Source organism: Acipenser ruthenus, chromosome 1 (assembly GCF_902713425.1).
Source record: "Acipenser ruthenus chromosome 1, fAciRut3.2 maternal haplotype, whole genome shotgun sequence".
In the NCBI taxonomy this organism is placed as follows: Eukaryota; Metazoa; Chordata; class Actinopteri; order Acipenseriformes; family Acipenseridae; genus Acipenser; species Acipenser ruthenus.
This window is the reverse complement of record NC_081189.1, coordinates 102,611,901-102,756,079: the sequence shown is the minus strand read 5'-3', so window position 1 is coordinate 102,756,079 and position 144,179 is coordinate 102,611,901. Positions and strand designations below refer to the sequence as shown.

Genomic DNA, 144,179 nt, shown 5'->3' with positions numbered 1-144,179 from the left:
TATTCAAATGTAGAGCAGGATGTAACCAATCCATTTTCAATAATAAAGTTAAAATACATATATACAATGCAACTTTGCCAACATATACCATAAGAATGCCTCAACACACAGAAGTCTATTTTTATTTATATCAAATGAATAAGTATAGGAGGATGCAATTTGTACATTGTTTAGACACCTTTTTACAGTAAAATATTTCCTGGATTTTAATCAAGGTAAAATCTTTTCAATAAATAATAATAAAATGTTTTTTACAAAATATGTGCCAGGAGTGAATTAATCAGTCTTGACAGTGTGTATTTCTATAAGAGTGTCTAACCCATATGCATAAAGTATATCGCTTTATAATTAAAGCTATTTTCAGCAGGAGTCAGACTGCTAGGAAACACATTAAGGAAATTAAGGAGGAAGGTGACTCATGCTGTTTTATTATCACTGGATGACTTTTTCTCCCTGCTTTAAGCCTCCAGCTCAGTTGTTCCGATGATCAAACAGACCACAGGGTCACAGCAAATAAATTAATGTCAGCAGTTCACTGTAGGAAATATAATTATCCCCCTCTGTGTCAAGTAGAATTACAGCTGTAAGCTTGCTGAAAGACAAAAAGTTACTCATACTTTCAAAATTGTTTTGCAACCTAAAATTGGTTCATATTGAGGTGAATTAGCTTTTATAAATTATTTACAGCTGAAGTCTTTTTTTTTAAAGATGGTTTTGTATAAAGCTGTCAATTGGAAGAAAACACATTTACCCTAGTGTTTTGCACCAATTTTACATTTCCACTGGTCCCCTACATGATACTCATTACTCAATATGAATTCAATAAAACTAACAGATAGTCAAACAAATAAATCAATTTATAAATGAAGTCCCTATATTGAAGCCAGGACAAAAAAATAATTTTCAGGCAGTAATAAATGTTAAAGGTATCATAAAGCTAGCAAGAAACGACTCAATAGTTGAATTGCTGCTTTGTGCACCTCTGTTGTAATTGTTATCTTTTCGTTGATTTTTGTTGTTACGGAATGTCATGTGATGTGGTGATCCTTTAACTTTATTTACTCTCAGTGGTTCTTACTACAGCTGCTGCAAAATTCAATGTTTAACCTTAGTTTGAGAGCACGTCTTTGTTCCAAATAAGCCTTTACTTGAACTTAAACATTAGTGTATCTACTGTAGGCTGCACCCAAAAAAAATGTATTTTATCCAGAAAAACCCTACAGCAAGTTTTCTTTCGCATTTCCCCAATTTGCTGATGACCAACCATAGCTGGATCATTTAAACTTGTTTTCATTTCCCGAAATAATGTTTCCCATTTTCTAGGTAACCTGCACTTTTCATTTACCAATGTAACCTTTCACAATACCTGGTAAGCTGCACCCTTGCTTTTGTATTGACAGCTCGGTAATAAAAGAATAAGATAGTACTAAGTCATTGAAGACATTGAAAACATTTTATGTCTAAACGTTTGTCATTGAGGTTTCTGTTAGTATTTCTAAATGCAGCATTATTGAGTGTTTAAGAGGCATGGATGATAAAATGCCAAACGACAATCCACAACTGCCTTAGTCTGTCAATTCTACTTTCTTTTGTAAGTAATCATCTGGCTGCTTCATCTATTAGAATAGTCAAACTGTCAAATGTAATACCCCCTGTTTTTGACATCCTCATGGAAATTGCCTTGACTTCCTGGAAGCTCTAGTAACCAAAGTTAATGGGAAAAAAACACTGAGCATGATTAAACTAAACTCATGTGGGATTTGCAGATTACTCGACAAATGAGAAATGTAAATTATTAATGCATACCCATCCTTTTTTATCAACTTGTTAATATCCCTGACATAAATAACTAAAAGCTCATTTACAAAAATGGATGTAGCGTGTGTACAAATAACATTGAAAGAACATTAGACACTAAATGAATAACAATCAGCTGTGCTCATTTCCATGAATAACACATTGTGGGAAGGTACATAGGACAAATAAATAATGATGTTCAGTTATAATTCAAATCAAATAATAAAAAATCAGAGCACAGCACACAATCTGCTTAGACTCTTCACAATTATGAATCCTTGGCTTGTTTTGAAACTTCATGTATCCATCTTTTTTATAATGTATTGATTTTTTTTTTTTTTTTTTTTTAAAACTGATCTTAGACATGTAGCAGATATTACTCCATACATGCTGTATTTCAGACTTTAAATTATTGGAATAATAATTGCATTTAACACAATATATAAGCTCTCTGAAAACGACTCCAGATGTACAAATTATAGTACATTCTTTTAGCTACTTGGTTTAAAGTTCACAGATTGTGTTTGTCACTCAGAGCGAATTATTTACTAGGAATCTATTCAAAACAATGTAATTTCTGGCTTACCTATACCAGCTCTCACACTTCCTTTGAAGGTATTTTGTAGTAGATTCTTTGTGCTGCCCTTACGTTAAATATTGGTATGTCAGCAAACTGGACTTGATACAGCACTCACTGTGGATTTGTGATTGTGTGTGTGTCTTGTGTGTGTTTAATACTGTGTTTATTATTTCAGGACTGTAACCCATGTTTTACAGTACAATACACATTGCTGTGTATTGCCTGGGATTATCATTTGCGGTCATAACAACCTGAATTATAAACGGTATCAAACATTGCTTGGCAGCATAGGCGCGGGGTGATATGGGCCTGTGGCAGAGTGCCCCGCCCCTGTGCATATTTTGTTTTTTGCGTTTTATGTTGTCTGTTATATGTATGTATGTATTGGTGCACGGAGTGTGGGTTATCACGAGTGATTTAAAATATATAGTTGTATTTAGGCACAGGGATTGTACAATCACTCCACGTGCAGATTAAAGTCGGTATTAGTATGGAAGCATGGGAAACACAATTAGTTCACGTGTAGATGTACCAAGACTGCAATTGAATGATTGATTAGCAATCGAGTCTTGGGTTGGGTGTTCGGTGAGTGGAGAACAGGAGAGAGGAGAGAAATCATACAAAATATAATGCTAACAGCGTGTGTATCTTCCTGGTCTGTGACGTCATCCACCAGCCATCCAACTCACAGGGCCCATGGAGCTAAGGAAAGTGGGCCCAGCCTAACTGGGGGCTTCACCCCGCCCAGACCTCTAAGTGTAGAGGTATCTGCCCCCTGGCCCCTGGGCACCACCAAAAATTTTACACCCAGCACCTCCTAAATGGGGAAAAAATGTAACACAGGAATGTCATTTCAATATTGTGTTTTTAGCAAAATACATTTATTTTAGATGGATTTTTAAATTTTAAATGAAAATAATGATTTATTAAATCACTTATGTTAGAAATGTTATGATATTCTATGACAGCTAATGTGAGTTTAATTTGTGAGTTTACAATTACTACAGTAATAGTAGTGGTGACACAGCAGGCCCTGTCAAAACGTGTACAGAATGGTGTGTGGTGATAGTCCTCTATAGTTACAATCATAGCTAGTCAGTCTAATGAGGTCCAGGGACATTGTTTTAAATAGAGGGAAAGGTTTAGGCTCAATTATACAAACCTTCAAAAAGCAGTAGTTGACACTAAATCAAACTACACTAAAGTATAAAGGCAGTAAAGCAGCACATTCATTTCACATGCCAAAGCCCTTCTGGTCAGCATTTAAGATTTCTATAATATTATTAGATATTGCTTAAACTAAAGCTAAAGTGTCAAATTAAAAAAATAGGGGTGTGTTAAGAAGTGGTTGGAAGTTTAAAATTAGATTTTTGATACTAAAAGGTGATCAGGCAGTGCTCTAAAATTAACCTCAATTGGCTAAGATCAGAAGTGCCCTATAAAACAAGTATGAGAGATAAACTTTGTACTTTGGACTTGTCGTACTTGTTACAGATGCTTGTTTATACTTGTTACTCAGCACACATTCTTCCTGACACATAAATAGGGTTGTTTCCTTATTTTCTGAAACCAACACACAGGAGGAAAAGTAAATGGCTAGACAAGAGGAATCCAAGTCTTTTGGCAACTTTTGTAACTGGTACCCCAGTTTCATTTAACCTTTTGAGCTTCCATTGCTACAGCTGTTGGTACAGAAGCAAAAGTAGCATGGGTTACATTTCTCTCTGCCCTGCATTTCTTCATACATTTCTTTTTTTTTTACTGTAAAATCAATGCATTCTGGAACTTGTAGTCCTGCATCTCAAAAAAAATACAAAACAAAACTGAACTGAACTGTTCCAAACGGGATCAATATAGCATGGGCGAAAATGAAGAGCTCCTTCATTAAAAATGTCAAAATATTGTTTACTTTAACATAAGAACATAAGAAAGTTTACAAACGAGAGGAGGCCATTCGGCCCATCTTGCTCGTTTGGTTGTTAGTAGCTTATTGATCCCAGAATCTCATCAAGCAGCTTCTTGAAGGATCCCAGGGTGTCAGCTTCAACAACATTACTGGGGAGTTGGTTCCAGACCCTCACAATTCTCTGTGTAAAAAAATGCCTCCTATTTTCTGTTCTGAATGCCCCTTTATCTAATCTCCATTTGTGACCCCTGGTCCTTGCTTCTTTTTTCAGGTCGAAAAAGTCCCCTGGGTCGACATTGTCAATAACTTTTAGAATTTTGAATGCTCGAATCAGATCACTGCGTAGTCTTCTTTGTTCAAGACTGAATAGATTAAATTATTTTAGCCTGTCTGGATACGACATACTTTTTAAACCCGGGATAATTCTGGTTGCTCTTCTTTGCACTCTTTCTAGAGCAGCAATATCCTTTTTGTAACGAGGTGACCAGACCTGAACAACATATTCTAGATGAGGTCTTAGTAATGCATTATAAAGTTTTAACATTACTTCCCTTGTTCTAAATTCAACACTTTTCACAATATATCCGAACATCTTGTTGGCCTTTTTTTATAGCTTCCCCACATTGTCTAGATGAAGACATTTCTGAGTCAACATAAACTCTTAGGTCTTTTTCATAGATTCCTTCTTCAATTTCAGTATCTTTGCGTGCAGTACCTTACACTTTTCTCTATTAAATGTCATTTGCCATGTGTCTGCCCAGTACGGTATATTTCGTATCAGATATCTCCCCATCATGACAGTCTTGACCGCCCCCCACCCCCCACCTTCATGAAAGTCTGGATCTGCTCCTGTATTGTTACCCTAATTTGGCAAAGACAACCATGCTTTTCATTAGCTGTATAGAAGATCTGGAATTGATATTCCTCTGCTGCCACACAGGAGAAAAGTAAACATTAAACAATAATACAAATATGCATTTATATTTTAAAATAAGAAATATATGAAGTAGTAGTCTTACTGTTTTATAATGCACATTATTGAGGACAACCCTTCATAACCATGGTTTTTATATTTGAATTTGAAACTTTCTTTTAATGTAAATGTTTAGACTGTTCTGCTAACTGTATAAACTATTCTCTTACATAATTCATTATTTTCAAAATTGTATTCCACTTTTGATATTTGACTTCATTTGATTCTCTGTGTGCAAATCTGCTGTGAATCTAAGGGTTAGCTTTCATTGAAAATATATGCAAGAAAGCCTATAGATGCTCAACAGACTTGAATGCAAATCAAGCCTCTGTGTAAAAAAGTTTTTTTTTTAGCTGTATAAATAAAAATAATAATGCTGCTAAGATTCTTATCTACATCTCTTGGTCCTGGTTGTATTAAAATCTAGATTGTTCATTTTGCATATCAATGTTTCCATGAATAATGTTCACTGAAGCTTGCAAATGGTTGTGGTCATTTCTGGCGGGAAAGGTTATATAATGAGGCTTGGGGCGCTTGTCTTTTACATTGTGCATTCTAAAATTGTATAATGATTGAGGTGCATATTTTATTTTCCTTATTTACTGATAAGCTTCATTCATGTGGAATAAAGCACAGTATACAGTTACTAATCTTATTGTTTCTGGAGACTTTGGAAAAGACTATTTTGTTGCTTATTTTATTGTTTCTTATTATTTGACCTGTAAAAAAAAAAAAAATCTACTCACAACTAAATTCAACTTCTTCCTATTGTATCTTTGCTGTTTCTTTCTAGCTTAGATCTTTCAGTTCTTTGACTGAAAGATATGTGATAACAAGGCTTAAATTACCAAAGGTGTTGGTGAGAAAATCTATCTTGATTTGTTACTTTTTTCTCAATATTGTGTTAATCTTCATGGAAGTATCTATACATTAGAGGTGGTAGATAGAGCCGCTAGTGTATCTGTATTTGTGCCCATGCTATTAGTATTCATATTTGTATTTGTTTATTTATTCGGGTATATATTAGTCAAACCGGATGTGGGTGGAGGCAAACCACAATGGAAGTTGTTTAAACTCTTTTTTTTACACTTATTTACACTGTAAAAATGTCCTGAATGACAAAACAATGCAACAATGTGCAATTTTCAATGAAACACACATGCAAACTTCACTTCTACTGTGTATAATATATACTGTGCAGTCCAGTCCTGTGCTGTATTTTGTTACAAAGCTCTACTATAAGTAGGGCTTTTGTCTTTGTTTTTTGTTGTTGATGACGTAAAGTCCCTTTAAGTTTGTTTTGAGCCAAGATAATTTCTAAATTAAACTCTTGTTTTACAATCAACACTTCTACCAGAATTTAATTAAGAAATTAGGTCGGCTCAAAACAAACTTAAAGGGACATTATGTCATCAAAAATAAAAACTGAAAACAAAGAGCCCTAACTATAAGCAATGGAGCCACAATAACCACTAACAGCAGAGTGTAATGCGAGAAAGATAATGCAGAAAGGTGATTTTTTTTATCTTCTGTGCTATTTTAAATTGAATAATGAAATTAGATACACAATATATGGGTTTTTTAAGGCTTGTGTCTTGACAGCGGTTGTCTTTATGTGCAATCATTTCTACAAATGTATTGCTCCCTCGTGCAAACCTATATCCCTGCATGTGTAGCAGGATTTATTTAGCGTTGTGTATTTTGTTTCGGAATGAATCAGTCCTAGACCAGAATTGCCTTCCAATAATTATTTATTGTCTCTATCAGATAAAAAGGCATGGAAGAAATAACCAATCTCCCCTCATAATACAGCCACCTAAATACACTGAGGAGGAAATCAATTAATTTTCCATATAAAAATATAAAAAATATATATGTATTTATATCCATATAATAGAACTGTTGTGTGCAGGTATTACATCTCCATTACGCAGCACACACACACACACACCTCCTCCCAGCATAACCCACATTCAGCTGTAGACTGCACGCGCACATGTGCTCAGGCCCAACTGAAAAATATAATATTCATACGTCGGTTTTTATAGTGATTCATTCCCAAATATAACTTGATATATTTACTATTAACAAACATTAGTATTTTCAATTGGCTTTTACATCCATCACGTTTCTTTTAGTTAAATATATTCGGTTACAATAATAATAAAAAAATAAAAATAAACATTTGCCACTAAATATCACAATATACAAACATATCAATAACGATATTTAGATTACTTAACCCAATTAATATAATAGAACATTAATGTTTCAGTGAAATAACGGCACAGTGGAAAGACAACCTACCTCCATCACGCATATCACAGACTGGACTGGCATGTACGGTGCTTTCATGCATACGGACTAATCCAAGTTTCTAATATAGAAGCAGTTCCCTGTGGCCCTGAGAAAGAAATACAATAATTCTTGGTTGTAAATCTCCTTCCCAACCTGTGAGGGCGCTAAGCAGCGAGAACAGAGTTCCCTGGACGGGCTGGGCTGATAGTTCCTTCCCAGGGTTCAAGGGAAGTCGGCCAACTAGGAAGGGGGCGAGACTCCGTTGCAATAACGCATTGACCCGGAAGGGAAACGACGTGGCAGCCGCAGATTGGAGAGGCGGTTGCAGTCATTTACCAAGGGGTCATGTGTGACAGCATAAAAGGGGACGGAGAATCGCAATTTGTTCCTTCGCATTGTTTTGTTTTGGATAGAACCGAGAAGGACTGTGATAGCGTAAAAAGAAACTGTATCATGAGTGTTGTGTTTTGTTTGTTTGTAAATGTCTCGTTTTGTCTTGTACGTTACTAGACAGCTAACACAGTTCCGGAGCTGTCGCCAAGGGCCAGCACTGAGCCGGAACAGTACTTCACCATTGTCACAAATATAAACTTGTATCACCCACCACGAGCACTACTGCACACACCCAGGACTGGTGACCGTGTCTGTATTATTGTGGGGCGGATATTGTTTATTATTTGGGACTGCAATTCCCCTGTTATTTACTGTTTGGTCGCCAGACCTGGAATAAAATAATAAAAACCTTTCCAAACAGGATTATAAATATCTTTGTCTATTTCATTACCACACTGCATCACCCCTGCACCTGCATCCACTTAGCCACTTTGCCACAGGACCCCATTGTACTGATGGCCACAGTATATATAAAATAGAGGTTTATAACCCTCAATCTCCACAGTATTTTTAATTAAGAAACCCATGTCTTTGGATATCTTTCACTTTTTTTTTACTCTACGTTCCCCTATGACTACTATAATGGATCAGCCCATCTATACGCCCATCAGCGCTTGTAATTCTACAGGCTGAACACAAGAGTCCACTCTAATATACACAATTTAACATGATATTTCAATGGATAGGCTGGTGAAACTATAACCCTGCTACACATGCTTGCAAGCAAAATTCACAAAATTCACAGCACCAATATCAAACAAAAGATGCAATCAAGACTATTTATTATACCCCACTAAAAGAACTAAAGTAAGTTTAACTTATTATTTACAAGTTTTCTCACAAATAGACAGCTAGTGAAACGTAGCAATCAAAACGTAGCGATCAAGGGCTCCCGAGTGACGTATCCAGTAATGGCGCTCCGCATGGAGTGCAGGATGCACCCTATAGCCTGGAGATCGCAGGTTTGAAAACATGTCATTGCCAACTGCTTCCTGAGTCACTAGGGGGTTGCAGCGGTGAACCGGGATAAAAATAATAATTGGGCTTTCCAAATTGGGGAGAAGAAAAAAAAAAACGTAGCGATCAAAACAATTTAATTAAAAAAAAACTGCAATGAATTTACTGAGGCAAGCATAGACAAAGCACAGAAACGCTGCCTTTTTTAATGAATATAAATAATTGTGATTTGGGGGTGTAAAAAAAACAGTACTGCGAGCTATACTATGCTAAAGAAATACCACATGGAGTGACTGCAAGCTCTAAACACAGGCAGTCACGGACCCACCATGACTGTATTAAAACACAGCCTTTTTCCTCTTTCACACAGCCTGCAGTGCAGCTCCTAACTGGAGCCTAGTGCTGCAACTGTGCACGATACATGGAAACAATGGCGTCTTGCTAAGCTGTTTACAAAAGTAATAAATTATATTTTCACAACTTTTCAAATAAACGTCAAAATTCCTACCCCTTCCAAAAAAAATATTGTTAAAAACACAAACCCTTTTTCTTGACACAGTGAAACAAACTTGTACAAATCAACTTTACTTTTCCCTATATAGTCCTCTCGAATTGAATGAACTGAAGCACTGACTCTGTAGTGACACAGACCAACTCTCCACCCTTCTTCCTCACACCGATTGACTGCCAGTGTCACAGACTGCAAATTGATTTCATTATTTTGATGCCGGTACTGGGTACCAAGACTTATTTAATCTGCTTTTCATCCAAAGTGGATACATTCCATCCACTCACACAGTCCACCAGCACAACGTTTCTCAAATGGGCTTTCATTCAGCACAGTTCATGCTGCTTGCATTCTGTTTCCTCATACTGCATCTCTTTCTGTTAGCTGCTATTGGCCACCATAATGTCAGTATAATCACTGCATGTTGATTGGCCAAGCTTTCATTATGATTAGATTTCATTTTGGCATGAGTCACAAATCTCCACCCATTTCGCTTTATGTCAGTGCTCATACGTTGTTCAATGAGAAAAGACTTTAGCAGTGCAATGTGAAAACAGTGGTATGAAGTAATTGTCATTATTATAAAGTAATAATTATTTTCTTTAGTGTGGCAGAGAAACTATCTGAAATATTCTAAACAGACATTGCTTCACATGAATTTGAAGGCAAAAATCCACATCAGTGTTCGCCATAAATTACATAGTTGATAAATATTAGAAATAATTATCATAACATGTTTTGCGTTGCACTGATTTACCACATTGGTGGGACATTAGGGATTAACAATAACATAAAAAACAGGATCAAAGTGCAGCTTCAGATGTGTTAAGCGAGTCAACAGAATCAGGATACAGATGGAGGTGTGCTTCACGCTTTTCAAACACTTGCAAGGTACATGTTAAGCATAGTGATCAACGTTTTGTTTTGTTGTAATCCTAGTATTTTCTGTTGTGAGGACTGTAATAAACGAAAAAAACAAACTGATTAGGTGTTTTTTTCTTTGTACATTGCTAAAACATTTTGAAGAGTTTAAGTTAAATGTGAGTTTTCACATGCGTGTACATCTAAAAAAAAAAAAAAAAAAGTAAAAAGGCAGAAGTAAACCACAATAATGATGTTACTTTATGAAAATGTGTATTTTGTCACTTTGTTTTTTGTGCAGAAACCACAATACCAGGGATAAAATAAAATAAAAAGTCTACTTTTATACTGTTTCTGCCTGAAAAATCTTTTTCTGGAATAGATCATGGTAATTAATCTACACAGAAAAACAACAGAGAAGCACACAGAACATATTATTGTAAGATACAAAATAAAGTACAAAATACATAAAAGAAACAAGGATATACACTACCGGTCAAAAGTTTTAGAACACCCCCATTTTTCCAGTTTTTATTGAAATTTAAGCAGTTCAAGTCCAGTGAATAACCTGAAATGGTACAAAGGTAAGCGGTAAACTGCCAGAGGTTAAAAAAAAAAAGTTTAGGTTACCAAAAACTGAAAAATAATGTACATTTCAGAGTTATACAAAAAGGCCTTTTTCAGGGAACAAGTAATGGGTTAACAACTTACAGCTGTTCTGCAGCAATGGAAGTAAATTAAGCCTTGAAAGTTGATGCTAACAATTCCTACAGGTGTCCCAACTTTTGTTGATTACTTACAAACCCTCTGTCTGTATAAAAGCAGTGTTGGAACAGACTGTGTTACTACACCCTCTTAAGCATTATTTGGACAGTATTGTACTGCAGGAAGTAGTATATTGCTCTCATAATGGCGAGAAAAAGGCAATTAACAAAGGAAGACAGACAGACCATTATAACCCTTAAAAGTGTAGGTCTTTCCTTTAGAGAAATTGCAAAGAAAGCCAAGGTGTCAGTGAGTACAGTTTCCTACACCATCAAAAGGCACTTGGAAACTGGAGGAAACTCTGACAGGAAGAGGCCTGGCAGACTGAAAGCCACAACAGAATCAGAAGACAAGTTTCTGAGAGTCAACAGCTTGCGTGATAGGCGGCTCACAGGACAACAGCTTCAAGCACAGCTTAACACTGGTCGAAGTAAGCAAGTCTCAGTTTCAACTGTGAAGAGAAGACTTCGAGCTGCAGGTTTGACAGGTCGAGTGGCAGTAAGAAAGCCATTGCTAAGATGGCAAAATAAAAAAAAGAGGCTTGGCTGGGCCATGAAGCACTGCCAGTGGACTACTGAAGACTGGAAGAAGGTCTTATGGACCGATGAATCAAAATTTGAAATCTTCGGTTCATCACGCAGGGTTTTTGTACGCCGTCGAATAAGCGAAAGGATGGTTCCTCGGTGTGTGACACCAACTGTCAAACATGGAGGAGGAAGCGTGATGGTCTGGGGCTCTTTTGCTGAATCCAGAGTCGGCGACTTGCACAGAGTGAGTGGCACCCTGAACCAAAACTGCTACCACAGCATTTTGCAGCGCCATGCAATACCCTCTGGTATACGCCTAGTTGGTCAGGGGTTCATCCTACAGCAAGATAATGACCCAAAACATACCTCCAGGCTATGTCAGAACTACCTTAGAAGAAAAGAACAAGACGGTAGGCTTCAAATCATGGAATGGCCAGCACAGTCTCCAGACTTAAACCCCATCGAGCTGGTTTGGGATGAACTGGACAGCAGGGTAAAAGCAAAGCAACCTACAAGTGCAACATATTTGTGGGAACTTCTGCAACAGTGTTGGGAAGAACTTTCCGAACAATATTTGATTTCCATTGTAGAAAGAATGCCACGAGTGTGTTCGGCTGTTATATCTGCAAAAGGTGGCTACTTTGATGAGTCAAAAATTTAGATTAAATTTTGTTAAACAAAACGATTCCATGATTTCTTTTTTATCTCCAATTGTTTTTTTGTTCTATGCTTTAATTTCAGAGTACATTGAGACATTAAACTGCGTAAATTTCAATAAAAACTGGAAAAATGGAGGTGTTCTAAAACTTTTGACCGGTAGTGTATGTTCTAATCCAATGCTATTATTGTAACATGGCCAGGTCCTGTTGTAGGTGAGTACCCAGGGTCTGGAAAGTATGGGGATGACTTCAGGGAATACTATGGAGATTAAAATGGCCAAGTACGTCATTAGTCGTAGTAGTGCCTGTTACATAAATTTGAGGGATATTTTAGTCTCTATTGTGCATTGTTTGACGTAGACCTTTTTGTATTATTTTTTCATAGCACAGGTTGTTTTTTTATGCCATTTTTTATATAACACTCAAATTGTCTCAAGAGGTGAAATTCTTTATGGAGAATATTCACCATACACAATGACGCTGAAAATATTGGATACACACACACACACACACACACACACACACACACACACACACTTTCTCCTTCCACAACTAATTACTTTAACAGATTGGAAATGGGATTTAAATGGGATTGTCTTGGGCGTTTGGGGTAACAGATTGCTTTTAAAGCAGATATTTGCTGTTTTGTCAAGGACCAGCCTCTGACAATCATCAAACTTGCCTTTACTGGCTGAGCATACTGTTTCCCTGAAAGGAATAATGAAAAACATAAAAACATGTTCATTGTTTTACAACACAACATAAACCCACCATTTACAAAACATTTATATTCTTTGGAGGCAATAAATATAAAACAAATCCAATGAACATGAAAAGCAGGCTGGTGTTTGTGTAATTGGTGTGAAATAAAAATGTGTAAAAAAAAAAACCCTTGCAACAGCTTTTGTATCTATGAGTTAAGTGAGCAATCCCCTTTACCTCTTTTCATAGATTTTGAAAACATGAGTTAGAGACAGATAGATTAATTGTGAATACCTGACTGCCAGTATGGAACCATTGGTTCCAAAAACCTATAATTCTCATATACAGTGCACTGTTTAAATAATGTTTAACATTATAATTACATTTTCATGAATCTGTTCTATACAGTTTTGGGGTTATAAAAGGATATACATGGTAAATGCATTAAAAACATATCTAAACTAATCTGAATAGACTTCACGAAACCTTTTTAATATACAACATTAATTAAGGCTTTGTGAATTGGGCTCTATAAGGCACAGTGAGTAGCTGGAAGATGTAAAGTATTAAAATGCATTGGCTAGATTTAAATTATTTTATGAGACAGCTTCACTTTAATTTACATAAAGCTTTTTCTACCTGATTGTTTTTCAGCAATTTCACTTTAACTCAAGTTAAAAGAATGAAAGGCAAAATTACTTTTGAAATCATAGCAGATTACTACAAGTTTGAGTACCCTCGTCACCTACTTTAATGACATGAAAAGCACACTAAAAGGGCTTCTGAGAGTCCATTTCTAAACTACCACAGGATGTGGATTACTGTATCCGATTCTTCGGGTAACCTTTTTTGTCTTCTTTAAATAGCACATCAGCTTCAATGCCCAGCAGACTGTGCTTACATTAATATTCATCCATTGTCTGTCACAGACACCTTACTGTACATCTGTTATGGAAATGTATGCTAATTTCTGCCCACAGGCAGCTGCCTTGACTCCTTCCCCTAAACCGATCGAGTTTGCAATCTGTTACCAAAAATATTTGCAAAGCAACTAGAAAGATCTGCTTCCAGGTTAGACTAATTTTCATAGGAACATATACACACAGATAGAGGTATTGTGTGTTAGTTTTCAGGCGCTGCCTAAACATCACCTGTATGCAAATTTGAACTCTAGTATGATATGAATATATGTAAAACTTATTGATTTTTTATTCATATTTTGCCCCAGATACAGTGTGGTGCATATATCTTCCAAAGTTGATATGCCTCCCAGTATATTGACCTTGTATATTCACTTATTGATCTTAAGCACAGCATGAAAGACCCCATAATAAATTATATGTGACTTTATGTTTTAAGGAGTACCTATTTGAAATTTCTTCCAGTATTATGGGATTTATTGACTCTTACTTCCTGTGTGTTTATTTATTCTGTTAGTGTGATATATATAAACAACAACCTAACCTGTATATGGTTTGTTTTTCTTTAAAATAAGGTGCTCTATATTTCTTACTGAACATATTGTAAAACTCATATTTGACTTTTCCATTATACAACAAATTAGCTAAGATCCTATTAAGGTAAGGTAAACCCACTTCATGTCACGTACCTCAAATTGTGCAATATATATATATATATATATATATATATATATAGTACACCCTCACTATAACTACCGTTTTGGGTTCCAAGCCTTTTGTTTGTTCGTTTTAACAAGGGGTTTGTTATAGCGAAAGGACAATCAAAATGAACGATAAACTGTTGGAGTAAAGTTAATGAGAGGATAGTGTGAATAAAAGTAGAATTACATGTACCTGTTCGTCTCATGTAAAAAACAACAAAACAAAAAAAAACTGGACGATCTGATGAACTTTTGTTCAAAATCAATCTGACATGAATTGTTTCAACATGCACCATTATTTCCATTACATGAGAGTATGTGTTAAAACTTCATGCTGATATTGGACTCAGCTCTCGTCAAGATAAGCACCAGCTAAGACATAGCTTCTTTTACTGTAAACTAATGTGATCTATTTGCGCTTCCTTCCATCTGATAATATAGATACCCTTCTGCCTGGTGTTGATGGCTGAAGTGTAATGCTGGCTCCAGGTATCAGCCTATTTTGCCTCCCTGGCGCATCAGCACACACAGCGACTGCAATGCTGGATCTTTTTTTTGGGGGGGGGGGGGGGGGGCAGGGACCAGGGACCAGGGACCAGGGACCAGGGACCAGGTTCGTTATAGCTGAAAGTTAGTTGTAATGAAGGGCATAATAGCGAGGGTGTACTGTATATATATTGATGCACAAAAGAAACTCAGTACTCAGGTCTAATGAATTTAATCAAATATTTTAAAGATAGATATCAAACAAAATCACAGAAAATGTAAACACAAATACAGATCAAAGAATCATGAGAAGTTTTCAATATGAAACCTGACACCCTGTCAAAATGAAAACATTACAAAGTCAGTATCGCGTATGACCTCCCTGAGTATTAACACTGGAACTACTGGAGCTGTGTTTTTGGCGCATCACAGTTTTTAAATGCATTTTTCTACATTGATTTGGCAGCTAGGCACCTGTGCTTTTTTTACTTTATCTATCTATCTATATATATATATATATATATATATATATATATATATATATATATATATATATATATATATATATATATATTAAACATCTCAAACCATGATTTCCATTACACGAGAGTAGATGTTAAAACTTCATGCTGATTTGAACTCAGCTCTCGCCAAGATAAGCACCAACTAAGACATAGCTTTACAGTAAACTAATGTGATCCATCTGTGTCTCCATCCATTGCCTTTCCTTCCATATGATGAAGTAGATTTCCTTCTGCGTGGTGTTGATGGCTGAAGTGTAATGCTGGCTCCAGGGATCAGCTTATTTTGCCTCCCTAGCGCATCAGCACACACAACGGCTGCGATGCTAGCTCCGGGGATCAACCACAGTGCGGTCTCCCCAGCATGACAACCATCTGGATTGAGCTAAGTAGGGTACATCTCTAGGGTCTTCATGTGGGCACCTTCTATCCTCGGTGTTTTGTCGACTAGCTCTACTAGCTCACGACACCTCAAGAGGGCTCGACGGTGGCATCCCAGCATCACCCCCTCTGTCCCCCACTCAACACAGCCCAGCTTACTTACCCGTACATCATCGTTTCTTTCTTTCTATTGTGCTTGAGATCCCCAACCATCAGTAGACCCAGGGTTGCAGAAATTTATGGAGCTATAATATGTTATACCTAGAACTACCGAAGCTGTCATTTTGACTGTCATAGTAAAAACCGTGGGTTTGGCTTAGTGCACACGTGAGAGCGATCACATGATCAAGCTGCTGAATATTAGAGCTTTGGGCTTGTTTTGAATAGCTACAGGAGACATTTTCCACAACCACAGTGGGGCCTCCCTAGCACATCAGTATGACAACCGTCTGGACTGAGCTGAGTAGGGTACTTCTCTGGGGTCTTCAAGAGAGCACCTCCTATCCTTGGTGTTTCATCAACTAGCCCACGAAACCTTAAGAGGGTTCGACAGTGCTTGGGCTTGAGCTACTGTGCTTGAGGTCCCCAACCAGAATCTGTCGTCTCAACCACAGCCAGTTGCTGCTCTTCTCTGCTGCTTCAGATAAGGTCTTCACTATGCGTCGCAACTCTTGACCCCTGAATCCGATATCTCTGAGAAACCGGGTTGTGGAGTATACCACAAATCTTCGACAACACACCTCAACTTGGTAAACCTGGACTCTCCATCCTCACTGTTCCGCTTCAACAGCTAGTTGAGCGTATCGCACTTTTAGCTCTACCAGGTGAACAAGGCGTGCTGATCCAGACCACAAGACAGTATCAGGTCAAAGGGTAGTGGTGGCAATCTCAGGTGGGAAAATAAGGCCAATAATGTACATGAGTAGAGCACCGCCTGAAGCAATTAAGTTCGCCTCAACGCTCTTTGACGCTAGCATGCCTTCCTCTACCGCTCCGAGCGGCTCTGATGCATGTTGGTTTCATAAGGAGCTCCAGCGGCAAACTGAACTAAGCTGCACTTAATGCTAATGTACACAAATGATATACAAATGATATGCTAAAGAGTATCGTGTATCCCACAATGCTAATCAATCATGGCAGAGCCCACGGAGGAGCAGCGAGCCAGGGGCTGTATTCGTGAAAGTCTTCTTAAGACAAAACTTAAGAACGTTCGTAAGAAAATTGTAAAGATTTTCCTAAGATTGTTCTTCAGTTCAATTCTTCAATTTTTCTTACGATCGTCCTAAATTTCTTCTTAAGAACATCTTAAATATTGTCTTAAAAAAAAATCTTGAGTAATATAGGCCTAAGGCAAACTGAATTTAAAATACATGTATTGTGATTTAGCTAAACATGCGTTACATTTTAATTAATGTATTTATTTATTATACCCATATATGTATAACAGCATATTACTAAAATAAATAAATAAACTACACAAATCAATCCTTGTTTGCATAAATATTCTAAACAGAAATATAACAACAATACAATGACTATTTCAATAATTGTCAGTGACAGGCTTTTTAACTGCATGGGGATGCTGTGATTCGTGTTCTTATAACTTGACAATAGAAATGCAGCTGTAAAAAAATGTATTGTAGCCCAACTCCCAGCAGCAGCACAGAGCTCTATTTTTGAACTGACCGAAAATCGTGCTTCTACTTGGGGAATTTGCTTGCTGATCTGTCCTTAGCATTGCGGTTTCCAGAAACGGAGATAGCTCCAGTGACTAGATTGTAGTGCGGTGGATAGATCATAGTCTTCTTTAGGGTAAAAACGGTCCCTAAAGACTGAAAACCTTTTAAATTCAGATGTATTATTATTATTATTATTATTATTATTATTATTATTATTATTATTATTATTATTATTATTATTTACAATAAAGAAGACATTAATGATGGTTAAATGTCATTCAAGCTTGTTTAGCTGTATTTGTTTGACACGAGTGAACTGCGCTATGTAGGCCTACTGTTCTCAAATAACAGAGTTTTTCTTTATAATAACCATATGTCATCATTTGTCTTCGATGCGATTTTATTTAAGACACCTTTGGAATAAGTGCAACATGCTTTCGGTTCACAGTTGGAGATTTACAGAACTTAGTTGCATCTACAATTAGACGCCATCTCCATGCCAATAGGCTATTTGGAAGGGTTGCCAGAAAAACAGCCTTTTATTGAGAGCAACCAACAAACGGAAGTGCCTGGAGTTTGCTAAACGGCACTGGCACTTTGATTGGAACCCGGTGCTGTGGTCAGATGAGACGAAAATAGAGCTCTTTGGCCACGCACACCAGCGGTGGGTTTGGCGTCGAAAGAAGGATGCGTGTGCAGAAAAGAACCTCATACCTACTGTAAAATATGCTGGTGGATCTTTGATGTTATGGGGCTGTTTTGCTTCCACTGGTCCAGGGCCCTTGTTAAGGTCAACGGCATCATGAACTCTACCCAGTACCAGGACGTTTTAGCCAAAAACCTGGTTGCCTCTGCCAGGAGGCTGAAACTTGGCCGCAAATGGATCTTCCAGCAAAACAATGACCCCAAGCACACATCAAAATCCACAAAGAAATGGTTAATTGACCACAAAATCAACATTTTGCAATGGCCATCTCAGTCTCTGGACTTGAACCCCATTGAAAACCTGTGGTTTCAATTGAAGAGGGCAGTCCATAAGCGCAGACCGAAGGATATCAAGGATCTGGAAAGATTCTGTATGGAGGAATGGTCTAAGATCCCTCCCAATGTGTTCTCCAATCTCATTAAACATTATAGAAAAAGACTCCGTGCTGTTATCCTTGCAAGGGGAGGGTGCACAAAGTACCGAAAACAAGGGTGCCAATAATTGTGACACTTCATTTTTTGGAGAAATAAATTTATAATTTGAGAAATGTGTAATTTTGGTTGATTCCATTGAATCATTAATAAAGTCAAATATATTCCACATGTTGGAAAATTACAATATAGCTCAGTACTGGTATCATTTATTTTATACAGACTTTTTTGCTCATCTTTATCAAGGGTGCCATTAATTTTGAAGGTGATATATATATAATCATTTCTAAAGTTCCATGTGGTGTGATTAATCAGTTGAGAATAAATGGTTCCTTCTAATGTACACTGGCAAAGCTTTGGTTGTCATAGATAACCTATTGCGTCTGTGTTTACAATGATATTAGCTTTCTATCTTTCTCTAAACTTTTGGCCAACATCCTTCACGAGCATCTGATGACCTTGTCAGCCTTTGACAGTCCTGTTTAAGAAGATAAATCACAAGATCAGAAAATGGTTTTCACCTTGGTTGCTTTGCATTGTAAGCAGGCAAATGATGGACCCTGTGCTTGAATTTAAATGTGGGTTATTTTAAAGACACAGCCACCAGTCCCATCACAAATTATGCAAATACAATGATGACTTAAGTACTAAAACACTATGTACATTTCATTAATTTAGGACATACCAAACATTTTCTTCAAGCTCTAAAGTGTATTTTAATGCTTTATATTTCTTTGTATATTTTTTCAGAATCATTTACCTAATTTAGAAATAAACATTGTTATTTAAATTTATCATGTAAAATGTATGTTTTGGGAGATCAGATACAAGATGTTTTTACTGCTGTAATATGTTTTACTAAAAATTTAAATGGGCTCATGCATTTACCTTGCTGTTAACGATTTGGAAAACTGTGTAACTAGAATCTATAAGATACTGTTACTAACCATCAGCTCCTTTGTATTATTTGGTTAGCCTGTTAGAGTTCACATGAGGTGGTATACAGGTTAAGTGACAAAGAAATAAAGGTTGGTTACTTCTAATGTTTCCAGCAAAGAACCTGCATAATGGTAACTAATATATAACAAGGTTCAATATGGTGTTTATATGCCTCAGAACTTTCATACACCGTTAATGAAATAGAACATTTTAGCAGCTGTGTGAAAGTAGTCATCTTGCATAGTCACATGATAAACAAGTCTACTTTTTAGTACTTCTGTATTACAGTTATAGATGATTTGCCCATGTTATTATGGCCCAAATTGCACATAAACACAAAAATGTATTGCAACTGTACAACAAACACAGTAATCTTTTAATTTTAACATTACAATGCACTGCTGAACCCATTTATTTCCATCAGCACTTAGATGAACAGCTCCTCTGTCCTAATTGATTCCTTTAGATACACGGTCACCCCTTTCAAACTTGGAGCATAAATACATCATTTTTATGGATTGCAGCCAATAAATTGCAAAGCAGAGTTACTCGTCTTTGACTTTACAATTAACTTCAAAGTTTTCTATACTTTTTGTTAACAGTTTACTGTAGCTATTTCTTTTTTAAAGAATGAAACATTGACGTTTCCAAGTATAATACTGTATATTCAGCAAAGTTTCCCAATCTGTTGTACAAGTCGCTTTGGATAAAGGCGTCTGCTAAATAAACAAATAATAATAATAACAAAACTAAATGATCCAAGCCACTCCAAACCACTACACTGCTTCACAACACACAACACAGACCAACAAATACACTATTTTTTGCCTCATAACAAAATCCTGTAAACAATTGTGAGAAGATACTCGTGACAGAGACAATGGAGTTGGAGTTGAAACGCCGCTCAGGCATGCAGGGTTTATTAACACACACAAAACACAACGTAAAGGGTTTATTAACACACACAAAACAGAACCTAAAGGGTTTATTAACACACACAAAACAGAACGTAAAGGGTTTATTAACACACACAAAACAGAACCTAAAGGGTTTATTAACACACACAAAACAGAACGTAAAGAGTTTATTAACACACACAAAACAGAACCTAAAGGGTTTATTAACACACACAAAACAGAACGTAAAGGGTTTATTAACACACACAAAACAGAACGTAAAGAGTTTATTAACACACACAAAACAGAACGTAAAGAGTTTATTAACACACACAAAACAGAATGTAAAGAGTTTATTAACACACACAAAACAGAACGTAAAGAGTTTATTAACACACACAAAACAGAACGTAATGGGTTTATTAACACACACAAAACAGAACATAAAGAGTTTATTAACACACACAAAACAGAATGTAAAGAGTTTATTAACACACACAAAACAGAACGTAAAGAGTTTATTAACACACACAAAACAGAACCTAAAGGCTTTATTAACACACACAAAACAGAACGTAAAGAGTTTATTAACACATACAAAACAGAACCTAAAGGGTTTATTAACACACACAAAACAGAACATAAACAAAAGGGTCATGTGACGCTACCAGCGATGGTAACGCACAGAGGACACATACAGTAGACTGTACAAATGGCAAAATAAAACACAGTACAAAAACTACAAATAAAAGGTGCCACACAGGGCGAGCGCTAGCCTTACTAAACGAGGTGTCCCGCTTCAGGAACCTGCTACACTACATAACCTTCGCTATACATTAATTGGGATCAATATCCCCTAAACTAACCTACTTAGGAGCCGGTATTTTTACAACAACTCCTGCTTCTTCAATTGCCTTCACAAGTACCGTGTTGCAGTTTCAGGGTTGCGTAGCTGTAATTCCTGCAAAGCGGACACTCTCCTCCTGAATGTACGCAGTGCCCCTCTGTGTAGCATGGCGTTGCAGCCGCCCAGAACGATCCCCACCGGATGTTTTTATGCTGACAGACACTCAGTCAAGACCCGCCCACCTGCTGATTGAGGACCGGCACAGCCAATCACTCGCTGCCCTTCCTCTCAACCAAACCTAGCAGGCAGCAAGTCTCAATCAAGCGCCCATCTGTAAACAATAATTTAATCAAACATAACAACTCCAAAAAGCACACAAAACAAACCAGTTTCCACATATAAATTACGCAAACACTAATTTCCCCATGTGCATGTGCAATCGCCCTGCTACAACAATGTTATGCATGTTTCAAAGATTGGGAAATATTCCACATACATGCATGACTCAATATGCTTACTGCTTAAAATACCTGTATAGTGTGTAGGATAAGTAAGTATGCTTTTATTGGATCCACTAGAGAGATGCACAGGGTGACAGAGGAGTTGCAGTTGAAACGCTGTTGAAATATAAATATTAATATTACAAAATTCTTCAATTGCAATTACAAGATACCAGCAATGGTAATGCCAAACACGCTGCATCTTCACACAAGTTATACAAAACCATACAAACAAAAGCACTCACAAAACAAAGCTGTGCCGTACAAGGGCTATGTGCACTATACTAGCGAGGAGTCCCATATCTGGAACTCTTCTAAAACTGTACTGGGCTTGACAACCCTGTAAAATCTGTCTATCTTTACCTATACAATACAGAACAAAATTCAATTCTGCTCGGCTCCTACCATCCTACTGAACCTGGCATTGAATCATTTCACTTCGCCACAAGTTTCTCTTTCTTCACAAATAATGATTCGATTTTAACATTCAATCAAGCCTACCTGCCGGGACGTGTCTACAAGCTATGTGAGAATTCAAGAATCTGTGTTCCCTGTATTGTTTTATCTTGATCTGAGGGTCAACTGTGGTTCCTCCCCTGCCACATCCATTTTACCAAAAAACTTAAATTCTTTCTGTAAAGCCACGGTCATGCCAATGAGTGAGGACATTAGCCTTCATACTGAATACATATATCAATTAGGAAGTTATTAAGACTAGTGTCAATCCTTGAAAAACATACTGTACTTGCATATTTTTTTTTCCCTAAATGTGTAAACGAGCAATCACTAATATCTGCCATTACATTGAAAGGAACCAAGGTTGAAGTCCATTATCTCGTATGAATAACCTAGAGGGCAGATACCTGGATTGGTAACAATTCTACTAACAACAATACAAAGGTACATGATAGCATGCTGAAGCGGCAAAGGAAAGGGCTTTTTCGAGCATGTGAAAATTTGTTACTGATTGAAGAAGATTTGAAAAATGAACATAAACTATATGGTCCAAAACCCATGTCTGTGTGATGGGCATGTGTGCAATTCTGTGGTTATTTTTATGAGTTTAATAAAGGAAAAACAATTCTAGCCTTGGGGCTTAACGACACATGTCAGTTGTCCCTTATGAATAGCAATGGTCATTAAATAAGCAGCAATGGTCGTAATCCGATCATGTACTGTTTTCCCCTTTACAACAGCTGTTAACCCTTTATGAATAGACCCCTAAAGCCTTAATTTATTTCCTTTTGCATAGGTGGTGAAAAAGTCCTCAAGAGTATCAAAACCAAGGAGAAACACAAATCTCAAAGCATAGCTGAATTTGAAACCTCCTAGGGGGATATATAAAAAGACACAAGTGCACAAGAACACTGGTTGACATTGAAAGGAGTACACTAATGGGCTGTGTGGAAATAGGTAAAGTCAGTTGCTATCACAGTATGTGAAACAGTGTGCGAATTGATACTGTAATAAACAGCCCAAAGTCCATGAACACAGTATATATTGTATTATTGGGTTTTAAACTCTCTTTTTGATACCCAAATCCACCATAAATATATATATATATATATATATATACAGTGCCTTGCGAAAGTATTCGGCCCCCTTGAACTTTGCGACCTTTTGCCACATTTCAGGCTTCAAACATAAAGATATGAAACTGTAATTTTTTGTGAAGAATCAACAACAAGTGGGACACAATCATGAAGTGGAACGAAATTTATTGGATATTTCAAACTTTTTTAACAAATAAAAAACTGAAAAATTGGGCGTGCAAAATTATTCAGCCCCCTTAAGTTAATACTTTGTAGCGCCACCTTTTGCTGCGATTACAGCTGTAAGTCGCTTGGGGTATGTCTCTATCAGTTTTGCACATTGAGAGACTGAAATTTTTGCCCATTCCTCCTTGCAAAACAGCTCGAGCTCAGTGAGGTTGGATGGAGAGCATTTGTGAACAGCAGTTTTCAGTTCTTTCCACAGATTCTCGATTGGATTCAGGTCTGGACTTTGACTTGGCCATTCTAACACCTGGATATGTTTATTTGTGAACCATTCCATTGTAGATTTTGCTTTATGTTTTGGATCATTGTCTTGTTGGAAGACAAATCTCCGTCCCAGTCTCAGGTCTTTTGCAGACTCCATCAGGTTTTCTTCCAGAATGGTCCTGTATTTGGCTCCATCCATCTTCCCATCAATTTTAACCATCTTCCCTGTCCCTGCTGAAGAAAAGCAGGCCCAAACCATGATGCTGCCACCACCATGTTTGACAGTGGGGATGGTGTGTTCAGGGTGATGAGCTGTGTTGCTTTTACGCCAAACATAACGTTTTGCATTGTTGCCAAAAAGTTTGATTTTGGTTTCATCTGACCAGAGCACCTTCTTCCACATGTTTGGTGTGTCTCCCAGGTGGCTTGTGGCAAACTGTAAACGACACTTTTTATGGATATCTTTAAGAAATGGCTTTCTTCTTGCCACTCTTCCATAAAGGCCAGATTTGTGCAGTATACGACTGATTGTTGTCCTATGGACAGAGTCTCCCACCTCAGCTGTAGATCTCTGCAGTTCATCCAGAGTGATCATGGGCCTCTTGGCTGCATCTCTGATCAGTCTTCTCCTTGTATGAGCTGAAAGTTTAGAGGGACGGACAGGTCTTGGTAGATTTGCAGTGGTCTGATACTCCTTCCATTTCAATATTATCGCTTGCACAGTGCTCCTTGGGATGTTTAAAGCTTGGGAAATCTTTTTGTATCCAAATCCGGCTTTAAACTTCTCCACAACAGTATCTCGGACCTGCCTGGTGTGTTCCTTGTTCTTCATGATGCTCTCTGCGCTTTAAACGGACCTCTGAGACTATCACAGTGCAGGTGCATTTATACGGAGACTTGATTACACACAGGTGGATTCTATTTATCATCATTAGTCATTTAGGTCAACATTGGATCATTCAGAGATCCTCACTGAACTTCTGGAGAGAGTTTGCTGCACTGAAAGTAAAGGGGCTGAATAATTTTGCACGCCCAATTTTTCAGTTTTTTATTTGTTAAAAAAGTTTGAAATATCCAATAAATTTCGTTCCACTTCATGATTGTGTCCCACTTGTTGTTGGTTCTTCACAAAAAATTACAGTTTCATATCTTTATGTTTGAAGCCTGAAATGTGGCAAAAGGTCGCAAAGTTCAAGGGGGCCGAATACTTTCGCAAGGCACTGTATATATATATATATATATATATATATATATATATATATATATATATATATTCAGTTTTATAGTGTGGAAGTTCAAGCATATAATAAAATATATTTGTAAAGAGAAAAGTGAAATCACAAATAGAAAAAAAAAGAATATTCATCTTAAGAAACCTGTCATGCAAAAGTAGCAACCTTGTTTATGATATATTTTGCCAAAAATAAACAAAATAAAATATGTAAGAGAGACAGGTACAGCATTATATTAAATAATACTGAATCACATATCAAACATAAGAAACACTTAGAATTACTGTTTGTTTTATTTCGTACTGCACATCACAAACAAAAATATACAAAACAATTAAAAACAAAGCATTAATATCGTACTATTATCATATACACACGTATTGCACAATAACACAAAGCAAATTAAATATCGACTTGCTGAAGCGTTTTTTTTTTATTTTAGCCAATGAGGTGTTCACGTGTGGCAGCATTGCATATGCAAAAGTCACAAGGCAGTGACACCAGCTCCCTAGCAACAAGCCTCCTATGTTTGTAATGGGATTCTTTCAATGCAACGGGTTTGTGCATTTGAGAAAGGAGAGGACGACTCATGAAATTAATTGGAAACTGAAGTTGATGAGAAGCAATTACCCTGTGCTGTACGAACCAAAACAGTCTGCTGCTTTTTATATGAAAAATTAGAAAAAGCAGTTTGCGTAGAGGATTTATACTGGACCCTGATGCCCATGATAAAACGAGGGAGTGGTTGTACAGTATTTGTTAGCCTGTTTGTTTTTCTGTGGTCTCTTGCGGCCATCGCTATATAGCGGATTTATATTGGACCTTGACACCTGCGATATATCGAGTGCATGGTGTAGTTAAAGACTTTTTTAGTCTTTTTTAAGTCTTTCTTTACTCAAGCACTGCTAACCATTTTGCCTTTCAAAACCAGATTTTCGGTTCACATGAGGTAATTACCACCTAGATGAAAGGCTCTGGTCTTGACTAGGGACATGTCACTTGAGCGCACACGTAGTATAGCAACCAGTGGAACTCTGCAGTGGTGACATCTGCTTTGCTGTCTGTTGAGGGATCAAGGCCCTGCCACTCACAGAGCTGATCTGAATTACAAGGCAACTGGACATAATGTTTAAATCTGTACAACAACTGCCCCCTGTTTAACCATGATTCCATGTCCAACAGTTAACATTCACCACTTTCTATAGACAACATGTGGCCTAGAGTTGGGTCAGATTTAATGAGTAGATTTTGAGTAAATTGACTTGGTTGTTCATTCAGTTAGTTTCTTAATTTTTTTTTTTCCAGACTTGTCAAGGACTAATGACATAATAAAGATACCATCAAGCTTTGAGCTTTCAGCTAGATCATTACATGTTGTGCAGGTTTCATTTCAAACCTTAATAAATATTTTTTTTTGTATGTTAAAGTATGTTAATTGTCTGGACAGTTTAGTAGTTCTGTAAAAACAATAACATTAAGATAAGCATGCAGTTTCTTTATGTATGTATTATTTTTATGACAGGTCTGCTTGTTTTGAACATACTGGGCTCCATTCACAAACTATTATCATATTCATGAAACTGAACTTGACCATTGTTAAATAAATGGACAATATGCTTTGTGAATAGGCCTCAATGTTTTCAACCTGCAGTTTCAGAAGCTGGTATACTCAATAAGGGAAGCTGAACGTATTTGTCTCATGCCTTCTGATAGCTGTGTAACATGCAATGACCCAGATGCCTAAAGAAACAAATAATGTATTTGTTTTGCCTACAATATTAAGCATTTAATAAAGGCAAAGCAAACAGGTTTTTAGTTGGTTTTGGTTTTTCCTAAATTCAGCCAGTCAGCAATTCCTGAGATAATTACCACGCTAATATTTCTGACAAATGTTTTATAGGTAATATGCATTGTTTTTTAGCATAAACATGAAAAATGCATTGCAATGACTAGATGTGAAAAACAGCAAAATGGCAAAAAAAAAGCATATGGCTTCTAAATGGGTGCTTCCATTTTATGAAGTTCTTAAACAACCTTAATGAAAAGCTGGACTGAGGAGGTGAAACTGAAACCGTCTCTTTTGCCGAAGAGGGGTTATATATTCTGTAATTATACCAACCTGACTGCAGCATAGAGTGTAAATTGAGGTACTATAGTGTATCTACCTTTCCAGAAGGTTCAATTATGCTCCATGTTCTCGTGAGATCATTTCTGGCTATAATATAAATAATGTATTTTATTTAAATAATAATAATGTTATTTTTCTATTTCTGAACAACCTCCACCACAAGCTTTTCAATGGTCTTCTTAGACCACGCCTGCTCTTCAGAAGCAGCCTTTGTCAGAACGCACCTAACAGCAGTTTACTTTTGTATGTAGTCATATTTATAGTAGAATATTGCAGTAAATTAGTAACTGTACAAAATACTGTCCAAAACTATAACAACCTTGCAGTACTTTATGGCACAGTTCATTTTTAAAAGGTTATTTGACTAATTTGCATACCTAATTTGCATAAACAACAGCACATTATTTCACAATTTAAGTGTTTCAAATGATAGCCGAAAATGTTAAGTATTACAGCAGACGCTATTTCACAATAATGTCTGAGCAGACAATAACACAACCCACAAAACATCTTACCGCATTTTTAAAAAGTGGTGATTAAAGCAAATGAATGTTTATGAAGTGAAAAAGATACCAGAGCCTAAACGGCAAGGAACAGAGATTATATAAGCAGCATGTTAAAGCTATATTCCTACATAAAAAAAGATTCAAATACAAGATCTCATAGGACAGGTTTCAGATTTGTGTAGGACATCCTGTAGGTAATTTGTAAATACTGTAGCGTGTCCTATATACTACATTCAATTTGCAGAACTATTTGCTTAAGGGTAAACACGAACAGTGTCATGTAGCCTTAATAAAAAATAAAGTGTTACCATTATTTTTTTTTAACAAAGATAAATTGGACAAAAAAATGGAAACACCTGGGTAAATGAGGGACACAAAGTATATTGAAAGCAAGGGCTTCCACACAGGTGTGGCTCATGCGTTAATTAAGTAAATAACATCCCAGCATGCTTAGGGTCATGTATAAAAATGCTGGACAGGCCTGGTTGCCTATAATTATGACTAGCACGGCTGCAAGAGGAGACCTCAGTGACTTTGAAAGAGGAGTGATTGTTGAGGCGCGTTTGGCAGGAGCTTCAGTGACCAAGACAGCTCAACTTGCTGATGTTTCACGAGCAACGGTGTCTAAGGTGATGTCGGCATGGAACTCCGTGGGAAAGACATCATCAGCAAACTCCACAGAACGGGATACCATAGTGGCCCAATGCCCTATTAAGTGACTTTACATTGGTGTTTCCATTTTTTTGTCCACTACCTGTACATATGTGTTTGCTCCCATGCTGGTATTTCTAAACTCAAAGATGGTCTTATTTTGAAAAAGTTGGCAAACACTTTTGTAGACAGGTGGCTGTCAGCGTTGTTATAATATACTTCCATTTTTGGGCATACATGATGCTCTATAAAATGCCTAATTAAATAATATTTATAGTTACTTAATTCAGTCAATTTACGGGATCAATTTAACGCAAGTATTAGGAATTGTCTGTGTCTAACACAGTACACAGACTGGTCCTTTCTGGACAGTAGCATTAGAAATGACTGGTTGTGTTTTGCTTTAAAATGGGTTATTTTTAATGCTAAGTAACTGAAAAAGGAGGTATATGCAGAGAAAGGCTTTAGCCTCATGTGGCCATAAGAAGGCCATTACAGAGGAGAGAAAACACAATAAAAAGAGTGATATAAGGACATCAACTGCATTTAGATTATTGTAGATTGAGGAAAGCTGCCTTTCACTCAGGAATAGGAAGCCCAGCTGTGTGGAACAAATAAGCACAGCAGACAATAACCAAGAGGGAAAAACCTTAATAATTGTGACTGTATTGAAACATACCCGAGCAGTGTCCCCAGTGGTCTGTGGAGGTTGAATGCATCTGATGCTAGGATTAAATAGAAATGGAATAGAGATAGGAAAGTAGATATCCAAACTGTGAATGGGAATTAGGAGTTCATGTCCACAGAAGTTATCTTCTTAAAGCAGCAGTACTGGTATAGCTTGAATATTAAATTCTTGCAGAGACAGTTTGGTCTGCACAGCATGTTGAGCAGCTACAGTATATCATATACGAAGTATATTACCGTTTCTTTCTAACCCAATAGAGTAGGCAAACAGTCTACAGTATGTTGTCTTAACATGTTACAGAGGAGAGACATATTCTGTCTGTAGCATTTCAACATTTCCAGCCATCTGTCATTTTTTAAATGTGTTTGCTTTTGTCTGAACCATTTTCCTTGAGAGACACAATGTATATGATATATGCTTAAAAGCATATTACTTTCTGAATTGTGCTGTATTGCTTAGCAGATGCAAAGCATACGCTAAGGATTGTAATTCTCAGATTTTAGCTGTTTAATTCAGGTGTCTTTTCATTGTGCTTGTTATATAAGCCCTTATCCTGAATATTAAGGCCACCATCTGCAGTCACAAATGTATCAAACCACTGTTACTTAAAATACCTCTGATAAGACCAACAAGCTGAAAACTAATTTGTATATTTGATATAGATTAAAGAACACACTATTCAAAACTAAAGCAGGAAATCAAAACAGTTTACATAGAAAAAATGAAATAAACACCATGTTAATAAAATAATTTGACATACAGTGTGTTTCGTTTATGTCCCTCCAGTAGTAAGGCCACCCCCTTATTAAGGTCTGAATAGTGAGGCTTCACTGTACTTAAGTATAAATAGAATGTGCAAGGCTTCCAAAGGTATGATTGGGTTAGTTTGCTGAGCCTAATTATAGGAGCTGTGTGGAGGTGATCTCCCTCAGAGATGGGAGGGACGTGGCCTCCTGGAGGAGAGACACATCTGGAAGTTGTGATCTCCCCCGCTGTTGACGTATGTTATTAATTCAGGAGCAGGCTGTTGTACGTGTCCTGTAGCAGTTGCAACCCTGCGGCTCCCAGCAGATGTCTCTGTTAGGCAGGACTGCTTCAGGGAGTAAAATAAAAGACCAAGGAAATAAATGGACATATTTTGAATAAATAAATACATCACCTTATTTTACTAAATCTCAATGATTTTGTTTTAACTAAAATTTAATCACAATAGAATATATACAAATTGAAATACCCAATTGGAATGTTGCCACTAAACCCAGTCTGGGTGGTCACTGTCTGGCACAGCTGACCAGGAGGGGTCACAAGGTAGAGATTTCAATAGGTGAGCTTCTGGAACCCCTGCTACTCCCCAAAACCTGTGTCATAACAATGGATAATAATAATTATTATAATATATATAATAATTATTATTATATATTTGCTCAGCTCATGATGTCAGATGACACATGCCCTTCAAATTCTCAATGTGCAGAAGTGCATGCTATATTTTCTAATTGACTGCATATTTAAAATACGTTTAGCAAAATGGCAACTGAAAATCAGTATCGAGAAATAAGACCTGAGATATGTGTTGTAACTATTTTCAAGCAACACACTCATTTTTTAATTGTAATATGCCCCAAAAACATTGTTTTTTTGTCTCTCATACAGCTGCAGGGGAGGAGTCATATACCAATGTACATGTTACAGTAAAATAAAATAGAAAAATGAATGATGCGTGAAGACAACATTTCCCAATGTAGGGTTTAATAATACATGTGTTTATGAAATTTAATTGCTAACAGAAAAACAGAAAAAGTGCTTTCAAAGCATTCTCTCTCTTTCACAGCCATTTCTTTTTATTTGGGGCAATTCAAGGGACAGCAAAGACAATAAAACGAAGCCCATGCTGACCAGAACAATACTCAGAGCCTGCAGACATATGTAGCCACAGAAGGTTGAACAGACCACCAAAGCTTCAAGGGTGTTTGAAATAAAAGTGGCACGTGTCATTGTGTGCCCAGTGGGAGAAGGGACACACAGCAAGAAGACAAAACCCATATAGACTTCATCTGATCAGAGGCTTCATTCAGATTAATTTAGCTAGGCAGCAATTTGCTTCTATAGAAAAGTCTATCTTCTAAATATAAAATGTTTTCTGTACTGCAGACTTAAAATATTACTCTGTTTAGAGTGTGTGCTTTATTATAGTGATGCATAATAAAGTCATGCATGCACAAGTAATGTGCTGAATTGTTTTGTGGGTGTTTTTGTTTTGCATGCAGGAATATATTACACATACAGTACTAGTATGTCTCTTGTTGATGTTTATTTGATAGAAAACAGCAAGCTATATTTTCTACTTTGTAACCAATGGTAACATGCTATCACAGACATGATATATCATCATGGGGTTCATCATATAAAATGCGTCACCATATATGTTATATTAATAATGGTTATTATATGCTAAGATTGACATTATAACAGGAACAGCTGGGGTATCCATTGTGTTGATGGAGCAGCACCAGCACACAACCACTATTTAAGAAACAGAAAAGGTCAAGTGAACCTTTGACTAACTAGAAATAAAACATACTGTGTTTTATGATGTCTTACTAGTGTCTACTTACTATGGTGTCTACTGATTTGTGAAGTTGCATTTGTACACTGTAGTGGGCCTTATACACAAATATTAAGACATTCATGAAACTGTTCTGAACTGCTGCTGGATTATTTGACAGATAGGTACACCTGTGTACACACTCGCATCTCACATGTATTGAGATGGATGGCAAATTAAGCACTGCTTCCTACAATGGCTTAACAGCTGGCTGATCCAGCTTTTCTCCCAGACGGCTGCTTCTCTCTATATACATTTACTTTAGATTATTACAGATTGATTTTGAAACATCATCTAAAATCCACTTTCCAAAAAAACAAAAAACAAACAAACAAAAAAAAAAAGCAACACCAGTGGCAGCAGCATCTTGTTTCTGAAACTGCAGGAGGACGGGATATATTCTACATTATAAAACTTTCAAATGACGTATGCAGCACCTGAAATGGTTTTCTATTCAATAGGAATTGTTTGTTCCTATGTGTATGTAGTGTTGTAGATATATTTGATGCTGATGTAAAAACTGGACTGACTGCCTTGGAGGCGCTTATATTCTAGTTATCCACAGAACAGGTAAAGCTAGGACCACTCTTCTGGTGCAAGCTTCATTGTACAATAATAAGTACTATAGGCTGGAACTAAGTAGCCACAGTAACATTACACAGATGTTGTCATTGGTGATTTTAATATTTTAAATCATGTAGTGGGGAAGAAAATGTCAATAATTCAGATACTTTTCAGGTGATTTTAATAATTGCATTTTGGGGGTGCTCAACATTACTGGATAAGCTTGGAACCTGGTTATGGAGAAATGACACTCTGCTGTCAATGCATGCTCTAGCTTCTTAAAGCAGCTTCTTAAATCGTGACCCTTACACCTTTATTAATGAGGTTTTGGATATTGCCCATAACAACATGGAACAATCTCAAACTGTCCACAATTGAGTCTTATTCTGAATGATGTATCTAAAAAGCAACCCACTTCTGACATCTTGAACAAACACAACAGCTGCTCTGTCCAGGGGGAGCCTCCTTTTCATGTTGCTGCAGGGTGAAAGGGTTAAGTTTGTTATATGCAACTCTGTACAGCTTTGTCCTGATGGTTTCAACTTCTGCCAGTTTACAGTTCAACACATTAATAAATAAGTGCATTTTGAACCTCTTACGCCCTCTAGTCCCGCGGGCGGAACACGGAACTGCACGTCAATATTATATTTCATAATTCATTTTTAATATTATTACAAAAGCAAAAGAGAAAAAAAGCTGACTCGATATCAAAATCGTTGTTTTCCTACCGTCAAACAGCGAAGGAATTTTTCGAATCCATCATTTCACCGCTGAGATATCCCATTCGCAATGTGTCTAGTACCCCCATGCATTCAAAACAAAAGCAATCGACTAGCTTGCGTTTTGCTGCTCTGGTCTTACAACCTTGATGACTTTTACTTTGTTTGTAGCCCAATCCATCACAGAGTAATCGATGTGCAAACAAACACGCCCACCTCTTGAATGAGATAAGGGAAAAAAAGAAAAAAAAATCCTTTCAAAGGCAAATGCATGTGGCAATGGATAGCATGTGAGGTGCCAGAAGATAACATCCCTTTTAGAACTTAGTGTATCAATTGACATAAAGATTTACACAATGTTTATTTTTGGAGAGGTATGGGGACCCTTGGGCTTAGCTTTGTAAAAACTCCTGTAGAATTTGATCCCTTTGTTAAAACAGTTACAAATTTTTACCCAGTATAGTAGACATGTTGGTGAAGCACTGGCCCTGATCCATGCCTGTGCTGTCTATACTTTGGAAGATATTGTGATTTATTTAAGGGCACAGCCCCCCAGGCGGAAATTGTCTGTGAGGGGCTGGGGTTTTGACAGGTTAATACCTGCTGATAAAATACTTCTTCAAAGCAATTACTCAGAAAATACAGTCAGAAAATATATGTCAGCACACCCCTATTTATGATTATAAACGAGTAATACTAATGAGCATTCAGAGTAAAAAAAAAACATATTCCTAATTCTGCACTTCCAATTTTAGCCCTGCCACTTCTGTTTTTAGAATACACATTAGCATTTATCATTAAAACAATTAATAGCATTACAACACCGGCTATGTTTCCATTAAGATATCGAAGCGAATAACGTCTTATGCGCATTTGAAATTCGGCAAAAGTAATGCGCTTAATCAACCTAAAATTGGGTTTCCATTCAAATCAATTTCTAGCAGACAAACTGGCTGACGTGATTGTTGTGGGCGGAGCTAAAATTATTCGCATCGAAAACTGAAATACGCTAGAAAAATAGTGCGACAGACCGTTTCCATTCTTTTCCCTGATTTTCCTTTACAAATGTATGCGATTTTACTTATACGATGACGTATCACATCTAGCGAATAACCCCAGTTTACTAAACAGCAGTCTACTGTCCATCACTTCCCACCAGTTTATTATTCCCAAAAAAATAATTATTCTGAAAGTCTGACCTGTGTACTTGAATACTATACTTTTTGTATTATAAAATTCAGTACATTAGGCTACCTACAGCTTGATTTGTTTTACCCCATAAGAATCTTAATTAACTGATATTTTGGTTATAGCCTACTATAAGTGTAGCCTACTATTTTCTCATAAATTACAGGAGCATTTTCACCTTAACATTATTAACAAGAGAACTAGTAATGGGTCCTCTGCACACCCGCAGTTGAATTAAATGTAAACAACATTATATATGAGTGGCCTACGTGAATTATGTTATTCTGTTGTGTACCTGGCACAGTGGGCCATTACATGAAAGTGGTACTTCTGTTACATACATAAGTCATCATTATATAACTACTGGTAGAATATAACATTCGTTAGAGTAACTAATCACAAGGTAGAAACTATGCATGCGCTTTATTCTGAAAACTATTAGAATGGTAAATATTTGTGATCTCGCTGCTATACCAAGTTCATCACAATTTGATGAGCTGTTCTCAAGATACAGCTAAAAATGATATCCAGACAGTACATTCATCAGGGCACACAGGCATGCCATGGCCATATACTCACAGTATTTTGACCTTGTAATCAATGTACATGTCATCTTGATTTAGATTAATGTTCACATGTGACATATTTCATGAGTGTCTCCACTATGCACTCCCACAGTGGATGAAAACAGATTTGACAAAAAGCACAAATCCACTACACTTTGCTAAGCTTTGACCACATTTTACTGCAGTAAACATGTACAAGGGTACTTTGCACATTTTGTTTCTAAGCCGACAGTGGCATGGCATACATAATAAGTCTTTCCAGTGATCCCTCTCATTTGTTGTTGGACAAGGGTCAGTGTGTATACATCAATAAAGAGAAAGCCAAAGTCATGACTCATAATATCATATGATACACACCACCTTCGTACTCCCTGAGGCCTTACCAATCAGATGAAGCCAATCTCTAAGAGGTAGACTGTGGAAAAGTGGTTTGCTGTGCGCAGGTGTAGTGGTGATGCAGTGCTCAAGAGAATGACAACAACAATTTTACTGGTGAAATTATGGTTTATTTTGTAATCCAAAGTAACTTGACAACAGTAAATAATAAAGTTAACTGGCAATACACAACGATGCGTATTGCTCAGTGAAACCACAGGATTCAGTCCTGAAATAATCAATGTACATGTCATCTTGATTTAGATTAATGTTCACATGTGACATATTTCACATATGCATGAGTGTCTCCACTATGCACTCCCACAGTGGATGAAAACAGACTTAACAAAAAGCACAAATCCAATATTTGGCCACCAGTATGTGCTGAGTGCCAAGTAATAAATCCATTAAATACAATGGCTCCAAAAAATACTAAAGGAGAACTATTTTTAAGCACTATATGTTACTTGAAATTCCGAACCGATATCTTAAATTCTAGCTGCTTATGAGTGTGTGTCCCTATGAATGTGGCGCTGCACATTCTGTAATTAGCAGATGCGAATAATAAAATGTGACCAGGGATCACCAGCCTGAGAAGAAGGTCTCAGGGTACTTGTGCATTTTCTCATATTCTGATTTTAAAAACGCAAACATTGTAACAAGCCAAATGCTCTTGTTTGTTTGTTTGTTTGTTTGTTTTAGTTTTTCATAACAATACAGTATTTTTTCCAAATTAAAACAAAAGGAAACTTGATTTTGAAATACAGCATAAGATGTACCATGACAGGCACATGTACTGTTACTCAGTGTTATATTGGTTTTATAAACAAACAGTTTCATGCAAATGGAAGACTATTTTATCTTTACGGCGATTTATAGGGTTTGATAATAAATGTGTTTATAAAACTTAATTGCAAACAGAGGCACACAGAAAGTGCTTTCAAAGCATTCTCTCCACAGCCAATTCTTTTTTATTTTGAGCGAGTCAAGGACCAGCAAATACAATAAACCAAACCCATTATTCATTCATAGACATCAGAAATGAAGACAACTTTTAAACATGAATACAGAAAGAAAACTGGAAACAACTTGAAGAAGATGCTGTTTTTATATGTTTGTATACATTATTATGTATTACAGCGGGACGTTTCTTTTAGTGAGTCTAGCGCTCGCCATTTGTGTGGCAATCTTTTATTTTTAGCTTTGTTTTGTTTTCTTTATTAAATGTAACACTATGGCTACCACTGCTGGTACCCTAGTGTCAGCACTTGTGTTTATTAAATCTGCGCGTCTGTGTGGCGTGTCAACACCCAATGCTCTGGTGTCTGCCTCAGTATTGTTCCATGTTAATTATATCTCTAATTTTGGATTACTGCCATGTTGAGGGATGAATGTCACTGACATGCTTGTAATGAGCTAGAGCCATATTTTACTTTTACTCGTTGTTTTCAATCAAGAATTGATGAAGACCCCTTTTTTTAGCAACCTTGCATTAAACAGATAATACATTTTTTCAGTATCTTCCAACTTGCTGTTTTTCTTTATGACATCACATCTGCAAAGGAAGAGACTGCAATCTATCTCCATGACAACAGTACCAGGGCAGCTGTTGCCGAGCCGGAGCTGAGCAGAAAGTAGGGTTATAATGCTTTGATTAAACTCATCACTGTCATTAATGCTGTTTTGTTTTGAGCTCACAGAAAAAGTTCAGCAAGCGCATCTGTCTAGCTATTTAAAACCAACAACCTGCAAGGCAGCTTAATGAATGCTGAAATGCTGAAATAGGTGTTGCTCATGGCTTGTATCAACTTAAAACAGAGTATAATTAAAAACAGAGATTTACTGTGTTAGGCTACTGGTTATTGATTGTAACTTGATTATCAATATATATTTGTATATTATTTGATTGTTTTTTGGTATTATTCCCCACTTGTTTACATTAACCATTATTTTCTTCATAGTACGCTTGTCTGTATTTTACAATGCTTTCTTTAGTTATATAACTACTGGTAGAATATAGCATTCGTTAGAGTAACTAATCACAAGGTAGAAACTATGCATGCGCTTCATTCTGAAAACTATTAGAATGGTAAATATTTGTGATCTCACTGCTATACCAAGTTCATCACAATTTGATGAGCTGTTCTCAAGATACAGCTAAAAATGATATCCAGACAGTACATTCATCAGGGCACACAGGCATGCCATGGCCATATACTCACAGTATTTTGACCTTGTAATCAATGTACATGTCATCTTGATTTAGATTAATGTTCACATGTGACATATTTCATGAGTGTCTCCACTATGCACTCCCACAGTGGATGAGAACAAAATTGACAAAAAGCACAAATCCACTACACTTTGCTAAGCTTTGACCACATTTTACTGCAGTAAACATGTACAAGGGTACTTTGCACATTTTGTTTCTAAGCCGACAGTGGCATGGCATACATAATAAGTCTTTCCAGTGATCCCTCTCATTTGTTGTTGGACAAGGGTCAGTGTGTATACATCAATAAAGAGAAAGCCAAAGTCATGACTCATAATATCATATGATACACACCACCTTCGTACTCCCTGAGGCCTTACCAATCAGATGAAGCCAATCTCTAAGAGGTAGACTGTGGAAAAGTGGTTTGCTGTGCGCAGGTGTAGTGGTGATGCAGTGCTCAAGAGAATGACAACAACATTTTTACTGGTGAAATTATGGTTTATTTTGTAATCCAAAGTAACTTGACAACAGTAAATAATAAAGTTAACTGGCAATACACAACGATGCGTATTGCTCAGTGAAACCACAGGATTCAGTCCTGAAATAATAAACACAGTCCTTAATACACACACAATATACAAACACGGTCACAAGTCTAAAGTGAGTGCTGTGGTGCTCGTGGTGCAAATACAATTAATCATGAAACAAGTGCAGTGTTGTCTGGGTTTGTGCTGGCCTGTAGCGACAGCTCCGGATCGTGTTAGCCGTCTTAAAAAACACTCATGATATATAACACGGTTCTCCTCCCGGTTCAGCGTTAACCATAACAAAGGAACAGATCACCTCGCTACGTCCCCTTATATACCGTCAATCACGCCATCTTGGTTAACGATTGCAACCGCTCCTCCAATCCACGGCTGCCACATCGTTTCCCTTCTGGTTCGATGATTTAGTGTACTGTAGCTCCGTCCCCTTTATAGATGGACGACTTCCACCTAACCCTGGGAATTAATTGTCTGGCCATCCAGTCCATGACCCTCTGTTCCCTTTACACAGTGCCTTCACAGGTCGGGAGGGAGATTTATCACCAAGAATCATTCTGTCTCTGTCACATAGACTCATTGCAACAATGTAACAGGCAGATAGTGCTTTCCAGGCAAGTGCCTCTACCACTGTACAAAAAGATCATCCCTATGATCTAGGTTTTTTTCCAAGCTGAAATCTAATACATTGTATCACCCTCAAGGATCAGCAGTGCATCACATGATATAACATTGCATGTCATATAAATTACTCTGTAGGTTAAAAGTTGTTATTTTAGCCTGGTTAGTAGGGCACTACATGATCACAAGGAAGTAGTGGTGCAACACCAATGCATCAACACCATTTTTTATTTCAAAATCAAGAACACACATTTAAAAACTGTAAATGCTGTAAGTGCATAACCTTTAAACGGCGAGGCACCACTTCCATTCAAATGATAACACTTTTGATTAAAAAAAAAGAATCCTAATCTGAAGGATTTGAGTTCAATTAACAACTGAAAAAAATGCATGCGTCCGCACCATATGTCCCTTTAAAACTTTAATAATAATAATTAAAAAATCAATACTTTTTACAGAGTCATTTCAATCTGAAATATACTTAATTAACATTACTGTTAACAGGGCAGCAGTGTGGAGTAGTGGTTAGGGCTCTGGACTCTTGACCGGAGGGTCGTGGGTTCAATTCCAAGTGGGGGACGCTGCTGTTGTACCCTTGAGCAAGGTACTTTACCTAGATTGCTCCAGTAAAAACCTAACTGTATAAATGGGTAATTGTATGTAAAAATAATATGATATCTTGTAACAATTGTAAGTCGCCCTGGATAAGGGTGTCGGCTAAGAAATAAATAATAATGTCAAAAGCAGTTACTGTCTACACGAAAACCAATAAATTGTCAAAGATAGCTTTTCCATCCTCCCTTTCATTTACACCAAAAATGACCTCTCAGTGTCAGATTCTTCTATTTTTTTAAATAAAATAATAAACTTTAATAATTAATTTTTAAATCAGCAAAATGTAAATAAGACAATTTAAACAGTTGTGTCCAGTCGAACGCGAATCCAGAGGCCGAAAGGTTTGTATCTGAGCAATGTGCTGATGTTACCTACCTACCGTACTATAAGCTTGTAACTTCATAATCAGTGTTTTAATGTCAATTGGCAATGGGAGACTTCAAATTTCACTCTAATTTGTTGCATCAATTCACCAATATGTAATCAAAGCTCAGGAAATTATATTATATTGTTTTTTGTGTTTACCTTATTTGGTGATGAAGTCATAATATAAGTAATTAGTAGACTTACAATATAGTGTACGCTTCCATGAACACAGAGTTAAACATCTTTCAGTTAATAATAAGAAACTGTTTCGTAATTAGTAGAATAATTACCCACAGGCCTGGGAATGCGATAAATGTTATGAGCATCCTCTGCATCTTCTCAGGCACAGCATTCCACACAACTTGCATTCCATTTCTCTGGGAGTCACAATTTCTTAGTTAAATTCTAGAATTAGTCTAGAAAGATACACAGGAAGTTTCGTAATTGTGTTAAAAAATATATTAAAAAGATACACTGCATGAAAAAAAGAGTACATTTTACAACTATTAATTACTGGACAAGAGTGATGTAAATGCAGGAACTCAATAGGTTATGATTAAATGATCAATATAGGTCTAGATGTGGATACTGCCTCCCTAAAAGCTGGAATCCTGCTCTATCAAGGAAGTACTGTAGTTCCATAAATACGACCAGTCTTGCAGTTCGTTTCATTTTCTTGTTGTTGAATGTGAAGTTTTGACAGAATACAGAAAGTATGGAGTTGAATCACAAATACATCAGTGGTTGTGGTATATACAGTACATGTTTCAATCAGTAGCATAACAAAGGCAATTGGCTAAAGCTTTTCAATTAATATACAAGCCAGTTAGTCATTGGTGGTGGCAGAGAATGACAAAGATGGGTCCCCGGTGCAGGACCTTATTTTGATATGAATATGAAGGTTGTAATATCTGCAAATATACAGACGTGTTCAAATTTGTTGGTACCCCTCCTCAAAAAACAAAGAATGCACAATTTTCTCTGAAATAACTTGAAACTGACAAAAGTAATTGGCATCCACCATTGTTTAATCCCATATGTAATAGAAATCAGACTTTGCTTTTGATTTTTTATTCAACATAATATTGTAAATAAGAAAACAAATGAAAATGGCATGGACAAAAATGATGGGACCGCTAACCTAATATTTTGTTGCACAACCTTTAGAGGCAATCACTGCAATCAAACGTTTTCTGTAGCTCTCAATGAGAATTCTGCACCTGTTAACAAGTAGTTTGGCCCACTCTTCCTGAGCAAACTGCTCCAGCTGTCTCAGGTTTGATGGGTGCCTTCTCCAGACTGTAAGTTTCAGCTCTTTCCATAGATGTTCGATAGGATTCCGATCAGGACTCATAGAAGGCCACTTCAGAATAGTCCAATGTTTTGTTCTTATCCATTCTTGGGTGCTTTTAGGTGTGTGTTTTGGGTCATTATCCTGTTGGAGGACCCATGACCTGCGACTGAGACAGAGCTTTCTGACACTGGGCAGTACGTTTCGCTCCAGAATGCCTTGATAGTCTTGAGATTTCATTGTGCCCTGCACAGATTCAAGGCACCCTGTGCCAGGCACAGCAAAGCAGCCCCAAAACATAACCGAGCCTCCTCCATGTTTCACTGTAGGTATGGTGTTCTTTTCTTTGAAAGCTTCATTTTTTCGTCTGTGAACATAGAGCTGATGTGACTTGCCAAAAAGCTCCAGTTTTGACTCATCTGTCCAAAGGACATTCTCCCAGAAGCATTGTGGCTTGTCAATATGCATTTTAGCAAATTCCAGTATGGCTTTTTTATGTTTTTCTTTCAAAAGTGGTGTCCTCCTGGGTCTTCTTCCATGGAGCCCACTTTCGCTCAAAAAGCGACGGATGGTGCGATCAGAAACTGACGGACCTTCACCTTGGAGTTCAGCTTGTATCTCTTTGGCAGTTATCCTTGGTTCTTTTTCTACCATTCGCACTATCCTTCTGTTCAATCTGGGGTCGATTTTCCTCTTGCGGCCGCGCCCAGGGAGGTTGGCTACAGCTCCATGGACCTTAAACTTCTTAATAATATTTGCAACTGTTGTCACAGGAACATCAAGCTGCTTGGAGATGGTCTTGTAGCCTTTACCTTTACCATGCTTGTCTATTATTTTCTTTCTGATCTCCTCAGACAACTCTCTCCTTTGCTTTCTCTGGTCCATGTTCAGTGTGGTGCACACAATGATACCAAACAGCACAGTGACTACTTTTCTCCATTTAAATAGGCTGAATGACTGATTACAAGATTGGAGACATGTGTGATACTAATTAAAGAAACTAATTAGTTTGAACTATCACTATAATCCAATTATTTATTATCTTTTCTAAGGGGTACCAACAAATGTGTCCAGGCCATTTTAGAATATCTTTGTAGAATAAGCAATAATTAATCTCTTTCCATAGCTACTTTGCTTTATTCTATGACATACCAAAGGCATGCAAGTATACATGATAAAATAGCTTTTAATTTCATCACTTTTCAGGAGGAATGAAGCATTATTTCAATGAGCTGTAAGGGTACCAACAAATTTGAGCACGTCTGTATATGTGATGGTTATGGTTACATTTCGTACTCAAAAGGGAACCACACTCATCTACATACACAGGTTTTAGCACCAGTTTTCAAAACGATTTGCACCCCTATAAAGGATTTATAAAAGCAAATGCCTCAACATAAAACATATAGAAATATAATTAAATTAAACATGTGGTCATTTTTATTGAACTGTAAATCCCTATGTTTTAAATGTACTTTTACAGTACACAATCATCAAAAACCACAGAATGCGGCCTGCATTTTAAAGGCCATTACCAGGCAAGGAAAGTACAGTAAATAATTTAAACCATTAATGGAGCAAATGATACAACAAAAATAACTGATCATAATAATAACCTAAACTGTCTGATTAACATTTTCATTATCAGAAGTAATGTAGGTTAAATAATGGGTTTAATACTGAATTTGTACCCAGTGTACATGTCACAGAATGACAATTTAGCATTTCCAGCCCAGTCTCTAATTTTGTATTGTTTGTATTTTTAAATAACGTTTTATTATTATTATTATTATTATTATTATTATTATTATTATTATTATTATTATTATTATTGGTTTATCACATATTTTAATTTGTTTTTGTTGTGAGAACACTTTATTACTTTGTTTAGGAAGCACGTTTATTTATTTTATGTAAGTTAGGTTACTCACCACGTTTTTTTGTTTGTATTACACGGAGCACTGTGACTGAGGAGAAGCAGGAGTGTGATGTCATCAACCCGCGCCTTATATAGACATTTCCTGTTAGATTTTGGTAAATGTAGTTTTTGGGCCAGTGCTAGTGCCAATTAGATATTGGGGGTGTCTGATTGGTTTTGAGCAGGAATAGGAGTGGCCAACTGGGTTTATAAGCAGCACAGCATGAACTGGGAGGGACAGACACACCAGGATACAGAAGCAGACACACCAGGATATAGAAGGGGGACATACCAGGATACCGAAGGAGACGCACCAGGAGACAGATGTCAGGATACAGAGGATGAGAACTGGGGAGGAGAATTATGGTGCACCTTGGGATTGCTGATTGAAGTACTGGAATACTGGAGTACCAGAACTGGAACTAGAACTGGAACTGGGATTATTGTTTGAGGCTGCATTGGATTGTGGCTGCTACCTAGATGACTGGGTGTATTAAGCAAATCGCTGGGTGATGGAAATTGCGGTATGATTTTATAATTGTCAGCAACTTTAGTTGTTACAGTGGACCCTGGTGTACCCTTTCTTCCTAGTTGTATTGATTCTGATTGGAAGTATTTCTATTTGTTGTGGGATTTTAGATATGTTTTTTTATTGACCTCCTTTATATTGCCATTGTTTTATTCTACCTAGCAAGGTACGATTGAGAACTAAGTGCTGTTGGAACAGATCATTGCTGCTGTGTTTTCTTTCCTTCTCTTTTTTCCAGGAGAGGGCACATGTTAATGGGGGACTGTCCTGGTTGTGATACGGAAGACAGGGATTTTGTGGAGCTGGGAAGACGCTGTTTACCTTCCCCTGGGGACTCGAGTGGAGATTGAGCGAATTGAAGCGATAGCTCTTTAGTTACTACTGGAGGGCTTCATTAATTTATTTTGTTACTTTGCTCCCTAGTCATTGTAGTGGGTTTTTTCATTTTGTTACTTTATGCCCTAGCCATTGATGTGGGTGTTATGTTTTGGGTTTTTATTTTGTGATTTTTACTTATTGGTTTATTGTGTTGTTTTAATAAACCATTTTATACCGTGCAATTTGTGTCTGCCTCTTGGTGTGGTTAGCATTTGTGGTGGTTCTCAACTGGTCACATTTTAAAACGAACCTGTGTTAACTTGTTTAAAATCCAGGTCCTCGTGCCTGACCATCACCAGGTGGTGTAGTTGGCTACTGGTAAACCAAAAGTTTACTATAAATAACATATTAGATTAAGCAGCCTCATGCTTTGACGACTGGTGACACTTGGCGTAGTCGGCAGGATTGTGACTACTGTATTGGGACCAGACAGAGCTAACATGCCTGGAGGGGAAATACAAAATGAGGTGGCAAAGATGGCGGCACCATTTTTTTATAGGGGCACCATGGGTCCCGAAGTTTAGGGGCACTGGCTCGGATATTTGTTTTGAGGACTGGAAAAGGCAGATTCAGGCTATGTTGCGGGCTCAGACATGGACCATTGAGCAACAGTGTGATTTTGTGTTAAGTGCATTAGAGGGTGAAGCTAGACGAGAAGTGGTAATTCTTGAGGCCCTTGACCGGGCAAGCCCTGAGCTGATTTTCCGCCACTTGGGGGAGCTATTTGGAGATAAGATTTCTATTGCCCTGTTACGTTCAATGTTTTTTGATTGCAGACAGCGACCGGGAGAGGCGGTGCAAGCTTTCATATTACGTTTGCGGGAATTGGGTCAGCGGTTACAACGTCGGGACCCAGAGGGCCTTGACCGGGTTGATCGGATCCTTCGGAACCAGTTCCTTTTGGGTTTGCAGGAAGGGGATATGCGTCAGGAGCTGAAACGTCAGGTGCGCCGCGAACCAGACCTCACATTTGATCAGTTACGGAAGGAAGGTGAGGGGTGGCAAGCACCAGTTTGTTCCACAGCAGCAAGGCGGCGAGGGCTACCTGAGATGGAGGAGGTTGACTGGAAGCAGGAATTACGAAAGGAACTCCTCCAGGAGATGCAAGGCCAGATAGCAGACTTGGGTAAGACCTTGGGTGAGGAGCTGCGACAGGGGTTTAAGGCCCAGGGAGCAACACATGTAGAGTACATGCCTCCACTGCAAAGTCGAGAGGGGTGGGGGCCGTTGGACCAGAGAGGAGCACAATGAGATCGACTGGAGAATCATTGAGAGGGGTGCAGAGGCCATCTATGGTACCCCAGAGACCAGCTTTACAGTGGGATAGGCAGGGCCGGCCCATTTGTTGTAAGTCTGGTGAGAGCGGACATATTAGTCAGCATTGTGTAGCTAGGAATGGTCTAAGACCGGCTTTAAACTAGAATCTCCAGTCACAATGGGCCTCGTGACTGGAAATCCTCTTAAGGGCCCTGTACAGATAAAACCATCCATTGTGGTGGGTGCATGTCCAATAGTGCAAGTACTACTTGATAGACAGCCTGTAGATTGTCTATTGGACACCGGCTCGCAAGTAACTCTCATGTCAGAGGGTTGCTATGGTCGGTTATTTCCAGAGCAACGGGTGGGTGCAAGGGGAGATCTTGAATGGCTTACGTTGAGGGCTGCAAATGGTCTGGAGATCCCCTATGTAGGCTATGCCTTGGTATATGTACAAGTAGGGGAGATTAAGTTGTTAAAGAAAGGGATTGTGATAGCAAAAGATGGGAAGGAAGGATCACCTGATTTGCCCATCCTGGGGATGAATATAATTGGTTCTTGTTGGGACGTTTTGTTTTCTAACCCCCAGGTACAGGCTAACTTCCTGTCAACTCAATCGGAAGGGGCTTTTCGTAAGTCATGGGAGGCTGCTTTCAAGGATTGCTGTCGGATTCAGGCTTCGTCCTCAATTTCAGTGGTACAGGGGTCGTTGCGGCCAGCTTACAGACATCCAGTGAAAGTGCCTGCCCAAAGTGAGGTAGTGCTTTGGGTGCGGGTGCCCGCAGGACTAAAGGAAGGCCAAAGTGCTTTGGTTGAACCACTCTGTGTTCTGGATGCAGTATGTGCAGCAAGAACTATTGGAGTGGTAAAGCAAGGACGTATCCCAGTCAGGGCAAGGAATATAAACCTGTTTCCTGTCTTTTTGGGCCGTTATCAGTGTATTGCTACCTTGTCTTGTGAGCCGCTGGAGGTACAGGAAGCCGAGGGCCTAATGTTAACTGAAGTGAGCCCTGGAGTATTGGAGGTGGGAGTGCAGACGGTGAGTTCAGTTACAGATGAGAGTGTCGCTGTTTTGGAGGCCTTGTCTCGACAAGGGGAAGGGTTATCAATACAACAGCAAGGGAAGTTGTTGTCCCTTCTCCAGAAGTGGGGAGGAGTCTTCACTGCCCATGATGAGGATTATGGCCGTACTGGAATAATAAAGCACTTTATACCTACAGGTGAGGTTGCCCCCATTAGAGAACGGTATCGACCCATACCCCCGACCTTGTATCAAGAGATGCGTGGCCTGCTAGAGGGGATGCTTCACTCAGGTGTCATCCGGGAGAGTACAAGTCCATGGGCTGCACCAATAGTGTTGGTTTGTAAGAAGGATGGGAATTTGCGTTTCTGCATGGACTACCGCAAATTAAATGCGGTGACCCATAAAGATGTGTACCCTCTTCCACGTATTGAAGAAGCATTAACTACCCTTTCTAAAGCCAAATACTATTTGACGTTGGATCTGGCCAGTGGATACTGGCAGGTGGAGGTTGCCCTTCAAGATCGCGAAAAGACAGCTTTTAGTACACCTGTGGGCTTGTATGAATTTGAGAGGATGCCATTTGGCCTCTGTAATGCTCCAGCAACATTCCAACGCCTAATGCAAAGTTGCTTGGGTAGGTTAGTATCAGAGTCCCTGTTGGTGTATCTAGATGATGTGATTGTGTTCTCCGCAGATTTTGAGACGCACCTACGTGACCTGGAAGCAGTTTTTGAGAGGATGGCCAAGTATGGTCTGAAGTTACGGCCTGACAAGTGTGCTTTATTTCAGAAGCAGGTGAAGTTCCTGGGGCATTTGGTGAGTGCAGAAGGTGTTGCCCCGGACCCTGACAAGGTGGCAAGTGTCCAGGATTGGGCGGTGCCTCAGACGGTACGACAGGTGAGGTCATTCTTGGGGTTTGCTGGGTACTACCGTCGCTTTATTCAGGGGTTCTCTAATATTGCAAGACCATTGCATACACTATTAGTTGGGACCTCTAAAAAGGGCAAAAAACACTCTGGTCCTGCGGAGTGGACAAATGAATTTGAAAAGGCGTTCCAGACTCTTAAGCGGAGGCTTGTACAGGCACCGTGCTTGCTTTTGCGGACTTTGCTCTACCCTTTCGGTTGTACACAGATGCAAGTCAACGAGGATTGGGGGCGGTGCTCGCACAGGAACAGGGAGGGCAAGAACGGGTGGTGGCATATGCTAGCCGTAGTCTGCTTCCTACAGAACGCAACAATGTCAATTATAGTTCTTTTAAGATTGAACTTTTAGCCCTTAAATGGGCTGTGACTGAAAAGTTCAAGGACTATCTCTGGACTGTCAAATTTACAGTATATACAGATAATAACCCATTGGACCATCTACAGACTGCTAAGTTGGGGGCTACCGAACAGCGCTGGGCCGCACAACTTGCTAATTACCAATACGACTAGAAGTATTGACCAGCCAGGAGTAATGTAAATGCAGATGTGCTGTCGAGGTTGCCTTTACAGGAGAGAAATTCCGGAATGGAACTTCAGGAAGATGTGCTAGTCATGGGAGTCTTTGGTAATGTGCAGTGACCCTTTGGGGATCCATGTTGTTGGAGGGAGAGACAGGAACAAGATCCAGCCTATCTACGGTTGAGGCAGTTCGTGGAATGTGGAATGTGGCACCTACAGCAGAGGATTGGAAGGAATCTGCAGAGGTGGGTAAACTCCTCCAACAATGGTCGCGATTGGAACTGCGGGATGGTGTGCTGGTGCGATGGGTGCAGGACCCAGGGACCCAAGAGGTATATCTACAAATTCTAGTCCCTTTACAGCATTGTCGATCAACGTGGGAAGCTTACCACGTTAGGTCTGGACATTTGGGAGTAGGTAGGACACAATCAGCCCTTCGACGTGGCTTCTATTGGCCTCTGATGCAGAGAGATGCGACAAGGTGGATATCTGAATGTGAACGATGTATCCTACGGAAGGCACGTCCAGAAGGTAGGGCACCACTGGTTCCAGTTGTGACTAAGGCTCCATTGGAAGTTATTGCTGTAGATTTCTTTACTTTGAGTAGACCTAGTGATGTACATCAGTACATCTTGGTGGCGACAGATTTATTTACCAAATATGCTTGGGCCATCCCTACCCGGGATCAGACTGCCCGTACCACTGCTAGAGCATTATGGCAGTATATAATCCAGCCCTTTGGGTGCCCTGAGCGGTTCCATTCGGATCAGGGCGCCAATTTTGAGTCTAATCTAATGAAAGAACTCTGTCAGTATTATGGTTGCCGGAAGAGTCGTACCACGCCGTACCATCCACAAGGGAATGGTACATGCGAGAGATTTAATCAGACCCTTCTAAGTTTACTGGGCACTTTAGAGGTAGAGCAACAGGCTCAGTGGGTACAGCATTTGCCAGAAAGGGTACAGGCCTATAATAACACTGCCCATGCGTCCACAGGCTATACTCCATTTTATCTGATGTTTGGACGCAATGCTCGTCTCCCTGTGGAAGTGGCCTTAGGGGTTTGGAGTGGAAAGGAAGAAGTTACCACAGAAGAGTGGGTCCAGCGACACCATGAGAGATTGTCACTGGCCTACGAAAAAGCAGAGGAGCAGGCCCGAAGAGCAGCTGCCAAGGACAAACTAAGGTACGATCGTAAGGCTCAAGCTTTGCCACTGTTGCCCGGGGAGCGAGTGTTAGTAATACTCGACATCAGGGACGAGGGAAACTACATGATCGATGGGATAGCGTACCGCATGTGGTGGTGGAGGAAGTCCAGGAAGGTGGATCAATGTACAAAGTAAGGCCTGAAGGCAAGGATGGACCCATTCGTACCCTGCATCGTAATAGGCATCGAACTTGCACCCTCCAGCTTTCGAAGCCCCCCAGTCGAGCAGGTAGAACCTTTGGATGGTCATGTAGAAGATTACTTATTGATGTTGTGGAACAGTGGCTATGGTTCTGCCGGTCCCCAGATGCCTGAACAGATACCGCAAGAGGTTCCTGAGTTGAGGCGCTCCCAGAGGGAGAACTTTGGAAGGCCCCCAGCCTGCTATCGACAGTGAGTACTAATCTAAGAGAATCATAGATTTAAAGGCACCGTTCCCGGGACGGGTACGGACAAGCAGGAGAGAGTGTCACAGAATGACAATTTAGCGTCTCTAATTTTGTATTGTTTGTATTTTTAAATAAAGTTTTTATTATTATTATTATTATTGGTTTATCACATATTTTAATTTGTTTTTGTTGTGAGAACACTTTATTACTTTGTTTAGGAAGCACGTTTATTTATTTTATGTAAGTTAGGTTACTCACCGCGTTTTTTTTGTTTGTATTACACGGAGCACTGTGACTGAGGAGAAGCAGGAGTGTGATGTCATCAACCCGCGCCTTATATAGACATTTCCTGTTAGATTTTGGTAAATGTAGTTTTTGGGCCAGTGCTAGTGCCAATTAGATATTGGGGGTGTCTGATTGGTTTTGAGCAGGAATAGGAGTGGCCAACTGGGTTTATAAGCAGCACAGCATGAACTGGGAGGGACAGACACACCAGGATACAGAAGCAGACACACCAGGATATAGAAGGGGGACATACCAGGATACCGAAGGAGACACACCAGGAGACAGATGTCAGGATACAGAGGATGAGAACTGGGGAGGAGAATTATGGTGCACCTTGGGATTGCTGATTGAAGTACTGGAATACTGGAGTACCAGAACTGGAACTAGAACTGGAACTGGGATTATTGTTTGAGGCTGCATTGGATTGTGGCTGCTACCTAGATGACTGGGTGTATTAAGCAAATCGCTGGGTGATGGAAATTGCGGTATGATTTTATAATTGTCAGCAACTTTAGTTGTTACAGTGGACCCTGGTGGACCCTTTCTTCCTAGTTGTATTGATTCTGATTGGAAGTATTTCTATTTGTTGTGGGATTTTAGATATGTTTTTTTATTGACCTCCTTTATATTGCCATTGTTTTATTCTACCTAGCAAGGTACGATTGAGAACTAAGTGCTGTTGGAACAGATCATTGCTGCTGTGTTTTCTTTCCTTCTCTTTTTTCCAGGAGAGGGCACATGTTAATGGGGGACTGTCCTGGTTGTGATACGGAAGACAGGGATTTTGTGGAGCTGGGAAGACGCTGTTTACCTTCCCCTGGGGACTCGAGTGGAGATTGAGCGAATTGAAGCGATAGCTCTTTAGTTACTACTGGAGGGCTTCATTAATTTATTTTGTTACTTTGCTCCCTAGTCATTGTAGTGGGTTTTTTCATTTTGTTACTTTATGCCCTAGCCATTGATGTGGGTGTTATGTTTTGGGTTTTTATTTTGTGATTTTTACTTATTGGTTTATTGTGTTGTTTTAATAAACCATTTTATACCGTGCAATTTGTGTCTGCCTCTTGGTGTGGTTAGCATTTGTGGTGGTTCTCAACTGGTCACATTTTAAAACGAACCTGTGTTAACTTGTTTAAAATCCAGGTCCTGGTGCCTGACCATCACCAGGTGGCATAGTTGGCTACTGGTAAACCAAAAGTTTACTATAAATAACATATTAGATTAAGCAGCCTCGTGCTTTGACGACTGGTGACATACATATGAGGCTGCCTGCTGGGCAAACTTCTGTCTGAGTTTTGGACAAGTTCCCAGGGTTGCAGACCACTGCACATCTGTTATAAAAAATAAGCTCCCTTCAACTAGAAAATATAAGGTGTCTTACAAACTGTCAGCTTAAGTTATAATATCACTGCAGACATGCTGGGTAAAGCACATTTTTCATGTAAAGAAAAAAAAAATGTTCATAGTCCATATAAATGTGATATGATTTATAATCAAGTGTGATTTCACTAACAATCCCTAGAAAGTCCAGCATCACTAACACAGACCTCCCCAGTGCAGACTTGATTTAATATATGTATTATACATTTTCTGACAGACCTCTCTCCTTAACAGGGATATTTTGAGTTCACAGCGGAATCCCTGAACTGCAACAACCAAAGAGATTTTCTTTTAGGGATTGCGACAGGGTGACTGGGCGGTGACGTCATGTAGAAGCAGGAAGGTAAACACACACCAGGCAAGTAATGCAGTTAAAGTAAATGACGCGGCTGGCCGCCGTTTTTATTAAGCAAAACCAAAAATAAATCAAAAGTTTAAACAAAAAGAAACTGTGCTCACAGAGCAAAATAAATAGTTAAACAGAACAAAATCACGAACACAAAAGTAATAAACAAAACCCAGGTCAGGCTGAGCAATTGCCTTCACTGTTCCTGGAGTTTAATTTTAGTTTCGTCTCACTCCTCTCGCTCACTCTCTCCTTCCAACACCCCCCCCCCCCCCCCCCATCCCCAAGAGCTGCAGGCTTTTTATATCGAGGCCGAGGGGTTTAACTAGCTTGCAGTTAATTATTCTATTACCCCTCGGCCACAATCTGCACGAGTTTTTCAGTTACTGTGGATGGGGTTTCTCATCCACGCTACTAACCAAAATAAACAAACATTCGGCTATGCCATCATTTAAACAAAACAATAACAAAACATACGGCGCTCGCCATCATCTATACATTTAACAAATACCATAATAATAATAATAATAAGGGGCGGAGGGGGACCCTGTTCTAAAATAAAATAAACAAATCAATGTACAGGGCACCTCACCCTGTTACAGGGATCTTAATAGAAAGAAAACATTCTGCAAAAAAAATTTGAGATGGATGGTAAGGGCCTTTATATGGCTACAAAGAGAGAGTTTACTGTATTTTGAGTAAAGATAAAATCTGCGTCATTTTTTCTTATATAAGTTAACAACAAAGCTTGAGTGTGATCCAGGAGCTGAAGCTTCAGGTGAGGCTGGTTTCAAATGAGATGTTGCAGGTCAGTTGGTGTAAAACTGTTAATTATTCAAGGATGAGGTAATGTCACGGGTGGGGTGACCTGAGATAACCTTGACGATAATACCTATGTAGCTGACGACTACGCCACCTTGTTTTTAATAAGGCAAGAACCTTAGTAACCGAATGATAATTATACTCTCCCGTTCAGGTTCTTTGATCCCCAGGTTCCCACACACACACACACACACAATGAAACCGTATCGGGCAAAACAAATTTTATTGCTCGACAGGGTACTAAAAACACAGTACAGAAAAAGATTGCTAGACTAAAATCGAAAAAAGGACCACAATAGGGAATGCCAAAAACAGAACAGCAAAAATCCACAGCACACTAAGGCTATCCCCTCCTGTCGGTCACTGGCTCTGAGAAAAATAAAAACATAAAAACAAGGTCCACATAAAATACCACAGTCACGGACGTAACACAAAGATGGGACTAAACAGAAAGAAATAGTCCGGGGGTAAATCCCACGGTTCCAGGGACTCCCCCTCCAATTCGCTTAGTCCGTAATTGGACTCCTCGTCGCTGGTAGGACAGCCGCTCTCTGCTGGACCTCTCCCGGCCGATCAACCAACTCCCCGAAGAACCTGTGACCAGAAAGCAGGGTAAAGAAAAAGGGGCCGTCAGGAACTGTACCACAGGTAAGTAAATTGCACCCCGTCCTCCGAGTTCTGGTCACTTCCCTTCGGCCAGTCTTTCACTTCGCGTTTCCCTCTTTCCACACTCCCTGGCGCTCGTCCCGTCCCTCCATCCACCATCCACCGCTGTCCCCGTTGCACCTGGGAAGGAGGAGTGAAGCAGGAGGAAGCGTCAGAAACTGAAACACAAGTAAGTAAATCACTACTTCCACCCAGAAGCTCTGGTCACTTCCCTTCAGCCAGTCTTTCACTTCACGTTTCTCTCCTACGTTCCTACCACGCCCTCAGACCTCGCCCGATCCTCTGTATACTGCCACCACGCCCGACCTGGAAGCTGGACTGAAAAACCTGTAGGTAAGGTAAGCAACACACCGTAGGCCTCGAATACACCCAGAAGGGTGGTACAGGGCCAACCAGCGTAGGTAAATAATTCTTTTTTTTCTGCAATAAAAAAAATAGACTAGGAATTTGTCCGTCTGTGTAAACAATAACACAAATAATCCTCTCTTTTTAATTCTTTCAGCGCGGGTAGAATTGAAAATATAACCCCTCTCCCAGATCCATGGGAAGAAAAGCCCAGGTGTCCAAAAGCTGGGACACCAACCAATAACCCGTATCTTGTCCCAGAAACAGTCCAATAACAAAAGCGAGTGAACAAAAGAAAACAGAAAAAATTAGTGTCCAAATTAAATCAACAATAAAGTAACAAAAAAACGTGAATATGAATCCCTTTTTTTTTTTTTGTTTAGATACGTTAGCTATGTTGGTTATCACATATAATAACAGCCACAAAATATAGCCTTCCGTCCTATACTGTCCCGCACAAAAAGATAAGAATAAAAAAAATCATTTTTCCGAACCCATTGGATCCAATGATTGAAACTCTGGCCAGTTCCCTCAGCAGCGTTATTATTATTATTATTATTATTATTATTATTATTATTATTATTATTATTATTATTATTAATAATAATAATAATAATAATAATAATAATAATAATGCTGCTATTCCCAAAGTAATTTGATTGTTTTTGAAATGTACGGTAAGATTATAGATCTCTATTCTGCTCCTTTTTTATATAATAATAATAACATAATGTTGATGTAGTATTTGTTCAAACCAGTTGAGAAATCTTATCTCAATATTCAGCTTCTTGAAGGTTAGTAAGTTCTCAAAAGTTTCTAACTGTCTTCATGTTAATAGGCCAGCAGGAAATACTAATTAAATGCATCACCAGAGGTTACGTTTTTTAGACCTAAGAGTAACAAAAAGCTTAAACAGATAAGTTGCCAATATTTACAGCAGCCATGTCTAATATTCATTATATATTTAAGTTTTATGTTGCCATGCATACAGGTTCACATTTGCGCAGGATTATATGTGAATATGTGCTGTGAACAAGTGCATATGATAAAGTGCTAAAATTGAATACATTAATTATTGCTAGTGTCAAGGATGAACTCTACCACTTGCTCTTAGACCCACCCTCACTAAACTACTGTAATCTCAGATCTTGTATCTCCCTTATAATAAATTGTCAGCATTGTTCCATCATCCTTCAATTAGCAGTAATTAAGGCACTAATAAAGAAAACCTCATTGGACTTGGACCAGTTAGAAAATAATGGACCCATCGCTGATTTGCCATTTCTTTCCAAGGTTCTGGAGCAGGTGGTAGCTGACCAATTGCATCAGCATTTATCTTGCAATCGGCTGCATGAAAAGCTCCATTCTTGTTTCAGGACAACATAGCATTCAGACAGCCCCCTCAGAAATGTAAATGATTTGAGATATCTATTTTATTAGCTTTCCTTCAAAACAGGATTTTTTTTTATCTTTTAGAGAACATTCTGCTGGTGTTTCCCATGCTACCAATTATTTCTTATTTTTTCCTACAATGAAAATTGGATTTTCTTGAATTGGAAAAATAACTGTTCCCTCCATTATAATGCTTGTTTTTTAATTGCTGCAAACAGGCTACAGCAGCCTAATTGACAAGGTGTTCACTCATTTGATAGACATTTTGAGACCCAGCAGTGCCAAAAATATTACTCGGTACTCCACTCCCACTCATTTTAGCAGAACATTATGTTGGCAGGGTCTTTTGACTTCAATAGAAGGGTAACTTCAGGCATGCTCGAGGCATGCTCAACTCATCGAAAACTTTCATTAGGGTCTAATTTAATTAACATTTAGCTGGGGAAAACATAATATAATTTGTGCATTAAAAATGTTGTATGCAGATCATGGATTTGATTAAGACCGCATTCATTCTAAGCATAGTAAGCAAAATACAAATAAAATCTCCACATTTGTTTTGTTTATTGCATGAATTCATGTGTTCATAAAATTATTTTTTTCCCTGCTGAAAGTTAATTAAATTCATCCCTTTGTCTCCTTTGCCCACTTTTTTGTATAGGTTTTCATTTTATACGACAGGTCTTTCAAGGCTAAGTAGAGCCTTACACTCACCAGAGAACAGTGACAATAGCTTGCCAGTTTGATGAATTCCAGGGCAAGTGATCAAGCACTGAAATCTTAACGGATGGATAGAGTGATGGGGATGCTACTATAATTGGATAACTATTATGTTTTTTACATCTTGGAGATAACACTTTGTTCTCTGCTGACGATGGAGTTTACATGAGCCATTAGAAATATTAGTCAGATAAAGTTAATGTCACTTTTTTTCTTCTTGCTATTTTTTTTTATACAGATTTTAATCTGCATACATTTGGAACAGGATAGCACTTCAGAATCATCTCTTAATGGTGTTGCAATTTATAGACAGTAACTAATTTCAAACTTCATAGCACTCTGCTTTTATGATTATTTCATATAATTTAAATGCAAATTAAGTTACTCAGTAGCAAAACAACAGATGTCCTTGAGTGGCAACATATTATATAAATTCGAGCTGAAAGCATGGTAGGAATTCTAAAACGTCTGATAGAATTTGACCTGCAGGTCATAAAAAAGCATGTTTCTAAATAAATTTACATACCATTTAGTATCTCATTCTGTTGACCAGTTCCGTCATTTTAATACAACTTACTTTCCATAAGTCTGTTTTCGTTTTCAATCTCCTGCCACTTATAAATATGGATGCTTGGTTTCGTATAAAGTATGGTATACAATTTTTCCATAATGTAAATGCATTTGCTAAATTGACTTCCGCTACCACAGAGGGGATATGAAATGGAATATAAAATCTTTTTTTTTTAATGTTCTATGTTTATTTCTGGAGAGCTTTTTAAAATAGAACATACCATTAATTGAATAAAGTTATAGATCCTTACTTTGGAAATGCTAATCATTTTTTTTTTGCTGGAATGCTTACTGCTGATGACATTTTACTGTAAGTTACTGAGGTGATTAGGCAGTGTAGACTGATATTACATTCTATGGTACAACTGATCTTTTTAAGGGCTGGTTAGTCTATGCTGTCATTTAAGATACATCTGTAAAATGCAAATTATGATGAATGAAGAATGTTTGATTAGGACTGTAACCAAGCTGTAGGAAAGCTAATTACAAGTACAGTGTAGCTCCCTCCCTCCCCTGAACATTTTAAAGATAATACTGTTATGTTTTTGTGGCAGAGTGGTTGCAGTGACGTCACAGACCAGGAAGGAGCAACACAAAAACAAACACTGAAGCGCAAAACACTGAAGCGCAAACGGCGCTCAGCGCGTTTATTAAATAATAAAACAAAAGACTTTAAACAAAACCAAATACATAAATGAAAGGGCACGTTGGCCAAACAAATATAAACAACAAAACAGACACCAAGTAATATGGCTTTTCTGTAACGAGTACCTTCTCTCTGGTCGATAGCATTCGCTCATTCGCTCAGTCTCTCCTCTCTCTTCCTCTGAGCGCAGAAAGCTGCTGGTTTTTATATAGGTGACCATCTCCCGATTAGCAACAATTAATCAATAAATTAACACGGGAGATGGTCACCATCTGCACGAGGTTTTTTAAAATAAATAAAACAAACTCACGACTTTTCGCCATCATCTCAAATAATAAATGACTGATGGCTTTGTCTGTCTGCATAAGAATACAATATAATAGTAATAATAATACAAAACATACATAGATACAAATAATAATACAGGGGCGGGGTGTACTCCGTCACAGTTTTATATTAACTAAGTGCTACATGACATGAATTATGAGCATTATAAAGTAATATCAAACTTCATCAAGTTTTAAAAATAGTAGGACATTTGTTTTTAAAAGAACTGTTTGCATCATAAGTTATTCATTTAACACTTTTATCACACAAGCTGTTAATGGTTCTGTTTATATATATATATATATATATATATATATATATATATATATATATATATATATATTTCTTAGCAGACACCCTTATCCAGGGCGACTTACAATTGTACTGTTTTTATACATTTATGCAGTTGGGTTTTTACTGGAGCAATCTAGGTAAAGTCCCTTGCTCAAGGGTACAGCAGCAGTGTCCCCTACCTGGGATTGAACCCACGACCCTCCGGTCAAGAGTCCAGAGCCCTAACAACTAAGTCTATTTTGGCAAGTGTCTGATTTCAAAGAATCAGAATTATCACTATTCTATTTTGTAAACCAAAATACTCAAAGCAGTTTTGTTGACTTATAAATAGTCAAACCTGCCACAAAAATATAACAAATAAAATAAAAAAAACATATATAGTAAAAACATAGCAAAACACAGTCCTCGGATGTATAGCATAACATTATATTTTAACACAAGACTATTTATGTTTGTTTGTCAGTCTATGCAAGCCAGAATACAAATAATAAAATATTATCTAGGGCATTAGTGGCAGAATGTCACAATGGCCCTTGTCACAATATTAAATTCCTGTTTGATTTAAATAGTTTATAATAATAAATTGACATGTTTTTTGATGGGGAAAACTGCAGCAACAAAAAAATAAATTATTTTGGTTCTCAGATTTCAGACACAGAATATTAATAACTTATAACATTCAGTATTTTTGGAGGGAGGAACCAAAGCTGAAAGAAATCCCATGTGTCACATGCTGCCAATGTACATATTTGTACGTCAATAGAGATTTAATAATTTGTGACACATTTCTTCTAAATATCCCATGTACAACCACAAACAGATTATATGGAGTCATTTGATACTGTATATTAAATTCACTTGTAGTAAGTGCAATGTGTCATTCTTCGTGTTGCTGTGTTTTTACTACTGGCGGATAAACTTCAAGTTCCAAAATAACCCAGTTACCAGCAGAGGAATAATTGAGAGAAAAATCCATTCTAAAGCTGTCCACTGTAGTCTACTATACAAATAAACATCATGTTTTGAGAGGAAAGAAAAAAAGGGAAAGGAAAGTTCTGTGTTCACTTGCATACATTATTTATGTTGCTACTCTGAAATAACTCGTCAGATCCACTGTTATTGATTTATGTTGCCATTAGCTTATCAGATATGCAGCCTTGTTTGACAGCACAAAGCAGGACTGAGAGGTGACGCTAAAGCTTCTGTGAAATGTACATGTAGTTGATAAAGAACCTTTAAAGTTGCAATATCAAGAGGGAATACAATTATTTATATCCCTTATATAAAACATCAGCATTTACAATTCATTGTAGATGTAATAAGTCTTTCAGTGTTGGGTGATGCATTTCTGAAATGGATAATGCTGTGGAAACATGCAATACACTGGCCTTAATTCTATGGGTAAGGCTCAGCCCCCCTATCGCTAAATCCTATTGGCTAACCAATCTCATAAATACAAAGCGACCAAGCCTGCCTGCTCCCCACTTCCTTTGCAGCTGTGTCTCCCATGGTTTTGGTTGGCCTCTGCCCGATGTCAGTGATCGCACCTCACTTGAGGGAAGTGCCTGCCGGATCGGTCTGTCAAATCATTCTATACTACATCTTTCAAAGCTGTGCCTCTCTCTTTCAATACATTTGTTCAATGTTCATTGTTGAAAATATCCATTAATAAAGCTCTGGAATTGAAAAGGCTAATCCCAAATCAAATGTGCAATATATTTAATTTGAAATGGAAAAGCAAAAAGCAGATGTATAAAAATGAATACATTTACATAGCATTTACTTTTGAATTCCAAGTTCAGAAAATCAGACTCTAAAGCATGTGTGGTGAAACATCCATCCCATATAACGCATAGATAATGCTAATTACTGTATGACTTTTTTTTATTTGTATTACTAACCTCTTACAACTTCTTTGTTGTAAAATCAAGAAATGTTCTCAGCATTCAAAGTCAAAAGGTGTGGTACAATTCTGAGAAAATGAACCCCACTGCACATTGAATCAACACTCGCCCAGTCCATCTCACTGTAACCATGCACACATGGAATGTGGCAGATGTGGCCTTACTTGTTGGGTTGCAGAGGCACAAATGCAATCAAATCTATTTTAATTGACTATGAAATGCAAATGTGTTCCATTTTTATCTCCACAAGATCCATTGTCTAAGCAAGCGAAGCGTAGCATAATGCCAATTACAGATTTTGCATAGTTAATAGCAAGCCTGTGAGAGTTATTCCCTGTACTGAAGTATATGATTTTTTTGTGTGTGTGTGTGTGTTTCTATATCATTAAAATTTCACAACATTTTAAATAGGGTTTGTGTTGCAGGCATAAAAATAATATTTTAATATGTTGTCAAATTATATTTCTAAACCTCAACAAGATTTTTTTCAGCCAACAAGGATTTCAAGCAAGCTTTTGCATCATGTCAATGTATTCCAGCCCTCTCTTCTCCATTTAGTAGCAGTAAAATATGCATCAGTTTTTCTTTCCTATTGATATTTGTACAACACTTCATATGCCTACACCGGCACAGACGCAGAGCAGATGAAACACATTTTCTTTTATTCTCTTTCAGCTTAAATACTGAAATGCATGCATTCTGCCTAAACAAAGCGCTCCAGTTTTCTGCTGGAAAACATATTTTGTTTGGTCCCTCACACCATTAGTTTACAGACACTTTCAGGTTGTCATTACAAAAACAAACTAAGATGATCTGGTTTGAAGTGGTGCCCTATTTATTAGACCACAAATGGTCCACTTTGGTACCCAAATAACCAGTCTGCATGTGATGTTTTTACTTCCAACTACAGGCAAAATAAACGCTTCTAGAGGAGTGACACAGTAAAGGGGCCAAGAAGACAGCAATCAGAGGATTAAATGCAGTGGATTTAAAGCAGATTACGTTGAAAGAGAATACAAACTTCTCAAAATACATGATTGGACCAACCTGTTTCCTGTGATCACCATTTATCAACTTTTTAAAAAATAAAGGGGATTCTACCAGTCATATGAAGTCACAGAAATCATTTAAATCACAGTTAACATGCAAAGTCGGTTCATTTTAATATCAGAAGACTGGGTGCTTGAACTAGTGCCAGCTGAGTTAGAAAACGTTGAAAAATTGCACGAAGTCATGATGACAGATTTGCACTTTCCCTTTTACAAGTCAAGTATTATTGTGTTCAGTCATGAGACAGCTGCTTCTGTGTTTTGTTTTTATTGCTATCTGATTTGAGAAAAAACAAGACTAGCTTTAGTCCCATAATATAAAAATAAGACTTTTTTGTATGCATGCTAAAATGCTAATTATAAATGTAATTCTTGATAAGCAATTTTTACTTGGACTAAAAGGCTCTGGGTGATTCCCTGAGTTGCATTCACAATGCTGAATCAAGTACATGAATGCTTTTGTTCATAATTGTTGTTAATATTTAATGGCAAGTACTCTTTGCAAAGACCGAATACCAGTAATCATGTATCTATATATGTTGTGGTTTTAATCTCAAAATCCAAGCTATGGATTTATTGGACAGGCACTGATGATATGATAAGGCTTACATCTTGATTAGTATCACAAGATAATATTAATAATAGAGGAATGAGTAGTTAAATTGATACTGCATCTTTGGTTTGCTTCTTCAACACATTTATGCTGTAAAAAGAGGTGGGGCAAGTGCCCCTTCTTTGCCCTACTCCCCTTCATAGGTGCCGGGTTTGTATAATTTTTGGAGGAGCCCAGCAAGTGTTAGAGTCCCGCCCCCTATACTTGCAGAAAAAAAAAATGGATGGATGGATTGGAAACAGTAAAACGTTTAACAGTTTCTCTATATTGCATAAAACCACTGCCGTAAGAAAAACGTATTGTGGTTGTACTTAGACTATCTATTTTATACATAGTATATATTATTGCTTAAAATTGTATATTAGAGGACAAACGACAAAGCTCTGCTAAATACAGTACATAAGAACATAAGAAAGTTTACAAACGAGAGGAGGCCATTCAGCCCATCTTGCTCATTTGGTTATTAGTAGCTTATTGATCCCAGAATCTCATCAAGCAGCTTCTTGAAGGATCCCAGGGTGTCAGCTTCAATAACATTACTTGGGGAGTTGGTTCCATACCCTCACAATTCTCTGTGTAAAAAAGTGCCTCCTATTTCCTGTTCTGAATGCCCATTTATCTAATCTCCATTTGTGACCCCTGGTCCTTGTTTCTTTTTTCCCTGGGTCGACATTGTCTGTACCTTTTAGTAACAACCAAGTGCTAATGGATCCATAACCCACAAAAGCAAATACTTCCTCAAATTAAATCAAAAACGTACCCCCTACTTTTGCAAAGTTCTGATTGTTTCCAGGTAACCTGACAATGTTCTCTGTTGCTGCTCTGGCCGCCCAAACACTGCGTTTAAACTTTAAATGATTAAACCAGCATTTCATTTCAAAAGAGCAAGCAGTGTAAACAATACTTCAGTCAAGTCGCTTAAAGCAACAACACAGACCGAAAACGAAATAAATGATATGGTACACAATAGGCCTGTCAGTTAAGCCTCAAAATAGCAATTGATTAGTTGGGCACACAAGTAAATATCGATGATTGTACAGCCTACATACATTTTCGCTCCATTCCTCTCAACGTATATTTAACAATATTGTTAAATATTCATTATATAACAGTTCATTATGAAACTCCAAAGAAGCGCAAACTAGATACAGTCAGTTTTCTTCAATGTGCACAGTTTATTAACAGGCTGGTTTTTTGTTTGTACATCGAACACACAGAGGGGTGTACTTACAAAGCATTTTCAAAACTGATTCGCTGGTAGGATGGGACCAGCAAATCAGATGCTGGTTAACACGAGCAGAAGAAGAGCACGCCCACTGCTTGTCTGGCAGAAATACTGTAACTAGCAAGGCAGGGGCGTACGGTGCAGTTTCGTTGATAAACTTAAATAATGTTATTAACTATGCGTGTTACAAAAATGTAATTATTGAATCGATTATCCAGTATTTAGATCGATGTAAATAGTAAGGAATAGAATCGATCAAAAAATCAATTTTCGATTTAATCGTAGCAGCCCTACAATAATGAATTTCAATTATAGTCCCATAAGTAAAGCATAAGAATAAAAGCAATAAATAACAAATGTATAATAATGTTTGACTGCATATAAACCTTAGGCCATGTGTAACTTTTGTTATAAAATGACAAATAATATTTTAAAACACTACCATTTTGTACATATGTTATATTAAACCATTTATTTTTAAAGACTAGAACATATTCAAGTGTAGTCTGAAGTGTTAAACACACTTCAAACTACCCACCTGATTGAGGCTGCGTGATTTTCTTTTCCTCAGGCACTCATATGGACGCCTTTCAAATGATGCAATGGCGCAGACTGATATTTTTCAGGCTTTTTTTTTCATGCCGCTGTCACGTCTCCTTAAAAATGAGGTCACAAGCAACAGCTCCTAAAAGCTAAGCACGTCCCCCAAGTTGACACTTAAAGGACATCTGTGAATAGAAATATTGTTCACATCAAAATAACGTATTAGATTAAGCAGCCTCGTGCTTTGACGACTGATGACTGATGCTGCCTTCCCCCGAAGTACGAAGCCTTAGTGTACTTCTTGACAGCAACCTCTCCTTTGATGCCCACATCTCCTCTGTGGACAAATCTTTCTTCTACCATCTTCGAAACATCTCCAAAGTCCATCCCTACCTTTCCCTCCCGGATGCGGAGATACTTTGTCATGCATTTGTCTCCTCTCGACTCGACTACTGCAACTCTCTATATGGTGGTCTCCCAGCACGCACCATAAACCGACTGCACCTAGTTCAGAATGCCGTTGCCAGGATCCTTACCAGATGTAAAAAACCTGATCACATCACCTGCCATCTTGCCCAGCTGCACTGGCTACCTGTAAAGTTCAGGATTACTTTCAAAACTCTCCTGCTCACCTACAATGCCCTTCATCACACAGGTCCCGAGTATCGCCTCAACCTGCTGACCCGCTATGTCCCTGCCCGGAAGGTCTTCCGACTCTGGCCTGCTTGTTATCCCCAAGCAAAAGTGCACCACACTTGGAGAACGCTTGTTTAGCTTCATGGCTCTGACTCTTTGGAACTCTCTCCCAGCTTTGGTGCGTGATGCTCCCACCGTCGCTTGCTTTAAATCAACTCTCAACACCCACATGTTCTCTCTTGCTATCCATGCTCTTTAAGCCTGATATCTGATATTAGCTGCTGTGTTGCTGATACTATTTCACGTGTTATGCTACTATCATGAATTATGCACTGTTTTTTTTTTTTTTACTGTATAGCATGTGTTATGCATTTCTCTGTATTTAAAGTATTATGGATTTTCTTGTTGTTACTGCATCTTGTAAAGCGCTTTGTGATGGTGTGCCACTGTGAAAGGCGCTATATAAAATAAAAATTGATTGATTGATTGATAGTGGTTAGTATGGTTGCTGATCAAATACAAGGCTGCCAGTTCTCACCGAGTTATAGTGTCAAGAGAACGTTTCAAGACATTAAGGCTGTGTAGCAGGATAGCTTGTGGTGATGTCAGACCAGGAAGGATAGGGATACAGATTGGTGAGTGAATTGCACTGGTGTGCAGATTTATTGTAAAAATAAAAGGTTTAAACATAGGAAAAAACAAACACTAAATAAAACAAGTATCACACTGCACCTAGCAATTGTTATATGCATTTCGTTTCAGTTCTTACTGTCTCGCTCTCTCGTTCCACCTCTGAACACCCTCTCCGATCAGCCAAAGTTGCTTATTTATATACATGTGACTGTCTCCAAATTAATAATAAATTAATCAATCAATCAATCAATCTGGAGACGGTCACATTCTGCGCGGGTTTAGCATGGATGGGATCGTTTAACCCCACCCATGCTGCGAAACCAACAATAACAAAACATTGTGCTTTATACAAATTAAACAATATGTTTTAAATAATAATAACACAAATACAAAATAATACTCAATACGCACAGGGGTGTGGGGTATCCCGTCACAGGATGAGAGAGAGAGAGAGAGAGAGAGAGAGAGAGAGAGAGAGAGAGAGAGAGAGAGAGAGAGAAAGAGAGAGAGAGAGAGAGAGAGAGAGAGAGAGAGAGAGAGAGAGAAAGTGAGAGAGAGAGAGAACTCGTCTAGCCCCCATTTCATCTAGTCTCCAATCTTCACATATTTGAAGTGGGTGGTGATCTCCGCAAATCAGGAAACAAGAGATAAGTTTCCATGATGCCTCAGGATACATTGCCTAAAAATCTCAGTAATTTTTTACGAATTGCAGTCCAAGCCACAAACAACATTTACATTTTATAGTTTACTGTTTAATGCATTCACACACGTTTATTCATTTCAAAAGAGTTTAAACAACGTTAATTTACATCAATGTATATATATCATACAAGGGTGAGTAAGATATGAATCTTTTTCTTGGCAGCTCCATTTATGTGAACAAGAAGAAAAGTCAGGTGAGCTGAAATATTGTTTGTCAATACTTTTCATTTCTTTGGGGGTGGGGGCACCATTCTAGTTAGGGAAGTATGAGTGTGGTGGTTGGGGGGGGGGGCATGTTGCCAAAATTAGATTTCAACAGCCAAACAATCTACATATTACACAAAGGAAGGTTGCATTTTGAGGATTGATTGCTAAATCTTATGCCTGCTTTAAAAAGCAATTGGTGAAAACTGGTTAGCAGGGGTTGAGCAGCAAAGTGTGACTCTTAATCCAGGGATTCTGTTTCTTCAAGGATGAAAAAGGTTAAAATGTCAGCTCCCTACAGTAATGAGAATGTCTTCCTTATCAAGGACGCCTGATGTTGCCAGGTAGCAGGACATACTGGCAGCTAATGACCCTGCAGCCCTTCAGTAATAAACAGCTGCCATTTCTAAGGGTGGTAGAGGGTCTTTTTTGCTTCAGTAATTTATAGCAGAGAAAAGGATAAGGTAATGGACTTGTGTGGGTAAGATAAATGTTTTCTTCCCCTGTGAGATTGTTTAATTTCTTTGACTGTTCAAATGTTCCATAAAATGATTTTTTACAACAGTTTTTAAAAGCAGGTCACTATGACGTGTAGTAGTTCAACAAAGATGCTCTCAGCCTGATGTGAGATAAAGAACAGGCTGTCCCTTTCTAAATCATTTAAATAAGTAAATCTTAATATGATTAAGCATCAATTCACACAAATGTGGCTGTTACAGTGTGTTTACAAACAGTTCTGCAGATGGTATCACCAGTGAAAATATTTATTGTTCTTGGTACATGGTGATTTACAGCAGCAGGTACAGCAGCAGGTGAGAGTCTTGGATCTGGCACAGCGACGTCTGATCCACCAGGGGTTAAGTAGCAGAAGCCAGAGGGAACACCAGTGACGTCAGTGCAATGATATCTGGAGTTTCAGGGGGAGCGGAGTAGGAGACCAGGCAACCGACTGTGCCTGGTGGTGCTCCGACCTGGGCACTAGGTCCTGCACAGGGAGGTCCGGGCATTCCGGCAGGGTGTCCCGAAGTATGGAGCAAGGGACCGCACCCAGACTGTATCGCAGTTGTGGTGGTCGGGGATGTGGATGAGCATTACAATGCAGAAAACCTTTCTAAAACTGTATTTCCCTGTTCATTCCTGACTGCAAAACAGATCCATGTCTGAAGGGAAGGGTTGCTTCTTAGATTGATTGTTTATAAAAATCTTAATCGATTAATGCAACATTCATGATTATTTAATTCAATTGTATCGAGGGTATTGATTTAGCAGCAATGGCGGCTGGAGTTCTCTATTTGTCCCCAGTGCCGGGACAGTATAAGCTGTGTGCCCTTCTCCACATTACCCATTAGTTATTTATTGCTTTTATTCTTATGCTTTACTTATGGGACTATAATTGAAATTCATTATTATGATTAAATCAAAAATCGATTTTTTGATTGATTCTATTCCTCATTATATACATCGATTTAAATACTGGATAATCAATTCAATAATTACATTTTTGTAACGGGCATAGTTAATAACATTATTTAAGTATATCAACGAAACTGCACAGAACGCCCCTGCCTTGCTAGTTACAGTATTTCTGCCAGACAAGCAGTGGGCGTGCTCTTCTTCTCCTTCTTGTGTGAACCAGCATCTGATTTGCTTCTCCCATCCTACCAGCGAATCAGTTTTGAAAATGCTCTGTAAGTACGCCCCTCTGTGTGTTCGATGTAAACAAACACGTGACGTTGCAGTGTCTAGTTTATATATGTTACATTTCAAAGTACTGTAATCTGTTTGGAATAAATATTTTAGTAACAAACCTGTAGTATGTTAAACTTGCTTTAGGCTTGTTGCGAATGTTTTTCTCTGGATGGTCTAAGTTATGGTAGTGGTTTTATGCAACATAGAGAGACTATTAAACATTTTACTGTTTCCAATGCATCCATAATTTTTTTTTTTTTAATTTTATTTATTTATTTATTTTGTTATTGGACTGCAAGTATAGGGGGCGGGACTCTGACCCTTGCTGGGCACCACCAAAAATTATACAAACCCGGCGCCTATGGTAACAGCTGTGCATCATACAGCAATGATTGTGACAACAGTATCACAAATCTATGCTATGTGTAGGCATATCAATAATGAAAGATGAAAAGTAGAAATATCAGGGGAAAAAAGGGAAAAGCATCTCCATGTTTTTTCACACATTTCCTTATACATTAGTACACGAAGGTACAATACCCAGTTACAATAGTCTGCTACAGCAAGTTCCCACATGTAGGCAGAAATAGAACACAATTAAGTTGCTTTAATTAGCTCGACAGTGATTCTGGTGTCCCAGCATCACCCCCCTCCGTCCCCCACTCAGCTAAGCTCAGCTTACTTACCTTCCTTTACATCGACGTTGCTTTCTTTCTACGATGCTTGAAGTCCCCAACCAGAATCTTTCCGTCTCAACCAGAGCCAGTTGCTGCTCCTCTGCTGCTTCATATAAGCTCTTCACTATGCGTCGCAACTCTTGACCACTGTTAGGAAAACATGTGCTTTCCTAAGCCTTTGAACATTTTATTGGAATCCATTATTGTATTTATCAAATTACACTCAAATACTTTACAATACAAGTAAGTTGGATGTTATTAAAATGTTATTATATTTGAACTTAACTGTGAATTTGTGGCTATTATGCTGCAATGTTTGGTCTTAGCATTGGAAGACAAAGGCAGCATGACCAACAGGTTGCCACCAATATAACATGACAGTTTATGATGTTTATTAGGTCCTTGCTTATCTTTCCCCCCAGGAGGTACTGTGACAGTATTGGGAGTAGTGCCCCAACAGTTGTTGCAGAGCAGTGTAACTCTGTAATTAGGATACGATATGTAGAACAAAGTACACAAATAATAACTTTTCAGAATGGGTTGTGATTATATGGATAGAAAAACGGATTCAAGAATGTTTCGTTTTCTATTTATAGACAGTTTATAGGTTGTCACACCAAGAGCTATGGAAAGCATGCATTTGCTGAAAAAAGCTGGTAGTTTCTGTACAAAATGTACTGTGAAAACACTGCAGTACTGTATGCTTCAGTAACCGTAGGCTACAGAAGAATGCATGCATGTATAAATGAGTACAAACTCTTCTTTTCATTGTATGTTTATTTTTCAATACTTGCCTTTGTCCAGTGAGCTGGAGCAATAAGGACAGCTTTTTTTTAGGTTCATGTTATTCAGTATAGGATCATAAATTAAATGGAAAATAACATGTTGCAAATAAACTTGTTACCAAAGGTTTTAAGCTTTATCTCTGTAGCAGACATCACACTCATCATCATGTCGGACATCATAACGGTTCGCTAACACATTTTAGGACCCAACTGTAACTTAATCCAATAAACTGATGTTCTTTATTTAATTTATATTTATGGATTATTGCCAGTTAAGCCAGGGGCTGACATTCAGTGAAGCCCTGATACACAGAACCATGCATCAACTTTTCTTGCTTATTTTGAACAATACGTTGATAAACAGTTGGTGGCAGAATGCATCTTGCCTTGGATGTACATGGATATCAGACAATGGCCATAAAGCTTAGCTGTGGCAGTACATTAACTGCTTCCTTACTATCAGTAATAACATACTTTCTCTACTTTTCAATCCATGATTAAGCTAGACTGTCAGGTTTTATTTTTTAACTCTCTATTGAGGCAGCTTTTTTCCCCACCATCTGTTGACATACTGCAGAGTGTCTGGGTATATAATCCAGCTGGCACTCTCTAAAAGATGACACTTTCAGATCCCCTGAATTTGGTAAGTGGCAGTGGGACCAAGGGAACTTCAACCTGTATAGGCTGATAGTACAACAAGGCACAGGGGCCTATCAGAGTAATCAGGGATTGTGCGAAATGTTATCACTGCACAACCACTCCCCCCCCCTCCCCTCCCCCCCTCCACCTCAAGCTTAAATGTTGTAATCAAGCAAACAATGGCAAATGCAGATTACTTATCGCAAGGACAACAGCTGCACTTCTGTCTCAGGGCCTGTGTGCTAGGCAGACAATGGTAATGTGTAACCTCATCTCGAGCAGTATAATTTATTTATAGAATACAGCATCCTTGTCAGTGCCCTAATTAAGATTTTTTTTTTATTATTATTATTTTATTTATTTTTTTACAGACTCAGTTAATTAAATCAAATAGTCCTGCTAAATATAACAGGTGCACTTTGCAAATTCCAAATATATATTTTTTAATACAATTACTTCTTATATTGGCTCATGAATCTAGCAAATCTAGCAATATGATTAATCCATAATGCATTTTTAGGTCTGGCTATAGATTCTTTTAATATTTAATATTTATTACATAGCCATGTGATAAAATCTGAAATTAAAGTATTTAAACTTCTTTCGCAAATTTAAATTCATTGCTTTAAAGAACTGTATAAGCAATCTTCAAATACTTTGCATACTGATGGTTTGTGAAAGACAAACACAACTATGTAACATTTTTTTGTTATAAAAATTCAATTTAGATTCAGTATTTGGACTGTATACAGTAGTTTTTCCTACACTACGATTTTGAATACAATTGTAATGCAAGCTGGTATACAGATTCTGGAATACATGTGTCTGAGATATAGTCATATGCAGTATGCACTGAAATTAGATTTAGTGTTTTCAATGCATTTGTTTCCTGATTTGTACACTGTCTATAGTGGGGCTGTGATCTATCAGAGCCCATCCCCCACATCACCCCTAACTGGCAGCTGGCTGTCTACTCTATTATTTGTGCCTGGTTCAGTCTTGCTAATTACAGCCACTGATTACTCAGCATTGGGCAGCACTGTCACCTGCCTGACAGGATTATACCATCTGTGACACATGGCTGGGGTATGGGGAGCTGGCGAGGGGTCATAGAGTGGGGCAAATAGCCCTTAATGGGGGGTAAATGTGTTTATGGAGATGACAACTGACAGCGTTGTTGGGGTATAGAGGTTCACAGCTGAAAACTCCTGGGAACAGGGTGGCATGGACAGAGCGTCTGGCTATAGGGTTAATAATTAGGCAGTTCTATGACATGAAAGCTCTTACATTATTTAAAATGTATGATTATTAGCCCCATCCACCACATAAATAGTTGTCTGCTTTAACACATATTTATGTTTATATGCATACTATGCTATACGTATAGATGGTACGCAAGCCAGACTGAGAGGATAAACAGAATGTCTTAGAACAATATTTAAAAACTGTAATTCACAAAGGTAACATACTGGTAATGGGACCCAACTAGAAAGAAACAACATCAATAAATATATATTTCATTTTGAAGTTCCAAAATGACTGTTGCATATTTTATAAAACAAAAACCTTTCTGTCTGTCGTCATCCCCACCCCCCCACCCCCCCCCACCCCCCAAAAAAAAACACAAAAAAAAACAAAACATATGTATTTAAAGCTGTTTCATATCCTCAGGCTACATACATATTTGAAGAAGAAACACATTGATCATATTTAGGCATTTGTATTTCCTCCCACCTGTTAGTAAGCACAAACAAGGATTATGAATATTTCTACATGTTTAAAGGGACACAACATCATCTACATTTTCCTAATATATACTTTCTTAATATTTTATGTACTGTGTATTTCTCATTGTTTTTTTCTGTTTAGACCATGGAGTGGGGAAGCATGTTAGTGCTGCACAACTTTCACTGCAAAGCATAACTCTAATATGCTTCCCCAGAAAATAACACACATAAGCCCCTTTCACACTGGCACTCCTACCCAGGTCCTGGCTACCCAGATCACAATCTCGCGTAGTGTGAAACCACATACCTGGGTCACACGCTTTGACCCAGGTTGAGCGATACAAAATGCTTGACAGCCGTTCGTGAGCCGACGCAATAACAAACAGCCATGCCTGCGTGAAGGTTTCACTTCCGCAAGGAACATTTCTGTTTATTCTGTTTAGCCATATTTTTGTTGATTGAGACACACCATGAGCCAGATTGCAACAGGGATGAAGAAACATTTGCTCTAATCAGCATTTGGGACAACGGTTCAATCCAGAGACGCATGGATGGAAGCGTCCATAACAAGCTGCTTCCGGGGCATTGATACATGTATTGTGCACTTCCGTCTGTCACCCAGGTCAACTCTGCTTTATCAAAAGCAGTGTGAAATTCAGGTAGGTTCTGACCTGGGTAGAGCATGCGAGTGTGAGTGGGGCTATAGACATTTAAACACAATCTTGGGAAACTATGCAGAATATTTTTGTATGTTTTCTTTCTTTAGAGTGTCCAATTATTTTACCTCTTATTTTACTGCTTCACTTCAAGTAGGGGTACATGATGCATAATTATATGACACTATATAATTTATAAGGGAGATCACTTTAACAATAAGACGCAGAAGCTGAGTGTACATTTTTAAACAGTAACCGACTAATTTCATTAAAGGAGTTTTAACCATGTTTTAAAATCATTTTTGTCACTATTGTGTTTAAGTGCTTGTGGTTCTGTTTATATACTTTTTTGCGATATGCAGACACTTCAAATACAGCACTACATCTTAATGTTGCTGCTGCTTCCTGGTTTCTTTGCTGTAGTTCAAACTCCAAAGATCTTGCTGTAATCAGACTTACTGCACAGGCGCCAGGATGCAGAAGTTTACTGTAAAGCATTGCATTTGAATTATGTGTAACCTAACCTAAAAAAAAAGTGAGAATAATATTTTGATTTCAAAGTTAAGTAAATGATTTTAAAGCACAGGTTAGCGCTTATTTTAATCTGACAAAGTAACCTACACAGCATTACTATATTTTAAAGAGCTGCCATGTATATGGACAAATACATTAACAATAATTTCTTGGTAGTGTTTTTTGGTGTTTCTTCTTATCAAAGTACCCATTTAACACAAAACAACAGTGAAGACATGACACACGTCCATTAGTACAGTATTTCATGTCACATTTTTCCATTTTTGTCAGTTTTTCGTTAAGTATATGGAAAACTATGAAGCAAAAATAACGTTAATGTAACATTATTCAGCAGCTTTCATTATTTCCATAGGGTGATGCAAAACTTTTGGCTGTATAATGTCATACTCTTACATAATACATGTATTTCTTAAACTGCTGTAACTGTGGTATACTGTAGTCTAGTAGTGATAAGGTCACATTTAAACAGTTTGATATCATTTAAAAACAGTTGCCTAAATTTTTCTACTTGACTTTTCACCTTTGATTGTTTTTTGAAGTTAAGGATGAATTATTTATAGCACTGCAGTCTGTATGACAGACATATTGGTTGATTCAATACTACAGATAATTTAGGGCTGTCAAGGGTAGGGGTATTATAACAAAAACTGCAAACACAAATGGCTGATTTCACAGACCACCTAATGTTACTTTAGGTAAGGTAGTCCAAGACTAGTGCTAATTTTGGGGATATACTGAAATAGTCTTTTAAAGATTAAAAAAAAAAAAAAAAACTGCAAATCCTTCCAGCTTGCTATACTATGCTTTGGATATTAAGAAAAAGGTAGGTGGATAATTATTTTTTCCTCTTTGCAGTTGATGGCCCAACAAAAGCACTTCTGCAAATATTTATGTTGTATATAGTAGATGTCTATTAAAGATTCATTTTTGCAGGGAGAAAAGAAGAAACAACGTTTATCCACCACGCTTATCACAGTAGCCCACTGCATATAAGCAGTTGGTGGGCTACCAATTTATTTATCCCCTGCAAGTACAAAACTTAAAATGCAAGAACATGCTTCCTTTCCAAGGAGTAGCACATAGAAAATGTATGTTAAATGGATTTCTGTATCAGTACATTATAATTTAGGGTGCATTTTCAAACCTAAATGGTATATGCAGTGAGCATAACCAAGTCCATGTAAGCATTCTCAAAAATATTTGTAAGCCGAGTGATCTTCCTTCATTTTCTTTTCCTTTGTTCTCCCTCTGCACAACCCCCACCCCCACCAGCAACATAACTGTGTAATGCTCCATCCTTTTGCCTTTCCCTATTCCTGTATTCCTTTGAGATCTTAATAAAATGTTTATATTTTATGTTAATGCTTATATTTTATGCTTCTGATCACTACTCTGTCATGTCATTTAATGTGCTCTTTATTACCAAATACATTGGAGACAATGATGGAGAAAAATTTACAGGGTGATCAATTTACAGCTTTGAATGGTGTTAAGTTGAAATAAAAACCCACCAATGATATGTTGGTTAAAAAAAAGAACCAGTTGTTAGAAGAAATTAGAACTTATCTTTTTCTTTTTTTATCAGTCTCGGTGGAAGGCCGACTGACAAAAGATGTTCTCCTTAAAGTCATTATTAGGGTCAATATTTGTGTTTTAACTATGTCCATACAAACGTATGCACAAAGACTGCAATACAATATTAAATGGAATTGTTTACAAAATTATTCAATATGTGGGCTAATTAACAGTTTAGATAGGGAGCTATCTTCAACTTTGATGGTTCAAAAACAGATTTCAACATTTGTATAAGCGACTAACAAAAATAAGAACAACATATTTGTTTCAATTCTACATTTCAAACTCCCTATTGATGCAAACTCTGATTGAGTGATCTATTTGATTTTTTCTGGTTAATTAACTAATTAACACTATTTAAATTTAGGACTTCTGTTTTTATCTTTCCACTCTGCTTCTCGGCTGTGACCTAACTGTTTTTGCACATCTAAAAGTAGACCAAAGCAAAAAGCAGTCACTGAGATTGTTAATCTATTACGACTGAAATCCAATCCCATTGATTCCAGGCACTCTGAGGCACATCTATAACACTCAGCGAAATAAATATTCAAGCTTGTATTGCTTTAAAATAACTAAATGTAGATTCATGTTTTAGTCATTGTCAAAAGTACACATGGCACATGTGCAGCTATATTATGATTACTAAGAGCAGATTTAATACCACTAGAGCAAACTAAAATCTAGTAATTACATTTAATTGATATAATTGTATGATAAGGCCACATAACTATTGGTTAAATGTCTTTTTCATCTCCTGGTACACTCTATACAGTTAAGGCTTCATTTTATGAGGATTCTATCATATAACTACGGGTGCCATAGGTGCACTAACCAGTCTCGTACACTTGATGGGCCCTGCAGTTAACAACTGTATACAATTCAGACTGAAAATGTAATGTTGGCTGATACTGTAACAAAGGGGCTGGTGGCGGGACTGTGTTATTGTGTTTGCATTCAGCAGAGCTGTGTGCAGGACTGGGTTGCACAACCCCGCAGCTGTGCTGTCTGCATGCTGTTCAAGTGCTGTTTGCAGTCCTATTCCCCACTCTGTGACTACACATGCAACTCTGCACCCGTTCAACTTCTTCACTGAGTTGCGTGGTGCGTGGTGAGTCAATGGGCAATTCTGTAAACATTTTTTTTTTTTTTTTTTTTTAATAATGTATAATTAATGGTAATGTACCTCTGTTTGACAATAGGAAAACACCCATCAGATCGCAATTGATTGAACATGTACCAAACTGACAGCGTACAACTTTCAATGCGACAACGTATCGCTTTCTGACATTACACTGGTAGATGGAAATATATATAAATCCCAGCTCAGCCACTGACTCATTGTGTGACCCTGAGCGACTCAAATACTCCTTGTGCTCAAGTCTTTCGGGTGAGACGTTGTTGTGAGTGATTCTGCAGCTGATGCATAGTTCACACACCCTAGTCTCTACCTTGTAAAGCGCTTTGTGATGGTGGTCCACTATGAAAGGCGCTATATAAAAATAAAGATTATTGTTATTATTATTATATATAGTGAAAACCCATTTATTTTTTCAGATTTATTTTCTTAGATTTAATTGCTGAACGGTAATGTTTTCAGATTTCTGTTAGGTAAATGTTGAATCGCCAAGTAAAAAAATTATAATTAAGTTGTATTTTTTCACGGGTTTATTTGTTAGACATGTTAGCTGAATGTTGACTTGACAAGTTTTAAAAAAATAATAATAATAATAATTAAAAATTAAATTCACGCGCTTATTTCTTAGAAACCTAGATTTAGCCTAACATGTCAGCTATGTTCACTCGCTAAGTGTTAAAAATAAATACATAAATAAAAGATTTATATTTTTGTGGTTAAATCTAGGAAAAAATACGCGATTTACAACATTCAATCCTGGAAAAAAAACACCTGTTATAAAATATAAAGTTAAGTTCTAACGTTTTAATATCGTAGCAAGATTGCTGCACCACGAACACGTTTTATAATGTAGCAGTAACTGGCCAATAAAACTGTTAACGAAATTATTAATTTCAAATATTTTAATTTTGCCAGTTTTACAGATAATCAGAACGCCTGTGTTTAGCTAATTACTGTATTTAATCTTTCAACGTATGTTATTATTATTATTATTATTATTATTATTATTATTATTATTATTATTATTATTAGGAATAAAAAAGTTGACATTTTTCAAATGTAATTTGTTTGGGCACATTTTATTTTTTGCTGTAAATTATACTTAACAAAACATTCTATTGAAAAATAAACCATTTAAGCTCAACGCATCTGTTTCAATGGCAATGCTAAAATACAATGCCCGGCATGGTACTTGTGTACTGATATAAACTGTTACGGAGCGCGGCAGTAATCGAAAAACATTTTAATGGAAACCGTATACCTTGTCTATTTGTTGTAAATGTAATTCCTATATCGTCTACTAACCACTGCTTTGTCCTGGCTCCGGGCACAAAGCAGTTAACTGACATTTCATTTTTTTCCCACGGCGCAAGGCATCTGCGTTCCTGTCCACGTGCGAGGTTACGTCAAAACTCCAGGGTGGGGGAGCCCGAAAACCACCTTCCCTTTCTCTTTGCACCCCTGTCAAATTCCAGCTACAGCAGCTACCTATCAGTCCCACAAGAGAAAAAGAAACATACACACACTCCTCAGGTTTGCTGTTAGTGCAGCGTGACGAAGCACTGCGGCTAATTATTAATAAATGATATATTACGTTCCAATGCGGACCTCTACAGTTGAGGTAGTGGTTTATATTAATACACAGAAGGGGGCGCGGTCGAGAAGACACTACTATGATGCGTTGTGACGCACATTCCGGGGTTTTTAACAACCCGCAGCAGCAGTTCAGCTGTCAGAGAGGAGGGGAGATTGAACTGTTGTTTTGCCAAGAAGCGAGTATTATAAGGAAAGAATAACACAATATTAATATATAGCCTATTTATAGTAAAATAAATGTAAAAATCTCGGGATTTTAAGTAAAGACAGAATATAAAAAAGAAATTGAACTAAAACCCTCCCTCTCGTTTAAAATATATATATGTATATTGTAAAATAATATTTTTTAACGTATTTTGTAAAATAAATAAATAAATACATTATAATTCATCTTTTTTTAAAACCTTTTTTAAAACTTCTTTTTTTTTACATAATAAATGGGGGATTACGGGTTCGGCTTGTTACAGACAGCAAACATCCCCAATAGCTCCACAATCTTCGGCGGAGGCACTTTTAGGTCGCATACAGCTACACCGGCTTCTACCCAGTTTTCTCCTCTATCACTCAGCAACATCTCGATTTCCAGCGGCAGCAGCAGCAGCAGCGACAACGTCGGTGTGTCCTCTCTGTTCCTGTCAGCTGCTGCACATCCTCAAAACATGCAGGATGAGCTGCTTCTTGGGGTGACAACAACGCAGCAACACCATTCTCTACCATCAGAGAGAAACAACAGCAACAACATCCTGAACAAGACGGCTCAACCCACAAATAACAACCCGGACTTTGGCAAACAGCTGGATCAGCAAAACCGACTGGATTTCTACCAACTAAACCACCAGCAGCAGCAGTTCTCCGAGTTCAAACCCACGGCAAATTCTGACAAATTCGGGCAGCAAATGAATAACCTGCAGCAAGAGCTAAAGAAACACCATCAGCAGATACATCAGCAGCAGGCAGATTTCGGCAAAAAACAGCAACCCCCTCCTCCACCACCACCGCTGGGTGAATTCAATCACTTTGCTCAGAATCAGCAGCAGTACAAAGCCCTGAACCAACAGGGTTCCCCGAAGTCGGATCAAGGAAACTTCGAACTGGAGGGTCCTATTAAAACCAGCTCCCCGGTGGCGGAAGAAATAGGGGTTTCTGAAGCCAATGTTGTGGCAGCTGCCTCGTCATCACCCAACAAGGCTAAAATCCAAATGGAATCCTCCAATAACCACCTGATCAACAGCAACGGGAGTAGCGCCGCTGATAATATGTTGCCCGCAGGTCTTGTGGCCGGTTTGCATAACCTTCAGAATCAGGAGATGCAAAACCAGCAGCAGACCCACGGGGGGTCATCTTCGCCCTCTCTGCCTGGTTTTGGCACCCCTTGGTCCGTGCACACCAGCTCTCCACCGCCCCCAGTCACCAACTCTACCACCCTAAACCATGCCAGCCCCATGAATCAGATCTCCAACGCTGAGACTGACAACAGTTTTTACCCCGGGATCCCCTCCTCCATAAATACTGCCTTTTTCCAGAGCTTTTCACCAGTGTCTGCTAATCCCTGTGCTGGCATTAACGTGCAGGGCTTCAATAGCCCTTTCTCTCCCCAGATTAATGTACCTCAACAACAAAATAGGAGATCTCCAGTAAGCCCCCAATTGCATCATCAACACCAGACTGCTTTCCTCCAGCAGAGAAACAACTATAACCATCATCAGGTATGAGATTTTCATTTTTAAGCAAACTCTGTAGAATGTGCTTGTTATTCCATTGTTTGTGTGTAAGTGTGTGTGTGTGTGTGTGTGTGTGTGTGTGTGTGATATCTTGCCAGTACCAAGAATGCCATGGTGTTGATTTACTGACTAATAATAATAATGCCACCCACCTTATTATTTATTTATTAGCAGATGCCCTTATCCAGGGTGACTTACAATTGTTACAAGATATCACATTATTTTTACATACAATTACATTATTTTTTACACATTATTTTTATTACATACAATTACCCATTTATACAGTTGTGTTTTTACTGGAGCAATCTAGGTAAAGTACCTTGCTCGACGGTACTGCAGTGGTGTCCCCTACCTGGGATTGAACCCATGACCCTCTGGTCAAGGGTCCAGAGCCCGAGCCCTAACCACTACTCCACACTGCTGCCCTACCCACCTCCTCATACCTCTATCACACACATTGAATGACAACCTGTCCTAAGCCCATTTAATGCAATAGATACTGGAGCACATAATTGGATGTTGGCCATGAAACACTGTAACAACAAGGTTAAGCAAGGTGAGAGTTGCTAATTTAATGCACCACTTATTGGGTTGGGGGGGAGGATGGGCAAGAAGATGAGGCTTCTGTCTGGAGTGTCTTAGATAATGAGTGCTTCATCAGCTCATAACATATACAGTAGGAGTTTGAGAACAGTTACTCGTTTCAAAGAAGATTATCAGAATTGTGCCATTCTGGCCAGCCTCTTATTGGTCCACGATTCACCATGCAGCAGCACAATGATCCCTGAAACAATTTTCATTGTATTTTTTAAGGAAGCTAATGGTGTATAATAGACCTCTCCCCTGTCACCTGACCTGTCACATATTAGATGTATTGGGATCCTCTGGTGAAACGTACTGTAGGGGACACATTGCTGAGAAATCTACAGGAAACTTGGCTTGAACTGTCCAGCCTTATAATTTATTGACAAATGCTGGATATCTGAATACTACTGTACAAATACATCAAGCTGCTCTTACTCTCCACAGTACCAGTGGTATTTATATTGCATTAGAATTCAAATCTCCCTCCCACACAAGTACTGTATGTAGGCAGCAATGCAAGTTATCAAATTCAATACACAATGTACTTATGAGTCACACATTAGGGTGTTCACAAATATGATAATGTACCTAGTTCAGAATATATTTGTTTATTTCCATGTTGTGCGGAAAATGTTGAAGTAGTAACAATTGTGTATTTCATTTTTGAACATCAATACCTGACTTTGCAGATTTTAATGATTCAATCAGACATATACAGCATGTTTGTATCTATTTTTGACAGAAGTTCAGTTTTATTCATGTTTTTGTTGAGCAGACTGCCGATTGCAACATTGCATTGTTGTTTTGTAATAAACTGCTGAGTATTGGCCTTTAACTGGTAGATTTGTCTCGCTCGTATACTAACCCTGTTTAAACCTGAGCGAAGGTCTATTCTTTAAGTTACATTACAGCCTATTTTCCAACCAGTTTGTTGTTTCCAACTGTTCAGACTTATGCTAATACATCATACTGTATGCAGTTTGGTTTCTGAAATGCAGATAACTGCTCAGTAACAACCCTTTCTGAAGAGGTTATATTACAAAAATGGACAACTAAGTTAATATTCAAGTGCTTGAGAAAGCCAGGTATCAAAAGACTATTGGGACATATTCGTAAAGCTTTCTTCTCCACCATTGTTTTCTGTAAAGATAAAAAAAATACCAATTACAATTCTAAAGTAAGTAATAAACAGCCTCACTTGTAAGCTCCTAAATCAAGTGCGTGAGTTTGGTAACCCTCCAACCTTTTATAAATAAATACATAAATAAATAAAACAGCCTACCACCTCCAACTTGATTTCGTACTATAGTATAACTTTTATGATAAGGTTATGGGAAAACACTGTGCAAAAAATATATGATAAACTAAAAAAAAAAAAAAAAAAAGAAAAAAAGACAAAATGGATATGGGTACTGTAGGTAGCACAGACAGGCCAACAGGCCTGACCGATAGATTATTTTTCTGGTTCAAGGATATGGTGAGCTGATGTACTGGTATGATACTACTGTATGTAACTTATTTAACAGGCAGCCTGAAAATATCCACACCCCGAATACTAAAACCGCCTCACTGCGTAGTGATTTGCAGTTGAACCGCTAACAGCTAGAGACTTTTGAACATCATATTTGACCTTCTAAGGAATGACTAAGCTTAGTTTTTGGCAGTCTGTTTCATTTGGAGTCCAGAAACCTGTCATGCTAAATTTGTATTAAAGTCATGTTTGTTGGAAAGGTGTGTTAAAAAAGTGAGATGTATTTTTTATTTTTTTATTTTTGTACCCATACACATATGGCACCCTATACTGTAGCAGGGTGTTGGTGTGTTTAAAATAAATAAATAATAAAATGATTTACCAATTTCATCCCTTGCTACCTTTTCATGAGTAACAACAAAAAATGCCAACGTGTTAAATACCAGAAAAGTCTGTTTGTATTCAAAGTAACGATGAAGCTACAGTGAATGCTTTATTTAATCAATAGCCATGTTTTGGATTATTTTTGGTCTACACTGTAGGTATTTTATTTTTTTCCAACAGTATCAGACATGCCCTGTGGTGTCATTTTTTTGTATTTTTCCAAAAAAATCTAAAAGTGTAACCCTGCCTAGATTTGTGTAGTGTGTACATACTGTATCCTTGGAAGGATGCTTGTCTTAAATGTCTTATTATTTGGACAGGTACTGTACTGTAAAGGGAGGGAACACTAGGCAAGGACTTGATTGCTTGTTTTGTTTGGCATTTACTGCCATATTAGGAGACAGCAGATTAAATGCTGTACTGCATTGTCTTCCACTGATTTAAGTCATTAAAAAGCCTGATTAAAAAAACTGTTGTTTCTTTCAGTTAACATGCTTTGTGCAGTACTGTACATGTGCCTCTTTTCATAAACTGTAACATATGACATCAGTTGTCATGATTTTTTAACCAAGGCTTCTTGGAATTGTTTTTATTTCAGTGTGTTGATGTGAATGTTTGAAATCAAAGGCTTTCTGTTGCTGCTTTTCAATAATGGTAATCCATATCTGGGTTGTTCCCTAGTATCATACACAGTGGTGTAGTCCTAAATCTGAATGTACTGGAACAGCAATTAAAATATCGATTTTTATAAACCAAAATAATACGAATTCACATTTGATTTGTACATTGAACTTCAGGTAACATTTAATGGGTAATGAATGCATGCATGCGTCTTGCTTGCCACTTTTATAGCCTACTCCATCAGTGCTGTCAGATTGGCATTTTTCCAGCCACATTTGGCTTGTTTTGAAAGCATCTAGCGGGTAAATGTTGTCTTTTGGTGGTTTGGTTTTTTTTTTGGCTGTTTTTGTCATGTTTGTTTCTTTCTATTCCTTTCAATTTATGAGGTAATCACCAGGGCAGAACTTCAATCACCACAATACCCTAGTATATCACGTCCTCCCCAGTCTTTTTTTTATGGAACTCTGCATCCAATAAAATTATGAATCACACAAACGCTCACCAATTTAAGAACTGTATCAGTATAATTCAAATTGTTTTTAAATTGATTTTTAAAGACTGCATCTGCTGACAATACAATACACTACATTCTGAATAAATAAATAAAATGCATTGATCGCATCAGATAAAAAAAACAGCGCTTCTTATACTGTAAATTGTGGGGGAAAAAAAGCAAAGCAAATTTGCAAAGCAATATATATATATAGCCTTAAATGTATGTGTGGTTTTTGGATGGTTTAAAAAACACAATTTGGCAACTTTTTGGCTGGTTACCTCACCCAGTTAAGTCCTAGATACGGGGAGAAACATGGACACACACATTCCAGCCCACCGGCATCTCATTCCTCCCCCACCAAATCGTAAGAAATAACCCACGACAGGTTGTGGGGTAAAACAATTCTGTTTTCACAACGATGGCCAGTAACCGGCATAATCTCCCTAGGCTAGATTGTAAACCAACATTAGATGATATGTGAACTAGATGACTTCCTTATTACACGGTCATGTGATCTTGTTAAGCCAATACTAAGTCAGTTGCAAGGGCACCCATTCATTCCAACACCCAGGTCTCTGCAGTGACCGATATACAAAGCAGCTTTAAGTTTAAACCCATGGTTACAGTATCTTCACAGTCATAAGATGCACTTTTGTTGTCTTCTTCGTCAGCATTTTTACAAAAAAAGTGTGCGTTAGCCTTTTTAAAGTCTTAATAGAAGTTCCTAATGTTCTCTTCATTGCATCACAAGGATGACTGACTGAATCAGACAATTGTGCGGGAGATGTGTGTGACTTTTGACTCTGCAAACATTTAAAATATGCGCCGGTTATTGGAGACTTCGATTCAGAGTGTACCATCAAAAGTGGGATGTAAGGAATCGGACACTGATTTTTTTGTTCCTAATGCCTATTCAATGGCAAGACGCAGATAAACTAATTTGATTTCCCCAAGGAAACGAAATCACGTCGTTGGGCGCAATATAAGGCAAGGTTCTGCCTGTAGAAAAAAGTACTGGAACAGCATTCTGTTTCGACTACAGCAGTGACCATACATACAACCGTACTGTACACGCCTTGTCTCTTGACTGTGTGATCGTTCACGGTGATAGTTTGGATATGTGATAATACTTGATGCAGCAAATCACTTTTTTACTGATATTTTTAAGATAATGCCGGCCCGTTTTACCCCAGGCTCTAACAGGTGGCTTGGTGTGTAAAACTGAACGTAAATGTCTGGTTCATTTTTTCCAATGCAAAGGCGCATTGTCTCTGCTTAATTAGGTGCAAAGAGAGCACTGCAAATGCATTTGAGAGACAGTAACATGCCTTTGGTTCTGTGAACAGATGTGAGTTTAAAAAACAAACAAACAGAAGACTGTTAATCATGGTACAGTACATTTGAGGACGACTTTACCGTAAAGCCAGTACTAAGGTACATTTCATGTAGACATAGGTTTCTGGTAATGCCTTCCTCAGTGTTATATGCTACATTACCCATGGATAGAACACATTCGTGTTTGACATTGACATTTCTGTGTTAGCTGAAGGGAAGTTTATTTTGTGATGTTGCAAAAAAAGTTTTCTTGTAATAGTAATAGACAGTAGCTGTTGCATACTGATAATCATTATCATTATCAATAATTAATTTTACTATTAATAAATAAATATGTACAAATAAAAAATAATAAAGACAAAACATTTTGATTATTTAGGAAATCATTCTTTACTGTGTGGGAGAGATTCAAATATGAAACCTTAAACATTGCCAGCAATGTTTTTTTCAGTCAGCTGCTGGGTCTTGACCTAATGGAGACACATTATTTAGCCTAAATGAACTGCCAACACCCTCTCTAAACATACACAATTAAGCATCGATTATTTGATGTTCTATTCCTTTAAGTGTTACAGTAATTGTCAGTCTCTTTGTCAGTGCTAATCAAAAATAAAGCAAAACTAGGGCCCACTCACTGTACTGTAACGAATAGAGTAAGGGTCACTATAATTAAACCAGTGGCAATTGCTGCATGCTAAGGAACCATCATTTGACAAAAGCCATGTTTGCTGCCAGTGTATGCTTCTTGCTGTGAGGAACAGATACTGCATTAGCGTAAAACATAAGCTCCTTACTGAAGAAATGAGAATAAGAAGGACTTATTTGATATGGAGTGGCCTAGTGGTGAAAGCCCAAGATCAGAGGGATTAAAAAACAACTCCAGCTGACTCACTGGTTCCATCCTCTTAAAATAACAATGCATTCCTTTACCTCAGATTTATCCAGGTGTGGCCTCTTAAATGGCTGTAACCCTGTGTATTTGTTCCTCCATCAGCCTGTTATGAAGCAGTCCCCTTGGAACAGTCATCAGGGCAGTGGCTGGAACTCAGGAGGCATGTCTTGGGGAGGGATGCACGGCAGAGACCACCGCAGACCTGGAGGAATGGGAATCCCAGGCACCATGAACCAGATTTCCCCCATGAAGAAGCCTTTCTCCAGCAACATCATCGCACCGCCCAAGTTCCCCCGCTCTGCAGCCTCGCTGACACCAAAATCCTGGATCGAAGACAACGTGTTCCGCACAGACAGCAACAGCAACACTCTGCTGCCACTACAGGTGAGCCGTGGAGGAGGTGTAGGTTTTGGTTAAAAATCTGCTAAATCTATGGATGTTGGGAACAGTGACTTTCCAAAAGTGGTTCTGGTGTTTGTTAACTGGGATAGGGATAATGGGCCTGATTTTTCACTGTTGGCAAATTGCCCATGTATTATTTACTATGAAATTTGCCATTGTGAAAAATATGGGCCGTAACATAACAAGTCATCCGAGAGGACACAGCTAACGTCACTTCAGCAATCTGTTCCAATTATATGGGCCCCTATAGCTTCCCCCCCAATATATATAAATATATATAATCTGTGGCAATTTAAAAGTGATGGTATCGCATGATCCTCTTGGTAATTTCTACATCAGCTGCTTCGTCAAAATGTATCAGTTATATAGAGCATCGGGGTATCAAGGGACATCTGTTCAGTGTTGTCGTAAATATATCATCAAGGGAAAATTATATTCTGTTAGAATATTCTGTTATGCAAACACACGCACGGTTTACACACAATAAAAAAACAAATAGTGGTTGTTCTATTAGGAAAACAAATGTCAAAGCTTGGGCTTTGACCTTAGACTTAGAGGATACATCAGAGCCCAAGCTACAGAGCGGGGAACTTGGATAGAGCAACATTCCATCTCCAGTAAGCCAGAGGAGATTAAGCAATCACTATAACCTGAAGTTGCAGGTACAGTTCATCCTGTACTATTACCTTTCCCAGAAATATTTGTGTCGCTTCATGGTGATAAGCGTCTCTCTATTTTATATTGAAGCTCCTTTAGATAGGAAACAGTGAACCTGTAGCATTAAATCTGACTAGTGGGCTGTCTATAATGTGCTAATGCAGTGGCTGAAGAATTAAAAACTCTGACACAGTAATGCCATAGGTTAAATCTCGGTGCGCATTTAAATTTAATACAGACATAACTTCAACAGTGTGAAAAATGAATTGCCCCATGATTTTTTGTGCTGGAAGATGTTTCTACAATACAGGTAGTGAACAAAAAAATGGAAACACCAATGTAAAGTCACTTAATAGGTTGAAATTTGCAGTCAATTGATTTGCAGTTGCTCGCCTGTTTTGCCTTGCACTTCGAATTAATGCACGGATATCACGATCCTGGAGTATGCTCTTCTGCCCACTGTTGTCCTTTGCTGATGATGTCTTTCCCTTGGAGTTCCATGTCGACATCACCTTAGACACCGTTGTTCGTGAAACATCAGCAAGTTGAGCTGTCTTGGTCACTGAAGCTCCTGCCAAACGCGCGCCAACAATCACCCCTCTTTCAAAGTCACTGAGCCATGCTAGCCATAATTATAGGCAACCAGACCTGTCCAGCATTTTTATACATGACCCTAAGCATGCTGGGATGTTATTTGCTTAATTAACGCATGGGCCACACCTGTGTGGAAGCCCTTGCTTTCAATATACTTGGTGTCCCTCATTTACCCAGGTGTTTCCATTTTTTTGTTCACTACCTGTATGTCCTACATTTAGCAAGGACAGCGTTATAAAAAGTTGCAGACACCAGGATTTTGAATCGTGGTAAAAATGAGTCACCAAAATGCTCGAACAGTTAAATGATAATTGTTGGATACAGGAAAAAAGAAAAAGCATCATCTCTACATTAACCAATGCGATGCCCATCAGACAAAAAATAATGCCAAGGATGTTTTCAGTAAAGCCTAGAGGTTTAGTATTATTTATTTGATCATTTTCATCTTGATTTCAAAAATAAAGTTGTTTAAAGTAAAAGGGCACTCATGTACTTCTTGTACACAAGCCTAAGTCATGCATTTGTTTCTTATCAAACTGTCTTCTAACATAGCTTAATGTCAGCTGAATCATTTCACGACAAGGAAAGGAGGAAAGAGGCCGAGCCTTGAGCTGCTGTTGCTGCGGCTTGTAGTAAACTGGTGTGTCTGGTTCAAGGGGATTATTGCATCATTAATATTTCAGATAGCTTGTGTTGTAATCCTCCGAACTTCCCACATCTGTCATTTTCACAGGGGAGGTAATTAAAGTGGTTATTTTGAGCCCGGCCTGTAAAGGTTAGAGGAGGGAATTACTTGAAATGTTTTGCTTTGAGCTGAAGTTTCGGAGGCACGGTTCTATAACCGATTAGCTGTAGGCAGCCTTTGAAAAGCAGCATCAAGCTCTGTTATTAATTTCTTTTGTCGATTCAAACAGATCAGCTGAATCCCATTTATAGACAGAGTGGCTGTTCAGACAAGGGCTTGACTGTTCATCAGACAATCCCTGAAATTACAGTTGACCAGTGACACATATCTTGGTGACATTTCCCATTTTTTTGTTAGGTTTGAGTTAGTATGGAGAATGACTGACTAGAGTAGGCAATGATGGGACTGACCATGTCCATCATTCCTACTTAACAGATACACTGTACAATGTTATACTTGAATTTAGTACTAATATTACAGGCAAGTTCTTGTTTACAGCTGGCTACATGTAGATAAAGGCATTCTGCTGCAGGTTAACTGTAAGCTGTATACTTTTAAAATAATACATGGTTGCACTTTTGAAAGACACATCTGTTTCTCAGAATTTATAACAAGGAATACTTTCTTAAAATACACACTGGTAAAACAAATCTTCATATATTTATCTAAGCTTGTTTAAATTTTTACTTTTTTTTACTTTTTTATTTTACTACATTAGACTACCACTGTTTACTCCAAAAAAAAAGCCAAAATTTAAAAAAGCTTAGCTAAAGATATGAAGACTTATTTTACCTGCAAACTTTGCTGGTGGTCTTGACCAACCAACAGCTAAACCACAACCTACAATGTATATGTTATGTGAGTAAATGCTCAATTGTTCTGACACAATAGTACTATTTTAATATTTCTATCATCGGTTTTATTTGAATATTTATGGTAAAACAAAGACTTTCACATTCAATTGGATTTACGATGCAGAGAAGGGAGTCTCATTCAGTAAATCTTTTACTTTTTATTGAACCTACTTACAGCAGACAAAAAAAGGATCCTTAAGAAAATTGACCTCTGTATACCCTCCACTCTGTTCTTAATTAATTATTTGATTAGTTCCACTTAATGCTTTTACAGGCAGCTCCCTTGGTATATTTGCGCAGGCTGTTTCAGGAAGACTTTCGTTACTCTGCCCATACAATGCCGAATCCCTAACCTTCCCATAAAAGGGCAAGGTATTTCAAGCTTAAGCTCTTAAAGGGGCAGTCCTTTTCTGTTTACCAGATATATTTGTTGATGTTTGAACTGAGATCATTTGCATTCAAAACTTAATAAGAACTTTTCAGCATTTTTCATCAAAATGCACTGGTTTCAGCAGAGGTTCATGAACGGTTGCCAGTGCTTGTGTATTTGTGTCAGGTTTTACATTGTAATTGCAATTACAAATTACACAATTACAATTGTAATTGACCCCAGGTCTAATCACAATCTCATCTGATCATGGCATATCTGGTGTAATATGTGTTCTTTTTTTAAACTGAAAAGGCAGGGCTTTTATTTTCCACCACCAACAGATCCTTGTCAATAATGTTATTCAGGAACACTGGAGACTTCTGCAGGCATATTCGATATCAGTCTTTTTGATGCCAGGCTGATTAAAGTGGAATTAAAACTATTTTGTCATCAGCAAATACCCCTTATCTCCCTGTATTCTTTAGCAACAAGCACTCAGTGTGGTCCCTGCATGTCTAAATAGTCCCTGTTTTGTGCAGCCAGGTTTGCACTCCAGAAAAAGAAAGCTTGCTGCTGCTTACAAATGGATGGTCTGCCAACTGTGAGCTGGCTTTTCAAAGGCTTTACAGCTTGACAAGAAAGAAAGTCGGGGTGTGGGCTGGGAAAGGAAAAACAACTCGGCTAAAAAATCATAATGGATAAATGGGTATGAATCTGTAGATAAGAAACAATCTGTGTACATGAAAGATACATTTATTTTATTTATTTATTTATTGCATTTATATAGCATTTTATACAAAAGTATCGCAAAGCACTGTACAGTACATAGCAGAAAAAAGAACAAACCACAATACATTTGTATAGCATGTCACACATACAAATGCCACAGTCAGACCATTTAAATGACAGATATAAATAACAGTGTACACATAATACAAAAGCAGCAATTTTAAAGTTACATTAAAACCCAATAAGATAAGAAAGCCATTTTAGTCTTGACATGACATGTATCTTCTTGTATTCTTAGCAACAAAGTCTATTTATCATGGGCTGAATAAAGTTATGGTTAAGAGTTGTCATCTGATCAGGACTGGGTAGCTTTCATTTAACTGACTTTCTCAACTCACCACAGTTTTGATTCTGTTATCCTTCAGGACATCTTCCCAGCTTTTTCAGTCTTAAAATTATTTACGTAAGAATTGTGACAAAAATCCATACCCCTTATCTGTTTACGTGATATTATCTTTAGTAAGAACTAATATAAAACGAATAAGAACTAACAGTATATTTAAATAGTAAGAAGTGACTGCTTTTATATTAATTGGAATGAGAAGTGACGTTACTTTTACTAGGTTAGAGAGAAACCAGGAACATGAACATTTCTATTGTAAAATGTTCTCAAGCACTTTAATTATACCATTGCCTCTCATTGAAGGCTTTTTTTTTGTTGCCACTTCAAGTTAACAGTCCTGTGATAATGGGATTAGCCTATGAATCACTGCAATAAAGTGGGTGTAACTTGGTGATAACAGAGCTCCCATTCAGCTTTCAAGGTAGCTAGTACAATAATGATGCCCCCTGGGAAGAATAGCCCATGTGACAGGACAATGGTGGTGTCCGTACAGATGTCACACTTTTCACTATATTTTGAGAGCTTTATTGGACGTGCAATATAATAACCACACCATTCTATGAATACATTGGAAGTACCCTTGCTTTGTCTATAAAATTACAAAATGAAACTGACAGTAAAAAGGTCACAGCATTGTGATGCTGTGTAAGGGCTTGTATTGATTTCTATGGCATCCATCGCTTTTTGCCCTTAGGTGACGTCACAATATTTACTTCTAAACGGCAAAGGCAAGGTCAGGTAATTTGTGATTTTTACCTCTGTTGATCTCTTGCTTACATTTCGCCCAAATTTAATTAAACTTTACATGGACAGGCTTAAGGCTATTGGGAACCCCTTATTTAGGTTTGATGCTATTGGTAACCTAAATCCACAGGCTTGTACTGTAAGTGCAGACAGAATAAAGGTATACCAGTAATCTGCTTGTCTATGTTTGTGAATAACAATCTTGAAATTGTCTGAGCATCAAATCGTTTTTTTTAATGTTATTACTATATCAGATTGCTTTATGGACTCACTCAAGTAGCCTCCCCCAGTTGTCATTGTTCTTTTATTAGCTTTTAGCAACAGTGGGTTGTATGCCATTGTTGGTGGGAGTGAAAATATAGATACAGTATGATCTGAGAATGCATGTGAAGCATACATACCATTAATTATTCCAGCTGCTGGTTTTTAGTTGTTTAAAGGAAACCTGTTACAACAGTGGCAAAAACAAATTAAAACAAGAGACCCAGAACTTCGCTATCTGGCTGTCCACTTTAGTTTAAGAAATGTACGTATTGATGCAGGATGTGAAAGTGAGCACAAGCCCTGCAGATTCTCTTAACTCTTTATGACAGGTTTTTCCCTTCCAGTGAGGCACATGACGTGTGCCAAAATGTTAGTTAATTTGTTATCTGCATGACATAAAAGCTAAGGCAATTTACAGATTCTTTGCAAAAATACAGTGACTGAATGCTAACACAGATTCAGTACAGCATTCCTTGCGCATTTAAGACAATTTAAAATCTATTGTTTGATTAAGCATGTCTTTTGGCGTATTTCCTTTTTAATTGAATTCCTGTATTCACCGTCTTCATTCAGAATTTATATTGCCATAAATTACACACGTGGCTGGCCCACGGCAGCCGCCACCGCGGAAGGCCCCAGCAGCGCTGCAAAATTGTAGAAATGTGATCTATTTAATGTTCAGGTGGGCCACAGAGGCCCTGAGTAAAGGCCCTGCCACATAAACATTAGCTGGGTCCTGTTATAGAGTTTTATACACTGTTATGTACATTGTAAGCACCACTCATGGAGTGAGTTAAGAAAGTAACAGGAAATAAAGAAGTTTGTTAACCTTGGGGTGAGTCATCCATGTGTATTCTATTAAGATACAGACGGCAACACTATAACATTAGCGTTTTATTACTATTAATGTGCGGACAACATTTGAGAAGATGTCCCCACAAAGATAGTAACTCCTGAAAAAACTATGTTGTGGGGACATCCCCACAGTGTTAAGAACTAAATATGCCTTTAAAAAAATAATAATAATAAATGAATGCAAACGTATGTGTCTGTCTGTGTCTGTGTGTGAGTTAAACTGTTTTGTTTGACGGCGAATGCCCTGCCTGACAACAGTGTTTGGATACAGTATTAAGAACACAAGAAAGTTTAGAAACGAGAGGAGGCCATTCGGCCCATCATGCTCGTTTGTTTGTCAGTAGCTTATTGATCCCAGAATCTCATCAAGCAGCTTCTTGAAGGATCCCAGGGTGTCAGCTTCAACAACATTACTGGGGAGTTGGTTCCAGACCCTCACAATTCTCTGTGTAAAAAAGTGCCTCCTATTTTCTGTTCAGAATGCCCCTTTATCTAATCTCTATTTGTGACCCCTGGTCCTTGTTTCTTTTTTCAGGTCGAAAAAGCCCCTTGGGTCGACATTGTCAATACCTTTTAGAATTTGGAATGCTTGAATCAGATCACAGCGTAGTCTTCTTTGTTCAAGACTGAATAGATTCATTTATTTAAGCCTGTCTGCATATGACATGCCTTTTAAACCTGGTCACTCTTCTTTGCACTCTTCTAGAGCAGCAATATCCTTTTTGTAGCGAGGTGACCAGAACTGAACACAATATTCTAGATGAGGTCTTGCTTTACATTACTTCCCTTTATTTAAATTCAACACTTTTCACTATATATCCGAGCATCTTGTTGGCCTTTTTTTATAGCTTCCCCACATTGTCTAGATGAAGACATTTCTGAGTGAACATAAACTCCTAGGTCTTCAATTTCAGTGTCTCCCATATGATATTTATAATGCAGATTTTTGTTGCCTGCATGCAGTACCTTACACTTTTCTCTGTTAAATGTCATTTGCCATGTGTCTGCCCAGTTCTGAATGCTGTCTAGATCATTTTGTATGACCTTTGCTGCTGCAACAGTGTTTGCCACTCCTCCTATTTTTGTGTTGTCTGCAAATTTAACAAGTTTGCTTACTATACCAGAATCTAAGTCATTAATGTAGATTAGGAATAGCAGAGGACCTAATACTGATCCCTGTGGTACACCACTGGTTACCTCGCTCCATTTTGAGGTTTCAACTATAATCAGTACTTTCTGTTTTCTACATGTTAACCACTCCCTAATCCTTGTGCATGCATTTCCTTGAATCCCTACTGCATTCAGTTTGAGAATTAATCTTTTATGCAGGACTTTGTCAAATGGAAATCTAAATAAACCATGTCATATATTTTGCAGTTATCCATTGTTAATGTTGCATCCTCAAAAAAAGTCAAGCAGGTTATTGTTTTGTTTGAATCTTTATCATGCAAGTTTGTTTGTTTTTCTGTTTAATAAATGTGCGCTTTAGCGCTTGAACTGCAGCTTTCCCTGACTGTCTCATTCCTGACACTATCCTTTCACAGTAGTACTGTCCACCAGTATATCTGAAATAGCAGGACAAAAACAGCCCATGCTGATTTAGATACAAAATGTGCAGCACATTCTTCTGCTACTAGCAGATACTGTATTTATGTCTTCATAGAGTGTACAATGTGATCTGTACTGATCATGTGATAAATGCTCTTAATGTAACTAAACAGAGATTTGCTGCAATGTGTTATTCCCAGCACTGTTGGTGATCCATTTTACAATTAACTTTAGATGGTGTTTTCAATAAAAGCCCTAGAAAGCTGCTATATGTCTGAGTTTATAAGATTAGCAGATTTAGCCACATCTATGGGCAATTACTGTATATCGAAACCTGTTCATTTTCCAACAACTTAAAGGCCACTCCCAGTTAATAATGTTGGTAATTATGTTGAATGCTCTATTTGTCTTTATTTTGATTTATTTCCTTTGTTACAGGATCGCACTAGAATGTACGACAGCTTGAACATGCACTCCCTGGAAAACTCGCTTATTGATATAATGAGAGCAGAACATGATCCATTGAAGGGTAAGGAGCTACCGTTGAAAATCAGTGCGTCTGTCTCTGGTAAAAGAACCATCAATTCGGCATCATGTTGCTATAGATTTTAATTTTGAAGGCCCATGTTCTTCTTACATAATTCAAATATATATATACAAGAAGTGTGGAACGAAACAGTGTTTTTTTTTTTTTTTTTACTGAATCTCAGTTCAGAATTTATATTGCATTCATTTAAATCCAATACTATAATGAATGTCTGAAGTGCACTGTTCCAAGTTACACTGTGTTGCTATGTGGATGTGGAGTTGGATATAAGTAATTCCCAGAATTCTTCTGTTCAGTTTAGTTTAAACATTCTTTCTCTTCTTTACATTGTACTTGTTATATAAAACAAACTACTCCAGGAATGTACATGGAGTGTTATATTTACTTAAAGGAGTATACTCTCTTAATACTCTGCATTTTCATTAGATTATTCAGTTTTACCAAGTGTTTTACAAGCAGGGCTGCAGTTAATATTGTTATTTACAGAGAATATGGCTTTTAAGGTCATTAAATACTGTAGTTTACAATTTCATAGTACTGGTCATTCATACTATACAAATGTCAATTTTTGGTATCAAATGTTATTATTGTAATATTTGGAAACTAAATGCATATGTACAGTCTCATAATAATATGCATAAAGACAAACTGGGACCATGGTGTGCTTCCATTTATGCTTTTTTTGCTGCAGTGGAAGAATGGAAGTTATGCGTTCCTGCTTTAAGGCAGGGAAATATTTAACAGCTATTGCTGTTATGCCTGCTTTGTAGTGTAAATGAATTGACTCATTAGGTAAAAAGAAAAGACTAGCAGTGTACTAAGCAAATGCTATTTGAAATGTATGTATACAGAGTAGCCCTTTACAATTGGTACTTGTGTCTCAATGGGCATTGCTGTCCCTTGTCTGGGATGGATGAAGTGAACTTGGGGAGTTTAATCTGTGACCTTGTATGCCTTCTGCTCAGTCATCTTAACACATCATGATTCCAGTATAACTTTGATTTAATACATAGCTTTTTGAATTCTTTATTTAAAAAGTGTGATAACCATGGTTTTAAAATCCATTTCATACCTGGGAAAATATGTATACTATTTAATTCAACTTTGGATATGTGGAGTGATAATTCTCCTGATGAAATTGATTCTAAAACCTTGGTTAGCACGCCTTTAATAACTGATGAACATAAATGTAGTAAAGAAAACCACATTAACTATTGGACCATATATTTACATAAGCAAGTTAGACTTAAAAATGGTGAAATCATTGGTGACCATCATGTGTATTGTAAGAAGTTAGTTTCTCCATGCATACAGTACAAGTTCGTGTTAGTTCTTTGCATGTCTTACACTCAGACAATTAACAGTTTACTTGGATGATACTGACATTTTAAGTGAAAGTCACATTCAAACACAAAGCTTTCTTTCTTTCAGCAAGAAACATGTTTACAAGCAATTCTTTAACATTAGCATTTAAATGTCCTAAAACAGTGCAGCTTTTACTGCAGTGGTAAAAAAAAAGTTATTGGAATGAGAAGCACATGTTTGGCCGCGCATGCAGCCTGCAGAGTGACTAAGCATTTTATCTCTGGTCCTTTTTTATTGGTACACAAGCCAACTTTTGAAACATTTAGACAGTGGAAAGAAACCTATTAGAGCACTATCAGAAGCTGCAATTCCAGTGTCGCTCTAAGTTGGCAGTCAATTTTAGGTCAAATAAGATCAGTTTTGTTTGTCTTCAACTGTTTTTCTATGTCGGCAAAGTGCTGTAAAACTCGGTTTTGTTTTTGTAAATAATCAGACACAAAATTATAATTTGTTCCAGTCTAAAGGATGCCCATGAATCATTTACTATATGAAACAGATTGAATGCAGCCCTGTTTAAATTGATTCGATTTTTCTTTCTTCTTCTCGTGTGACTCCCAAACCTGAACGTGTTCCCTTCCTAGGACAAAAACCTGCCTAATTATGTTTTGCCTTTGTGCCATAGGCATCAAACCGCAGCTGTGACAAACCGGTATGGAATTATAAAAAAAAAAAAAGTGGTTTCATGAGTAGTTGTGCACAGAAATGTGATGTGCTTATGACAGTGTTGAAGATACTGATTGGTTAATCAAACCAGATTTAAACATGCATGGTAAATTAGGAGATTAGCCTACTGTGCTGTGGTGATCCTTTGATCCTTTGAACACGTTTACAGCAGTGACAGTATTTACTTTTGATATTTGTGGGATATATTTAATCGGTGCGTGTGTGTGTGTGTGTGCGTGCGTGCGTGCGTGCGTGCGTGCGTGTGGTAAACCGGTGACCTAAACAGATGAGAAGGCTCTGGGGGATTTGGCTGTACTATTAAAATGATTTATGTACTAGAAAAGAGTTGTTTTATCCTATCTGAGTAGATTTCAAAGCACATTGCATCGCAGATCTCATGGCCAAGGAATTAGGGTAAAGAAATTCATCCCTGCCTCTCTCAGGTCAAGGGAACCATTTTGTAAATACATTGCTATTCTCAAAACAGCTTCTTCTTTATATTCTTTTCATTTGTACTTTTTAATCAAGATTTAACCTGGATCAATTGCATTTCAAGAGGATTACAGTTGACTTTATTTATTGTATAATTATTTTTTTGCAGAGTGCAGAATAGGTTTTACAGACTCTGAATATGCTCCACTGTAACAAAGGAGCTACCGACTACTAAAAAGAAAGTAATGTAATATAAATTATAAAGTGTCGCGCCTGTCGCAATAGTCGCAAACCAGTTGTAAACGAGTCAGAAGTCTAGAGTGAAATGTACTAAACAAGCACAATGCTATTAGCGACTTTTCAGGGACTGCTTAGATGAATATGTAATTATGGGCAAACCTGCATAAATTCGCAAAAAGCTGGTGGAGATAGTGCAAATCAGGGTTCTCAAATATTATAATGAGATGTACTAAAGCTGCCGGCAATTGCAATACAATTGCAACAATTTGTTAAGAACTTTTGAAAGCACATTTTAAGCAGTCGCAATTAGCAAACCTTTAAAAGGCAGTATGAAAAACACTATCCCCTAACCATGGCTGATGTGATTGCAGCAAGGAGGAGAAATGGTTTTCAGCAAGAGCGAATGATTTGTAGGATGAGAAGAGAAAGGGTATTTCATACCCGCATTACCCTCTTCAATTTAAATGAAGACCAAATGAAGCACAGGTCCAGGCTCAACACCCACATCATTCTTGAGCTGCTGTCTGATTTAAAAGATGACCTGGAGCCTGTCACCCAGAGAAGCCATGCTATCCCTGCAGTGGTCAATTTAAAATAACCTTTTATTTGCATTGTACACCTATGTGTACAATGCAGCAGTGTGGTTTATTTTGTGTTACCAGTAGCCTACAGGCTAAAGTAAAAATAAAGTACGCTAGGTATTCATTTGATTTTTCTACTGTACTGTATACTGTATAGGCCTACTGTACAGATTTATATTTTTTACATCATGTAATGTGTAGCCTACTGAAAACACATTAGTGTTATTTCAGCACAATGATTTATACATTTAAAATACATTGAGCACTATAAATGTATGTGTGCGATTTTATTGTATTTTTTTAATCCCGACACCTCCTTATGTCAGACAAACATGTCCAGTTTAGCAAGGGGCTATTGTGTGATTGTGAAAAGCTTTTTGATAGAAACACATTTTTTATTTGGGGGTGAATGTGGGGGCGTCACTATATAATCTGATGGGAATAAACCGACTTTTATTATTCATTCGAAAAAAATGTCGCACGACTCTCGCAATGCTAGAGATCTCACTAAGGTGACGCCAAAAATATTAAAATTTGTATATTGCGGCTCTCTTCATTAACATATTTTCTCTTAGTACATACGACAAAATGTATACTTTGCGAATTGTAGCAACGAAAATGCAAATTGCAGTATGTTTGCGCTGCGACTGGCCCATCTTAGTACATCTACCCCAGTATCTCACAAAAAACATGCAGTGTAGATGAATAAGTGTGATCATAAAGGTCCTAAAAGCTCTGCAAATAAAAATAAAAAACAAAATCTGGTTGTAAACTACAGTAACTGAGCATTACATAGTATGCCATTAAAGCTGCATTAACTGATGATCCAAGGAAAAGTAATTTGGTAATGCCACAGATTATTAAAGTGGCACCATTTGCAATTAAAAGCTCTCCTTTGGAGATTAGAGCACAAATTACTGATATCACTGGTTGTGACAGCCACTGTTCTGCCCCTACCCCCCACCACCACCCCTCACAATCCTACTGTATGTAAGACAAAGAGAGAGGCCTATCTCTGTCTGCTGCTGAGGGCCTGTCTACAAACTCCCAGACTGTTCATGTAAACAGAATGCTTAAGTGGATTTACCAAACCAGTACCAATGAAAACTTTATAGATATGTTGTCCTTCACAAAATGTAGAGATGGATGTATTTATACACCTTTTTTTTTTTTTTTTTTTATATTTTTAGGCCGAATGGGATACCCACATCCTGTGACTGACAATCTTCTTATGCTGAATGGTAATTTATTATTATTATATTATCATGACTTTACCACAGATAATAAAGAAAAGAATACTGTAGATGACTGAGATTTTATTAGTTTCTATTTTGGAATGAAGAGCATGTTCTGCTTTGTGACATTTATGGCTCCAGCTATTATCAGGACCAAATATGTATTAAAACCCTTATGGTGGACTGTTTAATACATCCACTATATTATATCTCCTTTAAACAAAGAACGGGTCTCATGTAGATTAAATATACATGTTTGTGTTTATATATGTATGTCTGTTTATGCAGAACATCTAAACACTACTTGAATCATATTTTATAACAGTTTGTAAACCAAAAAAAGCCCTGATGCTTATATAGACAGCATCAGCACTTGGGTAGAAAAGCTGTTTACTGACTATTCTATTCTGGTAACATACAGTGAGTTCACACTACAGTAAAATCCTTTTGTGGATTCTGTATGGTGCATTTCTGGAGGATGACAGACTGCAAAGGCAGCAGCTGTTTTTTTTTTCTTCTTCATAGCTCAGCACCAAAGGCGTTTTGACTTACTCCATTACATCAGTGCTGTTAAAAGGTCAGAATCAAATCAATCTAGTGTCATGGAAAGGCATGTGTTTCTCACAACATGTGTGATTCAATCTCATTGCTAATTGTTCTTCCATGTGCAATGTCACCAAATGCATTACAATTATAGCAAACCTCTCTAATCACGACATTGGTTTTGGATTCTGCAGTTATACCATTGTATAGTTCTGTATGTTTTTTTTCTAATGTTTGATTTATTCATATATGTATATATATATACACTGCTGCTGTGCAAGTCTGTTGCATTTTTTTACTCTGTTGCATTATGAGCATCAACAATTTACTCAAAGGCTCCACTAGTGTTTTCTACTATTATAACAACCTTGACTTGCATAAAGAAGGAAAAACATTGAGTGAAATAGCTTGCATCACTCAATTTTCAAGGTGTGGTATCTGAAGCATAATCAACTTGTACACAGAAACATCATCTGTAATTGACAAACCTAGGACTGGAAGGCCCAAAAAGCTGTCTAACAGGGATGAGCAATACTTGAAGATAATATTCTTAAGGAATAGAAAGAAGACAAGCGTTGAATTGACAACAGAACTGGTAGAAGTGGCACAGGTGTCGTTGTCCATCCATCAACAGTCCAAAGCACCTTTGACCATTGTTCCGTAGTCCAATTTCTGTGTTCTTGTGCATATTATAACCTTTTAGTTTTGTTCCCCTTTAAGTCCTGATTTCAAGAGTGACCTTTGTACTGTTGATTTGATGGACAACGACACCTGTTTTATTTATTTATTTTTTTCAGATGGACTGCTGTCTTCACTCAGAAAGTTGGTGTTGTACCAGTTATGTGGAGTTTCATCCCCAAATATATTAAAGGAAATAGGTCTCATTTTTGGGTGTGGTTTTGTAACTAATAACAAATAAAATGGCAGTTTGTCATGGAATTTAGAATGTAGTGGTGCGCATTGATTTATTCAGTGTGAAGCGGCTCATTAGTATGCAAGCCGTGCTATACGTTATATATACGCATGGTCATGTGATGCTGTTTAACCAGTCAGAGGTTGTTATTTTTCCAAGCCGTGTTATATATATATATATATATATATATATATATATATATATATATATATATATATATATATATATATATATATATACACTACCGGTCAAAAGTTTTAGAACACTCCCATTTTTCCAGTTTTTATTGAAATTTAAGCAGTTCAAGTCCAGTGAATAACCTGAAATGGTACAAAGGTAAGCGGTAAACTTCCAGAGGTTAAAAAAAAAAGTTTAGGTTACCAAAAACTGAAAAATAATGTACATTTCAGAGTTATACAAAAAGGCATTTTTCAGGGAACAAGTAATGGGTTAACAACTTACAGCTGTTCTGCAGCAATGGAAGTAAATTAAGCCTTGAAAGTTGATGCTAACAATTCCTACAGGTGTCCCAACTTTTGTTGATTACTTACAAACCCTCTGTCTGTATAAAAGCAGTGTATGAACAGACTGTGTTACTACACCCTCTTAAGCATTATTTGGACAGTATTGTACTGCAGGAAGTAGTATATTGCTCTCATAATGGCGAGAAAAAGGCAATTAACAAAGGAAGACAGACAGACCATTATAACCCTTAAAAGTGTAGGTCTTTCCTTTAGAGAAATTGCAAAGAAAGCCAAGGTGTCAGTGAGTACAGTTTCCTACACCATCAAAAAGCACTTGGAAACTGGAGGAAACTCTGACAGGAAGAGGTCTGGCTGACCCAAAGCCACAACAGAATCAGAAGACAAGTTTCTGAGAGTCAACAGCTTGCGTGATAGGTGGCTCACAGGACAACAGCTTCAAGCACAGCTTAATACTGGTCGAAGTAAGCAAGTCTCAGTTTCAACTGTGAAGAGAAGACTTCGAGCTGCAGGTTTGACAGGTCGAGTGGCAGTAAGAAAGCCATTGCTAAGATGGCAAAATAAGAAAAAGAGGCTTGCCTGGGCCATGAAGCACCGCCAGTGGACTACTGAAGACTGGAAGAAGGTCTTATGGACCGATGAGTCAAAATTTGAAATCTTCGGTTCATCACGCAGGGTTTTTGTACGCCATCGAGTAGGCGAAAGGATGGTTCCTCAGTGTGTGACACCAACTGTCAAACATGGAGGAGGAAGCGTGATGGTCTGGGGCTCTTTTGCTGAATCCAGAGTCGGCGACTTGCACAGAGTGACTAGCACCCTGAACCAAAACTGCTACCACAGCATTTTGCAGCGCCATGCAATACCCTCTGGTATACGCCTAGTTGGTCAGGGGTTCATCCTACAGCAAGATAATGACCCAAAACATACCTCCAGGCTATGTCAGAACTACCTTAGAAGAAAAGAACAAGACGGTAGGCTTCAAATCATGGAATGGCCAGCACAGTCTCCAGACTTAAACCCCATCGAGCTGGTTTGGGATGAACTGGAAAGAAGGGTGAAAGCAAAGCAACCTACAAGTGCAACACATTTGTGGGAACTTCTGCAACAGTGTTGGGAAGAACTTTCCGAACAATATTTGATTTCCATTGTAGAAAGAATGCCACGAGTGTGTTCGGCTGTTATATCTGCAAAAGGTGGCTACTTTGATGAGTCAAAAATTTAGATTAAATTTTGTTAAACAAAACGATTCCATGATTTATTTTTTATCTCCAATTGTTTACTTGTTCTATGCTTTAATTTCAGAGTACATTGAGACATTCAACTGCGTAAATTTCAATAAAAACTGGAAAAATGGAGGTGTTCTAAAACTTTTGACCGGTAGTATGTATGGTGGTGAGCCGATTCATCATGTATCGATGCATCGCGATACTTTACAACACGATACGATACACCTTTTGTGTATCGTGTATCGTGATACAAGCTTGAAATGAGTAGCTAATATGCCACATTTATTAAACTGTAAATCATGAAAGAAAAGGTCTTGGTTGTCTGAACGTAAACTCCACTTGATCCTAGACATATCCCATTGTGCAATGAGCCAGCCAGACGCTTCCGGAATTTAAGCGGGAGTAGAGGAAAGAATGTTTTTTTTTTTTTTTTCCTGTATTCCATTGCTAGCAAGCAGGGAATACTGACACTGTACTAAAGGCTTCAGAACAGGCTGCTGAAACTCTGCCTGGCCAATGGGATATGAGACAGCTGTGATTCTGGCCAATGGGAGTGTAGAGGTGGAGACTGCCTGCCTTGTTTGTTGTGGACAGAGAGGAATGAGGAAGAGAGCAGTGTCTGTAAAAACTCGCTGCTATGGCTAATTTTAGTAGTTACTAGTTTTTGTATTCAAGTGCTATATATATATATATATATATATATATATATATATATACAAGGAAAGTCTGTCGTTTGTGTGTAAAGATATTTATTATAGATTACAAAACAACGCAATTTTACATTTCTTACGAGTTTTATTTTATATTTGTTCACCCTAATAATGTTTTTATTTGGTTGAATGAACCTTAAACTTTGATACTTTGATTTGGTTGAATATGTTACTTTCTTTAAAATCCTGATGAAAATTTCTTATTTAATATTAATTTTATCAATAATTTAAATCTAATAATTTAAATTATTTCTAACCACGAATAGTATACAAAATAAAATTATGTACTCACCCTTAACTTGAAAAATACAAATACTTAGTGATAAAATGTATGGTATAATAATAATAAAAGTCTATAATAATCTAGTCAGTTAAAGTTAAGTATGATGCAATCAAAAATGCTGGTGTACATTTAAAAAAATAATAACATCACAACTTAATGCTGAAAGACTTGATATTTAGATTTTTCTAAAGAAACCAATGAACAAAGTTTGTACTTATCAAACACATTGCTATTTTTTTTCCTCTCTCAGAATGTGGTAAGGAGATTTGGTTAATTAAGTTAAATCTGATATCCTAGAAACTCTAGCTGATATACTGCTTTGTATTTAAACTCAAGCAAGTGCTATACTACTATGCATATAATTGATTTTCAACTGAATTTGTGTAGAGATGAAATATTTTCAAGTCCGTCAAGCAGAGATGAGTTTTTCATAAGTATCGTGATACGAATCGTATTGTGGCTGGTGTATCGTGATACGTATCGTGACCTTGGTGTATCATCTCACCCCTAATATATATATAGAATAATAGATGGGCTTCAGTGAGTTACAGGAAAATAATTTCATCTAGGGTTTCTGTGATGTCATAAATTACTAGACCGAAGGCATGTATATATTTTTTGAATCCTCCACAACATGTCAGTAGGCTGTCATATGTAGCTCTCTTTCTTTAAACAGGTCTTTTTAAACTGTCAAAGTGGTTAAAAAATCTCAACAAATCATTACAAATTCTGACAGAACTCAGACACAGAATCACAAAATGCATTAAACATGATGGTCAGTTAATACAGCTTAATGTTTTTAGGGAATAGTGTGATGCGATATTTTTTATTAACAGTTGGAGGTGACCATTTTACTCTTTGTCCTTTAAAAATGAAAGACTTTTAAGTGCCATCCAGCCATCAATGTATTATATTTCAATTCAGCTGCAGGCGGTTCACCTCCATTCATTTTGTTGTCAACTTGTCAATATCTATGATTTCAGCTATTCAGAATTGTTTTAGATGTTACCCTATGGTGTCAGATTTAACATGTAACAGTTTATCTTGCAGGCTGACAGTAGATTTACAATAACAAAACACATGACAGAAACAGAAAGCTTGTACAGCAGAACAGTCTTAGAATTCCCTGAAAGAGCTTGTTTGAACCAACCATGAAATGTTTACAGTGCTTCAGAACTCTTTTTAACATCCAGTTTATGTGCCCCTCAAAGTGCTTGTTGTCTGTTCAGTACACCATATAGTGCTGGTATTGCCCAAACTTTATCTACAATATTTGCTACATTTTATAGTCGTTGTAGATTTACCACAACTGCTGCATATTGAGAGTGTTAAGAGATTATTATTATCATTATTATTATTATTATTATTTACTTTTTGTACTTCTTCAGGAGATTCCGTGATGTACCCTTAGTAGTCATACTGTAAACAGTCCTTATTGTGAATAGCTTAACTATTGAGCTTCTCTCCAGGTGACACTATAAAGGAACTTTATTATCCCCACTTGGTCACATTACTTCCAGTGGGTTCCCAGGTTCCCCTGTTACCACAGTAACTTCAAACTCAAGAGTTTGAACACTTAAAGTCTGTTGGGCCACCAGTTCAGTAACTAAGATACCCTGGTAGCAATTTAATTGCAGTTTACAATATACACTTACAGTACTGTACTTACAGTTTTTACTTTTTGCTTTGTTATACTCCATAAACATATTTTTGATGTACGTTCTCTCTCTCTCTCTCTCTCTCTCTCTCTCTCTCTCTCTCTCTCTCTCTCTCTCTCTCTTTCTTTGGGAGTTTGATCTCAAAGGAAGCTAATACAGTTGCCATGGGAACCCTGTGCTGCACCTCAATAAACTAGAGCCTCTTTCACACTGGCACTTCTACCCGGGTTCTGGTTACCCAGGTCACAATCCCGCGTAGTGTGAAACCACATACCTGGGTCGTACCCAGATCCGAGCGACCCACCTCAGGATGTGGGTTGACACTGTTTGACCCGGGTTGAGTGAGACAAAATGCAAAAGGAACATTTTTGTTTATTCTGTTTAGCTATATTTTAGTTGATTGAGACACAGCATGAGCCAGATTGCAGCAGGGATGAAGAAACATTTGCTTTAATCAACATTTGGGCCGATGGTTCAATCCAGAGAAGCTTGGACGGAAGAGTCTGTAACAAGCTGCTTTCAGGACATTGATACGCATATTGTTTACTTGCGTCTTTCACCCGCATGACGTAACCGATGTACCCGAACCGCATGACACCGGCAGGACCGACGCAAGGATTTTTGCCGCCCAAGGCAAACGACATTTTGCTGCCCTGCCTTTTCGCTCTTTTTTAAAATGTTAATCAACGTATTAACAAATTATTGTTCAACTATATACAATCATCACTCTGGTTACAAACAGTAGTGGCATCTACTGTCAGCTCTACAATGACAATATTTATGGATTCTACTACCATGCATGAGCTTAGAGTTATAAATAACAATTGATACAGGATACGCAGATTACTTCAAACACATCGTATTTTCATTTTACCTTATTTTTACAGTACCGTATTGCGTTCCTTAACTAGTATAAAACTGGTATCTAACGTGTGGGTTAGTGATCATATAATCATGTGCAGCAAATTGTCCAGTACTTTTTTCTATAGGCAGATCCTTGACTTAAGAATTAACTTTAAGGAATTAAAGAATATTTACCAATGTGTTATAAAAAAAAAAAAAAGCTTAAATGGCACACATGATGAAGCGATCTCTTTTCCTTGTTGTGTCAAGGCAATAATAAGCCGTGGGGAAATCAATTTCTTTTTTTCTTCAAGCAGTATTGCCAATTTAGCAAATTTCTCGCCAAATCTTATGACTTTAGGGCTGACATGGCGAGATTTGTTGTCAAAAGCAACTAGCTACAAATCTATCGATTTCCAGGACAGTCATCAGAGAATTCCAGAGATATACAGTCGGTAAAACATTTAGATTATCCTGAATTCGCAACGTCCTTTTATAAGAATCATTGTCAGGTTAATTAAATGAAATCGAATAATGCCCCGCTCCATTTGAATATGCAAGGAACTTCAATGCGTCCTTTGCTTAGCAACGGGCTGAACAACCACAAGCCTGTTCCCAGGGGAGACCAGATTTCGCGTGACACCGCGCCGGCATGATCACCCCACCCCCCCAAGCGTTCCCGTACTTCCAGATTTAGGACTACACCACTGCTCATTATATGGTTCCGTAACATCAGCAATAAGTTTTGCAGAACAAGAAACTGTGATCTAAGATGTTGAACATTTTACTATTAAAGAATGGTGAAGTATAAAATGTAATTGTGTACCGTTTTTGCTTCCGCCTTCAATTTGCCGCCTGTTCTGCCTATATGGTTACGCCGGTCCTGAACACCAGGTCCTGACCCGAGTAGATCATGCCAGTGTGAAAGAGCCTTAGAATCTAAATGCTTTATAATTCAAAACCTTTGGACACTTGCTTTTAATTAAGGATTACTACTGCATGTTGCTAATAAAAGGCCTGTTTAAAGAGAGGTTCATTAAAGGTGTTTTATAGTGAGTTAAATCTGTACACTACAACCTCAGGTTTAAATATGTCATACACATTCTGTCAGCATAACTTAAGTGAAGATAGTGAAATAAGCTGAAACAGTATATCATTTGAAAAGATTAGGCTTTGCATCACCATTGACATAGCAAGTAAAGAAATAAAGATTGATTTAATTAGCAGTCGGGGGAGGCAGTTGTTGCGTGAGACAGCCTGCTTTGTTCATGCTCTACCAGCCTCAGTCTCATGTCCTCTATAGGAAGGTCAAGGATTACAGCTTTATTCTTCATCTCAATCACTGGTTGTGTAAAAAGCTCTTGTGATACAAATGTGTTTCTACTCTTAAGCATATCCTGCTACATTACTAGAGCTCTTTGTTTGCATGTTTTACTCTTGAGTTTGACAGCTTGCTGTATGAAAACTAGAAGAGTTGAGTCAAGTAGCAAACTGTGAAGATATTGCTTGCTTGCAAAAATGAATACTGAATGTGGTTTGTTTTAGATGAATACAGTATGTCCAGGAAATAAGCAGAAATTGTTAGTGGAGGGTGACTATATATAATACAACACAGGCTTAAATAGTTTGCTTTAGGTAAATATGTTATGCATAATTTGTTTTTCAGCTAATTCAACTACCAGAGACAACAATAGAGCCACCACAGTACTGTTTATTTTTAAACATGTTTTCTTGCTTTTCAATCATTAAACCACTTTGTTCTTTGTTTACATGCAGCAAGGAGTTATGGTAGAAGACGAGGTAACTCACTTCTGTGTTTTGCTGTTTGTTTCAGCATGTTTAACCACAGTGGTTGGACTGCTACTGATCAATGTTGTGACCGCCATTAATTCTTTGATTGAGAATGCTTGCATGTTGTGAGTTTCGCTGTCTAAATTTGACAACTGATCTACTTCCGTTGTAGTGTGCAGAATCTGTATACCTTTCCTGTTTAGTTACCAAATGCTGTGCCATTCTGCTTTACCAAAATGGTAGGAGATGTTCATGATAGTGTCCTGCACTCAAAGCATTGAGCAATTACAATACCTGCAGACCTATTTAGAAAAAACTAAACCTAATTAAGGGGGTGGAAAAATATATTACAGTACTTAACCTTTACCAGTACATAACTAAAAGGATATAAATGATTAATAGTTATACAGTATTCAGAAAAGATTTTTACCTTTTTTAAACATGTATATTATGTACAGGTATTTTTTCTGCTTTTTGTGTTGTTTTATTTTCTTGTTCTGGATTAACTAAATTTACAGGGGGCAGCCATTTCATAAAGCCACAGAAACTCATTACTTTCCTTTTTATTGAGTGTTTTTGAGTTTGAGGTTGAATAAGGTGACAGAATGTCTGCTTGTTTTGTGGCCTGAATCCAAAGTTATGTAAAACCAATGTTGTAAAGCCAAGCAATTGTACTAGCTGACTTGTTACGAATGCTAAACACACAGCAGGGTTTCTCCAATCTTAGGTTCGGATTTGACTGAATATTCTAGGTGAGTGGTAGATTAACAGACTCCTGTATTTAGCCATAGTATTAGTTCTGTCTAATGTACTGCAATAGCTTTGAAATCCAGACTATGTTGAGGAATCTGACCTTCCATGCTGAAATGCTCAGTCCAAGATGTCTGACCTGTTCTCAATTTGTTTCCCAGGGCGCTCATCTCTGTTCCCTATAGACGATGGGCTGCTGGATGATGGACACAGCGATCAGATGAACTCTCCCAACTGCTACCCCCACCTGAACGGCGAGCGCATTGAGCGCTTTTCAAGGAAGGTGTTTGTTGGTGGTCTGCCTCCAGACATTGATGAAGGTAAAAGCAGTCTGACATCTTTAATAATGCAGCAGCAGGGGCTCCCGAGTGGCGCATCTGTCAGGTGCTCCGCGTGGAGTGCAGGATGCGGCCTGTAGCCTGGAGGTCGCCGGCCGGGGGGGGGGGGTGGGGGGCTTAGTCCTCGGCTCACGGCGCACCAGTGACCCCTGTAGTTGCCGAGTGCCCAGAGTTGCGTTGTCCTCCGACGCTGTATCTCTGGGTTGCCTGCATGGCAGGCCTGCAGAGTGAAAAGAAGCGGTCGGCTGACGGCACACGTTTCGGAGGACAGCGTGAGTTCATCTTCGCCACTCCCGAGTCAGCGTTGGGGTGGTAGCGGTGAGCTGAGCCTAAATACAATTGGCCATTTCAAATTGGGAGAAAAACAGGGTAAAATCAATTGGCAGCTACAAAATGTATTACAAAATAAATAAAAAATAGCAGCAATCCCCAGGGTAATGACTGGGATGCTCTTAAGCTGTCATGCTCCAATGTGTACAAAGACAGCTGGCAGTTTAGTGACAAAAAACTACATAAATGGTTTGTTCTGAAAGAATATAGATGTATAGAAGTACTAAATGGAAAATCTCTGACAAATGTTTCAGTGGTGTTAATTTTAAAGTTATGTTAGCTCTGCTTTTCACTACTCATTTTCTGGATAATTGACCCAGCTCCAAGCCTTTTTCTAGATAAGTCAGTTCCTAGCTTTGCATGATTTAAAAGCAGAACTCTGCCAGTTCTTAACCTGTGCACTCTATTACAAAACCAAAATTAAGGTTTAACGCATGTAAACAAACAAACAAATAAATAAATAAAACCGGTAGTAGTCTGATTAATGGTTTTCCGCACACATCCTGTGATTGTCCAGATTTTAACACTATGTTGTCTGTTTTAAAAACTTTATTTCTATTTATTTATTTATTTTTGGACAAGTTCTAAATGAGTTCCATGTTTTTGTTATTTACAGATGAAATAACTACAAGCTTCCGACGCTTTGGACATCTGGTTGTGGACTGGCCTCACAAGGCTGAAAGCAAATCCTACTTTCCACCAAAAGGTAATGCAGGTGGATAGAGGAGATAATACAGCATAATGCAACAATAATGTCTGTCTCAAACAGACTCATTTATCTTTCATTGATACTAATATCAGTACTACTTCTTGGTAAGAAACCCATCCCTGCAGTGTACCTCGACAGGTCAATGGTTTATTTGAACTCTCTCTTCTCTCTGCTACAGCAGTCAGCAGGTTTAAAAGGGAATCCTTTTACTCCAGGTTTAAAAGGGTTGCTGTGCAGGTTTTACTTTTTATCTGCCTATTTTAATGTACAATACACGGCACAATTTCCACCTTCTCTGCTTCTATACATTGTTGTTACTGAGGAGTGCCTTTAGCACTAACATATGTATGTGTTTTTACTCCACAGTGGCAAACAGTATGCATACTGCGTTCCCCAGACTCATAAATACACTATTATTCCTGCCTGCCCATTGCTTGCACTTAAATAAATCATTGCATTTTGATGGTAATGTACCTTTCCATACCAAATGTAGTTTTCTTTTAACTTTTTTAACCTGCCACAACAATGGAAATAACACAATATAAAGCCAATCAAAACTGACTCGCACCCCTTAGTATAGTGGCACTGCTTTCAAATTATTATTGCATTGAATAATATCTGCTAGAAATTACGATGCTAGGTGTGTAATGTATGTTTGCATATTTTAGCCAACGAGTTGTTCAGTTGTAACAGGCAACAATGCACTAGCAAAAGTCACAGGGCAGTGACGTCAGCTCCCTAGCAACAAGCCTCCTATGTTGGGAATGGGTTCTTTCATTGCGGCGGGTTTGTTTGTGCATTTGAGAAACGAGAGTAACACTCATGAAATTAGTAGGAGACTTAAGCTGATGAGAAGCCGTTACCCTCCGCAGTACGAATGAATCAATCAATCATTTTGTATAGCGCCTTTACAAGATACAGTAAAAAACAATGCATAATACATTAAATACAATGAAAAACAAAGCATAATACATTAAATACAAGGCTAGGATGTGAAAATTCAAAAACATTGTGGATGTGTCTGTCATATAGAATCACAAGATGCAGTGAAAGATCAGAAGTAGCAGATACATAACAGTATGTATATGTCATATAGAAACATGAGAATAAGATAGTGAAAAATAAGAAGTAGCAAAGACACAACAGCTAATAACAGATATCAGGGTTAAAGAGTATGGAAAACAAGAGAGAACAAGTGGATCTTGAAAGTTGATTTAAAGCAAGCAACGGTGGCAGCATCACTCACCAAAGCTGGGAGAGAGGAAGGGGGGGGGGGGGGGGGGGGGAGGAGGAGGTCTGATTTAGAGAGGTTGAGTTTAAGATGATATGAGTGCATCCAGGAGGAGATGGCCGAGAGGCAAGTAGAGATATGGGAGGAAATGTCAGAGCCAGAGTGGGGAAAGGAGAGGAAGATCTGGGCATCATCAGCATAGAAATTATACGAGAAGCCATGGGAGATGAGGGGACCCAGGGAGCAGGTGTAATGAGAAAACAGGAGGGGTCCCAGGACTGAGCCTTGGGGGGGGGGACCTGTAAAGAGAGAGCAAGAGGCAGAGGATGAGCCACACAGGACACTTGGTACGTGCGCTCGGAGAGGTAGGATGAGAACCAGGCAAGATCAGTGCCGGAGAATCCCAGGTCAGCAAAGGAGGACAGGAGAATAGAGCGGTCAAATGTGTCAAAGGCAGCAGAGTTCGAGGAGAATTAGGACAGAGGAGAGGGAGGCGGCACAAGCAGAGAGTAGAGAGTTAGTGATGGAGAGAAGAGCAGTTTCAGTGGAGTGTGTCGGGCAAAAACCAGATTGGAGGGGGTCGAGCAGAGAATGCGTTGACAGGAAAGCAGAGAGCTGGAGATGTACTGCTCACTCGAGGGTTTTAGAGAGGAAAGGGAGAAGGGAGACAGGACGGTAGTTCTGGAGGGATGAGGGATCAAGGGAGGGTTGTTTTTTAAGATGGGGTGATGCAGGCCTGTTTGAAGGCAGAGGGGAAATGCCCAGAGAGCAGAGAGGTGTTGAGGAGATAAAAGCGAGTAGAGCAGGGAGGGCAAAGCAGAGGAAAGGGAGAGAGGCAGGTAGATGAGGTTAGAGGAGTAGGGATTTGCAACAGCAGGGAGAAGCCAGAGGACGGGAACGAGAGGAGAGGATTAGAGGGATATTAAAGTTAATCATGGCAGGGAGCAGTAGAGGAAAGGAAATAGAAATGGCTATGGGAGAAGGTGGTGCTGAGAGGGAGGTGGAAACAGACAGGTACAGAAGGTATGAGAGCATTAATTAATAAAAAGAAAAGAAAGAAATGTATGCAAACCTGGTCTGGAGTTGGAGCCTTCACGTTCAATGCTTGCATAGAAAATTTTGCAGCCGATCCATGTTGGCCTGTCCTCGTGTGGACTACCACAATTTAGACTACCGGCCCTTTGGTGATGAGGCCCTATGGGTGAGCTGGCGCTGAGTGCTGGTGCAGTAGGTTGGCGTCAGTGCTTATATGATGCCCTGGAGGTCGAGAGCTGTGTGCCTCAGACAATTGCTTGCAAATTACTCTAAATCGAGTCAGCCGCGCACTGCTGCAATTTAGCAAATTGTTAAATCAACACAACTCACTTACGTTACAGCATGAAACTAGTAATAACTCACTTTACAATTAAAACAACCTATACTTATTTATTTACTTACAAGAGCATTCTGAACCGTCTGCTAGCCTGCTCCCAGCGTTACCTGCTCGCAGTGTCCCTGCATTAGAGGCTACAGAGTGCATTACTGTCCCGGGGTAATCATGCAAAAAAAATAAGAAGAATGTAAAGAACCCTTTTGCATTAAGCCAGAACTGATCCTGGTTACTGATCCTTCACAGCTGTACAAAGGTAAATGTTGTGTAGAAATGTATGTCTTCGCCTTGTGAAATAACCTAATATACGTGTTTACCAGGTTACGCCTTCCTGCTGTTCCAGGAGGAGAGCTCAGTTCAGGCTTTGATTGAAGCTTGCATTGAGGAAGATGGAAAACTCTATCTCTGTGTTTCTAGCCCAACAATCAAGGACAAACCAGTAAGTAAATGTTAGGGAGCAGATGCCTGGATACAGGCTTTCATTGTTTACCAGAGACTAGAACAGCGAACTTCATTAAAAGCAAAACCAAATTGTAAAATCTCCAAAACACCACGGCATCAGAAATATTTCTGCTCCAGGGACTCCCGAGTGGCGCATCCAGTAAAAGCACTGCCTAGAGTGCAGGATGCGCTCTATAGCCTGGACGTCGCCGGTTCGAGCCCAGGCTATTCCACAGCCGACCGTGGACGGGAGCTCCCAGGGGGCGGCGCTAAATTGGCCGAGCGTCGTCCGGGGGGAGGGAGGCTTAGGTAGGCCAGGGTGTCCTCGGCTCACCGCGCACCAGCGACCCCTGTAGTCTGGCCGGGCGCCTGCGGGCTTGCCTGTAAGCTGCCCAGAGCTGCGTTGTCCTCCGACGCTGTAGCTCTGAGGCGGCTGCACGGTGAGTCTGCAGAGTGTAAAAAAGCGGGCGGCTGACAGCACACGCTTCGGAGGACAGTGTGTGTACATCTTCGCCCCTCCCGAGTCAGCGCAGGGGTGGTAGCGGTGAGCTGAGCCTAAAAATAATTGGGCATTTCAAATTGGGGAGAAAATAATAAAAACTAATTGGCAACGACTAAATTTAAAAAAATATATATATATTTCTGACTGTGAAATGATAAACAATCCATTAATATTGTTCTATTCCAGTGATTCAAGATTCTATAAATAATAACTAACTTTACATTGAAACACAACTGATTTTCTTTTATGCATATTCTGTGATACCAGTGTTCAGATACATTTTGTGAAGTGTCGTATCACGTGGTATCCCATCAGTGCATAATGGTTGTTTTATAAGTTAATAAGTGATTTTGACCTCATCTAGGTCCAGATCCGCCCATGGAATCTCAGTGACAGTGACTTTGTAATGGATGGTTCACAGCCACTGGACCCTCGTAAAACCATCTTTGTTGGCGGAGTTCCTCGTCCCCTCAGAGCGGGTATGCAGAAAGTTATTTTCCCCCGGCCTTCTGATGTAAAATGTAAAAACAATGGCTGAAAATGAGCTTAAAGGATTGTAAAATCAACTAATAAACACACAATAGTAGTGTTTAGTCTAAGGCATCATGGATAAGGTACCTCTGTGAACAGTTAAACATTTAGAATTACGATTCTTGAGAGCAAATTGCTTCTGATTCATTTTGTTGATTTATAAGCAGTGTTTTTTTTTGTCTTCAGTGGAATTAGCTATGATAATGGATCGTCTCTACGGTGGAGTTTGCTATGCAGGAATCGATACAGACCCGGAGCTGAAGTATCCCAAAGGTGCTGGGCGCGTTGCCTTTTCTAATCAGCAGAGTTACATTGCTGCCATTAGCGCCCGCTTTGTTCAGCTGCAGCATGGAGATATTGACAAACGGGTAAGTAAATCACACAGTTTATTAAGCCTGGGACACACATGAGCGGTGTGGAATAAACAGCATTTTGCCATGCATATCGCTCTCCATTTATTTTTTAAACTAAACTCACATTGACGAAAAAATACAGTAGCGGAAAAGTATCCCAGTGGCAGAATTTTAGAACAGCAAAATATCGCTAGGTGAGTGATATTTTGCAGCTGAGACATTTTCCCGCAGCGGCTAACTCTAGCTCTAACCAATCAGATGGGTGGTTTGGGATTGTATGATACGTCATATCTGGATGAAAACTTCAGAATATCCATTAACATGATTTGTGTGATCAGTATCTTATACTACTTCATCACACACATACAATAATTAACAAGAAGACATGTTAATACCAAAATACATTAAAAACAGTTTGGCCTGGTTTTATTTGGTGCCTGTTAGGAGTAATACAGTTCTTGATATTTAATTCTGTAAGAACAGAAAGTTAAGGGGGGAAAATTGAAGCTTGGTATACTAAATTAACACATCTTTGATTGCCGTTTATTTGAAATGTAACTGAGAAATCTCAAACACAGAGTGAGGCAATACATGTACATTTCAATTTTGTAACCTTTAAATAAGCTCACTATTCATGAATGACAAGGTAGCGTTGAGATGATGGTAAACATGCTCATTTAGTTTGAAATTTAGTTTGATATAAATTTAGTGAGATATAATTTAGTTTGAAATTCGTCCTCTTCTGTCTCATTATCACTGGAACTCCAGTCCATAATTTGTGGCCAGTTTGGCTGTATCAGCAGGGGCATGATTTACTTTAGAAACCACTGCCGCATACGTTGTTGTGTGTCCACTAATTGTGCGGTATCGCCCCTCACCGCTCCCTGCTAGCGGTGCCGCGTCGCTCATGTGTGTCCCAGGCTTTACCCGCCACTGGGGCTGAGATGAAATGTAATAATTCAGAAAGCCTTGTTGGGAAAATGTGAAAATATTCATAAACTGAACTGCTTTTCAGCAAGCTACTGAAAAATATCAGTGCCAGTTAACATAACCTTTGATGCCAAATGCTTATTGAAATGCGGTTTTCTGTAGATCAAAGAAAGGTAATATCCAGTGCCAAGTAATATATATATATATATATATATACATACAGACGTGCTCAAATTTGTTGGTACCCTTACAGCTCATTGAAATAATGCTTCATTCCTCCTGGAAAGTGATGAAATTAAAAGCTATTTTATCATGTATACTTGCATGCCTTTGGTATGTCATAGATAAAGCAAAGAAGCTGTGAAAAGAGATGAATTATTGCTTATTCTACAAAGATATTCTAAAATGGCCTGGACACATTTGTTGGTACCCCTTAGAAAAGATACTAAATAATTGGATTATAGTGATATTTCAAACTAATTAGTTTCTTTAATTAGTATCACACATGTCTCCAATCTTGTAATCAGTCATTCAGTCTATTTAAATGGAGAAAGGTAGTCACTGTGCTGTTTGGTATCATTGTGTGCACCACACTGAACATGGACCAGAGAAAGCAAAGGAGAGAGTTGTCTGAGGAGATCAGAAAGAAAATAATAGACAAGCATGGTAAAGGTAAAGGCTACAAGACCATCTCCAAGCAGCTTGATGTTCCTGTGACAACAGTTGCAAATATTATTAAGAAGTTTAAGGTCCATGGAACTGTAGCCAACCTCCCTGGGAGCGGCCGCAAGAGGAAAATCGACCCCAGAGTGAACAGAAGGATAGTGCGAATGGTAGAAAAAGAACCAAGGATAACTGCCAAAGAGATACAAGCTGAACTCCAAGGTGAAGGTACGTCAGTTTCTGATCGCATCATCCGTCGCTTTTTGAGCGAAAGTGGGCTCCATGGAAGAAGACCTAGGAGGACTCCACTTTTGAAAGAAAAACATAAAAAAGCCAGACTGGAATTTGCTAAAATGCATATTGACAAGCCACAATCCTTCTGGGAGAATGTCCTTTGGACAGATGAGTCAAAACTGGAGCTTTTTGCCAAGTCACATCAGCTCTATGTTCACAGACAAAAAAATGAAGCTTTCAAAGAAAAGAACACCATACCTACAGTGAAACATGGAGGAGGCTCGGTTATGTTTTGGGGCTGCTTTGCTGTGCCTGGCACAGGGTGCCTTGAATCTGTGCAGGGCACAATGAAATCTCAAGACTATCAAGGCATTCTGGAGCAAAACGTACTGCCCAGTGTCAGAAAGCTCTGTCTCAGTCGCAGGTCATGGGTCCTCCAACAGGATAATGACCCAAAACACACAGCTAAAAGCACCCAAGAATGGATAAGAACAAAACATTGGACTATTCTGAAGTGGCCTTCTATGAGTCCTGATCTGAATCCTATCGAACATCTATGGAAAGAGCTGAAACTTGCAGTCTGGAGAAGGCACCCATCAAACCTGAGACAGCTGGAGCAGTTTGCTCAGGAAAAGCCAAACTACGTGTTAACAGGTGCAGAAGTCTCATTGAGAGCTACAGAAAACGTTTGATTGCAGTGATTGCCTCTAAAGGTTGTGCAACAAAATATTAGGTTAGCAAGTCCCATCATTTTTGTCCATGCCATTTTCATTTGTTTTCTTATTTACAATATTATGTTGAATAAAAAATCAAAAGCAAAGTCTGATTTCTATTAAATATGGAATAAACAATGGTGGATGCCAATTACTTTTGTCAGTTTCAAGTTATTTCAGAGAAAATTGTGCATTCTTTGTTTTTTTGTGGAGGGGCACCAACAAATTTGAGCACGTCTATATATATATATATATATATATATATATATATATATATATATATATATATATATATATATAGTTTGTTTAAGTGAGGAGGCATTTGTGGTGTATTCCATGTTCAAAATGCTCTTGTGTTATATAATTAGTAAATATGTTTATTAATTTGTGGTATAGCCATAGAAATGAATTGTTTCACTGTTATTAAAGAAGAATTTATACAGAAAATCAATGTACTTCATTAAAAAATAAAACAATTTAATTGTGTTTAATTGTCACACCTGAGATTTTTTTCAAAGCTCTTCATTGTATTTATTTATAATTATTGTGGCAGAATGTTCCACTATGTATTCATCAGTCAAACTCTGAATTCAGGTGGCGTTAAAAAAAGAATATGATTCATAGCTCAGCACTAAAGAACCAGTTTTGTGCAGTAGTGTGGTCTGTTTTTTCCATTGTTATATAAAATGGATCCACAAATTTCCAAAGAGAAAAAAAGCATTTCTGTGTAGCAATTGTGTTGTCACAATGCCCACATTACCTCAAAGTACTGCTGTATAGTCAAATAAACTCCAGGTTATGCATCAGTCAAAGTAATAGCACCTCCCCCCACCCTCTAAATGCACCATGTCATCCTGGCTGAGAAGGTGGGGGATATACCAGTAGTTTGCCTGCTGCATTGCAAGGCATTAGAAAATGTTTAGCGAAGTGCGTGTGTGGGGTGGTAAAGAAGGCAATGTCCAATCGTTACTTTCACAAAAACAGTCCGTATTTATTATCAAACTAAATAATAAATCCGCCCTTCTGCCAACTATGGTATCGGGGGTTATACGCTGGGTTACAGTCCCAAAAATAAACAACATTCTATTAATTGTAATCCTGGTGTGCATGGAAACGTGCTCGGTGTCCCTCGGTCCCGCTGGTGCTGCGCTGGCTTGTGCGTGGCTGTGCTCAAATTCTTCCTCTCGCTGTCACACTTACATAACAGTAAGGGTTTGTTTTCCATGTCTGTCGATATTTTTAATGACTCGTGTGATACTCATTATTAACCTTCATTATTTAAAAAAAGTTGATTATTTCAAGAGCTTATTTATACATGAATTGTAAAATGTATTGAAAGCTGATTAAGTCAAGAGGCCATCTTCTGCAGTTAATTTCTGAGGAAAAGGAATTGCATTTCATACACCTTTGCAGTCACCATTGTTGAAATACATTTTTGGCAGGTAAAATTATAAAGAAATACCTCACATCAGTAGTACATGGGTAACATTTTGGCTACCACTGTGCTTGGGATAGCATACAAAATATTATCTGTTAAGGAATACTAAGATATTTAGTATTAAAGATAAAATAGACTACCAGCACAGTTTGTAACTTTTTGGTATCAGACAACATTGTTGTTACTGCTATATTCTATGTAAGCAAACAGCTAAACTTTTTTTTTACTAAAGAAAATTATGAGTAAAATAAAGCTACATAGCAGGTCAGTATCCTTCAAATGTTAAACTTTCTCTTTACTGTGTTTCAGTACTTTTTTATTAATGGATTACAAAAAGAAATAAGATATGACTTCCTGTGGTGTCTTTTTCAGAGATGTTCCTGCTTTTTGTTAGCAGAATACAAAGGGCCCATTTACTAAGATTTCGCTGCAGTGCACATTTTTTCTAAGACAAAATACTGATATTTTTCCAGAACTAATAAAACGAAAAAAGGAAGATATTGCCTTCTATAAAAATAAAAAAAATTCTGAGCTGTTTATTACTTGTTTTGATATTTTAAGCTTTTTATTTGATGTTTTTCAACGAACTGGAGCAAGCTTACTGTAGAAATCTAGTCCGTCAGTCAATTTACTTTAAGCCAGTTTATTTAGCTCTCAGAAATGCCCTGAGTAATAAATTCCACAAGTGTCTTTATGGTACTAAATTCCATATAAATAATATGGCAGGGAGTTTGAAGCACATTGAACCAAAGCAGCCACTTCAGTAAAATCACTCAAATTCAATACCCGTCAGGAGCAATCACTGTAATATCTATTCTATCAGTTCCTATTGTTGCTGTGCATGAAGCAAAAGATAACTCGCCCGAACGCTTTGCATGGTCAGCAGGAATTACAAATACAAACTGCAATTGCTTTGTGCAGAATGCCTTCTGGCAACACAGGTAGAAAGGGGATTGTCCATCATGCTCATCATTCTAAAAATGGTTCTCAGACAACCATGTTTCTGCAAGATCTAGAATGCAGTTCAAATTTGTCGTTTTGTTTTGAAGGTGGAGGTGAAGCCATATGTCCTGGATGATCAGATGTGTGATGAGTGCCAGGGAGCCCGCTGTGGGGGGAAGTTTGCTCCTTTCTTCTGTGCCAACGTCACTTGCCTGCAGTATTATTGTGAGTTTTGCTGGGCGAACATCCACTCTCGTGCAGGGCGCGAGTTTCACAAGCCGCTAGTCAAAGAAGGGGCTGATCGTCCGCGGCAGATTCACTTCCGCTGGAACTGAAGGGCAGGGTAGAAGATCCGCAAGACGGCCCAAGAGTGCATGTGGCTTACTATTTAGGAAGATGCCAAGACATTGAGGGAGAAATAAGTGCATTCTTCTGCCTCTTTCCCTAAGCTATCAATACAGTACATATATCTTTTGTAGCAGCCAAAACACTACAAGCCTCTGTTTTTCACCAAAACCCTACATCTCAGGCTTTACTAACTTTTTTGTGGTACTTTCATGTTTTTTAAAAGAAAAAAAACAAACAATTTTTTGTAGTTTTTTCAAATTATTTTTATATGTAAAATTTAAACTAGATATAAGAATGTTTTTGCATGGGGGCACATAATCTGCTGCTATCTCCAGTGGGTGAAGCGTGCACTTATTTCTGGGAAATCTTGATTTTTAACTCTTAAGACCTGCCCCAGTGATTTTACCAAAGGTAGCAAAAAAGATAGGAGGCAAAGTGAAACATTTCTGCCACAATACAAATTTTATTTTTTATTCTTGCTATTTGCTGTGTATTCTTAATGGGGGGGAAAAAAACAAATAGGGTTACTTTTCGCTCTCCATTTTGACTTGCAAAAAAGAATACCTCATTATAATAATCTGGTTTGTTATTCATTATTTTAAGAATTTTTCATCACAAGCTGTATTAGAAGCTTTGCTGCTATATATAGGTGTTATATTTAATGCCATCTATTAATATGTTATTGAAGAAAAAATAATAGATAAACTGCATTGCAAGCTGAAATGCAAGTGGCACACGTGGCCTAAACTGCCATAAACTTAGAAAAGTGAACTGCATGCCTACTGATTTATATACACCATATGCATGCAATTTAAACATTAATTATAAATATGGGGTGGGGTGGGGTGGGGGGAGGTATTGGAAACATATTCAAGTACAATTCTAGTTAGCATGAACAAAATGACATATTTAAAATATATATATATATATATATATATATATATATATATATATATATATATATATATATAATTAAAATAGGAATAAAAAAAAACATGCATGCATCATTGTAACAAGTTTAACAGTGTCCTAAATATGTACAGTAAGCAAAAATAGTTATAGATTAGAAAGTGCAGCCATTTTGTGAACTGGTGGTTAGTAGAAATGGGGTCGGGGGATTGTAGACTGGATGTAATATTGTAATCTCTGTGTATTTGTCTGATGTGTAGTACTGTTTAGTGTGGAGTGGAATTAGTACCAGTAGAACTTTGTTGTAGAACCCTGACCATAACAGCTTAGATGTCCTCTGAAAACCAAAGATGGCCAACACACTGCTAAGTAGAATCCAAATTTAACAAAACCGGAATAATGTGGTAAATATATTTCTACCTTAATATAGTCTTTACTATAGTTAACTAATCCAGGTAAAGTCAAAATGGAGGTGGTGTTTTAAACAAGGGGCTAGCTGCATAGTTCAAACTTACTATTAGACTGGAACAATAAAATAGTTATAGTTAGTTATAGTTTTACTATTCTCTAGCTTGGATTTATATTTGCTATTTTGGTACTTTTCAAATATGCAGTGAAATTTGAAAAAAAAGAAAAATGTATGTTCTCTCAGTAGTAACACTAAAGAAGTAAGAAACACAACCAATTATTTTTAAAACAACTTCAAACATACAAATCAAAAACACATATTTAAGATTAGAACACAGTCTAAAGGCCATGAGTATTGTATTAGTACGTCACTATTTGATTGATTGGCCACTGAAAAGTTTTGCTGCTTAATCTTCAATCAAAAGGCAAGGTTAGTAGGCAAATGTATTTTGTATCGAACAGAAGTGCTTTGCCATGGTTGTGCATAAAGAAAGGGAATTTTCCATAAGGTCTACATCCCGAGCGGTTATTGTATTAGAAATCTGCAGACCAACTATAATGTTTTTCTTTTTCTATATATATATATATATATATATATATATATATATATATATATATATATATATATATATATATATATATATATACATACCTTTTGTCCTAATGGTGAAAATACAAGGAAGTTGCCCTAAATAATTCTTAGGTACAATCTTTACGTAAGCAAAGTGTTGATCTTGAATCTCAGTGGTCTGCTGGTGTGTTTTTTGTTTGTACTTTATTATATGTGTTTCCTGCCCAAGTCTGCTGTTTTTATGTTATGGTGGTTGTGATTCAAGCTTTTAATGTTTTTTCTCAATGCTGTGTTTAGGAAATTACTTATTTATTTGTTAATGTTTTCTATTTGTTATTGTCCTGGATCCTTCAGTCTTTCTTGATTTTCTTTGTTTCCCTGCCAATCCTTAATCAATCTTGACCATTCGTTTTGAACTACTTATATATTATCTACTTTTAGAAATGTCATTTTCAAATGGTTGGCTAATTTTAAGGCATACGTTTTGGCTGATGACACCACTTTTGCAATACCTCAGTATATTATTCGTAGTTGTATTATTATTATTATTATTATTATTATTATTATTATTATTATTATTATTATTATTATTATTATTAATAGAACAATAGAAAATAAGTAGTGCATAACAAATGGTCAAGATAATAATAATAATAATAATAATAATAATAATAATAATAATAATAATAATAATAATAAACACAAAAAAAGAAATCAAGGATTTTTCTTTTAATGTTCAGAACTATTTTTGTTAAATTTTTTTTTTTTTTTTAAATTAGTAAATCATTAAGTTATTTAAAATTGTGAAAGGCCTAGTCAGTTTTATATAGAAATTAATATAGTGTGGTTATTTAATACATTAAACATAGCAAATAGACACTGTAAAGGGGGATCTAGTCTGTCTGGTGGAATAGAAGATTAAAAGAAAATAATTCAAATCCATGCTGGCTATTTGTTTTGATTAGCAGCATCCCAAACTGGAGTAGGAAAATTGCTTTGGGAAACCAGGTATTTCTCTCTCTTTTTCTAGTCCCATATCAAATGTAAAAGTTTCTGAGACTTGTGTGTTACATCAAACAATGCTCCCCTTCCTACATGTGAGGTAGCAGGGGAAAAAAAGTAATTTCCACAAACCTTCCTGTTCCTGCAAGACTTCACTTTCCATGTTTTTGTACGTACCGAGACCTATTTTCTATGTGTTGAACACTGTTGCATTTTTTTTTTTTTTGTAAATCATATTTATTTCCCTATTTTTGTAGACAAAATAACTGTTTGATTTTGATTGTATTTTTGTATTTTAATAAGCTTATACACCTACGTTCCCTGAATGTACGTATTACTGACCAGATGCAGGGCTCTGCTGAAAAAAAAGAAAAGAAAAAAAAAGAAAATATTTCTAAATCCTAGCAATTTTTTTAAATTATTATTCATTTATTTATTTATTTTATTTTTTGTAAGAGAAGGAAACATTAGCATTTCTATTTAGTTTATGGTAAACACTTGAGATTTTATCCCTGTTGCATCTGGCCACAGAAGGCCTCTCCTCAAAGATGCTACAAAACTTGAATATAACACATTTTGAAAGGCTGACTAACCTTGATACTGTGTTGTGATGTGCAATACTGTTTCTAATGTTTGTATAAGAAAAAAATATAACAGTGTAACCCTTTTTAATGCAGATTTATTTTTTTCATTGCATATTTTGCAGATTTTATTATCCAGTGTCATTTTTTACTGTCCAGAAAAGAAACCCCTTTTGTCATTGCAACTATTTTCAAATCCACATATCTTTGTACTGATGTAAATTATTGTAGTTATTTTGGATAGTGTTTTGCTAACAAAAGGAGATATTTTTTTTCATGCATATTTTAATTTTATTTTTTAATTTTATCATTTTAATACTAGCAAAATACTTTGAATATTTTTTCATATTCTGTGTCATTAATATTATTTTGTATTTTTATGTGGAAATATATATAATTTTATGATGCTAATTGCTAAAGTTTATTTTATGTTGAATTATTTTTGGAGCTGAACTCTTTGTAATAATGTTAAAGTAACTAGTTTCTAATTCAGAGTTTGTGTATAGATTGACACAAGTGGGTTACGGAGTGTAATTATTAATGAATGGTTCTTTGATATGCAAAAATATATATTTCTTTTTTTTTTCTTTTGTATTTAAATGGGGTGTTTTAATTCGTATTTTATTTCATTTAATTTTTCTTTTTTTTTTTTTTAAATAAAACCCGTTCTTTTTGGACACAAAATGATCACCTTCAGCTTTTTTTATTTTTTATTTATGGCTTCTTTTTTATTTCTCTTGCTGTGCATCTTTTTTCAGGTCAGGTGTCTAATTCTCCAGTCTGTCTGTTGTACTGGTAATTTAACTCTGTAATGGAATAGTTTGCTGCCAACTATTTATATTAAGTCATTTTTAAATATTTGTAATATTGTCGATTGAATTAATAAACCATTAAATTATTAGCATGTTTGCTTTTCGCTGAAAATGATTTGGTCTTTCTTTCTTGCTGAAGGGGAACCTGCACCCTTATTACAGCCGATAGTAGTGGATTAAAGCTTGAAGATAACCCTGGTGTCACAGGTGTGTATTTTTAAGACATTCTACTGGAATTCATAATAAATAAGACGAACATTTATTATAAAATAACTAGAAAAAATAAGGTATTCGGGTCACTGTCAGAAAAATATCTTTACCACTCTACTTACATGGAGCTTCTAAACTGCTTCTAAAAAGCTGTCGCGCACAGTCATACACTGCTGCCTGTGTTATCACACAATACAAAAACTAGGCTATCACAAATAAAGTTTGTTGACAATATGTGTATTTCTATAGTTTGTCTTAAACTCAGATATAAGATGGCAGCGGTTTTGGTAATTTATATTTCCTTCAAACCAGTCGCACACTGTGTATTTTACGTCTATGTTGTGACATTTGGGGTTGTCAAGTAAACTTAAGTGCAAAGTATTTTGTTTGTTTGTTTGTTTGTTTTTCATTACTATTAATAGAATGGACTGTTAATAGTAGTTTCTGCCAACTGAAATGTCAAAAAATGTGCTTTTCATGCTGAGATTCACTTTCCAAATAAAGTGCTCAGTAGTTACAAATATATTGCCACTGATATTACATTTGTACAGGGGGTTCAGTAGAATACACGCCTTGAAAAGTTACACAGTACTGTTGTCCTGAATCTTATACAGGATCCTGTACAAACCACAAATGTAATAACTGACCACAAATGTAAGATCTCCCAGAAATGTTGCATCCATGATAATGCCAGTGAATTATTAAGTACATATTTATTTATGTATTTAAATAACTATTTTAACTAATAATTAATAGTAGTAATTTGTGACGGTTTTGGATATAAACATTTAAAATCCATTTGCATACCCCCAATAATGACTGCCCAATGATTAAAGTATATACTCTTTTAGTTAATTATGACAAATGTTGTTTTTTTTTTTGGGGGGGGGGGGGTTTGTAATAAATAATAACTGAAAGTTGGTAGATGGGTATAACATTTTTGGGAGAGATTATTACATTTGTGGGCACTTATTACATTTGTGGTTTGTACAATTACTCTGTGAATGTTCATGGAGTTACTGTATGATATCCCACAAATGAGGATGTTCCAATCAATTTCAGACTCTCTGCTTTTAGCATTCCATCCATAAAAATGAATGGGGAAAAACCTGTAGGTACACCACCAATTTAAATGGAAATGTGTGCTGCATTAGACTTTGTTTTTTTTTTTTTATTATTTTCATAGTAAAATAGTATTCAATGTTGTTTTTATTGAGAATATAGTCACAATAGACTAAAATATACTACAGTAAAGCAAACATACTTACATATATCAGTACACATGGCATTGGAACAATTACTTTAATAAGCAATACATTAGTACATGTGCTGTTAAAATATTTAAAACAGATGAACATTTTTTAACTTTCATGGTGGGACAAAAAAAGCTATTCAAATGAATCTGTGAAGTTTAAAGTTTATTTGTGCTCTCTCTTTGTTTTTTTGGTGCACACCATTTTACATGGTGATTTTCAGACTGCAACTGGTCCCAGTTCAGAAGCTCAAACCCAAACCCTTACGAGGCTGTGTGGCCCAGTGGTTAAAGAAACAGGCTTGTAACCAGGAGGTCCCTGGTTCAAATCCCACCTCAGCCACTGACTCACTGTGTGACCCTGAGCAAGTCACTTAACCTCCTTGTGCTCCATCTTTCGGGTGAGACGTAATTGTAAGTGACTCTGCAGCTGATGCATAGTTCACACACCCTAGTCTCTGTAAGTCACCTTGGATAAAGGCGTCTGCTAAATAAACAAATAATAATAATAATACAAAGTGCCCATAACACAGCAACCAGTAATTCAAGTCAGCTGGCTTTGTGCATTACAGGATTTATTTCTAAATGTTCCTATTACCATGCAAGAGTATTCATGGCACAGCTCCAACATTTCTCAATTATTATTTTCCATCTAGCGACCATATGTACCTCTCCACCCCAAGTACTCTTCTGATGCTGGGAATTCAGTTTCCCAGCTGTAGTTCATGGTTTCATATGCTTACTGCTGTTACACTCCCTGATTGCAATTTCCATTCAAAGGACACTTTTCTAAATGCCAGGTGAGGTGGTAACTGTAACCTGTATTGGGATTTAACATAACAGCACAGGCTATCCACATACATGAATAAATGAATCAGATTGGTTTAGCATGCAGTATTGAGTGATGTAGTGCTGTTACAGTATACTGCTGACCCTTGTGGGTAAGACAAGGTCATAGGCTAAAAAAAAACAAAACACTGCGAATCTATCCTTGCACAGTTGTGCACCCAGCCTCTACTGACTGTTACATTGTTCCCATAACTCGGATTCTCACAGATCGGTAAGATAGTAAGGGTAAAGAGTGTAATTGACAGTGTTGTTTTGTGTGAGAGCTTCTGTTATGAGCTTAGTAAATTGAATCTATGTATTAAAAAGGAAAAAGGGTTCAGGGGATCAATCTTTTTCTATAGTCAATGGTTATAATGGGGGACTACCTGTATATTCTGGCAACTACTTGTCTGCTACCAACTTCCTTCCTTCTAAATAAACTTTTAGGTATTTTGCATGCAGAAAACAAGAAAACATATTATGCAAGCTATTTGCACCATTAAGGAATCTAAAACTGTTAATGTTACAAAACTAGTAAAAAGCGACCCAGTAGGTTAATTTGAGAACTGGTGTAAAGATCTTGATAAAATATGGACCAATATTCCTTATTACAATCTAAACTGCTGGCCTCTAGAGCAGGGGTGTCAAACTCCAGTTCTTGAGAGCCGCAGGGACTTCTGGTTTTCATTCCAACTTAAGCTCTCAGTTAACATAATTGATCTAATTATTTGTTCAATTTGACATATTTAATATTTTTCAAGGTCTTTTACAGTTGATGGTTTTAAAAATGCACTTGATTCAAGGTACACTACCTGTGAAACATTTTGAGGCCTGAAGAGAAGTGTTAAATGTGTCCAGTTAATCAAATCATTAGACCAATTGAGTAATTGAGAGCTCGGGTGGAACAAAAGCCAGAAGACACTGCGGCCCTCCAGGAAGTGAGTTTGACACCCCTGCTCTAGAGTATTAAAATGATAATTGCACCCTAATTCTAGTGACAAACCACCTTTAGTCTATCCCTCTTTTGAGGCTGATCTTACTGCAGCAGACAATTATGTGTGCCGTGGAGCTGCATATAATTTGCTTATTAGTCACGTACTGTATCACTACACAAATGTACACGGAATGCATATATTTTATTTTAACATGTGAGATTCACAGCATCTAGACATTTGTATTAATCAGTAGGAAGCTGTAGAAAACCTATAAATAATTCAGTCGTGTTAAGTAACTCATTCGACCTCAGCAACCTGTAAGCAAGATTTCTAATGCCTCTTTCAAATTTGACATGTATTCAGTAGATGAATTGGCTTCTACTTGAATAGAAGCAACCCAATTACAACTTATAATTATTGACCCTTAAACACTACCTTCCACTGACCTAGCTCTTATACTATGACCTTGTGTGGACTCCTTTGTAAATTTAACCCAATAATGTCCTGCGTTAAACTGGTGGAAAACCTCATTTGTAGCCTCAATAGTGGTTTCTAAGGGTTTAGGCGCAAACGATTCTACATTTTCATTTAATTTCAGTGGAGTATTTTTTAACTTGAATAATCCCTCTTAATTTAGTTTTTGTTCTCTGTTTTACATCCTGCAAGAGGTACAAAATGACTACCAAAACCAGGTGCGACCAACGTGTTCAAACCATATGATTGAAATTCACTTAATTCACGATCATGCATTATTCATGAATAGGCTGTAAGACTGCTGCACCCTGACACTTGCTGGTAAGCTGTGATGTACAGTATACTATGACATATCTTTATTGATCAGGCACTAATTAGAAAAAACGGATAGTTTAAAAATACTTGGAATAAGTCCTTAATTTAAAACACTGGTCCAGTGTGCCAGGGACAGCAGTTTGACATGATTGCTGTAACTCAAGAGAAAGGGGAATGCAAATTGCATTTGATATTAATTACATTAATTACATGCAACTGCATGTTTGGTTATTATATAAGTCACATGTGCCACCTGATTTGTGCAAACACCTGTGCTCAATTGATACTGGTTAGATGAAATATAGGCCAGATGGTGGCTAAAGCAGGACATAATTCATATAGAATTACCTTGCCTTCCGCAGAACTCTCTGAAGGAATCCTGAATGTCATAGCAAGTCTTAAAATAGATTTCAGGCCTTCTCTGCTGGCAGCTTTCAAGTGAGCTTGACAGTGGCCAAATGACAACTAGATCCAAGAGTCTGAAACCCGTTTCATGCCAACTGTTCCTCTGGTTTCTCACGATTCGCTGACATCATCTGGGTCTTCAGTCATATCATCAGGGTGGTGCCCTGAATGACAGGCATTGGCACTGACATAATCAGAAGACAGGGTACTGGTAACCTTAGAGTTCAATTTCATATGGGCCTATTGAGTTACTGAGAGGAATTGTTTGTGCTACATTGATTTTTTTTCTCTCTCTCTTAGTAAAGCTGTAGTGTACAGAACTGAGTTGCTGACTCTTCTAAAACAATGTACCGTTTTCATGTATCTTACTGCTAAAATCCAGACTACTGGGTTGAATACAAAACTATACTACATCACTTTTCAATAGCAATAGTGTGCTCTTTACTCTCTGTTAAAAAAATAACTCTTTTCCATGCAGTAATACATATTTTGATTTCACTATATATCCCTATTGCTGAAACCACAAGTTAACGCGGAACTATGTTGCTCCCAAATAGCCAGACTGCAGTCACAATGAGACACTGATATATATTATCAGATCTTGTTCTGGTGGTGCTATATGTTCTAGTTTTAAATAAAACTTGTGACAGAAGCTTATTTACTTTTCCAATGCATACAAAACCAATCCATATTTAGTTATCGCAGCAGACACTGAAAATAATTACTTCCTGTAACTGCAAGAGCAGCCAGTTCTTTACTTACTTGTTTCACAATTTCTACAAAGTAACTGTTGTTAAGTTAAAATAAAAATATTGTACACATCATAATACAGAGGCATTAACTACACTGTATTTATAATTTACTAGTATCTACCGCATAAGTATTTGATTGTTAACAACATGCATTTAACAAAGTTATCTTCCAGGTGAAATTATTTTGTTGTAAGTACATGCATTAAATAATGTAATACAAGTTGTATTCTACCGGTACCATATGTTTATTTTAAAGCACAAATGAACGAAGTTATTTACAAACCGCTAACCAAGATCATGCAACAGTCTCTTGACACAGGGGTTGTACCGACAGACTGGAAAATAGCAAACGTAATACCGATCCACAAAAAGGGAGACAAAACCGAACCAGGTAACTACAGACCAATAAGCCTGACTTCTATTATATGTAAACTTATGGAAACTATAATAAGATCCTGTGGCAATGTGCCCCGCCCCTGTGTGCATGTGTGTGTTATATGTTGTATGTTGCGTGTGGTGTGTTAAATGTTGGTGTATTGTAGTTGGTACACGGGATATAAATGGGTGTGTGCAGCACGAGTATTTAAATTGTATAATTATATTTAGGCACGGGATTGCACATCACTTCACGTGCATTTAAAGTATGTAATAATATGTGAGCACGGGGTTGCACGTAATGAATTCACATGCTGGGATTCAAGTGAATAATTAATTAGTAATTGAATCCCAGCACAACAGTATATATAGAGACACGTAGCACTCACTCAGGGTTGGGTGTTCAGTGAGTGGAGAATGGGATTGGAGACGGAGGTAATAATAATAATAATAGTTAAAAGTATCTGCTCACCGTGTTTGTCTGTCTAGTCCGCTTTGTTTGTCTTTTTGTTTTGGCTCAAGTGCCGTGTCCTGTTTCTGTGTTCTGTTTAAACCTTTTACTTTTTTAATAAACGCTGAGTGCCACCATTTCACTCAGCATTACTCATCACCACCGTCTGTCTGTGTATTCCTTTCTGGTCTGACGTGTCACCCACTACAGCCGTCTTTGTGACAGATCCAAAATGGAAAATTACCTACAGTATATGGTAACAATATCCTGGGAGACAGTAGGCATGGTTTTAGGAAAGGGAGATCGTGTCTAACTAACCTACTTGACTTTTTTGAGGATGCAACATTGAAAATGGATAACTGCAAAGCATACAACATGGTTTATTTAGATTTCCAGAAAGCTTTTGACAAAGTCCCGCATAAAAGATTCATTCTCAAACTGAACGCAGTAGGGATTCAAGGAAATGCATGCACAAGGATTAGGGAGTGGTTAACATGTAGAAAATAGAAAGTACTCATTAGAGGAGAAACCTAAAAATGGAGTGAGGTAACCAGTGGTATACCACAGGGATCAGTATTAGGTCCTCTGCTATTCCTAATCTACATTAATGATTTAGGTTCTGGTATAGTAAGCAAACTCGTTAAATTTGCAGACGACACAAAAATAAGAGGAGTGGCAAACACTGTTGCAGCAGTAAAGTTCATTCAAAATGATCTAGACAGCATTCAGAATTGGGCAGACACATGGCAAATGAAATTTAATAGAGAAAAGTGTAAAGTATTGCATGCAGGCAATAAAAATGTGCATTATAAATATCATATGGGAGATACTGAAATTGAAGAAGGGAACTATGAAAAAGACCTAGGAGTTTATGTTAACTCAGAAATGTCTTCATCTAGACAATGTGGGGAAGCAATAGAAAAGGCCAACAAGATGCTTGGATATATTGTTAAATAAATTGTAATGTTAAAACTTTACAATGCATTAGTAAGACCTCACCTAGAATATTGTGTTCAGTTCTGGTCACCTCGTTACAAAAAGGATATTGCTGCTCTAGAAAGAGTGCAAAGAAGAGCAACCAGAATTATCCCGGCTTTAAAAGGCATGTCGTATGCAGACAGGCTAAGAGAATTGAATCTATTCAGTCTTGAACAAAGAAGACTACGCGGCAATCTGATTCAAACATTCAAAATCCTAAAAGGTATAGACAATGTCAACCCAGGGGACTTCTTTGACCTGAAAAAAGAAACAAGGACCAGTGTTCACAAATGGAGATTAGATAAAGGGGTATTCAGAACAGAAAATAGTCACTTTTTTACACAGAGAATTCTGAGGGTCTGGAACCAACTCCCCAGTAATGTTGTGAAGCTGACACCCTGGGATCCTTCAAGAAGCTGCTTGATGAGATTCTGGGATCAATAAGCTACTAACAACCAAACGAGCAAGATGGGCTGAATGACCTCCTCTCGTTTGTAAACTTTCTTATGTTCTTATGTTCTTACATTTTACCCATCCACCAACAATAAAATGTAATGCTCCTGGATTTCAAATTAACATAATAGGAGAATATATATATATATATATATATATATATATATATATATATATATATACACACACACACACACACACACACACACACACACACACACACTGCTGTGCAAAAGTCTTAGACATGTTGCATTTTCTACTCTGATGCATTATGAGCATCAACAATTTACTCAAAGCCTCCACTAGTTTTTTCTACTATTACAACAACCTTGACTTGCATAAAGAAGGAAAAACATTAAGTGAAATAGCTCGCATTACTTGATTTTCAAGGTGTGGTATCCGAAGCATAATCAGCATGTACAGAGAAACATCATCTGTAATTGACAAACCCAGGACTGGAAGACCCAAAAAGCTGTCTAACAAGGATGAGCGATACTTGAAGATAATATCCTGTGACAACGACACCTGTGCCTTCTGCCAGTTCTGTTGTCAATTCAACGCTTGCCTTCTTTCTATTCCTTAAGGATATTATCTTCAAGTGTCGCTCATCCATCAACAGTCCAAAGCACATTTGACCATTGTTCCATAGTCCAATTTCTGTGTTATTGTGCATATTTTAGCCTTTTAGTCTTGTTCAACAGAGGTATTCTTACTGCAACACATCTTTTAAATCCTGATTTCAAGAGTGACCTTCGTACTGTTGATTTGATGGACAACGACACCTGTGCCTTCTGCCAGTTCTGTTGTCAATTCAACGCTTGTCTTCTTTCTATTCTTTAAGGATATTGTGTTCAAGTATTGCTCATCCTTGTTAGTCATCCAGCTTTTTGGGTCTTCCATTCCTGGGTTTGTCAATTACAGATGATGTTTCTCTGTACTTGTTGATTATGCTTCAGATACCACACCTTGAAAATCAAGTGATGCGAGCTATTTCACTCAATGTTTTTCCTTCTTTATGCAAGTCAAGGTTGTTATAATAGTAGAAAACACTAGTGGAGGCTTTGAGTAAATTGTTGATGCTCATAATGCATCAGAGTATAAAAATGCAACATGTCTAAGACTTTTGCACAGCATTGTATATATACATAGCTTACATGCTAAGGAGTTGTCAGGTTGTGAGCAAGGTCACCATTATAATGGTAATACTTACCTTATTATGAATGGTTTATCAAATATTTATGCTCTCCGCTGTTCTATGATAAAGCTAAACATCATCCCCTTATCACAACAACATAGAATTTAACTAGAACTAGTTATATAAAATGTTCTTACACAGTGATAAACACAATTCAACATTCTTCAGAGGACAACCTATCAACCCAATATAGGAATGACAGGGCTCCCAACATTGTAAGCAGCCATCTGCTTGTTTTCACACAATATGGCTGCCGAGTTTTCTATAGCAACCAAACACACTGCCATCTTCAGCATACCAGGGAAGTAGTGAGCCACTGAGTGCCAAATGAGTTTGTACTAATGAGTGAAAAATAGAGGTTGATGCACATGGCCAACAAGATTTTCAAAGCTAATTTGATCACAGTTTTCCTAAAAAATAAAAATGTTGCAAATCTTACTAAATATGTTTATAAAAGTAATTCTTAACAGAGTTGCAATTCTAAGAGGTTCAGAGACTACCCCACCCTTCCATTTAACTACAATTACTTGACTCTGCCCCCTACATGTACTATAAATACCATACTCACTTGTATAAATCTTTTCATGCTCGCGTGACCCCACCATCTCCATTCATTCTCTTCCCCTTTCCATCTTCCCATCCTCTAGCCAGTCAAACTATAGCTGACATCTCAGCAAAGAAGAGGATTGACCAAGTCACCCTGGGAAAGAGAACCGAGGACAAGAAAGTAATCTGTGTATCTATTTTCTGTGTATGCATGTTTATTCCATTGGTCTTATAATAAAAATAATGTGAAACAATTTCTCCACGGTGAATAAAAGCACAGCTGCAATTACTGCCACCATATCGAGCTTTTTTATTTTTTTGTTGTTGTTGTTTTTTTTCCCGGTGGCAAACCATCTTCATTACATCTGTAGAAGTTTAGATAATGTTTTCCACAGCTTCTTCAGTGTTTTATACTTTATTTAGCATATATATTGTTATATATTGTTATATATAATTTCTACATTATAATATTGCTCGTATGTAAGTTCACGCATATCTAAAGACATATTACAGAGTATGATAATTATGGATAAAATAAGCTGTGTTATTGGAACAAGTCCTGATTGTCAGCAGTCACAGAGAGCTTCACTGACCTGGTCACGGCTCTTTCAGATTAGAATTGTAACAGTAATCCGTGCATTATCCCTGCTGTCACTATTTAGTTACAACTGATCTCAACATGAATTTAAAATATATGTATTTAAAACAGCCATTAGTGCACCAGCATGAGCCTGTGCTGCATCGAGAGGTCTAGCTTTTAATTGGCACTTCTGCCTGTCGGGTTGGGCTCCAATCCAGTTGAAAGTCTGTGAGCTTCTGCAGTGACAAGGTGTAAGGCTGACCTTGGCTGATAGGGGATTACTGCAGATCCCTCACAAGCATGGACAAGCTTGAACAGTGCAGATAAACATTTTTTAACTTTTAATGTTTTCAAACATTTGTTCCATTTTTTTAATCCAATCCCTATTTTACTTCTATAAACTTACAACTTTTTTTTTTAGCGCATTTTACTTAGCTGTTAACATTTTATTTCTGTATTGTACATATAGTAATAATTTGCATACTGTACCATTTTACTTATTGCATACAATAATTTTACTGTACCAGTACCAACAAACTTTAAATAAACCAAAATGAAACTATGTTTTCATTCAGTATCACTATGGCATGACCTTGAGAGAGCTGAAAGAGTACTCCGGAAACCTTGAGCACCACAATGTGACCAGGAGCTGCGTTTTAACATCAGTCCTCCCAGCTGTAAAAATGGAAGGGCACGAGGGCCATGCGAGAAAAAAATAAAAACTTGAAATTTCAACTTTAAAAAACTTGACATTTCGCCATTCTACTTACAAGCTGGGTCTAGGGAAAATGGAGAACAGGCAGAACTCTGAACTCAAAGTCACTACCGTTGGGTTTTAATAAATTTTAAAAAAAAAAAGGTTTTCTGGTATACATTCCTTTTCCCGCATATATTATAGAATCATATCTGTTTGAAAAAGCAGATAAGTTTGGAGTAAGCATGTTTTAAATGAGATTGGTCAATAGTGAATCTACATTTCTCTTTAGGTAATATACAACCTTTAATTGAGGCTGTTTTATCAATAAAGAGCATCTTGCCCCACAACAATTGATCATTTTTATACTGCACAGATGTCTCTTCGAAAAAATACATAAAAGTTTGGAGCAATGCAAATGACATATCTAGTAAGTATTATACTGATGTCACCAAAGGTGTCTATAGTGTGTCATTCATTTCTAAGACTTTCAAGTTTCAAAGTCAAAATCTTGAGTTTTAATTTTTGGTCCTAGGGCTCTTCCGTAGTAAAATGAGTGCAGGCAGGACTTCATTGTATTAATAGTGATAATCACGTCGTCTCAATAGTAAGAATATAGAGTATGCAAATGAGTGACACACACTTTACGCCCCTTGGGCGTTGACTCTGCAGAATCTAGGGGTGTGTGTATATATATTATTGTACATTATTTCTAACCTTGTTGTTATATCTGCCGTTTATTTCCCCTGGTGCCCAATTATATAGTGGTGGCGGACTCCAGTCACAGTGTGCTTTGGGGTCGTTTTCATAATAAAATCCCAGTGTATCATATGAATAATTCATCACCCATGGTACAATGCCAATGTATCAGCAGCTGGCATTTTGGATTTGGTATGTATTTACCTGACTGATGGACTGTGTCACTCAAAATAATTAATAATTAAATACATAATTTAAAAAATCTGTATAAGATAGTGAAGCTGTTAAAAAATTATAGTGCAATTCAAATTGAAAACGTAGAAACTTAATTGTAATTTCCAGTTTAATTTTAAATTCATTCATAAGTACACAATAAAAAATGATACATTTTATATTCATGTTACACCTACACATATTAGCCAATGTATTCTTGTTGATGTGGACCCCCCTGGACTGCATCAACCACCTTTTCTCATAGGTCATCCTGGTGTAACCACAGAGAGGTGGTTACTATTATCCAGTGTGACTCCATCGTTCTGTAAAACGGTCTAAGAATTCTACAATGGCTTAGCTGGGCAGGCTGATCAAATCAACCAGTAAGAACTCAAATGAGGCTGCAGGGGTCCTTTAAGAAGTCACAAGGATTAGATGACTGAAACAAAAGTGTATCTAAGCAACAAGACCAATGCATTACTTAAGATAGCTCTGACATACCCATACAAAGTTGTTTTTTAGTCCTAATGTTACGTCTTTAGCAATGTACTGTATGTGGTATGTGTGGTATTATAGGATGAAAAACAATGGCAAAGACACTCATTCTCAAAACCTTAAATGAGCTGCAAGAATAATGTATGCTTGCCTGTTTAAAGATATGGTTCATTTCAAGTGTGACATTTTAAATACTTATCATCTCCACTACATTATGTAAAAAGAAAAGGCAATAACTTGAATATCAGGTTTTCCTTGTTGTAAAATATCTCATAATATAGGCAGGCCTGACCAGGCTGGGCCTATTGTTAATCAGAATGCCGCATCAATGGGAAGGTTCAGTGGCATTTTAAAGATTTTTTACTTAATAACTTTACAGTGGCTCCAACCCAGGGCATAATTTGCAATGTTGATCCAATATGAATGATATTTGAAAAAAAGTTATGAGTGAGATTTGTGAATGCATTGTCAAGTGAGACTGTTAAAATTAAACAGTGAAAAATTCTCCCTTCAATAAGAGCATAATGATCTTGAAATAATGGCTATCTGCAACAGAATCCACAAGGAAATTCAATACGTTCCATCACAACAAATTAACTTCCGGAAGATCCTAGCTGCAATCTCTGCAAGACATTTTAAAAGGTTGCTTTTAGTTTATTTATCAACTTGTTTTACTTCAGGGGGCTTTTACACAACACTATACTCTCATCAAAATTGTGTCATCAAAACTAGAAATTAAGAGTTTGGGGGTCATCTTTTATCTTGATCTCTCATTTGAGACTCATATTAGGGAAGTTACAAAAGTATATTTTTTACCATTTGAGAAATATAGCCAAACTTAGACCAATTATTTCTGTATCTGATGCCGAAAGACTAATGCATGGCTTTGTTTGTTTCATCTAGAATTGATTATTGTGATGCACTTTTTCTGGTGTCCCAAAACATGTGGTATCCCGCTTGCAGCTTGTTCAGAATAAAGCTGCTAGAATTCTGACTAAAACCAGGGAAAGTGAACACATTAGAACTGTTTTGGCTCCCTGTGCAGTATAGAATTGATTTTAAGATTTTGCTGTTAACTTACAAGGCCCTGAATGGATTAGCACCTAGTTATTTGCAGGAGTTACTGGCCCCCTATCTTCCAAACCACACTCTGAGATCTCAGGATGCAGGGCTGCTGGTTATTCCTAGTTTCAACAAAAGCAACACGGGAGGTAGGGCTTTTTCTTGTAGAGCTCCTAAATTATGGAATGCTCTGCCTTCGTTTGTCAGTGAAGCTGGGAATGTTACAGTTTTCAAGTCAAGACTAAAAATGCACTTTTATAAAATGGCTTTCTTATCTTAGTGGGTTTTAATGTAACTTTAAAATTGCTGCTTTTGTATTATGTGTATACTGTTATTTAAATGGTCTGACTGTGGAGTTGTATGTGTGACATGGTATACAAATGCATTGTGGGTTATTCTCTTTTATGCTATGTACAGTAAAGTGCTTTGAGATACTTTTGTATAAAAAAGCACTGTATAAATGCAATATATATATATATATATATATATATATATATATATATATATATATACACACACACAGTATATATCTCCCTGCTGCCAGGGAACTCCATATGAACTCATTGAGCTATAGGCTGGGCTTTGGCTCCCTCTGTAGACTGTTAATCAAATTACACTAGAAATCAGATGGTAAGGTTATAACTGCATAACACATATTGTAAGGGTTGTGATCTGGCTTTTTCTCAGGTACCAGTTTTAAACTAGATCATGGAGACGTCTTCTTTCACAGGCATTAAAACCTACATCAATTAAGAATTAACCTTTTTTAAAAGTTAAGTACAAGCACTTTACCTATACTGGCCCAGCAGGTGAGTAAGAAAAAGTTAAAATGTTACGCTCAACCTGCTGTTAGGGTTGGGAATTGTGAAAAATAATTCACGGCCCTATCGTTTCACTGCAGTATAAATCAAACACATCAGATACCCCGGTTTTCTCCCCAATTTGGAATGCTCAATTGTTATTTGTATCCCGGTTCGCTGCTGCAACCCCCTGGCGACTCGGGAAACGGAGGCTGGAACAAGCGTCCTCCGAAACGGCATTTTTCGCACTGCGGATCCACAGTGAGGCCACCAGACCTATAGTGCCGGAGGACAACACAGATCTGATGGCTCCTCTGGCCACAGGGGTCGCTGGTGCTCGGTGAACCGTGGATTCCCCTGCCAACCTAAGCCCTCCCTACCCGGGCGGTGCTCGGCCAACTGTGCGCCGCCCCCTAGGACCCCCCCGGTCACAGTCGGCAGTGAAATAGCCTGGATTCGGACCTGCAATCTCCAGTCTATAGAGCGCATCCTGCACTCCACGCGGAGCGCTTTTACTGGATGCGCCACTCAAGAGCCCCCCATTTCCCATACTTTTAATATATTTGCAAATATGTTTTATAATGTTAATAATAGGCTTACCGTGTGATTTGTGCTTCACAACACTTTGTTTTTACATTGTATACCAAAACACATTTTTAAAGCAAAGCTCTTCAACGGATGGCTCTTCAGCAATATACTTATTGGTTGATTAGGAGGTATCACACTTTATGCTGTAATGGGATCAAAAACGTCATCTATTAGAATTGAGTCTTTACTAAATTTAAAAAGCAACAAAAGAACAAAAATAAAAAGTGTTGGTTTTTTTTGTTCACATTAAGGCGCTGATGTAACTATAGGCGCAGTGCAAATAACTTCAGATGCAAAATTCAGCTTGCACTGCACCCTATGTAAGCTTAAGATCAATGCAAGTTACTCAGCACACACAAATAATGATCCGCAATTATGATAATGAGGGTCTCAATGATTGCATAGGTCTGTTTAGCGGCCACACTTACAGAGTTAGGAGTACAGAGAGCATTAGTCACTCAACAAGAGCCAAGTGTCGCCGCATCAGGAAGTATACCACAGCAGCAATCCTGAAGCCACTGACGGGTCTGCAGCTGTGTGCTTTTATACAGCTCTTAAGTCTCTTTCACACTGGCATGCTCTACCTGGGTCATGCTTGCGGGTACGAAATTTCACACTGCTTTTGATAAAGCAGGGTTGACCTGGGTGATAGAAACAAGTGCACAATACATGTATCAATGCCCCGGAAGCAGCTTGTTACTGACACTTCCATCCAAGCTTCTCTGGATTGAACCGCTGGCCCACATGTTGATTAGAGCAAATGTTTCTACATCCCTGCTGCAATCTGGCTCATGATGTGTCTCAATCAACAAAAAACAATAAACAGAAATGTTCCTCAGGCGTGGCTGTTATTGTGTCAACTCACAAACGGCTGGCATGCATTTTGTGTCGCTCAACCCGGGTCAAAACGTGTCAACCCACATCCTGAGGTGGGTCTCTGGGACCCGGGTACAACCCAGGTATGTGGTTTCACACTATGCGGGATTGAGACCTGGATAGCCAGAACCCGAGTTCGGACCAGGGTAGGAGTGCCAGTGTGAAAGGGGCTTTAGTTACTCGCTTCTACAATGGTTTGCACCTTGTAAGAAGAGGTGTCAAGTTTTTGGAGGTTCAGCAATTGCCTAAGTGCAAGGCAAAATCCTTACATCACATTATAATGTCCGCTTAGTATCCACATCCCACCCAATTCCATGCTATTTTCTTCATTTGGATGCATTTCAATATAATTTTAATGGATTAATGATGGCAAAGTACAAATTTCATAGCAGGTGCAGAACGCCAGCTGAACACCATTCTTTACATACACCACATTTTTTGCGGCTGATAAAATCATACTTTACGGCTGGTAAACATGATTTACGGCTGCATTATGGGGGTTTTGCACCCACAAATCACTTTGCACGTATCCTTATCACCCCCTAAGAGGCATAAAAACCTGTTAATATGTATTTTTCAATTTTAAAATTCATATATTTGTGATTTTCTCACTCTTTAAGAACCCAGTAGGCATCACATTAGCTCATTATAGGATTGTGTTATATGCATGTAATTAAGTGTAATTATTGTGAAAAGTTAGAAAGTCAGTGAATCAGGAGTGTATTGCTGCAGGCTTGGAGGCTCACTCGTGGAGGCTCCACCGTGGTGGTTCTGGTGCACAGCATTCCAATTACATCATCATCAGTGCTGTTACACCCTGATCACATGACATGTAATAAACGATGAAGTACACCATTAAGAAAGTAAACAAATCATGCCCAGGCGCAATTTTACCCTGAAACGGAGTATGCATGTGTAGGAAGTAGAGCATCAAGAAAATAAAGAATTTAAAGGATTGGTCTATACAAATTCTATAGTAGAGCCACCGTGAGTGAGCCTATGACCCTACAGAAATACCTCTCTTACCTCCAGTTAATTAGTATGTTTTCACACAGCCACATGATGGCAGTATAAGCTCTTACAGTATATTTTTTGCACTATTGTTTCTCTTAATACAGTACTGTTAAACTAACTAACTGACATAAGGTAACTCAATCACATCTCCCCTTTGTATGTTAAGCTAAACATATTGTAGCGTCGAGGGTAACAAGCAGTTCACACACAGACAGGTGTCTCAGTTCTTGAATGCACAGTTTATTGTAACACAAAATAATGAGAGCCCGGACAGACTAGCATCCAACCCGCCCCCCCCCCCAAACGCCTGGACATGTTAAGGGATTGCTACTGTATATTTCCAAAAAAATTACACCAACTGACTGAAATGTTTGAAACTGGCCCATTGGTTTGAAATCTTGAGCAAACATGAAGTATTTCTGGTTTTGGTTTATAGCTAAATTATCTTAGAAAGTGAATGGCAGCAAAAAGGTTTATTTTAATTAATGCATGTTTGTTTTAGCTGTGTGCTACATACCAGTAAGTTCCCCAGATTGTTAAACATGATTTTAATAGTAAAACACTGTACTATGTAAACCGATAGGGCCATGAAAGCTGCACTTTATTACCATCAAATCTGCGAATTACTTTATAGCTGGCAGTGTACTGACATTTGTTAGGTAACAGAGCCCTGTCTTCTCAAAGAATGAAGTGTGTATCTGATGTAAAGGAGGTTGTGTGAGCCTGAAAGAGCCTGCAGGGTATATTCAATTCATCTAAAGAGTGTCAGATCTAAATACAGTAGTTTTTCATATATTTACAGAGAGTAAAGTCAAGTTACCTTGCATCACTCGCAAGAATCCAGTTCTGGATAAAATCCGGTGCTATAAGGTATCCACAGACTTTCTATGATTGTGAGCATATCGTTCTATACTAGATTTAAATAATTGAAAATAGGTGAAATAGAGCATAACACATTGCCCCCCCAAAAAATTTAGAGACTTGCCCTAGTGTGTTTGACAAGAAGTTAGTGCCCTGATCAGTTAAGATTTCCTGCGGTATGTCCACCATAGAAAATAACTGGATCAGTGCTACTGCTATCTGCCTGGCATTGATGTCTCTTAAGGGGAATGCTTCTGAGTATCGAGTTGCATAGTGACATATAACCAGGATATATCTATTACCTGCTTGACTTCTCTCAAGAGGGGAACGTGCTGCCTTCCTAATGGAGGTGAATCGACAATGCCTGCAATAATCTAGGACCTCTGTATTCATCCCTGGCCAATAGAACCTGCCAGATATCCTAGCGAATATCTTAGCCTGTCCTAAATATCCAGCCCATGCAACAGTATGTCCCAGTGCAAGTATTCTGTATCGCTCGTCCTGCGGAACAATTGTTTGACAATATATTATCCCGTTTTTCATTAGGTGCAAATTAGGTGCTTCTTCCTGTGCTATCCCGTCTATTATGGCCTGTTTATCATAAATGGCATTTAAAGAAGGATCCAGTCGCTGAAATTTAGCCATATTGCCCTTTACCTCCCACTCTGCCAAAGAGCTAAGTTCCGGTTGCTTAATAATTTGCTGGCTTTATTTTTAACAGGGTACCCTGGAATTTCTCTCTCCGTCTCTAGCTTTTGGGCTTTCTTTCTCTTAGTCTTCCTTCCCTCTATTTCTGAATTTTTAAAAGGCATATCATATTCATATGGCTCCTGAACCTGTTCTTTAGCCTGAGCTTGGGTGATGACATTACAGGTCTGGCTTTGCTGAAGCAGATCAGCTAGGATTGGCATATCCTTCCCATTGTCTGTTTTTACTGGGAATTTCCCACTAGTCGCAACCCATTCAGACTTACCCCTGGCTGCAGTAGTCCCGGTCCTCCTGGCAAACTGATACAGCTTCGGTCCCTTCCAGGCTGCCACAAATGTATCCACCTGCTGTGCAGCTTCCTTGGTTGTAGAGGGGTCATGTTCTCTCATCCATATCTCCACCTCTGGACTCAGCATTAGAAGAAACTGCTCCAAGATAACAAGCTCCACCTGGTCCTGCAGCGTCCTCTGCTCCGACTTTGCCCATTTCTAGAACATCTCTTTGAGGCGGGTGTATAACTCACATGGGGTTTCCCCTTCCTGGACCTCCAGGTTCCACAACCGCTGTCGGTAGACCTCACTATTGATCTCATATTTGGTCAAGATTGCCTCTTTGATTTTAACATAGTCCATGGTGTCACTGGGATCCATAGCGACATAGGCACAATGTGCCTTCCCGGTAATCAATGGCACCAAATAAGTAGACAAATCGTCCTCCATTGATATGCTTTTGCCAGTCTTTCAGAAGTGGTTAAATATTGTTCAATATCATTGTGTTCGACTAAGGAAGGCATTCTGGAAGGTTTATAGATGGTTCCCCTGGATTGGGATGGCTCCTGGTGGCTGCTAACCCGCTGGTCTGCTTCACCTCGTCTTTGATAGTCGATCTCCAGATCTCCTTGTAGTTGCATTTGCTGCTGCTGCGTCACTCACCAACATTGCACCTGCAGCAGGGATTCTCGTTCCAGTCGCTCCTCCCGGCTGTTTTGCAGTCGCAGATAATTCTCAAACACGTCATCATGTCAGTCACTGTTGCAGCTCCCCTTCTGGGCGATGCTTCCACCGTACTCTCAGTTGCTGCTGCTGCGGTGGCACCACCCTCAGGCTCCTCCTGGGTTGCTTCTCTGAGTCTTTTAGGCGCCATTGTCGTCTTGTAGTGCCACTGTACTCGTAGTTGATTACAGCACCTTCTGCTGGCCACACCGATCCCACCCTGCCACCAAATGTAAGGCTGCGTGATCGGGCGGTTGGTGTTTGTAGCTTGAAGGTTAAAGTGCAAAAAGCTGGACTTTATTGAAGCTTTGTGGGTCACACTGAATGGTTTCAGGCCACAGTTTTTAAAATGAAATAACGGTGAAAATAAAAGTTTCAAACTTGTACAAAAGGGGGATCCCGAGTGGCGCATCCAGTAAAGGTGCTCCACGCGGAATGCAGGATGTGCCCTATAGCCTGGAGATCGCAAGTTCGAATCTAGGCTATGTCACAGCCGACCGTGACCGGGAGTTCCTAGGGGGTGCCGCACAATTGGCTGAGCACTGCCCGGGTCAGGAGGGCTTAGGTCGGCAGGGGAATCCACGGCTCACCGCGCATCAGCGACACCTGTGGCTGATAGGGTGCCTGTGGTTCTGCAGTGGAGCCGCCAGATCTGTGTTGTCCTCCGGCACTATAGGTCTGGTGGCATCACTGTTGATCTGCAGTGCGAAAAATGACAGCTTGGCAGGAGCACGTTTTGGAGGATGCACGTTCCCACCGCCGTTTCCCTGGACTAGTCCACCACAAAACAAATACTTAACCAGTACTACCACATACATATTTCCATATATCATGTCTAAAGTTCATCAGTTTACCTCAGTACAACTCTCATTACAATAATACACATTTTCCCATTGCATCCATAAATATTTACCATGCTTTACTCTTTTGAGCTTGCCTACAGCCCCCCTCCATAGACTAACATTAGGCACACTCCTGTCTATATGACTGCTGCTGCGAGTTCGCACTCCCCTAACATGGCTGCCCCCATAATCAGCATGCATGCGCGACTGTCCTCAGGATTCAGGAGAAACTGTAAGTATTTCATAACCAAATCAATTCATTTAAGCAACAGCATTTTAACTAGGTAGTATCTCACAGAATATGTGCACCTACTCTGTAAAATAAACTCCTGTACACCACACCAGCTGCTTTATTAACTTTGTTGATTTATTTGTTTACAGGCTGTCTCCCCCACACCAGCATGGACACCATCCCCTCCCCAGGTAAGTTACAGATTGTATTATTTACTTTTGGTTTCTTTTAAATCTAAACAGAGTAATTTTATATTGCACAAAACCACAATATGAATGCTCCAAAAGTACAGCTTAGGTTTTAAAAGTTCAGTACAAGTTTTAAGATGGTTAGTGTTCATGGTTAGTGATGGAAAACTGGAATTCTCTACATCACAGTGTGGTTGTGGCCAACAGCAACCCTGCAATTGTTGTTACAGCACATAGTTGTACATGTCTTGCCTTTGTCAGTGCCAATAAACTTGTTGTTCAACTCTGTTTAGCCTCCTAGTCACTGTGATTTCCGAGTACGTTGCACTGGTGTAGTGGGATACAAAAATGGACTGAAAAATACTCGGAATCAAATAGAGGATTTGGGAGGAGATGGAAGAGACGCCACCATCTGAGGAACCCAGAAAGGCACGGAACTGAACAAGCTCTGTCTAAAGTGCTGAGTGAGAGAGAGAGAGAGAGAGAGAGAGAGAGAGAGAGAGACTTTGACTTTTAAAATCCCTTTATTCTATAAATTAGAAAACAATTATAAAAACTAAATAAAGCCAAAACAAACAAAAAAAACCACTGGTGCAAAAAAACATAACAAATCCAACATTTCTCATCCCAGTTTCAAAAAGTCCAGTTCAATGAGATCTTAGTCTTTCATAGTTTCTCACAAGAGCATAACAAGCTGCCCCTCCTCAGTCACGGCACACACCCCCTCCCCAATACACCAACGACTCTCAAAATTGTCCAGGTCGTGCACCATTTTAAAATAAGCAAATTCCATTTTGATCCTGGAGACCATCAGGATCCTAAAAACACTAATAGGATCTATAAAACCAGTGTCTAAAATCTTATTTTTTCGGGATTTTAAAATAGCTAATTTCGCCTGACCAAGGACAAAGTTAACCAATGAGCACCTATCCCTCCGTGCAAAACTATACTTTACACTAAAAACAAAAAAAGTTTTAGTAAAAGTAACCCCCAAGGAAGCCAGCAGGTTCTCTAAAAACAAAAAGAAGGGCTGCAGCCGAGGGCAATCCACAAACAAATGGAAAACAGTCTCTTCCGCGGGACAGAAGGGGCACTGGACACTGACCCCCGGTTCCACTCGGCTAAGATAACGGTTTGTGGCAGAAATGCCATGCAGCACTCTCCATTGCAGGTCTCTGGAGCGCTTAGGCAAGGGAAGCTTATACAGCACCCTCCAGGCAGGAACTTCATCAACAGGGACACTAAGGTGAGCCCTCCACTTAGTGTCCACCAGGTCTTTCAGCTTATTAAAATGTCTGGTTTTCACACAGATCTCATACAATACCTTTTTCTCAATTGTGTGGAAGGCCACCTCAGTGACCTTCCTAAGTGACAGCAGCTTTCCAGCCGGCTCCTCCTCCTCCTCCTCCACTGTCACTGAAGGGGAGACCAGCACTGCGGGGAACAGGGGTTCCTGCTCTGGAGCCAGGCGCTCCGCCAGAAACCTGCTCAGAAACTGGGAGAGTGCTGGACAGAGAGATGCCTGGAGATCACTCAGCACCTTCTCCAGGAAACGCTCTGATCTAATATTCAGTGCAGGGGTTAAAACCCTGCTGGCTTTCCAACTAAAAAGATTAAAGTCAATTAAATGCCCCAGTTTGGTAAAACCGGCTTTAAAAAACAAAGTGGATAAAAAAACAGAGCTAAAAACCTCGCATTTAAAAATGGGGTTAAAAAACAGGGGCTCTTCAAAAACCCACTGTGTGCTCTGTGATTCTTCTGACCTTGTGATCTTTAAAAGTCTCCAAGCATTTAAAAGATTCTTATAAAAACCCTCCAACCCTACATCACTAAAACAATCAAGAGATATTAAAAACAAATGTCTGTCAAAGCCCAGCCTCCCTGCCTTCTGCAACAAACAAAACGCCAGGTCTCTCCAGCTCAGCTGTGGTGTGTACAGCAGTCTCTGGGCAGCCTGCAGCCTAAACGCTGCCATCCTGCTAGGGATATCAATGAGCCCCTGCCCTCCCTCCTCACGGGGGAGATACAAAACAGCCGGGCGCAGCCAGTGATGCCCGCTCCAAAAAAACTGCACCAGGCATTTCTGTATTTCGTTTAACAAAAACAGGGGAGGATCCAGGCACACCAGCTTATGCCAAAGCATGGAGGCGACAAGATTGTTAATGATGAGGACCCTGCCCCTGAAGGAGAGCCGAGAGAGGAGCCACTGCCAGCTCTGCAGCCTCCCCTTCACCCTGTCCAGCAGCCCCTCCCAGTTCTGCTGCATGAATTGCTCATTCCCAAAATAAATACCTAAAAGTTTGACCCCAGTTTTACTCCAGCTTAAAAACGAAAGCAGTAAAGGAGGGGGGTATCCTCCCAGCTGCCAACAAGAAAAGCTTCACTTTTTGCCCAGTTTACTCGTGCTGAGGTTGCCTTTTCATACATTATAACTCGTGACTCCAGCACAGCGACGTCTTGGTCAGTTGTAACAAACACGCTGAGATCGTCAGCATATGCGGAGAGTTTAATAGGGGTTGCATTGGGTGCAGCTGGCACAGCCAATCCAGGCAGTTTCTCCCTCAGCTGGTGTAACAGGGGCTCTATAGAGAGGGCATAGAGCATCCCTGAGAGGGAGCAGCCCTGCCGTATCCCCCTCTCCACAGGGAAGGGGACAGTCAAACTGTTATTAATCTTCACAACACTAAAAACATTGTGATAAAGGAGTCTTATAAAAGAAGTAAAAACAGGGCCAAAACCAAATGCTTTTAAAACACGAAACAGATACTCATGGTCAACTCTATCAAAAGCTTTTTCTTGATCAAGCGAAATTAGACCAAAATCAACATTAAAAACTTTGGCTACATTAAAAAGATCTCTTAATAAAAACAAATTATCAAAAATCGATCTTTCAGGCACACAGTATGACTGGTCTGTGTGCACCACTGATCCAATCTTGGTCTTTAGGCGATTAGCGAGAGTCTTGGAAAGTAGTTTATAATCGGAGCACAGCAAGGAGACAGGGCGCCAGTTCTTGATGTTACAGAGGTCTCCTTTCTTGGGTAGCAGTGTTATCACTGCCCTGCGGCAGCTCAGCGGCAGCTCCCCATCCCGGACACATTCCTGCAGGACCTGGTACAGGTCCTCACCAACACAATTCCAAAACTTCTGGTAAAATTCTGCAGGCAGTCCATCCAGTCCGGGAGCCTTCCCTTTGGAGAGCTGCACCACAGCCGCAGTGAGCTCTGGGAATGCCAACGGAATGTCCAGTCCGCTGCTCTCCTCCTTGTCAAGGCTGGGGAGACCCTGGAGAAGCCGCTCCATCTCTCCCGGGTCGCAGCCCTCAGCCTTGTAGAGATCAGAATAAAAGCTCACTGCAACACGCCTGAGCTCCGCAGGGCTGGAGACCTCTCTCCCCCCGGGCAGCCTCAGACAGCACATTGTCTTGTGCTCTGCTGTCTTCCTCTCCAGGCCGAAGAAGAAGGCTGTGGGGGCGTCCATATCTTTAAGCTCAGTAAAGCGGGCTCTGAGCAGAGAGCCCTTCACCTTCTTCTCCAGCAGGCTGCCCAGGAGCTGCCTCCTCTCCTGCAGGCCCCGATACGCCCCCTCATCGCTCTCGCTGGCCAGCTGGCTCTCAAACTCAACAATCTCTCTCTCCAGCTCACTGACCACTGCATCCACTGACCTGGTGACATTGAGTGTGTACTG

The 144,179-nt window shown here is 38.1% G+C and overlaps 1 protein-coding gene across 5 annotated transcripts; it reads left to right on the top strand.

Annotated features, from left to right (window-relative positions):
- The first annotated feature begins 75,321 nt into the window (after nt 1-75,321).
- Nucleotides 75,322-129,933, top strand: LOC117421338 (cytoplasmic polyadenylation element-binding protein 2-like). Of its 5 annotated transcripts, XM_059035440.1 has the most exons (13): nt 75,322-76,955; nt 82,860-83,141; nt 91,301-91,391; nt 95,881-95,931; nt 104,360-104,383; nt 105,286-105,444; nt 106,409-106,498; nt 109,422-109,540; nt 110,409-110,523; nt 110,762-110,943; nt 115,956-116,073; nt 120,619-120,686; nt 129,750-129,933. In XM_059035440.1, the coding sequence occupies exons 1-12, from the start codon at nt 75,687-75,689 to the stop codon at nt 120,657-120,659; spliced, it is 2,541 nt and encodes an 846-aa protein (XP_058891423.1). In that variant the 5' UTR covers nt 75,322-75,686; the 3' UTR covers nt 120,660-120,686; nt 129,750-129,933. The 5 variants fall into 5 exon arrangements, with proteins under 5 accessions (XP_058891423.1, XP_058891421.1, XP_058891414.1 ...); XM_059035438.1 differs by lacking the exon at nt 129,750-129,933 and having other exon boundaries at nt 120,619-121,191; XM_034035624.3 differs by lacking the exons at nt 120,619-120,686; nt 129,750-129,933 and having other exon boundaries at nt 75,326-76,955; nt 115,956-117,026.
- Nucleotides 129,934-144,179: the final 14,246 nt, after the last annotated feature.

Excerpts from the sequence above, each read along its gene's own strand:
- LOC117421338 (XM_034035624.3), top strand. The coding sequence starts at position 75,687 with ATGGGGGATTACGGGTTCGGCTTGTTACAGACAGCAAACATCCCCAAT. Across the intron at positions 76,956-82,859 it reads ACAACTATAACCATCATCAG|CCTGTTATGAAGCAGTCCCC; the intron begins GTATGAGATTTT and ends TTCCTCCATCAG. Across the intron at positions 109,541-110,408 it reads CAACAATCAAGGACAAACCA|GTCCAGATCCGCCCATGGAA; the intron begins GTAAGTAAATGT and ends GACCTCATCTAG.